The 113,797-nt window shown below is 45.0% G+C and overlaps 2 protein-coding genes across 5 annotated transcripts; both read right to left on the bottom strand.

Annotated features, from left to right (window-relative positions):
* Positions 1–20,718: 20,718 nt before the first annotated feature.
* LOC105494793 (tRNA isopentenyltransferase 1) lies at positions 20,719–70,863 on the bottom strand. Of its 3 annotated transcripts, XM_011763622.3 has the most exons (11): positions 70,690–70,863; positions 37,267–37,407; positions 33,684–33,782; positions 32,446–32,591; positions 29,823–29,965; positions 27,678–27,789; positions 27,240–27,352; positions 26,912–26,989; positions 24,220–24,329; positions 23,790–23,907; positions 20,719–21,602 (listed from the first exon to the last, which is right to left on the bottom strand). In XM_011763622.3, exons 1-11 carry the CDS (start codon positions 70,861–70,863, stop codon positions 21,433–21,435), a joined length of 1,404 nt encoding a protein of 467 aa, XP_011761924.1. In that variant the 3' UTR covers positions 20,719–21,432. The 3 variants fall into 3 exon arrangements, 2 of the variants coding, with proteins under 2 accessions (XP_011761924.1, XP_024652682.1); XR_003021103.2 differs by lacking the exon at positions 24,220–24,329 and having other exon boundaries at positions 21,466–21,602; XM_024796914.2 differs by lacking the exons at positions 20,719–21,602; positions 23,790–23,907; positions 24,220–24,329 and adding an exon at positions 24,008–24,178.
* A 14,163-nt stretch (positions 70,864–85,026) lies between these two features.
* Positions 85,027–109,357, bottom strand: LOC105494796 (MYCL proto-oncogene, bHLH transcription factor). 2 transcript variants are annotated; one of them, XM_011763626.3, is made up of 4 exons: positions 109,287–109,357; positions 92,255–92,452; positions 90,569–91,073; positions 85,027–87,578 (listed from the first exon to the last, which is right to left on the bottom strand). In XM_011763626.3, the coding sequence occupies exons 2-4, from the start codon at positions 92,291–92,293 to the stop codon at positions 86,980–86,982; spliced, it is 1,143 nt and encodes a 380-aa protein (XP_011761928.1). In that variant the 5' UTR covers positions 92,294–92,452; positions 109,287–109,357; the 3' UTR covers positions 85,027–86,979. The 2 variants fall into 2 exon arrangements, with proteins under 2 accessions (XP_011761928.1, XP_011761927.2); XM_011763625.3 differs by lacking the exons at positions 92,255–92,452; positions 109,287–109,357 and adding an exon at positions 91,438–91,547.
* Between the last annotated feature and the right edge of the window lie 4,440 nt (positions 109,358–113,797).

Genomic DNA, 113,797 nt, shown 5'->3' with positions numbered 1-113,797 from the left:
AGGGAACCCATTGCCCAATTTGGGTCATGCACCCACAGCCCATGGCTGAGGGGCCGCCAGGGACCAGTCCCTTGGTGCCGAGGGAGAGCCTATGGGCTGGGCAGGCATCCCCAGGGGCATCTGCTCCAATGGTGCTCTGGGCAGCGAAGAGACCAGTGTGCTAGTCCTGGTGTCGCGCAGGAGATCCCCGGTGTCGCTGGGCCCTTTTCCTCTTCTGTTCACTCTGTGATTCCTATAGTCCCTTGTCACAGCACTTAGGGTGTCTTATAATTGTTTATGTGTCTGTTTTCCTCACTAGACTGTGATTTTCATTCATTCTCTCAATACAGTAATCACCAAGTACCAGCCATGTGCTCAGGATAGAGATGAATCCAACTCAGTGCTTGCTGCCTCGGCAGAGGCTCAGTCTGGCTTGGCATGTGGTCATGTGAAATGGATCGCCTCCATGTCTGCTTTCTCCCAAACTCAGGTGCTGGAGACTTTGTTTCCCACAGCATTGACAGTGTCAAGGTCCCACTCTTTATGAAGTTTACAAGACTCCAGAGCTGTTATGAAAAGTGTGTCTAGGCCAGGCGCGGTGGCTCACGCCTGTAATCCCAGCACTTCGGGATGCCGAAGCGGGTGAGGTCAGGAGTTCAAGGACCTCACCTGAGGTCAGGAGTTCAAGACCAGCCTGGTCAACATGGAGACACCCTGTCTCTACTAAAAATACAAAAATTAGCCGGGCATAGTGGCGTGCACCTGTATTCTCAGCTACTCGGATGCTGAGGCAAGAAAATCCTTGAACCTGGGAGGTGGAGATTGCAGTGAGCCAAAATGGTGCCACCGCACTCCAGCCTGGATGACAGAGAGAGACCTTGTCTCGAAAAAAGAAAAGAAAAAGAAGGAAAGAGAAGGGAGGGGGGAGGGGAGGAGAGGGGAGAGGAGGGAGAAGAAAGAAAAGAGAAGAGAACAGAAGAAAAGAAAAGAGAAAAAGTGAGTGTCCACAGGAAATGGTTCTGAAGGGGCCAGGCATGGGTGGGCATCACCTCTGCTGGGTGATTGAAGGGCAACAGTGTGCAGCTGACAAAAGGAGAACTTGGCTGGTGCCTGTAATCCCCACACTTTGGGAGGCCAAGGTGGGCGGATCACCTGAGGCCAGGAGTTCGAGACCAGCCTGGCCAACATGGTGAAATCCCATCTCTACTTAAAAAACAAAAAGGAAAAAAAATTGTTAGCTGGGCGAGGTGGTGCGTGCCTGTAATCCCAGCTGCTTGGGAGACTGAGGCAGGAGAATCGCTTGAACCTGGGAGGCAGAGGTTGCAGTGAGCTGAGATCGTGCCACTGCACTCCAGCCTGGGCGACAGAGCAAGACTCGGGCTCAAAAAAAAAAAAAGAGAAAAAAGAAAAAGAAAAACTCAGCAAGTGAGGAGCAGGATGGCGACTGTGGCTCCTCAGCTCAGGTAACGACTGTGCTAACTGGAGGCCACGGATGGTTACTGGTATTGCTTGGCTGCCATAACACACCACTGGCCCTGCTGCTGGGCGTCTCTTGAGGCTGACTTTGCTCCTCGCCACATCTTTGCTTCCATCTCAGGCCACTCTGATCTCTTCCAAAATCAACTTGTGTCCCTGTTCCAAGCCTGAGCTATCCCTAACGAGCCTCCCTGTGAGCAGGATGGGGGAGACACACCTCTAGGCTCCTTCCAGCTCACTTCTAAGACATTAACTTTACACTCTGCCTCCTTCAGGGACATTCTTTGGGTTCTCAAAATCCTCTCTCCATAAAGCTGAACACTTGGCTTTCAAAATTATTCATGCAGGTGACCACACTGAAGTCTAGTTTAGAAGCTGAAAAACTAAATGTAGTTTTTTCCCCTTCCTTTGTGCATTCCTACTATAAAAATACTAATTCTTGAGGCAACAGAATGCCTCTGGCTGATGAGGGAAAGGGCCACATACAAGGAAGTGTGGAAAAGAAAACGACAAATACTAGGATTTCAAGATGTTTTCCTACTACACATAATCAAATAATTGAAAATACAGTGTAGTAGGATCTCTGGTTAGGGGTGATGGAGTTTAAGGGCTGCAATGAAGAAAGCAGCGGACTCGCCTGGCTGTGGTGTGGGGGACAGCGTGGAGGCCAGTGCAGAGAAGGTCATGCTTGAGCTAGGCCTGGCAGGGATGGATAACAATTTCCAAGGAAACGAGAAGGTGGGTTGGGGCAGAGCACTCCGGGCAGTGTCAATGGGACTGAAAGAACAAGGACTAAAGAAGGAAAAGCTAACAATGTGCAAAGCACTGTTTGTTTGGTTTATTTATTTTATTTTTATTTTTTTGACATTGTGTCTTGCTGTGTCCCCAGTCTAGAGTGCAGTGGTGCAATCATAGCTCACTGCAGCCTTGACCTCCTAGGCTCAAGTGATCCTCCAACCTCAGCCTCCCGAGTAGCTAGGACTACAGGCACACGCCACCAAGTCCAACTAATTACTGGTTTTTTTTAGTAGAGATGGGGTTTTGTCATGTTGCCCAGGCTGGTCTTGAATTCCAAGGCTCAAGCAAAAAAACTGTCCACCTCGGCCTCCCAAAGTGCTAGGATTGCAGGCGTGAGCCATCGCACCTGTCTCAAGCACTGTTTTCATAGGTACTCTTAAAGTATTAATTTAATCATCACAACTTTTGTGGGACTTTTAAAATGAAACTGAGGCACAGGGTGCTGGGCATAGTGGGCTCCTGCCTGTAATCCCAGCACCTTGGGAGGCTGAGGGGGGCAGATTGCTTGAGCTCAGGAGTTTGATACCAGTCTGGGCAACATGGCAAAACCCCCTCTCTACAAAAAATACAAAAATCATCCGGGCTTGGTGGTGTGTGCCTGTAGTCCCAGTTACTTGGGGGGCTGAGGTGGGAGGATTGCTTGAGTCTGGGAGATTGAGGCTGCAGTGAGCCAAGATCTTGCCACTGTACTTCAGCCTGGGTGAAAGAGTGAAATCCCGTCTCAAAAAAAAAGAGAGAGAGAGAGAGAAAGAAAAAAGAAACCAAGGCACAGGCATGTTAAGTTACTGGCCCAAGAATTCCAGTTTGGCAAGCTGAGACTCAGGCCTGAGATGTGTGGCCTCAAGGCTGGGCGTGGTGGCTCACACCTGTAATCCCAGCACTTTGGGACGTCAAGGCAGGTGGATCACCTGAGGTCAGGAGTTCGAGACCAGGCTGGCCAACATGGTGAAACCCCATCTCTACTAACAATACAAAAATTAGCCGGGCCTGGTGGCATGTGCTTGTAGTCCCAGCTACTCGGGAGGCTGAGGCAGGAGAATCGCTTGAACCTGGGAAGTGGAGGTTGCAGTGAGCCGAGATCATGCCACTGCACTCCAGCCTGGGCAACAAAGCAAGACTCCGTCTCAAAAAGAAAAAAAAAAAAAGAAGTGTGGCCTCAGAAGCTCTAAAAGCCACACTATTCTCTGTCTTGAAGCATGGAAAATAGCTTTGTGATGGCAGGTGGGGGATTTGGCTGAAGGAGTGAGCAGGATAAAGACCTCAGAAGACCTGGCACACCATCTAAGGCACTCAGACTGGATCCTGATGATAACGGGGAGTCAGTACAAACTCAGAATTAAGAGAGAGACACAGAAGATGCTATTAGAAGGGTCATGGGTTGAAGGGGGTAGGACCAAAGGCAGAGACCAATTAGGAGGCTGTTTTAACAGCCTAGAAGAGAGGGAGATGACCGGGCCTGAAAAGCAGTAACAGCTGAAACAGGTGAGCTCAGGAATGGTAAGTGGTCAGGATGGTGTGGAAGATGTCCACATCCTAATCCCCAGAACCTGTGACTGTCATTTTAAATGACAAAAGGGACCTTGCAGATGTGACTAAATTAATGATCTGGAGATGAGGAGATTATTTTAGGTTATCCAGGGGCCCAATGTAATCACAGGGGTCCTCCACAACAGTGAGTAGGAGGAAGGCAACATGACGGCAGAAGCAGAGATCCAAGTGATGCGGCTATAAGCCGAGGACTCTAAATGGCCGCCTGGAGAAGCTGGAGGACGGGGAGTGGACCCTCACCCAGAGCCTCCAGAGGAACTGGCCCCGCCAACAGCTTAAGTTTAGTGCACAAAACTCGTTTCAGATTTCTGACCGCCACATCTGTAAGAAAGATACTAAATTTGTGTTCTGTTAAGCCACAAAGTTTGTGGTTAGAGTTGTCCCTCAGCATCCATGGAGGATTGGTTCCGGGACCCCCTAAGTATGCCAAAATCCATATACTTGAGTCCTGAAGTAATGGCAGGTACATGTGGAATAATCCACTGTATATGCAGGCTTCACATCCTGCAAACACTGTATTTGCGATCTGTGGTTGAAAAAAATCTGTGTCTAAGTGGACCCATGCACTTCAAAGCCTTGTTGTTCAAGGGTCAATGGCATTTGTTATATCAACAATAGGAAGCCAGTACAGATGGTTAAGACCTTGTGACCAGGTAGTTATCAAAGAAGGAAAGGGAGGGGTCCCAGAAAGGGTTGAGCAAGAGGTGAGGATTTTGGCTTGGGTGATGGGGCTGGCAGTGAGACCAATACAATCAGGACTGCGGATAGTGAAGAGCGGGCAGTTTGGGGAATGGTGGGACAGTAATGTGTTCTGTCTTGGACATGGTGAGTTTGAAGTGGGCATGGGACATCCAGAAGGAAGGTCTGGAACCTAGGGCAGACCTTGAGAGCGATGAGTGCACACAGGCTCCAATCTGAAAACTGCTGGGAGAACATGTGGCCAAGGACATGGGTTTCCCTTTTTAGCTCATACTCTGTGAGGTGTGACCAAAGTCTCTCCTAAATGCAGCTGTTGGGCACTTAAACAACCCTCCTAGCACCCCTCCTTACACACTTCCTCTTTGGCAGTGAACAGAAGCCAAATCCACTCTTCCAAGGAGTACCCATGTGTCACTTCTGGGACAGGCAGCCTCACTCCTGCCAGGGCCATGCAGGGCAGCCCACAGGCCAAAGGTCCAGGTAGATCCGCGCTGCTGAGTTGCTTCTGGGTAAGCTCTGCTGGCTCCTGAAGAGCCACCCCTGTCCCACTGGTGCATGCGAAGATGCTTTTCAGTGTGTAAGCCAGTTTAACTCAAGCTGTACCTGTGGGTAGCACCAAGGTAGAAACAGAAATATCTTAGGGGAATTTCCCATGGGTCAAACTGAACATGCAAGCACTGAATACAAAGGGCACAGGATAATAGTCACATATCATTTTAAAACAAACAAAAAAGCCTGCTCATCCTGCAGAACAGGTGGGAGCCAAAGCCTGAGAGCAGATGAGATCATTCAGGGAGGACTTGCGGCCCAAGAGCAGAGGAGGGTCCAGGAAAACGATTTCTCTAGGATGGGCAAAGTGAGGGAAGGGGACCCTGACATGCTCATCTTCATATACTCAGGGCTGATACACAGTAAAAACTCAAAGGATGCTTGATGAATGAATTCATTTCTATTCTATCTTCTGTAGAATATAAAAAGGAAAGAGGCCGGGTGTAGTAGCTCACATCTGTAATCCCAGAGCTTTGGGAGGCTAAGGCAGGAGGATCGCTTGAGGTCAGGAGTTCGAGACCAGCCTGGGCAACATGGCAAAACCCTGTTTCTACAAAAAAATACAAAAATTAGCCAGGCATGGTGACACACGTAGTCCCAGCTACTTGGGAGGCTGAGGTGGGAGGATCACTTGACCCCAGGAGACGGAGGTTGCAGTGAGCCGAGATCGTGCCATTGTACTCCAGCCTGGGTGACAGAGTGAGACCCTGTCTCAAACAAAAACAAAAATAAAAACAAAACAAAGGAAAGAAAGAGAATGTGGGAAAATGCGTGTTGATTAAAAAACCAAAAAAAGAAAAAGAAAAAAAAGATACATGCTTATTATCCAATAAACTGAATTGAGTATTTAAGTATGAAACTGGATTCTACCCAGAAAGGGCTTAAAATGTAAACAACATGAATATAAAGTTATCTTAGGAAAATGATAGTCTGACCAGGAAATAAAACAAATGCAAATTCAGTTTCCTTTAAGATAAACTTATAGACCCATGCAACTAGAAAAAACAAGGCAACAAGGCCCCCAGCTGGAGAGGCTGTGGGGAAGCAAGGGCTCCAGTAGCCCCAGATGAGAGCAGTGTAGCCATGGAGACCAGGAGCCCAGAAAGGGCACACCCTGGGGCAAGAAGCCTTGGGGGTAAACATAAATGAAATGCACTTAGGCAAAAATGGAGAGTTTTACAAGGAAATAGAGGTATCTCAGGAACCCAAGGAAGCACACTAGGTCTCAGGAGGGTCAGGAACGAGGAACTGGGAAGTCAACAGGAATCTCTCCCTTCCTCATCTGGGCTTCCCTCCTGCACTGTCTGCTTTTCTCCTTCTCTGAAGATCAGCATTCTCTGTTTTGTAATGCACCCATTCATAACAACAGTTATTTCGTGTGTATGACCAAACATGGTTCTTGTATTTCTCTGTTCAAGTGTACCCGGCTAGGACTAAGCTGCGATTTGAAATTCCTGGGAGGAGTGTGATTGGCCTGGCCGGCCCTCCGCTGGTCTAATAAGTTAGAACCCTGGGGACAGGGTAGTTATTCCTTTAGGAAGTTATGATCTCTGATTCCTTTTTCCACAGGAAGATAAATTAGTGAATGAGATAGGATAAGACGGGGAGGGGATGCCCCGAGGCAGAGAGACGGCTCAAAACTTCGAGCTCCAGGCCCTGGTTCCAGCGAGAACATCCTGTTAACCTTTTTCCTGCTTCCACTGTCCACATCCTTGCTATGCCTTTACAGTCTGTTTTCACATAGCAGCCAGACTTATCTGTTAGCATGTAAATCAGATCATATTCCTCCTCTCTCTAAATGAACAAACCAGCCAGAAAACTCTTTAACTCCTTCCTTTGCAATTAGAATAAAATCCAGGCCTGGCGCAGTGGCTCTCGCCTGTAATCCCAGCACTTTGGAGGCCCAAGGTGGGTGGATCATTTGAGGTCAAGAGTTCGAGACCAGCCTGGCCAACGTGGTGAAACCCTGCCTCTACTAAAAATGCAAAAACAAATTAGCCGAGCGTGGTGGCGGGTGCCTGTAGTCCCAGCTACTCGGCAGGCTGAGGCAGGAGAACCACTTGAACCCAAGTGGTGGAAGTTGCAGTGAGCCGAGATCGTGCCACTGGACTCCAGCCTGGGTAACAGGGTGAGACTCTGTCTCAAAAAAAATTTTTTTAGTTAAAAAATAAAATAAAATCCAAAGTCCTTATCTAGTGCTTGGTGACTTCTCTGACTTTGTCTTCTACAAATCACCCCGTCATTCACTCTTCTGTAGCCACTAGCCTTTTTTCTAACTTGTAAATATGCCCAGCCCAATTCCTATCTCAGGGCTTCTGTACTTGCTGCTCCCTCTGCTCCACCTTCTTGTATGGCCAACTCCACATCATTCCAGACTCAGGTGATGCCACCTCCTCAGAGGATCTTCCCTGAGCAACCCATCTGGAGTAGAACCCCCACCTCAGGCGAGGCACGATGGCTCACATTTGTAATCCCAGGACTTTGGGAGGCCAAGGTGGGCGAATCCCCTGAGGTCAGGAGTTTGAGACCAGTCTGGCCAACATGGCGAAACCCCGTCTCTACTAAAAATACAAAAATTATCCGGGCGTGGTGGCAGGCACCTGTAATCCCAGCTACTCAGGAGGCTGAGGCAGGAGAATCGCTTGAACCTGAAAGGCAGCAGAGGTTGCAGTGAGCCAAGATGGCGCCACTGCACTCCAGCCTGGGCGACAGAGTGAGAACGCCCACCTCAACACACACACCAATCACTCTCTACCCTGTTTTTCCGTTTTTCATAGGACTTCATACTTACTGAAATTTTCTTCATTGTTTGTGACTTGCATTTTTTTTCTTTCTCCCTATGAGAATGTAAGCTGCATTTGGGCAGAAACCCTGTCTATCTGATATTTTCCCAGCAGCAGAGCTGAGCCTGGCACTTAGTAGACACCAAAAAAACACTTGAATGAATGCCTGAACAACTTGGTTTCAATGTTATACTGAGGCAGTGCAGTGTAGCACTTCAGAGCAAAGACTTTGGGGCCAGACCACCTGAGTTCACCAGCTCCCCATCTCCTGCCTGCATAAACTTGCACACATTGTCTTACTAATCTGTCTTTCAGTTTTGCCATATGGAAAATGGGGTGGAGGGGGAGGATAGCAGTACCCATCCTTTAGTATTGTTATGAGGATTAAATGAGTTCACACATGTAAAGGGTTTGAAAGGGCTTGCCACAGAGCAAGCACTCAACATGTCCTCACTCTTACTATTCACTATTAATCATGAGTCCACTCAGTTGAATTATCAAAATTCATGTTTCATTGTCCTGCCCTCCATAGCTCCTCTTTTATCTTATTTTCATGTCTTTTATCAGTTTCCTGTGTTCTGGGAGACCATCTGAAGTTTGTTTTCTTTACTAAATTGATCTTCTGTGTTGGACCTGGCATTTGTTGCTTCCATGCAGTTTTTAATTCAACAGCCATGTCTTCAATCTCTTCCTAATCTCTTCTTATCCCAGATTACTCCACTGGCAGAATTGCTGATTCTAAGTGAATTATGTACAATCTTTTGAATCCTATTGAAACTTCAATCAGGTATCACCTACACTTTCTTTTATTATTTGCAACAGGTCTTTTTTAGAGGTAGGTACTCCTCTAAATCTTCAGAGAAAAGCTAAATCACAGTCTCTGCAACTGCAGACTGTGTCTTACCTAATCCTTCTGGAAGGAGGTCTCTACATAGGTGACTGAGCATCTTGGTTTGCCCCCACTGAGGGGTTTCCCAGGACATGAGATTTTCAGTGCTAAGACCAATAAATCCCAAGCCAAACAGGATGACTTGGTAATCCCACCCGTAGACCGTGTCAAGAAAGAGCTGTATCGTTTTAAGAAAAATGGTCTTTCAAACCCTTCACAAAAGGAGGAAACCATTTTCTAGTAAAAAGAATGACTTGACTAGCTCCTTCCAAGTAGCATTTTAAAATGTGAAAGTCTCTTACAAGTAAGGGGGGAAAAAAAAAAACCTGCTTCAACCCAAAGCCTCCCTTTAGCAACCCCCTCTCCTTCCTTTCCTAACTTAGACATTCAACCTTTTCTCTCCTCCCATTCACTCCTCAAACCACTGGAATATGGCTTCCATTTTCTAACCCTCAGCTGACCCTTCTCTTACCAAGGTTACCACTGATGTCATAACTAAGATCCAATGGATACTTCTCATTCCTTATTGTGAATGGCCCCTACACACTTCCCTGCAGACCACTCCCTTCTCAAAGCTCTGTAAGATGCTCTGTTGATGTTCAAGGCTCTGCTCCAGATTGTCTCTGTTCTCACTACACCCCATGCTCGAGTGACCTCATCTTCCACGGCTTCAAATACCATCAATACTGTTGACTCTGAGATCCCTATCTCCAGCCCAGAGTGCAATCTGGGCTCAACCCGAATATCCAGTTCCATGAGGATTCGCTACAGATGCCTCAATCTCCACAAGTCTCAAACTGAACTCATCCTCAGCCCAAACCTGTTCTTCCTCCAGTGTTCTTATCTTGGCCAAAGGACTTGGCCACTGTCCAATCAACTGTTCAAGTCAGAAACCTGAGCCTCATTCCTGACCCCTTCCCTTCCTTCACCTCCAACATTTCATCAAGTCCTATAAATGCTACCTGCTACATATCTAAACTGTCCCCCAGCCGCTAGGCTTTCTGCAGCCAATCTACTCTCTGCATTGCACCAGAGTGATCTCTCCAGGAAACATGTCTGATGTTTTCTCGGGATTCATGGTTTACAGGGTCCTCTATGACCTGGGTCCTACAGACCCCTCCTGCCTTTTCCCCTAACACTCCCCTACCTGGCTCCTGCCCATTATTCTTAGGTTTTTTGTTTGTTTGAGATGGAGTCTCACTCTGTTGCCCAAGCTGGAGTACAGTGGCTGATTTTGGCTCACTGCAACCTCTGCCTCCTGGGCTCAAGAAATCCCCTTGCCTCAGCCTTGAGAGTAGCTGGGACTACAGGCACATGCCACCAGGCCTGGCTAATTTTTGTATTTTTTACAGAGGTGAGGTTTTGCCATGTCGCCCAGGCTGGTCTCGAACTCCTGACCTCAAACGATCCCCTCACCTCAGCCTCCCAAAGTGCTGGGATTACGGGCGTGAGCCATGGTGCCCGACCTCATGTTTTTTCAGATGCCATTTCCTCAGGAAAGCCTTCCCAGACTCTTCTAGAATGAGTCAGGTGAAATCTTGTGTATTCCCTAAATGACCTATTATAGCATTTATCATATTCACTGGGATAGCATGGAAGACTCCAGCTCTCTGAAGACAGGAACTGTCTTGTTCACTGATACATCTCTAGCACCTAGAACAGTGAACGATAAGCACTCATTTAAGTCTGTTGAATAAATTAACAGGCATTGCTAATTATAAAGCTGTTTGACTCCTGAAGTCCTCTACTTGCCTTCATATTAGTTCAGAACTGGTTCAACTTACCATGTACCTAATGAAAAATACAACTACTTTTTAATTCAAAATAACTAGAAGTGGCATAATCCAGTAAAAAGAACACTACTGCTAAACCAGGAGACCAGGGTTCCAGGCACAGCTCTGCTACTTACTAACTCTTCGTGTTGCTGTTGGTGACTTACTTAACCTCTCTGTACTCAATTTCTCTATCTGCTCAATAATGTGGCTAATCTGGATCAGAGATTTTCAAAGTGTGTCCCACAGCGGGGGCGTGGGGGGGGGCGTGCTAAATCAGAGGGACCAGAAGACTGTGCACCCCACCCAGACTCGAAGCCATTCTGTTTCACTATGTATTATATATTGGAATTCATGTATGACTTGGGAGAGGGGAAAAAAAAGGATCCACAGCTAAAAACAAGTTTGAAAACAACTGAAACGTGATCACCGAATTCTCTGCACCCTTTACATGCTAACATTGAAAACAACAGAAAGCCATGAATGTAATAACAAGGCAGTTTGACCGGGCATGGTGGCTCATGCCTATAATCCCAGCACTTTGGGAGACCAAAACGGGTGGATCACCTGAGATTTCAGGAGTTCGAAACCAGCCTGGCCAACATGGTGAAACCCTATCTCTACTAAAAATACAAAAATTAGCCGGAGGTTGCAGTGAGCTGAGATCGTGCTATTGCACTCCAGCCTGGGCGACAGAGAGAGACTCCATCTCAAAAAAAAGAAAAAGAAGGTAGTTTCTAAAAAGCACTTGAAGATTCTGACTGCAAAAGTTCGGAAAGAGTAAGCTGGCACTTTTGTCTGCCATCAGGAACCCACCAGTTTCCAAGCAACTTGACTTCATTATGCAGATCCAGCAAGACACACAGACATTTTTGTATCCACAAGTAACATCTATATATGTCTTTATACCTCGGAGCCGGACACAGTGGCTGATACCTGTAATCCCAGCACTTTGGGAGGTCAAGACGGGAGCACTGCTTGAGACCAGTTCAAGACCAGCCTGGGTAACATGGCGAAACCTCATTTCTACAAAAAATACAAAATTAGCTGGGCATGCTGGCAGGTGCCTGTGATCCCAGCCTCCCTATGCTGAGGTGGGAGGATCACCTGTGCCCAGGAGTGCCACTGCATTCCAACCTGGGTGACAGAGTGAGACCCTGTCTCAAAAATATAAAAAGTCTTTATACCTCAATCCCCTTCATATTAACAAGGAGGCTCAGGCAGAAGGCACAGACTTAAACGGTTTTCCTTTATGCCTTTCAGGTGGTTTGTCACTTCACTTCTGGTGACTCAGAGTCTGACCCCAGCCTCACACTTGATAATGCACCATCCAGAGGTCTTGCAGAGATAGGGCCTTCCTTTTGCATGGGAAGTACTCCGTAGTTACTGTGTGCTAGTGAGGGTTGTAGTCAGAGGACCTGGACTTCTCTCCTGATCTGCCACCTACTCTGTGTCACTGCTATGGACACCTATTATTTGGTCTACTCAGCACCAATCCCATCCCTGCCCTCTTCCTGAAAACTCTTGTGGTCCCTTGCTTCATTCTATCATACTGTTCTACAGGGAGGAACATGTTCTTAGATGGTGCACTCTCCTGCTTAATCCGAAGATAGACAACAGAATTCAGCTCTACTCAATTGAGTCTTTTCCTGGGGCTTTTAAACTTGGGATTTGATCCACTTCTTTGCAGTGAAGAAAAGCTGTAAGATGTGAGGTGTGGCAGCTTCCAATGACCATGTGAAGAAAGCCGGTTTGCATGGAGAAAAACGTGAAATCGGCACGCTGAGAAGAGATGAGGCAGTGCTGGTAGTGTCTGAGTTCTCGGGAGCAGTTGCTCCTGAGGCCCAGCTGCACCTTGCCTGTCCCTTCAGGAGAAGCTCAGTTGTTTGACTTTTAGATTCCATAAACCAACAAATCCTCTTTTATACCTAAGTAAGTTTAAACTGGCTTTTAGTCCCTTACATCTGAACTAACACCAACCCTGTGTTAAGTCACTGAAATACTGTAAGTCTCTTTCTTCATTGGTAGAAACGACCTCAAAGGTTTTTGGCAAGTACTAACAAGATATGTCGTTTTGTTGAAACCATACTGGGCCATAAATTTCTAAGGAATGACTACTACAGATATCTCATGTCGAAGATAATGGCAAGTACCACCCAGAAGGCATATGAACTTAGTTAAGCTCAGCCCTGCTGCTGGAAAACCCAGTGTCTTACTGACTAGCAGACAGCAACTCCACAGGGACACCAATGCTTGTCTGCCCAGGTGCCCTCCCCTCCTTTCAGGAATCCATCTCCAGACTGGCTGATGGGCCTCAGGATAAGCACTAGACTCAAGCTGGGCTAAAGGATCCCTTTCCTGGGACTTTTACTTTTTCAAAAAAAATGGTGGTAAAATTCACTTTTAAGTGTATAGTTCAATAAAGTGTATTAAAGTATGAAAGTGCATGAAAGTGTATTAAAGTAGTTTTAAGTGTATTAAGTAGTTTTAAGTGTATAGTTCAGTAGTGTTAAGCATATTCATTGTTGTGCAACTAATTTCCAGAACTTTTTCATCTTACAAAACTGAAACTCTATCCCATTAAACTTCTCCATTTGCCCTTCCCCTCCACCCCCAGGCACCACCATACTGTTTCTATAAATTTGACTATTCTAGATACCTCATGTAAGTGAAACTATACCATATTTGTCTTTCGGTGACTGGCTTTTTTTTGTTTTTTTTTTCTGCTTTGCTGCCCATGCTGGAGTGCAGTGGCGCCAAGGCACACTGCAGCCTGCCCTCCCGGGCTCAAGCAATCCTCTCACCTCTCATACCCGAGTGCTGGGTAATAGTTCTTTTATTTTTTGTAGAGGTGGAGTCTCATTCTGTTGCCCAGTCTGGTCTCAAAACTCCAGGCTCAAGCAATCCTCCCACCTCAGCCTCCCAAAGTGAATTGAGCCACTGTGCCTGGCCTGACTGGCTTTCATTCAGCATAATGTCCTCAAAATTGTAGCATGCGTCAGAACTTCCTTCCTTGCTAAGGGTGAATATTCCATCATATGTACTTACATTTTGTTTATCCACTCACTCTTATTTATTTTTGAGATAGGGTCTGTTTCATTCTGTCACCCAGGATCTGGAGTGCAGTAACACAATCACAGCTCACTGCAGCCTTTACCTCTTGGGCTTAAGTGATCCTCCCCCTCCAGCCTCTTAAGTAGTTGGGACTACAGGCACACACCACCACACCCAGCTAATTTGTTTATTTTTTGTAGAGATGGGGTCTCACTATGTTGCCCAGGCTGGTCTTGAACTCCTGGGCTCAAGTGATCCTGCTGCCTTGACCCCTCAAAGTGCTGGGATAACAGGCACAAGCCACTGTGTGCAGTCCTTAGATTCGCTTTTCTTTTTCTTTCTTTCTTTCCTTTTTTTTTTTTTTTGAGATGTAGTCTCACTCTGTTGCCCAGGCTGGAGCACAGTGGTGCGATCTCAGTTCACTGCAACCTCCAACTCCCAGGTTCAAGTGATTCTCCTGCCTCAGCCTCCCAAGTAGCTGGGATTACAGGCCTGCGCCACCACACCCAGCTGATTTTTGTATTTCTAGTAGAGACAGGATTTTGCTATGTTGGTCAGACTGGTCTCAAACTCCTGACCCCAGGTGATCCACCCACCTCAGCCTCCCAAAGTGCTGGGATTACAGGTGTGCGCCACCGCATCCAGCCTAGAGTCACTCTTGACGGACAATTGGGCTGCTCCTACCCCTTGGCTATTGTAAAGAACACTGCTACGCAGCACGAGGGTGTATCTCTCTGAGACCCTGCTTTCAGGTCTTTGGGATATATCCCCAGAGGGGGGACTGCTGGATCATATGGCGGTTCCCTTTTTAATTTTCTGAGGAACTGCCATACCATTTTCCACAGCAGCTGCACTATTTTACATTCTCACCAACAGTGCAAAGGGTTCCAATTTTTCCACATTCTTGCCAACACTTGTTATCTTCTGGGTTTATTTGTTTTGTTTTGTTTTATAGCAGTCATTCTAATGGGTACAGGGTGTCCTAGGGCTTTCGAACTTAGAACCAGAGAGAACATCCGCACAATCTGTCTCCAGTTGTCAAGGCCATAAGAGGTGAAACACAGGCGCTACTAGCAGCCCTGTCTCCTGCCATGCAGAGAAAGCCTGTTTACAGTGAGAGAGGAGTGAGCTGATTTGCAGAGAAAAGAGAAAGTCTCTAAAGCCTCAGATTGGGTAGTACAAGTTGTGCCTGGAGCCTAGATACTTTCTTGCCCTTGAATTTGATGAGACACCTCATTAACCCAATCATAAATCCACCTTTTTACTTAAGTTAGTTTGAGTTGTTCCATTTGTAACCATGATTCTTGCCATAAACATCTTTGTACATGTTTTAGTTCTTCAATCATCTTTTCTTCTTTACGTTTTCTTCCTTTGATTCTTTCTTAGAAGTAGATTGGATATAAATAATTTGTACATTCAAAAACCCTAAATCTGTATGTTCAAAAACCCTAAAGAAATGCCCTTGCAGAAGTAGAGGGTTGTGGTTAGAGCATGGGTTTGGAGTCAGCCCAAACTGGCTTCAAATCCTAGCTCAACAAATGTTTATGGGATATGTTAACTAACTTGATGGTGGTATAGACAGATAAGATAGATAGATAGATACACACACACATATATATACATATATAAAACCATCACTTTATATAGCTTGAATACATACAATTTTATCTGTCAATTATATCTCAATAAATCTGGATAAAAATAAAAGGCTGACTTAAATTAAAAAACAAAAACACAAATAAATGCTTTTAAGCAGCAGGCCGTTGTAGGTGCCAGGGATAAAGCAGTGAACAACAGACAAAAATCGCTGCCCTCACCAAGCTTTCTCTCTGGTACTCGGTAAATATTTGCATGTTTACTCTCTGCCAACCACTGTTTATTAAGCTGTGTTTATAAAATAGTGATAACAAATTATCTTGTCCATTTGTTTTAAGGAATCATTATAACGTATGCATGTGCTTGATATAATGCCTGACACACAGAAAGCACTCAATGAAGAGAAGCCATGTCTACATTTAGACAGGGAGGTGTGCCTTGCAGAAATTAGCCTCAATATACATTGGGTGCCCACTATATGTTCCACAATTATCTTTTTTTTTTTTTTTTTTTGAGACGGAGTCTCGCTCTGTCGCCCAGGCTGGAGTGCAGTGGCCGGATCTCAGCTCACTGCAAGCTCCGCCTCCCGGGTTTACGCCATTCTCCTGCCTCAGCCTCTCGAGTAGCTGGGACTACAGGCGCCCGCCACCTCGCCCGGCTAGTTTTTTTGTACTTTTTTAGTAGAGACGGGGTTTCACCGCGTTCGCCAGGATGGTCTCGATCTCCTGACCTCGTGATCCGCCCGTCTCGGCCTCCCAAAGTGCTGGGATTACAGGCTTGAGCCACCGCGCCCGGCCTCCACAATTATCTTAAAATAGTACTCAGATCCTGGCAGAATTTACTTTCCAGTGGGAACAAGAGATAAATAACAGGTGCTATGAGCTGTAGCAAAATAATAAGGCAGAACAGACTCTGGAGCCACCCACCTATTTTCAAATCCCAGCTTGCCCTTAGGAAAGTCATCGAACTGCTCTACTCACTTTCCTCAGTTGTAAGACAGAGCTAACAAGAACAATGACAAAACTACCTCATTGGGCTCTGTGAGGATTAAATGAGTTAATATGTGTAAAAGTGCTTAAAGCAGTGCCTAGCTCACAGGACTACATAAGCACCAGCTAATATTAACACTATTACGTATTAACTCCTAGGAGGAGAAATTAAGTCTCCCTAGAGGAGTCGAAGAAGCTTTTTCTAAGGAGAGGACATCAGATCTGGGCCTTGAAGGATGTGCAGGAGTTCACTAGGTAAAGAGCAGGGGAAAGGACATTTCAAGGGAAGAAAACAGTCCAAGCAAATGAGCTGACCCATGGAGGAAATCATATGCATTGAAACAAACCAAACCTAACAGCTGAAGCCTAGGTGGGTGGCAGATGAAGCCTGAGGCACCAGTTCTGGCCATTAGTACTACAGTCCACCAAACTAGTCAGTCTTAAGTCAGACCTTGCCCTGATAACTTCCAAGAAATGATACCATATCAGAAACCAACATTTTAGTAGCATTAACAATTTTTCCCCAATGAAGCAAATAAATCCAATTTATACTTACCATTTACTGGGCACTACAGTGCCAAAACACTATGCCATTTACAAAAGGACCTCACTTAATCTTTACCATGTCCCGTGGAATACAGATAACTTCATTTTACACATGAGGAAACAGGCTTTTAAGCAATATTCCCAAGATCACACAGATAGTATATTGGAAAATAAAGTGTTCAGCTGCAAATACAAATAGTGGTTTCTTTCTCCCACTGCCCCCTCCCTGCCACATAAAACAAAGTCTGAAGGTAGGCAGTTTAGTCATCATTAGTTCAGTCATTCAACAATGCCACCAAAACACCTTCCATCTTTCCTCCCCACCATCTTTACAGTATCAGCCACTGGCCCTGAGGTTTATACAGACTCCCAATCCCTACAATGTTTTCTTATTCTTGTCTTAAAGTCCTACCAGTCAGGATTTTCTCAAGCTTTACTTTTTGAAATATTTCAGAGGTCAGCTCAATACAACTCACTAATTTCACAGATGGGGAAATAGAGAGATTTGCCCCTAGCAAACTAGCAGAGTTTATTAATTAGTTAAATGAGCCTGGAATTGAGTGCTCCTTCCATTTAGTGGGGACTGTAAGCTGCCCACCAAAACCTGTCCTCCCATTCCTTCTTGGCACATGGCTTGACTACATTTCTCAGCCTTCCTGGCAAGGTAGGCGTGGCCACTGGACTAAGTTCTTGCCAATGGAAAGTGAGAATGTATGCAGAAGTATCCATGCCACTGAAGGGTCTAGGCCTTCAGGTAGCGGGTCTGCCTCCTCCCTGTTCCTTTTCCCCTTCCCATTAGCTGGGACCAATGATGACCCAGCTTTAAGCACGCAGCCCATGAGGACAATGCTCCAGAGGACGGAGAAGCAACATGATATGAGGAACCTGTGTGCCTGAATCACCATTTGGTGCAGAGCTGCCCCAGTGACCTGAACCGCTCACTTCAGACAGGTCAATTCCCTTCAGAGTTGTTACCTGAGAAAGAATAAACTTCTTTGTTCTTTAAGCCACTGTATCGTTGAGTCTCTTTGTTATAGCAACGTAGCCTTTTACCTGAACTAATGCAAACATGCAGCTTCCTTTGTAAGCATTCAGAGCAGCTTTACAAATAACCAGGTAGCCATCATTTTAGAAAACAGCCTTAACTGCCCAAGTAGGTGATAATCAAATACTGAAATTCCTGCCAGTGGCTATCCCAAAATTTCTTCATCTTGATTAAAGGGTATTTAACTATTGAAGCAGATCACTTATGTAGAGACCTACTTAGTTTTTATGCTTTCATGCAATTTACTTAACAAATATTTGACTGTTTCTAGGTGCTAGGGATACTAACAAGTCACTGCATTCATAAAAGGTTGATTTCATGCATGTTTGTCTAGCGGGAGGGGGTTGTTAATTTTATTTTCTTTTTGAGCAACACGGTGTTGCTCTGCCACCCAGGCTAGAGTACAGTGGCATGATCATGTTTCACTGTAGCCTCAATCTCCCAGGTTCAAGCCATCCTCCTACCTGAGCCTTCCAAGTAGCTGGGACTATAGGCATGACCCACCATACCGGCCTATCTATCTATCTATCTATCTATCTATCTATCTATCTATCTATCTAATCTATCTTATCTATCTATCTATCTATCTATCTATCTATCTATCTATCTATCTATCTATCTATCTATCTATCTATCTATCTATCTTAAACAGACTGGGTCTCACTACGTTGCCTAGGCTGGTCTCAAACTCCTAGGCTTCAGTGATCCTTCTGCCTCAGCTTCCCAAAGCGTTGGCATTACAGGCGTGAGCCACCACTTCTGGACTGTTGTTTTTTAATGTTATACTGTGTGTTTTGTTTTGTTTTAAGCAAAAAAATCCTATTTGGAACTAAAGAGAGCTAAGAGAGTACAAAAAATTACTCACTGCTAGGAAGGATCAAGCCAATACAGATGAGCTGTTGTCTTGCTTAGCCCTAAGAATCAAGAAAAGTATTTTCAAGTCTAAGAATCTAGATCTGTCTTCAGAATCAAAGTACTTTCTACCCACCTACAACAACATTGCCTGAACTGTAAGAAATATCTAAAGCCTAATCAAGATTTTTACTGACAGAAGCAGGTGAACCTAATAGCTCATTGAGTATTAGAATTAATTGCCAAAGCCATTTAGATAGCACTACTGGTGTGACGGACTGGAGGCTCTGGGTACCTGGACTGGAGGGTTCTGCTTGCCTGGAGATTGCTATGGCCAGATGGTACAAAATGGCATTCCTCATTCTTACTCCAGGCTGAGCAAATAGCCCAAAGCTCTATGGTACTTTTCAGCTCTCAAATGAGATTTGGTATGAGATTTAGTAATAGAGTAAGAACGGTGATCTAAGGTTTGTCCTGGCTTTGCCGTGCTCTGTGACTGGAACATCCATATTTTAGGCCTCAGTTTCCCCATCCATACAAGAGATAAAGGATTCTTTCATCTCTACATTTATGACCATCACAAGACAAACTATTTTCCTTCCCTACACTTGACAGCAAAGTCATTCATTGGGGAGCAGGCACAAAAGGGAAATCTACTCAGGGCAGTGCCTCAGCCCAGAGCGCCAGGCAGATTTCTAGTGAGTGTTCTGCCTTTCCCAGGCTCTTTGCTGCTGATAAAGGAATTTCATTTGGTTGAATTTACAATTTCTAAGAATATGAACAGTGGGCTTGACCACAGTGCCTTACACTTAGTAAGTGCTTCATAAATATTAGACACTTTGATTTTTTTTTTGTAAAAAATTCCTGATTTCCAATTGCCATAGAGATAACAATGAGTTCAATGGGAAGTTACTGCTCCAAGTATTTCAGATGGAAGAATTAAAGGCTTTTTAACGTACAATGATTAAAACTAGTTTTTCCTGCTTGTCTACTGAAACTTTTTTAGGCTTTAAAACATATTTAGCAACTTGAACAAAGAATATTTCAGAGAAACTAAAGGTTCTTCCCTACAAACTGCCAGTTTAACACAGTGCTTAAAAGGTTGTCTACCAGCCTCGCCTCAATTCCAGCTCTACCACTTGCTAGCTGTACTCCACTGCTGAGCCTTAGTTTCCCCCCAGTTAACAGCAAAGAAAACAGCATTTCCCTCCCAGGAAATGTGAGAAGATAACGTATAAAAAGAACTTAGCACTGCTTGGCTCACAGTAAGTACTCATCTCCACTCCCACTGGGAAGATGTGGCTTCTCACCTTGTTAGCTCCTAAAGTAGTTAATAAACTTCTTTGCCCAGAGAATAAATTTATTTTTGAGATTCAAATGAGTTAAAGGTGGGTGAGGTTCTGGAATTCAGCACTGTTTAAAAAAAGGTCAATCAAGTTAGATAGTTTTTTTACTCTGCCTTCTTCTCTGTGAAGTCTTACATGCATAGGAAACAAAACATTTACCAACAATTGCTTTTCAAGGTCCAGCAGAAATGCTCCTCCTTCCATGATCGCTTCCCTTCCTTCTAAACTGAAATTCTACACAGCTCTTGTGGCCTTTGATACTCTCTTGCCTGGATTGGTGTTTGTGTTCACATGCAATTATTTATAAGCTCCCTGAAGGCAAGAACACATCTCATCTCTGCATTCCCTTTAGCCTAATTCAGGGCCTCTCATATAGTAGATTCTGCACAAACAAAATGTATTTGAATGGGGAGTTAATGCTTAAAGGGCACAAAGTTTGTTTGGAGTGACAAAAAAGTTTTGGAAGTAGATAGTGGTAACGATTGCACAGCATTGTGAGTGTAGTCAATGCTGCTGAATTATACACTGAAAATGCTATATGTGATGTTATATATAAATAATAACTATTTAATATTGCTGGCAGCGCAGGTCACTCCAGAAAGAGGGCTTCAACTGGAAGTAATGGATCTCCAATAAAAGACCCTCTCTAGATGTCTTCAAGGACTATAATGTGCTAAATAAACACCTGCTACATAAATGGACAGCATGATCTACGAAGAATGTCAAATTTGAGAAAAAGCTATATCATATTGATAACAGAGCATACTGTGTATAAACTAGATATGGACTTGTATGTCTTTTTAAGGATCAAAGAGGCTCTTGTAAATTTTTTATTTAAACTTCAATAAAAATATAGATTTGTAACTCAATAGAAAGACAGCAGTGATAATAACTCACATATGAGCAGCTTGCAAATTTCAAAGTCTTTGGTCTTCAAGTCCCATGTCACAGCTTCCTCAGTCTGATTCCCTCCTTCTCTGTAGAATTCCGAGAACTAGTTTGCTTCACTTAATCATCTCAGTGGGGATGGTCCTTTCCTGCCATTCACTCAAATCTAGAACTCCCAATATGTGGCTCACAAATACTTCAGTCATCTACAAAAGCATCTGGAAATCAGATAATTTTAGCCAGAGTCAAGGACATAAAACTTCTTTAAAGGGATGCAGTCAGTCCTGGTATTCACCACAAAAAAAGATCCTCATGTATAAAAATGTGGAATCTGTGCCTCTTTTAATAATAGAACCTTTAAGATTCAAAGAAAAAAAATGCTTTCTTGAACGACATCATTTCCAGACACATCAGCCATACAAGGAGCTGACAAGACCTGCTGTTTCTATTATAGAGAACATGAGACTTTAGAACACGCCACTGAATGAAAGAAAATGGTGGGAGCTTTTCTGCTATGCACAAAATTCTGCATAGCACTCCTCTGCCCAGACTGGGAGACAGACATACCCCTCCCTTCAGAAGTGGATCCCCACCACCTTTCCAAAGGCCACTGGACATGTCTCTTAAATGCTGCATTTCAACTCTTGCTCATTCTGCCCTGAGGATCTCTTCTCTTTAGGTTCTTTGTCATGGTCTGGGGAAATGCTCTGACTTTCTATGGTGTTGGCAGCATCTGAATCCAACCTTCTTCTTCTCTTCAGTTGCTTCAAGTGGGATTTGGATTTTATATGTGCTGATAACACAAAACCAAATCAAACAAACAAAAAAACTCATTAGAATGCTCTAGAATTAATCTAGAAGCAAGTAAAATTAACTATACAATGCTTTTCTTCAACAATAAATAGCAAGATCAAAACATGTACGGGTATAGCTGCTTAGCATTTTTAAGGGAAGAATAAATTATATGGCCAGCGAGCTGGCAAAAGAGAGTGAGCTACCACATAGCAAGTGCTCCCTGCCAGGTACTTTACATCACCAATCCTCATGGCAGTCTTGTAAGATGGTACTATTCTGCTCATTTTACACAAGGGAAACTGAAGTTCAGAGAGGTCTTACAAAATGTCCAAGGTCACACAGCAGGTAAACTCTTCTACTTAGACCCGTGGCTTCAAAAAGAGATCCCACTTTCCAGATCAGGTCTCTGTAGTATGGGGCTTCCTGTTACAGATACATTTTTAACTTGTAAGGCTGAAAAGTTAGAAATTCAAATCCTCTGTATTGCAGGGCATTGCCTGTTGTCCTTCCTGGTCTGGCATCCCTGTGCCTGGGTCAAAAAGGTCATGTGAACCACTCTCTGGCAAGATTCCTATTCTCTAGGCACACACTGCTCCAGGGATACAGGAAGGTGCATTTATCACTGGCAATTTCTTCCGAGGGTTCACGGAGGAAGTCAAGCTAAAGGGCCACTGTTGCCTGCTATCAACTGCGGACCTGTCACCCCTAAGACAGTTCCCACCTTATGACTAACTTATACAGGTTTATTTTCACTATCCTGTTCTTTTTTCAAGGAAATCTCATCTGGGAACACTGAAAGAGATAGACAACTAGTTTAAATTCTCTTTTATACATATTAAAAACATCATTTTGAAGAGTTTAGAAGCAAGAATAAGTAAGGTAGAGGTTAGAATTAAGAGAAAAGTTTACTTGGGGAAATAAGTCAGCTTTGTTCTCCAGCTAGAGCCTAAGGCAAAAAATGGGCTTCTGGGCTGGCTCTCCATGGCAGCAGGAGATGGGAGCAAGGACTTGACAGATGGCACTACAGAAGGGCTTATACAAGCTAAGCTCACAAAGGCTCACACATGTTGCTTCTCTAAGGCTATCCCTGAAGGACATTCAACAAATCGAACCACTAAGTTTCCTTTAGAAAAAAACAATCAGACACTCTCTTTCTCTTCCCCTTTCATCATTATAAACCAACGACAATCGAGGCTTCTTCTGCTGGTTGGGCAATCACAGCCATCCCCAGTCTCTGACAACGGAGTTCATTTTGCCAGTTACCAGTTAATAGACCTAATCATCCTATTGGTTGCTTTGGGGAGAAAAATCTACTTCTCTGAGAATCCCACGCAAAACAGTACTCTGAACAGAAGGATCCCAGCCGCTGAGTAAACGACAAGCCCCACTGTGCCTGAAAGCAGCAAACCTTACACCTGTTTCTAAATACCAAGTAAACTCAAGGCTTGGGGAGAAGTCCTGGGCTTTGACTGGATCACTGCAGAAATCTGAAAATCCAACAATGTGTGTGCAATGTAACTCTGTGGCAGAGACAGAGCCAGGCTCTAATGCAGGGATACAGAGCCTTAGGGTGGGGCTGGCCCTGAGGTGGTGGGGAACTAACCTTCTTTATACATGTGTGACAGGCTGACTTTCACACAGTTTCCCTTAACATCTTTTTATCACAGTTTTAGCAACTACCACTATGTCAACAATTACCTCAAAGGTTACTGAAGAGATACCACTTTTAAAAACCACACTGAGGAGTAACTGTACTTCCTGCCCGCTCCCAGCTATGCTTCTGCTTCTTCCAGTCTCCTGGATGAGCTGCCTGGCTTCCCTTACACCCTTACTTCCTGATCCCTCCCCCACTGAATTATAAACATGAAAGGCCAAGAAACTCCTCCAAGGCAGGACCACAAAGTCAAAGGAGCTCTAGAAAGTTACCTGCAGATCTCTTAGTATAAAATATTAATTCCAGCTGAAGATGGAGAGCATTTGATTTTCCTCTGAATCTCAGAATACAGAGACAACTCCCCAGTTGGGGGAAGCCTCCAGTGAATTTGAGCACAGGCTCTTAGAGGAATCTAGCTGTCCCTTTACAAATAAATAGACTCCAGGTTCAATCTGCCAAAGACCTTGAATTTCATGAAGTCAGTGTGAACCCACCCTTATAGATTTCTTCATGCCCCTCCCCATACTCTACCTGCCCACTCGCGATCCCCAATGATGATTCGATCACAGAGGTCACACATGTGATAACTTCTCTTGTTCTCAGCTTCATTGTATGGCATCTTTATTGGAGTGGCTATAGGCTTGCGGCCCTAAAAGAACAAGGGTGGAAGGGAATATTCAATTCAAAGAGATCTGGATATAATTCTCTATTAAGGGAAGTGGGATTTTCCTAAGATTCCTTTTTCTCACCCCAGAGAGCAGATGGGTTGTATCCAGATTTTAGCAACAACCTTTCTGAATGTAAAAGTAGAAAAGCAGTCTCCAGGTACTGAAAAGCAGCCAGCCCTCTGGCTTTATTCTATGGAAAAGAAGGCCTGGTTCTTCAGTATAGCAACAAAGGTGTCAGCTAACAAAAGTGCTCTGAAAAACAGACAATAGACTATATCATGATTCACAATTACCTGGATGAAACTTTGCACGATTTCAAGAGCAGGTTCAAGAACAGACTCTTCCCACTTTGAGACATCAGATACCTCTAAGCCATAGACAGGGGGGACACTGGGACCAGGTCCTAATGATGACAAAGAAAGGTTGTGAGAGGTCAGCCTCAAACCCAATCTATTCTGCACCCAGGACTCTGAAATCCTCCAGGGAAATACACAGAGCCAAAGGAGTAAACATTCTGACCATGCTATTCATTCTAACTGAAACATGAACCACAATCCAAGAAAGACCTAAAGGTTTAACTGCTCTGCAGCCAATAAGACTAGCTACATAATCTAGATACATGGGTGCAGGATCTTCCAGATCAGCCAGGAAACCAGAATAGAGTTAACAGCTCGAGGGACCATTGTATGAGCTACAACACAAAGACAGCACATCATAAGAAGAAATAAACTAACAGCTTTAAGTAAGTGCCTATTCTAAGTTCCGTATCATCTTACGATGATGGCGATCTGTGGCAAGAGAATTCACAGCTTTCTTTAGGAGCAGATACTAGTCTCAGGTTTGCATATATTCCCTCAGCGGCCTGGGACTCATGAAATGCTTTGACAGCATGGGCTGGGAACAGAATCATATCAGCCAATAAGCCACAGAATCTGCGAACCAGAAAGAAACCTTGGAATTGATGTAGTTGAGCAACTTCTTTTAAAAACCTGATCTAGAGGGTATTCAAGAAACACCCCCTGGTAGATACTTTTGAATGCAGATGAGACTGAAAGTAGCAAAGAGTGCAGCTACAGGTATTTCACCCACCTGAGCCAACCATGTTGCAAGAGTTTAGTCTCTGCAGTTAGCTTCCCTGCCTATGTACATACTAAATTGCCTTCCACAGCTAGGTTAATTCAGTTGCCTAAAGGCAAAGAGCATCACCCATAGGCAAAAACATCAAAGGCCTTGGGATGCCAACGACTGGCAGGTGCTGGCCTTTTGATTGTGCCAACCACAAATAAGATTCTTCATAGACTGGACTGGGCTGCACCTGCCACCACACGGAAAGGTGAGACTAGGAGGGTGCAGGCAGCATCCACAGCACACCTGGCCTTGGCTAAGCTCTGCACCTGTTTCCAGGCCACTCTACATTTTCCTTTCTCCTCTAAGCCCTTTGTTGGGCTTCTGTGCCCTGTCTAAGCACCTTTCAACAAGTTCTCGGCTCCCAGCTGCTATTTCTGGCTTGGGTCCAAGGCCAAGCTGGGGTGGGGAAGTCCCCCTGGCTTCCTGCCAGAACCATATCCCAGCAGACCAGCCCTGGCCAATCACGCACAGCTCCCTGATTTACAGGGCAGCTGTGCCTTTCACTCAGCACCAGGACGATGCCGGCATACACACGAATGAGGAACAGGCATATGACACACTGTGCCATCAACTCCTGCCACAGAGATGGAGGAACTATTGTGGTTTTACTACAGGAAGAAGTTCTAAATTATTACCAAAAAGTCTTCTGTTACAGGCTTATTGTCAGACATGGGGAGAAGAGAAGTTGCATTAGAAATTTGTAGTACAGCACTGAGCTTCAACTTCAGACGACACTAAGACTTCTATCTACCAGGACATGCAGAGAAAACAGGATAAGTAGAAGAAAGCATAACGAGCCTCTTCACACCAGAACTCCACTGGAGAGCTCAGGCAGAGAGTGGGAGCTGGGAGAAAGAATGTTAGCAGTTTAGTGGTAAACAGCAGGGATCAAGGTATGTATTTTCAGAGGCACCGAGTGGGGCAGACGCTTCAGCTGGCCCTATCTGTAATTGAGAGCAGAAGTCTACCAGCAAAAGGTAAACACAGGATGATTCAGAAGCATATTTAAAACATGTCCACAAGATAAAACTGAAGTTTCACTTATGCTTAAATTAATCTCCTTTCGCTCATAACCACATAGTTTTTACCCACAGTCCAATACTAATGCTGTCTTGCTAAAGTTACAGCTAAGGAAGTAAGAGTAGCAGTATAAAGGAGTGTGGACTCTGTGTCAGGCCTGAGTTCAGTTATCTACCGCCGACTAGCTGGGTGATTTTTGGCAAGTTATTTAACTTCGCTAGGCCTTCATTTTCTTATCTGTAAAAAGAAAAGAATAACACCTACCTTGAAGACTCAATAATATATGTATGGCACCAAATTTAGTGCCAAAGACACAGTACAGGGCCAAATGAATAAAAATTTCCTTTCTTTTCCTTTAAAAATGCTGTTCAATTAAAGTTTCATTTGAAGCAATCTGAAGCACCATGTGGAGATGCTGGGAAAAATGGTGAAGGTGTCTTTTTATACTACTCATCTGGCCCCCAAAAAACATTGTAATTAGGAAATCTTCCCTACAGAAATCTGACTGCTCTTCAGGTACGAAACTGAAGCTAAAAATCAGCCCTGAACACCAACTCTCCTAAGAAGATGCTGCTGTTGTTCTTAGCTGTTTGCAGCCAGTATCCATCTGTTCAAGGCAGAAGGCAGACTCCTCAATGCAAATAATTTTTTTTTTTTTTTCTGAGACATCACAAGAAAATATCCCTGGATAATCATTTATGTTATAGAACTTCCCCTAGGTCAGATCCAGAATCTCAGAACAGGCCTGGAATCTAAAATTCATTTTCTGGGTGAGCTGAGGACATCTATATTCTATTGAAAACAGACCCATAGTATAAGGAAAAACATGAGACTTACTGCTCAAAAAACGGTTTTTAACCCATCGGTTTTGCTTCCGGGCATATCTCTTAGTTACTTGTTTCAGAGCCTCGATACCTGAAAGATACAGTAGATTTAACAGCACCTAGGTAAGCACTCCTTACCCTGCAGAGAGGCAGGCCCTCCCAGCCCAGCAGGAGAAAGTCAGTCATGGCAGTACAATGTCAGACTTGGTGGACAAAAATCTCAATTCTGAGCTGACGGCTACTTGGGACGCTTTGAGCCTTGGCTCTTTCTCAGACCATACCAGCAGAGTACCCTGCCACCCAAAGATGTCCAAGACTAGGTCAGATGGAAGAATTCACACCTTTCTTTAGAAGCTGGTCACTAGTCTCCAGTGTGCATTTTCCCTCAGTGATCAGGTACTCGTGAAATTCCTTGAAGCCAATTGATTGGAAGATACCATGTTGATAGTCCTGGCTGGGAATAGGAGGGCATCAGCAGATGAGCCATTGCTCCTAAAAGCTAGCAGGCGCTTTGGAGATGGACCTAGTTGAACCATTTCATCTGTCAGATAAGGAAATTGAGATCCTGAGCAGTTACTGATTCTCTGAAATTTTCCCCTCCCCTACCCACCAGGTTACTTTCTTAAAAAGTTAACTCCTGGGACTGTCTGAAAGATTAAAAAACTGCATCTGTAATGAAGGCTGATAAACAGGTAGACCCAAAGCTAGTATTAGCATTATGGTCTTTTGACTGTAGGCAAAAGATGGACAGTAGGTCAGAATAACAGCCAAATCCTCACCTATTTTCTGAAACATTCTTCTGATTATAGCGTCTGTGAAAATCTCTTAGTTCCTCCAAGAGCCCAGCAGCAAGCATGTCATCCACCCTCTTATCCAAGCGCTTATCTAGAACTTGAAACAAATCAGCCCATCAATCAGCAAGCAAGTTGTACGTACCTACTGTATACTTACATCATGAGTGAACAGGTGGTCACAAAAAAAAGAGAATTTATCCAAATAGAAGAAAGAATTCAGATTTGAAAGATTATTGTAATAATTCATACTTTATTTACTCACATTTAAGACTTTGCAGCTCCAAATAAAAACAGCCAGAATGAAGCACATGCCTCCTCATCATATAGAGAAAGCATACAGGCCGGGCGCAGTGGCTCAAGCCTGTAATCCCAGCACTTTGGGAGGCCGAGACGGGTGGATCACGAGTTCAGGAGATCGAGACCGTCCTGGCTAACACGGTGAAACCCCGTCTCTACTAAAATACAAAAAAAATTAGCCGGGCGAGGTGGCGGGCGCCTGTACTCCCAACTACTCGGGAGGCTGAGGCAGGAGAATGGTGTGAACCCGGGAGGCGGGGCTTGCAGTGAGCTGAGATCCAGCCACTGCACTCCAGCCTGGGCAACAGAGCCAGACTCCGTCTCAAAAAAAAAAAAAAAAAGAGAAAGCATACAACTACAGCAATTGTGAAGGACAAATATTTTATTCTTACATGGAATGTATATCCCAATGTGTTTTAGAGGTGGCTGAGGATCCCCTGGTTTACCTTTCTTATTTTTAATTTAATATGTCATTATACTGTAACTCAGTGTTACTTTGTTTAAGAACCCCTAGATAACACCTCGGATAAGAATATGGAACTTTCATCCAAAGACATCCTAGATACATTCTAAACTACTGAGCCAAGCAAAGGAGCAGAGTGAGAGGTCGTAATTGTTCAGATGTGACAAACAGCTTTACTATGAATCAGACACCATTATTTTATGCTGAATTGTAAAGTAGAAGATTTTATTTACAAAATTTCATTATTGAAAAATTCCCTTTTTAAATCAATTTATGGCAGTTAATTTAACAATAGATTGTCACCATTTTAATTATATTCTTCTACATCTCTACCATTGTGATTTATTGGCCTACAGCAACAGTAACCTTCCTAGAAAGTTTGCATTTATTGAGGACCTGTCATGTGTCAGACACATTCTGAGCACTTTACATGTATTAATTCATCTAATCCTTAATGAAGCTATGAGATATGTACTATTACTATTATCTCTATTTTACAGGAGAACTGGGACACAGAAAGGTAAACTAATTTGTCTTACAATTCACATAACTAGAAGCCAGTAGATCAGGAATTTGCTATTAGACAGTCTGCCTCAAGAGCCTGTGCTCTTCAGTGCTACACTCTACTGTTTCTCCACATAATGATGTCATCTTTTCAGGTCTATCATAGGCTACCTTTGCAAACTGGTCTCTGACTCCCCCCAGATAATGTTCATCATCCCTTCTCTGTGACCCTACAGCACCCTGAAAATATATCTAGCCCAGCATTTGTCAAATAAATAATAGACACACAGATAGTATCTATCTCCTTGTCTGTTGTCTCACTAGACTGGGAATTCCTTAAGAAAAGGCACTGCCTCTTCAACTCTGAAAACGAAGTACCACACAGAATACCCAGCACTACACTGAATGCTTACTGAACGTTTGCTGGATGAATAAGTTACTACTATCACAGGGCATAATTATACTTTAGCAACAAAATACCATCAGGCTAGCAAGCTAATTATAAGGCGTACTGCTTCTAGAACATTCTAGCCTCCAGCCAACCTTCCACAAGAGACTTCCTTCTTTTTCTCCTTTGGACCTTCCCTGGATGGCAGTCTCTTTCCCATTCTGTCCATCCCATCCCACTCTACCCATGATGTCTTCTCCTAGTGCCAGGGCTATCCTTTCTCCCTTTCCAAACAGATATCTAGGGGGAATGGCACTGTGCCTAAGTCAACAAATAATGATAATGATAATAAAATTAATAGCTAATACTTGTTTAGGGTTTATTACGAGCCACCCATGGTTCTAAGCATTTTCTATACAGTAACTTATTACTCTAAGTTCCATCACAGATGGACTCTAGGGCATCAAAGGGCTGTTACCTGCCTGGTCAGCATGAAGCCAAAGGATGCAAGGGTTAGAGAACTTCAGAGGACCTCCAAGGGGACCACCACCTTCTTCTGTATGTTGACGATGGAGAAATTCACTATGAGAGATTCCTGTTTCTTCAAAAACTTGCAAGCTCCTAAGTAATTTAAAAGGGGAGGGAGGGGGCACACCCATAAAAACCAATAGAAAATATTCATTCTCAGGTAAAACAAGGAGAAAGGTGTTTATTATAGAAAGCCTCATTCTTGAAAGCTAGGCATGACAGTGTGCGCGTCTGTAGTCCCAGCTACTCAGGAGGCCAAACTGGGAGGACTGCTTGAGCTCAGGAGTTCAAGACCAACCTAAGCAGCAACAGTCCCTGTCTCTTCAAAAAGGGGGGATGCAGAAAGGCTTAATCTCATTTTCACTGCATTAAGTTCCAAAAGACATGAAGGTCTAGGGTTACTCCAGTCCTACAGCTACTTAGAAAAGGGTACTAAAGAAAACTTTAGGTAAAGTAAAAAATAATTCTATTTTTCTAAAGATACATAAATTATTCTGAAATCAGTTAAATAGGTTCAGAAACAAGAGATTTCTTCTATACAAACAGAATGGTACTCACTCCCTTTCAGATAAACAGTAAAAGAGCTTGTTTGGGACACTTTGTAACAAGCCAACAAGTCTGGTCTCGCTGGCGTGCCTTTCCCACAGTACAAAAGCATGTTGTACGTCCAGCTCATCAGCTTTCTTTTTTAAATATGTCAAATTAATGAAGAATGCTCCTGGCTAATCCAGTGCTCTACGGGCACAAAGATCACTGAGAAAAGAACTCACATACTTATTCTTAAGCCACCATCCACTTCTGTCTGTATCTATTATGTTATGCAGCACTAGGTAATTTAACTCCCCAATCTATACTCTACCACTCTGGGTGATTGCAACTTATCAGCCTGAAAGTGATCTTTCTCTTCCTGACCCAATTCTACTTCCTGAAACCCTAACGCAAGAGTGTAGACCCCTTGTCTTTCAGTATCACTGGTTTCTCAAAGAAGATCTATGAGAAAAAAATGTAGGAATAGATAATATCTCACTTATCTGGAGTTAAAATACAGCCTCAAGCCAAAAGAAAGATTAAAAAAAAAAAAAAAAAGTTCTCATTCTCTAAATGAGACTCTAGAGCTCTTGCTTAGAACCTATTGACTCTTACTAAGAAAAAATTCTCAAACTCATTACTCATTTAGAAGCAGCAAAATGAGAAGAGGTGATAAGAAAGAACTGACTAGTAAAAGGAGAGAATAATAAACACCAAGCTCTAGAATCATGTAATAAAACAATATAAAAATGAATGTTTATCATAATGTTCCTAAGTTTTAAAAAAAACTGAATGTTTTCTATTAAAGTGTTTAAAATGTTTGGATACTGAAAAGTATAAACTTCGTTCATCTAAAACATGCATTCTTAATGGGGTTATATTGCCTTTACGGGGGTGAGAAAACTTAGATAATACAATCTGTGCCGCACCCGCTCGCCGTGCAAAGGACAACCCTACCTGAAGAAATCCTTTTCTTGGCTGAGTACTGTGACTCATGACTATAATCCCAGTACTTTGGTAGGCTGAGGCAGGAGGATCGCTTGAGCCTAGGAGTTTGGGACCAGCCTGGGCAACAAAGCAAAACATCTCTACTAAAAATTAAAAATTTTAAAAACTAGCCAGGTATGGCAGTGCACACCTGTAGTCCCAGCTACTCAGGAGGCCAAGGCAGGAGGACACCTAAGCCCAGGAGGTCAAGGCTGCAGTGAACCATGATCGTGCCACTGTACTCCAGCCTGGGCAACAAAGTTAGACTCTATCTCTTAAAAAAAAAAAAAAAAGTAATAATAATAATGAATGTTTTAAATCCTATATTCTAACATTGAGTTTCATTGAGGGGGGTAAAATCAGGATGAAAAATATCAAATTCATTTCAGTGGAGTACTTCACAACCCCTATGAATATGAGATATTACTTTAATATTTAATCTGCACAACCATCAATAGAGTAGGTCCTTCATTAGATGTTCTACTATGCCAGAAGTGGTATCACTCCTAATTCTGCAGAAAAATAAACCTAACATGAGGCTGCAATTTCAAAACAACCTAAAAAAACATGACCTTGTGAGTTCATTCACTACTTTTCTTCCCTACCAGATAGTTTCCATGTGCAAAGGTGAGCTGATCTGTGAGACAGTTTATAAAATCCACCTCCCACTGGGAAAGCTGCTGGGGCAGAACACGGCATTGCATAATCAATTATGAAATCCAAATCACAATGTAAACAAACTGCATGCCAGAAAAAATGTATATGAAAACTGTTATACAAGCAAAGATCAAATAGAAAATGAAGCAACATTATATAGGCCCTAGGGGAAAACGATATTGTACTATGCATTTAAAACGTAACAAAGTAGGGTGCAATTATTTATTGAGGGAGCTGAACTGAAGCAATAACTCAGGGCCTCCCAACCTGCTGAGTTAGAACAACACATCCATCTCCACTAACTGCTATTACCAAATCTCTCTCATCACCTGGGCAAACCGAAGAACTGACTGTTCCCTAGTTGTAAAGGAATTTGGGGTCAGCAGGCCAGGCTTTCTTACCTGGCCACTTTGCGTTTGTCATGTGGATGCAGCTTGGCGGCCATTTCTGGGTCCACCTGGCTTAGGCGTTTGTGAAGTACAAGACCATCCTCCTTTTCAAGCTCCACTTTTCGGTCAATCACTTTCTCAGTGCCCATCTGCTGGGGCTAATAAATGATGGTTTAGAAGCAAATTTAATTCAACCAACACTGAGACAGTGTACGTGCCAGGCACTTTGCTAAGTGTCAGGAATACAGAATAATCAGAAGATCTTGCCATACAGTGAGAGACAGATCATAAACAGAAAATTCCAATATGCTGTGGTAAGTGCTGTGAGGCCACAGCAAACAAAAAAGAAGACTTACAACATAGGGAAACACTTGGCTATTTGCTTCCTTGTCAGAAGTTCAAACAGGTACCAGGGCTAATATATGTATTTTAACATATCCAGGAGTCTAGTCTTCTCAGCAAGGGTGAACAAGGAGACCAGGATTGCCAGCAAATTACAGTTTACACAGTCTTACCCTACATAGTAGCACGTATGTAAATAAGGTCAGTGTTGGACATCTCCCTGATATACATACTGTGCTGCCAGCCAGGAAATACTGAATCAGGCTAATGTACTGGGTTTTTTTAAATATAATTTTTATAAAGAATTATACATATTTTATCTTGAATCACATCTCTCTCTCTCTTTATTTATTATTATTTTTTTTTTTTGAGACAGGGTCTCGCCCTGTTGCTTAGGCTGGAGTACAGTGGCACGATCTCAGCTCACTGCAACCTCCACCTCCTGGTTCAAGTGATCCTCCCACCTCAGCCTCCCTAGTAGCTGGGATTACAGGTGTGTGCCACCACGCCTGGCTAATTTTTGTATTTTTAGTAGAGACGGGGTTTCACCATGTTGGCCAGGCTGCTCTCAAACTCCTGACCTCAGGTGAGCTACCCACCTTGGCCTCCCAAAGTGCTGGGATTACAGGAGTAAGCCACCACGCCCGGCCTAATGCACTGTTAATTTATATGGAGATGCTAATTAATCCACACAGCAACATTTTTCCCACACACAGCCCCTTCCCATAGACCAGCCTGGAGGAACTCACTTCACATATGGAGGTGGCGTTTGCTTGAGAATATTAAGTAGGAAAATTATAGTTGCTGAGTATAAGAAATAGGCAAGAGTCAACCTTTCTCCCACTAAAATTAGCCAGCAAGAAAGAGCAACCCACTTCCTCAGTGAGTTACAAGTGAACTAAACTTACCTTGGTATTGACAAGAACTTTCCAGAGCAGAGATTCAATGTAATAATTGGTTCCTCCCACGACAATAGGAATTTTGTCTCGAGCAAATATATCTTCAATGTGAACATTAAGAAAGATACCACGATATTAAATATCAAGGGAATCCTGACTCACTTGGGAAGGACACTATTAGCAAGAAACCACATTCATTTATCTGCAGAGCAGAGGAGAAAGGGGGGGAACCAAAATGCATTCATACCACCCCTCAATGTTTCCAACAAATTTCCAGAATCATGTCCAATCACTTCTGGAGGGACTTGCAGAAACCAGAGACAAATGCATAGTGGTAATTCCTTCCAGTTCTAGAACTTTCTAGGTCTTGCTGCTAAAAGTCAAAGTTTTATTAGTATTCCAAATCAGTTCAACAAGCACAAGCCCGAGGACTCTCAAAGAACCAAGTGTCAGCTGCTCAGGAGGCCATCAAGGTGGCATCCATTGCGTGACTTTGCCTTCTAAGGCAAAACACAAGCTGGTTTCTCTAAGATTCTTAGACTCAGTCAGTCTCTACCATCAGGAGAGACTATCACATTTTTGCCACTTGAGGCTTCACCAAATTAAGTGAGATGCACAGGTTCTGAAGATAAATAGACTTCAATTTCCAGGTTCAGTTGTTGGGCAAGTTACTCAGCCTGTCTGAGCTTCAGTTTTCTCATCTGTAAAAATCCCCATAAGAATTAAATGTGACAATGCACAGAAATCCCCTACCACAATGCCTAAAAAATAATAAGCACTCAATTTACTTTAGCCACTATTGTTTTTATATCTCTGCTACTTTACATTTTTCTCTTTAGAATCTCCATTGAACAGATAATTATCTGCTTTAAGAAGGCCTTCGCTCCTGAGAATAATTTTTGTTTTTTTGAGACAGGGTCTCACTCCGTCACCAAGGCTGGAGTGCAGTGGCGCGAAAACAGTTCACTGCAGCCTCGACCTCCCAGGGCTCGAGTTATCTCCCACCTCAGCTCCCGCCGCCAAGTAGCTGGGACTGTAAGCATGCACCACCACATCTAGCTAATTTTTGTATTTTTTGTAGAGGTTAAGGTTTCACCATGTTGCTTGCCCAGGCTGATCTTCAACTCCTGAGTTCAAGCAATCCACCCACTGCAGCCTCCCAAAGTGCTGAGGTTACAGGCGTGCGCCATTGTGCCTGGCTGAAAATAATTTTTTTAAAAAGACTTTCAATATCCAGGAAATAATCATTTACACACTTCTTCTCCTTGTTGGCCAACTTGCCAGCATAGAAACAGACCACCTCATTTCTACTAGAATCTCACTAACCCTTAAGCAGTTAAGGTGGAGTGGGAAGAAAGATGTTATCAATCAAGGATCATAAAGAGAAAACATCATTTGTTTTAAAAAGAGAAAACAAATTCTCTATTTGCCCCTTTAAATTAAGTATAGGGAGCAAAGTGGAAATTGTATACAAGTTAAATATCCCTTATCCAGAATACTTGGGATCAAGGAAATGTTTCAGATTTTGAATTATTTGCATTATACTTACTGGTTGAGCATCCCAAATCTGAAAATCTGAAAACTGAAATGCTCCAATGAGCATCTCCTTTGAGCATCATCTCAGCACTCCAAAAATTTCGGATTTTGGAGTCTTTTGGATTTTAGATTTTCAGATGTTCAACCTGTAGTATGATTAACAAAGGGAAAGTGAGCAATGAAAAGGGGAAGGGAAAAATGTTAAGATTCCAGAAGAGGAGAGAGTGGAAAGAGGAAAGAAGATGGGATAGGACATACTTCACGGGAAAAGGTTTAACTTATTTGTGCAAGCCATGAAATGACTGTGATATTGAACAATCACCCTTCTACCCTTTGGGCCTCAGTAGTTAGTACCTTCACCTGTCGAATCAGGAAGGCTGATTGGGGCCAGGCGTGGTGGCTCACACTTGTAATTCCAGCACTTCGGGAGGCCGAGGCGGAAGGACCACTTGAGCCCAGCCTGGCAACATAGCGAAATCCATCTCTACAAAAAATAAAATAGCCTGGTGCGGTGGCTCACGTCTGTAATCCCAGCACTTTGGGAGGCCGAGGCAGGTGGATCACGAGGTCAGGAGTTCGAGACTAGCCTGGTGAAACCCTGTCTCTACTAAAGATACAAAAACTTAGCCGGGTATGGTGGCGCATGCCTGTAGTCCCAGCTACTCGGTAGGCTGAGGCAGAGGAATCACTTAAACCTGGGAGGCGGAGATTGCAGTGATCCAAGATTGCGCCATTACACTCCAGCCTAGGTGACAGGGCAAGACTCCGTCTCAAAAAATAATGATAATAAAATAAAAATAATTAGCTGGGTGTGGTGGTAAGCACCTGTAGCCCCAGATACTTGGGAGGCTGAGGTGGGAGGATCACCTGAGCCCAGGAGGTCAAGGCAGCAACGAGCCATGACAGTGCCACTGCACTCTAACCTAGGCAACAGAGTGAGACTGTCTCTAGGAGGAAAAAAAAAAAATTTACACACTTCCATTTGAATCTATATCTGGGTTTTCTATTCTGTGCCACAAATATATCTAGTACTAAATAAGTTCCATGCTATTATAATTATTATGACTTTTCAATCTTTTAATATATAGCAATCCAGATACTAAAGGCAGTCTGCATGTTAAGACATAAGGGCAATCCCCCTTACATTATTCTTTTTGCAAAAATTTCTTGGTTTTACCCAGAACTATATTTTCCAGTCCTCTCCCATCTAACAATCCCTTTGAAATTCTAACTATAACTCCATTATATTTATAGATTAACTTCGTATCTCCATTTAAAAGATAGAAAACTGAAGCTCAGTGGGGTTAAGGAAATGCTTTACCCAGTAAAATTCACATGGTAAAAAAGTCAGTTCTAGGACTGTAACACAAATTTTCTGATTCTTAAATCAGTGTTCTTTTTTTTTTTTTTTTTTTTTTTTTGAGGCGGAGTCTCGCTCTGTCGCCCAGGCTGGAGTGCAGTGGCCGGATCTCAGCTCACTGCAAGCTCCGCCTCCCGGGTTTACGCCATTCTCCTGCCTCAGCCTCCCAAGTAACTGGGACTACAGGCGCCCGCCATCTCGCCCGGCTAGTTTTTTGTATTTTTTAGTAGAGACGGGGTTTCACCGTGTTCACCAGGATGGTCTCGATCTCCTGACCTCGTGATCCACCCGTCTCGGCCTCCCAAAGTGCTGGGATTACAGGCTTGAGCCACCGCGCCCGGCCTTAAATCAGTGTTCTTATCACTAAAACAGTGCTTCTCAAATTTTAATGTGCATATGAATTACTGGGGACTCCTATTACAATGCAGATTCTGATTCAGTAGGTCTAGAGTGGGGCCCAAGAATCAGCATTTCTAACAAGTTCCCAGAGGATGATGATGCCACAGTCTAAGGACAAGAATTTGAGTGACAAAGACACTGTATCTTTCAGTCCATAGTCTGATGGGGATGGCATCTATCAGTAGTTAGGCCTTGGGTGCCCCTTCTGAGAAGAAATTGCCACTAGAAGGAAAACTTCTCTCTTGGCTTGGGCTGCTTTCACCCACCAAACCCAGCTGCTGCCTTTCCTAAGGATATCAGAGCAGTTGCTCTATTTCTGAAGTCCACCACGGTGTAATTGGTCACAAGAGGATCCACAAAGCTGATCATGTGGTGCCGGCATATTCTCTGCTCTTGGGCAGAAACCTTGTTGGTGATGATGTCTAGGCCTTCATAAACCTAGGGGAAAGAAAATTTACATGAGAAAGTCAACCACATCCATACAAAATGCATACTTATGAACAGAAATATTAATCTGTTTCTCCCTCCTGCCAAACACTTCACTGACCCAAAGCACCAGACGTATTCTAACAGAGGGCACAGTCAGATCCAAGAAACCCAAAAGAAAGAAAGAAGAAAACAGAGCATTGGTTTTCTTATCAAATAGTAGCTATTAGCTCAGATTTAAAGGTAAGAAGGATATGTAAATACATGCCCAGAATTAGTAAAAACGAATGCCGCATGGCCAGAACGTTAAAGCCCTGCAAATTGGGCAGGGTGTTTTATTTATTTTGCTTATCACAAGACTCCAGAAAGGTAACATTTTGCATTCATTGCTCATAGTTCTACTTCAAAATGCTTAGGTATTTCTTGGATTTAAATGGCTCGAAAAGGTCTTCAGAATTTGTATAAGATTGGTTCCCTTTGTGGAGAAGGAGTCTACAAAAATACACAGAAAACATACATATACACACTTTGAAGTCAGAACCCCTAATACTGCTGTACTCTAGTGGAAACATTGTGATCTATCAAAATTACTGCTTCAGGGGTCAGCAAGGACAATCTCAATACTCAAAGGCAATATCCTGTCTGTGGGCTCTTGATCTGCCAATTCGACTAAAAAGTTCAAGTGTACTTTTTCTAAATGCAAGGTCTCCAAGAACAGATCTGAAAATACTAGTTTGAAAATAGGGATGAATACTTTGAGATTAAATGTTCTCTGTAATCACTGATTCTACAGGGAGCACTGAATGAACAAATAATAAGTTCTGTAGAGCCCACAAAGATGTTAAAAGCATTTTTATCTCACGTTTCCCTTTACTTACATGGGTGTCAAATAAGTACGGTACAGTGTAATGGTTAGGAGGAAAGACCCTGGCGCCAGGCTGCCTCAGCTCATGTCCTAGCTCTGCCACTTACTAGTTATTTGTAGTTGGAGAAGTCAGTTACTAACCTCTCTGGGCCTTAATCCCTCATCAATAAAATGAAAATAATAATATCTATCTCATAGGGTTGTTGTGGGGATTAAATGAGTTACTACTAAAAAGCACTTGGTTTTTGCCTGGCACATTGTAAGGGCCATGTGAGGGTCACTACTACCTAATCGCTGTCATTATCACTACTACTATCACTATAACTAAAAGAGAAAGGGAAATAATTTTAGTGTTACTGTTTAAAACTCAGAAGCCTCTATGCTCTTAGCGACTGAGGTCATTTACCAAGCAAGGATATAAGCTATCTTCAATGAAATAAAATCAGTAAATAGTAAAACAGCATATAAATAAAAAATAACGTAAATTAGAGCCATAAGGAGTATCAATTCTGCCTTTTAAACTCATTTAATTTGTGCCTGACAGCAGACTCAAATTCTCATACCTGAAAATTAATGGAATCATAAATCATAGAGTATTCTTTTCTGTGTATCTTGAACAAGACTTCCTTCTAATGTTATACAAGGTCATATGGTTATTATACACTGCTGTCTTCTGTGCAAATTAAGAAAAGCAAAGGGGAGGCCGGATGCAGTGGCTCATGCCTGTAATCCCAGCACTCTGAAAGGCCAAGGCAGGCAGATCACGATGTCAGGAGTTTGAGACCAGCCTGACCAACATGGTGAAACCCCATCTCTACTAAAAACACACAAAAAATTAGCTGGGTGTGGTGGCGTGTGCCTATAATCTCAGCTATACTCAGGAGGCTGAGGCAGGAGAATCGCTTGAACCCAGAAGGCAGAGTTTGCAGTGAGCCAAGATTACACCATTCTAGCCTGGGCAACAGAGCGAGACTCGACTCCATCTCAAACAAAAACAAAAACAAAAAAACAATGAAAGAGGCCAGGTATAGAGGCTCACACCTGTAATCCCAGCACTTTGGGAGGCTGAGGCAGGCAGATCACTTGAGTTCATGAGTTCAAGACCAGCCTGGGCAACATGGCGAAACTGCGTCTCTCCAAAAAATGCAAAAATTAGCCAGGTGTGGTGGCACACACCTGTAGTTCCACTACTGGGGAGGCTGAGGTGGGAGGATCCTTGTGCCTGAAAGGCAGAGGTTGCAGTGAGCTGAGATCATACCATTGCACTACTTTGTCTCAAAAAAAAAGAAGAAAACTAAAGGGAGGAAAGAGTTAATAATAACTGTTTATTCCTCTCTGTCTCCCTCTTTTCCCACAGCCCTTGGTTGACTCTGCTGTAGCTTAGAATTCCAAATGATCACATTTTAAAGAGCTCACATAGCAACAACCTGATTTTGCTAGTAGAGGATTTCTAACCCCTGTTAAGTATGTTACGGTAAAAAGGATTCTAAATTTTTACACTGAGATTAATGTTAATTAATGTTAATCAGTGTCAAATCCATAGCTGCAAATGTACAATTACCCACACTTCCAACAAGGTCAAAATATAAATATCTCTACCAGCACCTTCTATCACAAACCCTAGAAGGCTAGATAAAATTTCTTCCTGTAATCTGCCTTTAGGTGTATCTTCTAGAGGCCCTTAAAATGGTGAGTTTAAACAAATGGACACACAAATATAATTCAAACAGAAGGTAACCCAGAGCTAGCTCACCTTATTTACTAAAGGAAGTGGCCTATTATACTGCTTATGATAGATAATACAAATGCCACCAAATATGAGGAAGAAGAAAAGAGTATTAATGGTTTAAAGAAAGCAGAGCTCTTACTCACAGAGTTAACAAAAACTATAACTCACAAAAGTACTAAATCTTGCTTACTAATATAAATTGTCATCTTTGGGTGATCTGTTAACTCTTTGCCTCTTACACATTCAGATGAAAAGAAATGGGACATAAAGATGTGGGTGATAAAGACTAGACATCTGATTTACATTTAATATGGTTTTATGGGTATGTTTTATAGTCATTAACTAAATGCAAAACTGAAAACTTCTGAACACCAAACACAGCACTCAGAGGAAATGCTCACTGGAGTATTTTGGATTTTAGATTTTCAGATTTGGGATGTTTAATTGGTAAATATAATGCAAATATTCCAAAATCAGAAAAAACTAGGAAATCAAAACACTTCTGGTCCCAAGCATTTTGCATAATGGATACTCAACCTGTATAATAGTATATTAAAGTACAATAAATTAAAGTATATGACTGTGACCTGCATTGCAACAATAGGGAAAGGAGAGACAAGACTATAAGTGAAACACGATTGGCCAAGTGCTCATAATTATAGACTCTAGGTGATGGATATATGGGTAGTTCATTTCATTATTTGCCCTACTTTCTTTATATGTTGGGAAATTTCCATTACAAAAAGTTTATTTAGAAAAAGACAGCCAGTTGTGGTGGCTCACGTCTGTAATTCCAGCACTTTGGGAGGCCGAGGCAGGCAGATCATGAGATCAGGAGTTCGAGACCAGCCTGACCAACATGGTGAAACCCCGTCTTTACTAAAAATACAAAAATTAGCCAGGAGTGGTGGTGTGCACCTGTAATCCCAGCTACTCAGGAGGCTGAGGCAGGAGAATCGCTTGAACCCAGAGGGCAGAGGTTGCAGTGAGCGGAGATGGTGCCACTGCACTCCAGCCTGGGTAACAGAACGAGAGTCTGTCTCAAAAAAAAAAAAGACATGGATGTACTTTGCACTCATTATAATGGCTATTAGAAAAAGAAAAAAAGAAACAGAAAATAGCAAATGTTAGCAAGGATGTAGAGAAACTGGAACCCTTGTGCATTGCTGAGGGGAATGTAAAATGGTGCAGCTATTATGGAAAACAATATGGCAGTTTCGGGAAGGGCAAGGTGGCTCATGCCTGTAATCCCAACATTTTGGAAGGCTGAGGCAGACCCAGGAGTTCAAGATCAACCTAGGCAACATAATGAGACCCCATCTCTAGAACTTAAAAACAACAACAAAAACTGGAAGAAAAACAGTATGGCAGTTCCTCAAAAAAATAAAACAGAATTAACAGCCGGGCGCGGTGGCTCAAGCCTGTAATCCCAGCACTTTGGGAGGCCGAGACGGGTGGATCACGAGGTCAGGAGATCGAGACCATCCTGGCTAACACGGTGAAACCCCGTCTCTACTAAAAAAATACAAAAAAATAGCCGGGCGAGGTGGTGGGCGCCTGTAGTCCCAGCTACTCGGGAGGCTGAGGCAGGAGAATGGCGTGAACCCAGGAGGCGGAGCTTGCAGTGAGCTGAGATCCGGCCACTGCACTCCAGCCTGGGCGACAGAGCGAGACTCCGTCTCAAAAAAAAAAAAAAAATACAGAATTAACATACAACCTAGCAATTCCACTTCAGGTATATACCCAAAAGAATTGAAGGCAGGGGGTTGAACAGATATTTACACATCCATGTTCACAGCAGCATTATCCACAATAGCCAAAAGGTGAAGTAATCCAAGTATCCATCCACAAATAAATGGACAAACAAAATACAGTCTATGCATACAATGAGTATTATTCAGCCTTAAGAAAGGTAGGAAACTGGCCGGGTGCAGTGGGTCATGCCTGTAATCCCAGACCTTTGGGAGGCTGAGGTGGATGGATCACCTGAGGTCAGGAGTTCAAGACCAGCCTGACCAATATGGTGAAACCCTATCTCTACTAATAATATAAAAATTAGCCAGGCATGGTAGCAGGCACCTGTAATCCCAGCTACTCAGGAGGCTAAGACAGAAGAATTGCTTGAACCTAGGAGGCAGATGTTGCAGTGAGCCGAGATCGCACCATTGCACTCCAGCCTGGGCAAGAGAGCAAGGCTCTGTCTCAAAAAAAAAAAGAAAAAAAAAAGAAAAAAAGAAAGGCAGGAAATTATGACACATCCTACAACATAGATAACTTTGAACATACTCTGCTAAGTGAAATAAGCCAATCACAAAAGGACAAACACCGTATGATCTCACGTATATGACGTACCTAGAGTAGCCAAATTCATAGAGACATAAAGTAGAATATTAGTTACCAGGAGCTGGGGAGAGGGGAGAATAGGGATTTATTGTTTAACTAGTACAGAGTTTCATTTTAAGAAGATAAAAACCTATTGGAGATGGAAGGTGGTAATGGCTGCAGAACAATGTGATTGTACTTAATGCCACTGAAACACTGAAATGGCTAAAATGGCCACCGAAATGGTTAATGGTCAATGTTATATCACAATTTTAAAAAGTCTTGGATGATAGCTTTTAGGCATAATAAGAAACTAGTGAATAGCATCAATGAAATAAAATTTTCAAAATTATTGAGAGCTGGTAATGTTCTATTTCTTGTAATGCTCTTTTTCTTGAACTGAAATTCAGTTGAGTTGTGGTTACACAGGTATTTTAACTTTTTGATAATGTATTGAGCTGTATAGTTATGAATTAGGTGTTTTTATGGGTATCCTTTATTTATCAAAAAAAATCATACTGAACAGTTAAGAAGCAAAAACACAACATTTTTCACAGTTGTACCAAGCATAAATATCTAAACAAACTTAGAAATCAATCAGTTTTGTAAATACCACATTTGGTCCAGAGGTTTAAGTTACATCCATGCTCTAAATGCCACAATCAGGCTTATGATTTTATTACCAGCCTAGAAAACATTCACATGTGAGATTTGTAGCTGAATGCCTTACATTTCCCCTATTTTTCAGCTTCAATTACAGTTTCAGCATCACTCTACCTACAATCAGCCTGAATGCTGGGAAGAGCCAGAAGGATCTGTGTTATCTTTCAAAGACAGCAAGTCACTCTGCTCCATTTCCCCTTCTCCCTTCCAAAGGACACTTGTGATCTGAGTACAAAGAAATGATTTGGAATAAAATGCTTTTCTCTGCACAAACCATATTTTGACAATACTAAGGAACTACTGGCTTCTTTGTAAGTCCTGATGACTGAAATATTCTGAAAAATTCCAGGTTTAATCCACTTCATCAATTATCTAACATAATTGACTTATCTCTACAAACATTTACTAAGCGTCTACTATGTGTTAGGTATACTGCAACATGTTAGTTACGATAAGAAGATTAAGAAAGTCCCATGGCCGGGCATGGTGGCTCACACCTATAATCCCAGCACTTTAAAAGTCTGAGTAGGAGGATCACTAGAGACCAGGAGTTCAAGACCAGCCTGGTCAACATAGTGAGACTCCATCTCCACCAAAAATTTAAAAATTAGTCGGGTGTGGTGGCACGTGCCTCCCAGCTACTTGGGAGGCTGAGGCAGGAGGACTGCTTGGGCCCAGGAGTTCAAGGCCGTAGTGAGCTAAAAAGGTGCCCCTGCACTCTAGCCTGGGCAACAGAGCAAGGCCCTGTCTCTTAAAAAAGAGTCCTAGTCCTCAGAGAGTCCAAGTTAGACACAAACAGCTATAATAAAAGAAGACACATGATATAAAAGCGCATAATCACTAAACATTTAATGTTCTAGGCATTAAACTGGGCATTATAGAAAAATATACCACTTTGTTTCACCTCTATTGATGGTTTATTTCCAGACTGAAAAAAAAATTTGGAAAAATGGTGCAAGGCTGAAATAACCTTAACTCTCCAGATCAACAGAGCTGAAGCGCCTGGAGGAACTAATGAAGGCAAAAGAAATCTACAACAGAGAAAAAAAAAGATATGAAAGGCCGGGCGCGGTGGCTCAAGCCTGTAATCCCTGCACTTTGGGAGGCTGAGAAGGGCGGATCACAAGGTCAGGAGATCGAGACCATCCTGGCTAACACGGTGAAACCCCGTCTCTACTAAAAAATGCAAAAAACTAGCCGGGCGAGGTGGCGGGCGCCTATAGTCCCAGCTACTCGGGAGGCTGAGGCAGGAGAATGGTGTAAATCCGGGAGGCGGAGCTTGCAGTGAGCTGAGATCCGGCCACTGCACTCCAGCCCGGGCGACAGAGCGAGACTCTGTCTCAAAAAAAAAAAAAAAAAAAAAAAAAGATATGAAAAAAAATAAACCCATAAACAACAACAAAAGATATGGAAAAATCAAAAAACAAAAAAAGAAATCCACAACAGAGACCTAGAAGAAGAAAACCAGCAGAATCCAGAGCCATGGTTCTCAACTCAAGTGATTTTGTTCACTGGGAGACATCTGGCAATGTCCAGAAATTTTTTCTTTTTTTTTTTTTTTTGAGACAGAGTCTTGCTCTGTTGCCCAGGCTAAGGTGCAGTGGTGTGATCTCAGCTCACGGCAACCTCCACCTCCCAGGTTCCAGCAATTCTCCTGCCTCAGCCTCCCGAGTAGCTGGGATTACAGGTGTCTGCCACCGTGCCTGGCTAATGCTTGTGTTTTTAGTAGAGACGGGGTTTTGCTATGTTGGCCAGGCTGGTCTCAAACTCCTGACCTCAGGTGATCCACCAGCCTCGGTCTCCCAGAGTGCTGGTATGAGTCACTGCACCCAGTGAGAAACATTTTTGATTGTCACAACTACAGGGCTGGGGGGTGCTACTAGCATTTAGAGGGTAGAGGCCAAAGATGCTGCTACACATCCAATGATGCACTCTGGTCTAGCCATCAGCCCCAAACACAAAGAATTATCCGGCCCCAGGCCGGGCACGGTGGCTCACGCTTGTAATCCCAGCACTTTGGGAGGCCGAGGCGGGCGGATCACAAGGTCAGGAGATTGAGACCATCTTGGCTAACACGGTGAAACCCTGTCTCAACTAAAAATACAAAAAATTAGCCAGGCGTAGTGGCAGGCACCTGTAGTCCCAGCTACTCGAGAGGCTGAGGCAGGAGAATGGCATGAACTCAGAAAGCGGAGCTTGCAGTGAGCCAAGATCGCACCACTGCACTTCAGCATGAGCGACAGAGCGAGACTCCGTCTCAAAAAAAACCCAAAAAAACAAAAAAAAAATTTATCTGGCCCCAAAATGTCAACAGTCCTGAAATTGAGAAACCCTGATCTAAAGAAATATCACCTTGCAGATACTCCCCTGAGTTTTTTAAGTGTACAGCCAAAGATCCCATCCTTTTAAGCCTCCATCCCTTTGGGCTGCCTTGCTATAGGGTGGTCCTGAGTGTGCTAATCAGCAGCAATGTCCGTGGCAGTGGGCAAATCCCAGAGCTCTGAGTGCTGGCTGTGATGTCCCCACATAGCTGTCTATAAGCAAAAGGAAAAGCTGCCCCCACCCCTTGTTGGTTCCTTCCCTATAAGTTATCTTCCACCTTTTCACTTATGTCCTTCCCATTTCAAATTAGATCCTAAAGTCCTTCAATCACTTTCCTGCCTCAGTGGATTACACCTGCCTTGAAAACCACAACCTTGGATTATGGCTCAGTATAATCATCCACTGCTTGCTGCCCTCCACTGCCCTATGGATATCTCACTGAGATCATTAATGAACCCTAACTGCCAAATATAACACTTTTCTACAAAGCTCTCAAAACAAGTAATGGAAAAAGCAACAATCTGATACTACTGCGCTCTCTCTCCTTCATAAATCACTCCACTTTGGGGCTTCAAGAGCACCATTCTTTCCAGGTTTTTCTTCCTATCCCACTAGACCTTCCTCCATCTACTTTACTGAGGCCAGCCACTGATCTATCTGGAGAAAAGAGAGATCAGCCTGTTACTGTGTCTATATAGAAAGAAGTAGACATAAGACACTCCATTTTGTTCTGTATTTGAGATGCTGTTAATCTGTGACCCTACCCCCAACCTTGTCCTTGCAAGAGACATGTGCTGTGGTGACTCAAGGTTTAATGGATTTTGGGCTGTGCAGGATGTGTCTTTGTTAAACAAGTGCCTGAAGGCACCTTGCTGGTTAAAAGTCATCACCATTCCCTTAATTTCAACTACCCAGGTACACGTACACGGCCAAAGGTCGCAGGGACCTCTGCCTAGGAAAGCTAGGTACTGTCCAAGGTTTCTCCCCATGTGATAGGCTGAAACAATGCTGCTAAAAGGTTTATGGAGATGTTTGCATATGCATCTCAAGGCACAGCATTTTCCTTTAAACTTATTCATGTCACAGAGATTTTTGTTCATATGTCTTACTGCTGATTTCCTCCCTACAATGATCCTATTGTCCAGCCACTCCCTTATCTTTAAGATGGTAAAGATAATTATCAATAAATACTAAGGGAACTCAGAGACCGGTGCCCGCGTGGGTCCTCTGTAAGCTGAGCGCTGGTCCCCTGGGCCCACTTTTTCTTTCTCTATACTTTGTCTCTGTGTCTCATTTCTTTTCTCAAGTCTCTTGTTCCACCTAACGAGAAACACCCACAGGTGTGGAGGGGCAGGCCACCCCCTCAATCTATTAGCAGTATCTGTCAGAAACAATACTGAGAAATGGCAGTCTTTATGGCATCCATCTGCCTTTTTGTATTATGAACGTTCTCTGAGTGACACCCATGGCTTCTACAACCACTGTTGTGTTGATAACTCTCAAAATCCATATCCACAATCCAGTTCTCTTTTTGTGGTGCCAGACCTGTATATTCAACTGTCCAGTGGACATTCCATCATCGAGAGGAACATAGCATATAGAAAAGTGGTTAACAGTAAGGATTCTCGTCAGGCATGGTGGCTCACGCCTGCAATCCCAGCACCATGGGTGGCTGAGGCAGGCGGATCACTTGAGCCTAGTGTTCAAGACCAGCTAGGCAACATTGTGAGACTCTGTTTCTCAAAAAAAAAAAACAAAAAAACAAAAAAAACAAAAACAAGAAAATCAGTCAGGCATGGTGGCGCGCACCTGTAGTCCCAACTACTCAGGAGGCTAAGATGGGAGGGTCATTTGAGTCCAAGAGGTCGAGCTGCAGTGGGCCATAATTGCACGACTTCACTCCAGCCTGGGCAGCACAACAAGACAAGAAAGAAAGGAAGGAAAGAAGAAAAGGAAAGGAAAGAAAGAGAGTGATAAAGAATGGAAAGAAAAGAAAAGAAAAAGAAAGGAAGGAAGGGAGGGAAGGAAGGAAAGGAAGAAGAAAGAAAAAGGAAAAGAAAGGGAGGAAAGAAAGGGAAGAAAGGGAAGAAAAAAGAAAGAAAAGGGAAGAGGGAGAGAGGGAGGGAGAGAAGGAAGGAAGGAGGGAAGGAAGGAAGGAAGGAAGTCGGTCAAGTTTTTCTTCTGGAACCTCAAGTTTCTCACATCTGACATCTCTTCTAGTTCTTTTTTTTTTTTTTTTTTTTTTTCAGATGGAGTCTTTGTCTCCCAGGCTGGAGTGCAGTGGCATGATTTTGGCTCACTGCAACCTCCCCCTTCCAGATTCAAGAGATTCTCCTGCCTGAGCCTCCCAAGTAGCTGGGATTATAGGCACCTGTTACCACGCCCAGCTAATTTCTTCTAGTTTTAATAGTTCAAGCTTCAGGAGAAAAGATGGTTTTAGCATATGTAGATGAAAGGAAAAATTAAGATGTTGACACTCACTGAGAAGTTGATTTTCCTTTAAACAAACTCAACTGAAGAGATTTTGAAGAGTAGGGGAAAGGCTGATTTCTTGACTAACTTTACTTTTTTAATTAAAAGAAAACTTTTTTTTAACATAACTTCAGTGGGTTAGGACTAATAAGTTTGCTGCAGGAACATCAAGGCAATTACTCTTTTTAACTCTGGCAGAAATTCAACTGTAGATATGCTGAATAAACTGGACACATTAAGATGCTCAGAAAGCAGAAGGCCAGGCACAGTGGCTCACACCTGTAATCCCAACACCTTGGGAAGCCAAGATAGGAGGATCTCTTGAGCTGAGGAGTTTGAAACCAGCCTGGGCAACACAAAGACCCCATCTCTACAAAAAATAACAAAAACAAAAACAAAAAAACAGTTTTAACCAGCCAGGCGTGGTGGCACGTGCCTATAGTTCTGCTACTCAGGAGACTGAGGTGGGAGGATTGCTTGAGCCAGGAGGTCAGGGCTGCTGTGAGCCATGATTGCACCACTGCACTCCAGCCTGGGTGACAAAGCAAGACACTGTCTCAAAAAATAAAATAAATAACATAAAATAAAATAAAATAACATAAAATAAAATGAAATAAAATAAAATAAAATAAAATAAAATAAAAAATAAAATAAAATAAAATAAAATAAAAAATAAAATAAAATAAAATAAAATAAAATAAAATAAAATAAAATAGCAGAAGAATCTGTGCCTGATCTGTTGAGTCAGTGTGATGAGACTCATGGTTTGGAATTTATAGTGCAGATTACGACTTTTATTCCTTCCTATGGCTCTTCTCTTTAAGGGAAAAGGGACTTCATATAAGGCCACAGTTTTCTGCCTTTTTTTTTTTTTTTTTTTTTTGAGATGGAGTTTCGCTCTTGTTGCCCAGGCTGGAGTGCAGTGGTGCAATCTCGGCTTGCCGCAACCTCCACCTCCTGGGTTCAAGTGGATTCTCCTGCCTCAGCCTCCCGAGTGGCTGGGATTATAGGCGTCCACCACCATGCCCGGCTAGTTTTGTATTTTTAGTAGAGACGGGGTTTCTCCATGTTGGTCAGGCTGGTCTCAAACTCCTGACCTCAGGTGATCCGCCCACCTCAGCCTCCCAAAGTGCTGGGATTACAGGCGTGAGCCACTGCGCCTGGCCAAGGCCATAGTTTTCAAACTGAGACATGTATAACATACATATGATACATTCTTCTGAAGTATCAATCTTACTAGGTAGTAAAAAAAAAAAAAAATTGAAACATTTTTACATCTAAACAGCGCAGAGAATGCAAAATTGGCTCACATTTTTAAGTTAAAACATGAGAAATTGCAACACAGAGCTTCTGCAATGGCTGCTTGGAGTCCACCTGCAAACAAACACTGGAGAAGCAATTCAGAACATCCATCCAGTCCAAACACCCAACATTTTATATTCGAGAATACTCAGGCTCCCCTGGCCATATAACTGGCGGGAAGCAGAGACAGGACTAATGCCAGGCTGCTCTGCCTATAACCCAAGCTATTTCTGCTGCCACTTAGTAGAATTTTTATCCCCATTTGACTCTGGTGTGTTTGTTTGCTTTAAGTAATGAATTCCTCCTGAGGTGAAATTAAATTCCAGAAACTGAGGAAAAGACAGTTACCACACACTGAACCCCTTCAAGATTCTTTTTTTTTTTTTTTTTTTTTTTTTTGAGACGGAGTCTCACTCTTTCGCCCAGGCTGGAGTGCAGTGACTCCATCTTGGCTCACTGCAAGCTCCGCCTCCCGGGTTCACGCCATTCTCCTGCCTCAGCTTCCCAAGTAGCTGGGACTAGAAGAGCCTGCCACCAAGCCTGGCTAATTTTTTTGTATTTTTAGTAGAGATGGGGTCTCACCATGTTAGGATGATCTCGATCTCCTGACCTCATGATCCACCTACCTCGGCCTCCTCAAGTGCTGGGATTACAGGCGTGAGCCACCGTGCCCAGCCATTCAAGGTTCTGAAGAGTAGGCAAGAGAGAAAGCTACAAATATACACACAGACAACACCATGTGACCATAATGCTGACACACAAACAAAGGGCTTAAGAGAGAAAATAAGGTTCATAATAAAGTTTCCATTCTTTGGCCATCTGTACAGCCTCAAGATTGGCCCATCTTTGATGAGTTCAGTGATATTTTATCTCAAGATACCTCAAATAGCGTATGATAGCTGAGGTACTTCAGTATTTGGAGGTGCATATCTAAGTTATGAGGAGATAATATAGGATAATGGAGTGGACCATCTAGGTTCAAATTTTGCCTCTACCATCCAGCGGTGGCCTTCAGTTAGCAGATTATTTAAATACCTAATTTTTCGTTGCTTCAAGTGTCCTCATCTGTAAAATGGGGATAATATGAGCACCTACACTCTTTATTGGGTTATTTGAAGATTAGTGTTAGTGCATGCAAAATGTTTAGAATGATGCCAGGCAGATAAGCACTATGTAAGTGCTTGACATTATTTATATTTAATTGGTAGTGGTTAAACAAGATTTTCCTTGGCTCTTTGTGAGAGTTTCGCTCTTGTTACCCTGGCTAGGGCCTAAAAGAAACACAAAATACCAGCGTTGTAAGGAGCTTTAGACACCAAGACAGATAATGTATGGCCCATAAAGCCTAAAATATTTACTGTCTATCTCTTCATTGAAAAAGTTTCTAATACCTGATCTAATCCAATGAGTCTTCTCTGCTTAATACAACCAAAGAGGAAACTAAGGCCTAGAGAGGGTCAGTAACTTGTCCTAGGTTATACATACAGTGAGTGAGTGGCACAGCTGGAACTAAAACCCAGTTTTCCCAAAAAATATAACTGCCTACCAGGCTAAATGAAGACCTTAAAGACAGACTATAGGCCAGATGCGGTGGTTCATGTCTGTAATCCCAGGATTAGGGAGGCTGAGGCAGACACATCACTTAAGGCCAGGAGTTGAAGACCAGGTTGGCCAACATAGTGAAACCCTGTCTCTACTTAAAATACAAAAAATTAGCTGAGTGTGGTGGTATGCGCCTGTAGTCCCAGCTACTGGGGAGGCTGAGGCACAAGAATTGCTTGAACCCAGGAGGTTGCAGTAAGCCAAGATCATGCCACTACACTCCAGCCTGGGTGATAGAGCGAGATTCTGTCTCAAAACAAACAAACAAAAAAAGACAGACTATAAATTAGGAGACTAGTGGCATCTTCGAGTTAGAAAAATAATCTAATCAATAGACCCTCACTAAGTATAGGCCTAGGTATCACTATTTTTTTGTTGTTTTTGAGACAGAATCTCGCTGTGTCGCCAGGCTGGAGTGCAGTGACACGATCTCGGCTCACTGCAACTTCCGTCTCCCGGGTTCAAGCGATTCTCCTGCCTCAGCCTCCCAAATAGCTGGGACTACAGGCGCGCGCCAATGTGCCCAGCTAATTTTTGTATTTTTAGTAGAGACGGGGTTTCACCAAGTTAGCCAGGATGGTCTCGATCTCTTGAACTCATGATCCGCCTGCCTCAGCCTCCCAAAGTGGGCATCAGTATTTTTTAATGCTCTCCAGGTGATTATAATACGAAGCTGGGGTTGAAAACCACTGTTAGATGGCTGGTGTGGGGGTAGCTCATGCCTGTAAACCCAACACTCTGGGAGGCTGAGGTGGGTGGATCACTTGAGCCTAGGAGTTAGAAACCAGCCTGGGTAACATGATGAAACTCCGTCTCCATAAAAAAATTAAAAAATTAGCTGGGCCTGCTGGCACACGCCTGTGGTCCCAGCTACTTGGGAAGCTGAGGTCGGAGAATCGCTTGAGCCTGGGAAGTTACAGCTGCAGTCAGCTGAGATCGCACCACCGCACTCCAGCCTGGGCAACAGAGCACGACCCTGTCTCTTAAAAACCAGAAAAAAAAAGAAAAAAAAGCAAAAAAAAAGAAAACCACTATTACAAGTACTGTGTTAAGTAGCGAGAAGTAAACCAAAAAAAGAAAAAGAAAAAAAAAAAAGAAAAGGCAAGGAAATTGAGTAGCTAACCAAACATATCCAGACCTAAGTATGCCTGGATAACACAGGACCCCCACAGTTAATCTCCAATTATCTACAAGTACGTAGGGAAGAGCAACAGGGGCAATAAAGGCATGAAAGCCCTGGGTATGTGTTCATTTACACTAGCAACACTAGCAATCAATGACTTTTTTTTCTGAGATGGTATGTTGCTCCGTCGACTAAATTGATCTAAATTGGACTAAAGTGATCACCCCACCTCAGCCTACCAAGTAGCAGGGACTACAGGTGTGCACCACCACACCACACCCATGTTCGGCTAATTTTTATTTATTTATTTTTTTTCTCACTCTGTCACCCATAGTGGAGTGTGGTGGGACGATCTCAGCTCACTGCAACCTCCGCCTCCTGGGTTCAAGTGATTCTCTTGCCTCAGCCTCCCAAGTAGCTGAGATTACAGGCATGCGCCACCACGAACAGCTAATTTTTATATTTTTAGTAGAGACAGGGATTGTCTATGTTGGTTAGGCTGGTCTATATATATATATTTTTTGAAAGACTGGCCAGGAATGGTGCCTCACGCCTATAATCCCAACATTTTGGGAGGCCAAGATAGGCAGATCGCTTGAGCTCAGGAGTTCACGACCAGCCTGGGCAACATGGCAAAACCCCATCTCTACAGAAACAAACAAACAAAAATTAGTTAGGTGTCCATTCTGGCCAACATGGTGAAACCCTGTCTCTACTAAAAATACAAAAATTAGCTGGCTGTGGTGGCGCGTGCCCATAGTCCCAGCTACTTGGGAGGCTGAGGCAGGAGAATTGCTTGAACCCAGGAGGCAGAGGCTGCCGTGAGCCGAGACCACGCCACTGCACTCCAGCCTGGGTGACAGAGTAAGACTGTCTCAAAAAAAAAAAAAAAAAAAAATTAGGTGTGGTGGCACACAACTGTAATCCCAGCTACTCGGTAGGCTGAGGTGGAAGGACCGCTTGAGCCCAGGAGGTGGAGGCTACAGTGAGCAGAGATCACACCACAGCACTCCAGCCTGGGAAACAGAATAAGACCCTGTCTCAAAGAAATAAATAAATAAAAGGCAGAGCAAACAGAAAACACAAAAAAGAAAAACACAAATGGCCAAGCTAGGTAAAGTGGCTCACATCTGTAATCCCAGTGCTTTGTAACGCCAAGGTGTGAGGACTGATTGAGGCCAGGAGTTCAAGACCACCCCTGGTAACAAAGGGACAACATCTCTACAAAAATAAAATTAAGGAGAAACACAAATAGCCAATATATCCTTGAAAAGATAATTAACCTCCCTGGGAAATGAAATTAAAAAGAAATCCATTTCTTATTTACCAGATTGACAAAGATGAAAAAGACAGGGAATACACAGAACTGCACGTGTGAGGTGAAACAGACATCCTACTGGTATGTCTGTTTCATGGTCTCCAAAGTAGTACGGCAATATCTTTCAAAATATAATGTGTACAACTCAACAAAAAAAAAACAACTCACGTGTAAAATGAGCAAAGGACTTTGAATAGATATTTTTCCAAAGAAGATACAAATGGTCAACAAACACACCAGAAAATGTCCAAAATCGTTAGTCATTACGGAAATATAAATCAAAACCACAGTAAGATACCACTTTCATACCCACTAAGATGGTTACAATTTTTTAAAAAGGAAAATAGTAAGTGTTAGAATAGATAGGGAGAAATTTGGTACCCTTGTACTTTGCTGGTGGAAATGTAAAATGGTATAGCTACTGTGAAAAACAATATGGCAGTTCCTTAAAAAGTTAAATACAGAATTACCATATGATGTAGCAATTCCACTCCCTAGTATATACCCCAAATAATTCAAAACAGGTACTAAAACAAACATGTACACTCATGTTCATAGTAGTGTTATTTACAATAACATAGTATTGTAATAACATAGTTCACAGTAGTGTTATTTACAATAGCCTAAAGGTGCTAATGTCTATCCACAGATTAACTAACTATAGTATATATATACACAATGGAAAATTATTCAACTATTAAAAGGAATAAAGTACCAATACATGCTACAGCTAATGTAAGTGAAAGAAGTCAGACACAGTGGTGGCTAACGCCTGTAATCCCAGCACTTTGGGAGGCAGAGGTCGGATGATCGCTTGAGCCCAGGAGTTTGGAACCAGCCTTGGCCACATAGCAAGACTCCACCTCTATATTTAAAAAAAAAAAAAAGGCCGGGCGCGGTGGCTCAAACCTGTAATCCCAGCACTTTGGGAGGCCGAGACGGGCGGATCACGAGGTCAGGAGATCGAGACCATCCTGGCTAACACGGTGAAACCCCGTCTCTACTAAAAAAATACAAAAAAAACTAGCCGGGCGAGGTGGCGGGTGCCTGTAGTCCCAGCTACTCCGGAGGCTGAGGCAGGAGAATGGCGTGAACCCGGGAGGCGGAGCTTGCAGTGAGCTGCGATCCGGCCACTGCACTCCAGCCTGGGTGACAGAGCGAGACTCCGTCTCAAAAAAAAAAAAAAAAGGTCGGGCGCGGTGGCTCAAGCCTGTAATCCCAGCACTTTGGGAGGCCGAGACGGGCGGATCACGAGGCCAGGAGATCGAGAGACGATCCCGGCTAACACGGTGAAACCCCGTCTCTACTAAAAAATACAAAAAAACTAGCCGGGTGCCGGGCGCGGTGGCTCACGCCTGTAATCCCAGCACTTTGGGAGGCCGAGGCGGGCGGATCACAAGGTCAGGAGATCGAGACCACGGTGAAACCCCGTCTCTACTAAAAATACAAAAAATTAGCCGGGCGCGGTTGTGGGCGCCTGTAGTCCCAGCTACTCGGGAGGCTGAGGCAGGAGAATGGCGTGAACCCGGGAGGCGGAGCTTGCAGTGAGCCGAGATCGCGCCACTGCACTCCAGCCTGGGCGACAGAGCGAGACTCCGTCTCAAAAAAAAAAAGAAAAAAAAAGGCAGCAGCAACAGCCAGACACAAAAGATCACACGTTGTCTGATCCCTGATCCCATTTATATGAAATAACCCAGAATAGGCCGGGTGCAGTGGCTCACACCTGTAATCCCAGCACTTTTAGGAGGCTGAGGTGGGCAGATCACCAGGTCAGGAGATCGAGACCAGCCTGGCTAACACTGTGAAACCCTGTCTCTACTAAAAATACAAAAAAAATTCGCTGGGCGTGGTGGCAGACACCTGCAGTCCCAGCTACTTGGGAGGCTGAGGCAGGAGAATGGTGTGAACCTGGTACGGAGCTTGCAGTGAGCTGAAATCGCACCACTGCACTCCAGTCTGGGCGACAGAGTGAGACTCCATCTCAAAAAAAAAAAAAAAAAGAATAACCCAGAATAGGTAAATCGATAGAGAGAGAAAGCAGACTGGAGGTTTCCAGAGGCTGCATGGAAGGAGAAATGGGGAGTAACTGCTTAATGAGTATGCGATTTTCTTTTTGGGGTGATTAACTATTTTGCAACTAAATACATGTGGTGGTTGTAGTACCTTGTGATTGTACTATGTCACTGAATTGTTCATTTTTATTAATGTTAGGTGATTTTAACCTCAATAAGAACAATAATACAAAATATACCCTCTACTAAAGCTGTTGAAGTGGAAGAAGATGGGAAAAAAAACTCATGTGTGTAGCCTCTCAACCAATAATATCATTCTAGAAATTTACCCTGAGGAGAGAATCATATAAGGGCAAAAATACGTAAGTGCAGACGTAAGTGCAGAGATGTTCATCTCTGCATCATTTATAACAGCAAGAAACTGAACACTTCAAATGTCCTTCGGTGGAAAACTGGTTAAGTAAATCATGATGCATCTATAACAGGGATTAAAACAATAATGTAGATAAGCTGGAGAGCTAACACTATTCAATTTCAAGATTTATTATAAAGCTACAACAATCAAGACAATGTGGTATTTGTGAAAGAGCAGACACACAGATCAATGGAACACAACAGAGATACCAGAAACAGACTCACAAATATAATCAACTGATTTTTGACAAAGGTACAAAGGCAATTCAATGGAGAAAAGATAGTATTTCAAAAAAGGTGTTACAAATGAATATCCATATGTATCTGATATACCACATTATACAAAAGTTAATTGAAAGTTGATCACAGACCTAAATGTACAATGCAAAATTATAAAACTTATAAAAACTTATAAAGTTATAAAACTTATAAAAATTATAAAACTTCTTTTTTTAAAAAAAGAAAATTTTGCCAGGTGCAGTGGCTCAGGCCTGTAATCCCAGCATTTTGAGAGGTCGAGGCAGGTGGATCCCAAGGTCAGGAGTTCAAGACCAGCCTGCCAACATAGTGAAACCCCGGCCTCTACTAAAAATACAAAAAAAAAATAGCCGGGCATGGTGATGGGCGCCTGTAATCCCAGCTACTTGGGAGGCTGAGGCAGGAGAATCTCTTGAACCCAGGAGGCAGAGGTTGCGGTGAGCTGAGATCATGCCATTGCACTTCAGCCCATGTGACAGTGCGAGACTCTGACTCAAAAAAAAAAAAGAAAGAAAGAAAAGAAAAGAACAGAAAACTTGCATGATCCTGGGCTTGACAATGAGTTTTTAAAATGACTTCAAAGATACAATTCATAAAAGAAAAAAAGATAAATTAAATAGGGCATTATAAAAATGTAGAACTTTTGCTCTGTGAAAGATAGTGTGAAGAGAATGAAAAAATAAGCCACAGATTGGGAGAAAATATTTGTGAATAACATACTGATAAAGGATTTGTACCCAGGATATACATAAAGAACTCTTGGCCGGGCACGGTGGCTCATGCCTGTAATCCCTGCACTTTGGGAGGCCGAGTTAGGTGGATCACCTAAGGTCAGGAGTTCGAGACTAGCCTGCCCAACATGGTGAAACCCCGTCTCTACTAAAAATACAAAAAATTAGCCGGGTGTGGTGGCAGGCACCTATAATCCCAGCTACTCAGGAGGCTGAGGCAGGAGAATTGCTTGAACCCGGGAGGTGAAGGTTGCAGTAAGCCGAGATCATGCCATTGCACTCCAGCCTGGGCGACAAGAGCAAAACTTCCTCTCAAAAAAAAAAAAAACTCTTAAAATTCAACAATAAGAAAACAACCCCACTCCTGTGGGCGGAAGATCTGACAGACACTTCACCAAGGATAGACAGATGGCAAATAAGGATATGAAAAGAAGCTCAACATTGGCTGGGCATGGTGGCTCACGCCTGTAATCCCAGCACTTTAGGAGGCCAAGGTGGGAGGATCACCTGAGGTCAGGAGTTCCAGACCATCCTGGCCAACATGGCAAAACCCAATCTCTACTAAAAATATAAAAATTAGCTGGGTGCGGTGGCAGGCACGTGTAATCCCAACTAGTCGGGAGGCTGAGGCAGGAGAATCCCTTGAACCCAGGAGGCGGAGGTTGCAGTGAGCCGAGATCGCACCACTGCACTCCAGCCTGGGCAACAAGGGCGAAACTCTGTTTCGAATAAAAAAAAAAGGTGAATAGACAAACTATGGTACATGCAAACAATGAAATACTACTCAGCAATAAAGAGCACTGGACGCATGCAACAACATGGAAGAATTTTAAACATATTTTGCTGGCCAGGCGCAGTGGCTCATGCCTATAATCCTAGCCCAAGGCAGGTGGATTGCTTGAACTCAGGAGTTCCAGACCGGCCTGGGCAACATGGTGAAACCCTGTCTCTACAAAAAATACAAAAATTAGCCAGGTATGGTGTGGCACACGCCTATAGTCCCAGCTACCTGGGGGGCTGAGGTGGGAGGATTGCTAGAGCCCAGGAAGTTGACACTGCAGTGAGCTGAGATGGTGCCACTGCACCCCACCCTGGGCAACAGAGTGAGACCCTGTCTCAAATCAATCAATCAATCTATCTATCTATCTATCTTTAAAAAAAAAATGTATTTTGCTAAGTGAAAAAAGCCAAACCTCAAAGGTTGCATATTGCATGATTTCATTTTAAGACATTCTGGAAAAGGCAAAACGATAGTGATGGAAAACATGTAAGTCATTGCCAGAGATTGGGGGAGATAGAGGGGTTGACTACAAAGGGGCCATTATAAGGGATTTTTTAGGGTGATAGAACTGTTCAGTATGGTACTGTGGGGTATATATCTGACTCTATGCATCTGTCAAAATCCATACAACTAAACATCCTAAAAAGTACACTTTACTGTATGTATGCAAAAAATTTAGAAAATGTTTTTTTTGAGACAGAGTCTCACTTTGTTTTCCAGGCTAGAGTGCAGTGGCCCCATCATGACTCACTGCAGCCTTGACCTCCCTGGCTCAAGCAATCCTCCTGTTGGGACTACAGGTATGTGCCACCATGCCTGGCTAATTTTTTTTTTTGTAGAGATGGGCTCTCACTGTGTTACCCAAGCTGATCTCAAACTTCTAGGCCCAAGCAATCGTCCTCCTTGGCATCCCAAAGTGCTGGGATTAGAGGTATGAACCACTGCAGCTGCCCACTGTATGCAAATTTTTAAAAATAACCAGAATATCTGGGAACCCAGGATAGACTGCAGACTATAACAAACGAAATCTAACTGCATAACAAACGTCTGATATAACCTCAGGGAGGAAAACAAAAGGAGCTGATCTAAGTAGCTTCATAAAACAATGTTACTACTGGATACTGTAAGGATAAAAACAAACAAACTGTAGGCAAACATTGTACTCTAGTTGGTAAATCTGTTTCTCACAGGAGTAATCACTGAAACTACAGGTTACACAAATAAGTAAATACACTGTAGAGAATGAGAGCTAAATTTCTTTTTTTTTTTTTGAGACGGAGTCTCGCTCTGTCACCCAGGCTGGAGTGCAGTGGCCGGATCTCAGCTCACTGCAAGCTCCGCCTCCCAGGTTCGCGCCATTCTCCGGCCTCAGCCTCCCGAGTAGCTGGGACTACAGGCGCCTGCCACCTCGTCCGGCTAGTTTTTTGTATTTTTTAGTAGAGACGGGGTTTCACCGTGTTAGCCAGGATGGTCTCGATCTCCTGACCTCGTGATCCACCCGTCTCGGCCTCCCAAAGTGCTGGGATTACAGGCTTGATCCACCGCGCCCGGAGAGAGCTAAATTTCTTACAAAGAAGTCACAAATAAGCAAGGGGGAAGACAAGAATGAATCTTGTGGTGCTGGATTAGAGTCAGAGATACCAGTATAATCCCATGCTTATTTTAATATACATACAGATAGAGAAATAAATATAGATGTGTGTATAAATAGATTAATATACATACATACATTTCCTAGCTCTTTCCACTGAAAGGGACTAGAAGCATCTTGTAGTACCAGACAGGAAGTACTAAACACACACACACACAAACACAGAGAGAGAGAGAGAGAGAGAGAGAGAGAGAGAGAGAAAGGAAGGAAAGGAAGGAAAGGAAGGAAAGGAAGGAAGGAAGGAAGGAAGGAAGGAAGGAAGGAAGGAAGGAAGGAAGGAAGGAAGGAAGGAAGGAAGGAAGGAAAGGAAGGAAAAGGAAGAAAGGAAGAAAACAAAGACAGGAAAGACCGATGAATGCTAAAATCAGAGGGTGAAACTTTAAGGAGAAATAGGACATCTGCATAGCCTGAGAGTATCTCCCCTAAAATATTTATTAATTACTGTGGTGCTTTTAACATATGTCCGCAAATTCTTTGATATGCTTTCCTCCTGGAAGTGAAGCTTAATTCTTCTTCTATTCAGAGTGGGCCAGACTTGGCAACTGATTTCCAACAAATATGACTAGGTACTGTCATTTTATGGAAATGGAAAAGAAAAATAACACGAAAAGGGAAAAATCGTGACTTTTTCAGTGAAGAAACGTGTACACAATCTCAACCAAATGATCAAAAGTTACCATCACCAGTAATAAGCCATGCTAATACTATGTTGATATCATACTTTGATGTGATCCAGTGAGAAGGGTACTTCACTTCTGTGGTATACTTTCCCAAAATCCATAATGCCAAGTCTAATCATGAGAAACCAAAACCCAAATGGAGAGACATCTACAAAAGAGCTGACCAGTACCCTTCAAAAGTATCAAGGTCATAAAAGACAAGGAAAGACTGAAAACTGTCAAAGATTAGAGGAGACTAAGGATACATGATGACTAACTACAGTATGGTATCCTAAACTGAATCCTGAAATGGAAAAGGAACATGAGTGAAAAAACTAGTGAAATCTAAGACTACAGTTTGGTTAATAGTATTGTACCTATATCAATTTCTTAGTTTTAATAAATGTACCATGATGATGTAAGATATTAACATTAGGACAAAGTAGATGAAGGGTATACAGGAACTCTTGGTACTATCTTTGAAACTCTTGTGTAAATCTACAATTATTTTGGGCCAGGTGCAGTGGCTCACGCCTGTAATCCCAGCACTTTGGGAGGCTGAGGCGGATGGATCACCTGAGGTCAGGAGTTTGAGACCAGCCAGACCTACATGGAGAAATCCCATCTCTACTAAAAATACAAAATTAGCTGGGCGTGATGGCGTATGCCTGTAGTCCCAGCTACTCGGGAGGCTGAGGCAGAGAATCACTTGAACTCTGGAGGTGGCGGTTGCAGTGAGTCGAGATCATACCATCGCACTCCAGCATGGGCAACCAGAGGGAAACTGTCTCAAAAAAATAAAAATAAAAATAAAAATCTACAACTATTTCAAAATCAAAATTACACCTGTAATCTCAGCTACTTGGGAGGTGAGGTGGGAGGACTGCTTGAGCCCAGGAGTTTGAAACCAGCCTGGGTAACATAGTGAGACCCTGTCTCAATCAATCAATAAATAAAAAATTATAAAAACAATAATATAGGACAGTTTCTTAACCTCAGTACAATTAATATTTGGGGCCAAATAATTCTGTTATGGGAAGTTGTCCTGTGCCCACTAGAATGTTAGCAATGTCTCTGGCTTCTACCCATTAGATGCCAGGAACGCACCTCCCCAGTTATTAGAACCAAAAATGTCTCCAGGGATTGCCAAATGTCCCCTAGGAGGCCAAATCACCCCAAGTTGAGACTACTGATATAGCTATATACATTAACATATAAAGATATCCATAACATACTGTTAAAAGAAAATAGAATAGCATCTAACCTCTGAGTCAATTTATGTAATAACATATATACACATGACACATGTGCTTAAATATATATACAAATGTCTGGAAGGATGTAAACCAAAATGGTTACTCCAGGATGCTAAGACTATGGTTATATTGTCTTTGTACTTTTCAGTGTTACTGGATTTTTTTAATAAGCATGTCTCATTTTTCTTTTCTTTTTTTTTTTTTTTTTTTTTTGAGATGGAGTTTCGCTCTTGTTGCCCAGGCTGGAGTGCAGTGGCGTGATCTCAGCTCACTGCAACCCTGCCTCCCGGGTTCAAGTGATTCTCCTGCCTCAGTCTCCTGAGTAGCTGGGATTACAGGCATGCACCACCACGCTTGGCTAATTTTTTTGTATTTTTAGTGGAGATGGGGTTTCTCCATGTTGGTCTGGCTGGTCTCTCGAGCTTCTGACCTCAGGTGATCTGCCCACCTCAGCCTCCCAAAGTGCTGGAATTACAGGTGTGAGCCACTGTGCCCAGCCCCCGCATGTCTCATTTTTCTGAGTAAAATTTGTCAGTAAAAATGCTTTGTTCTCATTTTTTTCATAGTCCTTCCAATTCAATAACCAAAATCCTACTGGTTCTGTTTCCAAAATATCAAAATGGTTACCTATTCTCTCCAGCCAAAGCCCAACTCCAGCCTCTCTCACCCAGGTTAATGTAACAGAATCCTAAACTGTTTTTCCTTCTCTAACCCATTCTCCATCCAGTTACTTCGTAAAATAGATTTACAGGCCAGGTGCAGTGGGTCACGCCTATAATTCCAGCCCTTTGGGAGCCCGAGGCAGGCAGATCACGAGGTCAGGAGTTCGAGACCAGCCTGATCAACACGGTGAAACCTCGTCTCTACTAAAAATACAAAAATTAGCCGGGCGTGGTGGCATGCATCTGTAATCCCAGCTACTCAGGAGGCTAAGGTAGGAGACTGGCTTAAACCCGGGAGGTGGAGGTTGCAGTGAGCCAAGATTGCGCCACTGCACTCCAGCCTGGGCGAAAGAGCGAGGCTCTGTCTCAAAAAAAAAAAAAAAAAGGCCGGGCGCGGTGGCTCAAGCCTGTAATCCCAGCACTTTGGGAGGCCGAGACGGGTGGATCACGAGGTCAGGAGATTGAGACCATCCTGGCTAACACGGTGAAACCCCGTCTCTACTAAGAAATACAAAAAACTAGCCGGGCGAGGTGTCGGGCGCCTGTAGTCCCAGCTACTCGGGAGGCTGAGGCCGGAGAATGGCCTGAACCCGGGAGGCGGAGCTTGCAGTGAGCCGAGATCCGGCCACTGCACTCCAGCCTGGGCTACAGAGCGAGACTTCGTCTTAAAAAAAAAAAAAAAAAATAGATTTACTATCACTTCCCTCTTTAAAACCTCAAACCTCATGGCATGACTTTTGAGGGCCTCAAAAATTTGTTCCCAGGGTCTATATTTTTAGTTTTACCTCCTACCACTGTCCCTCAAGTACCTTCTATGCCAGATAGTTGCTGGTCATTCCTTGAAAACATACTATGCATTTTCTTAACTTTGCCCATACTGTTCTTTTGTCAGTAATATTATTCCTTCCACTTCTCTGCTTAATAAAATGTACACAGTGGTACAGAGGAAAAGAATGGGATGGAGGATGAATGAATAAATAAATAAGAGTTAGAGGGAAAAGTATAAAACAGCATGGAGATGAGGATTTAAGAAAGTAATTTTTAGTAGGGATGAGACAATAACAGTACCCACGTCAAAAGGTTATGGTGAGGATATTAGATAATATTTGTCAAACTTTTAGAACAGTGCCTGACATATATTATTCTTGCTATTATCTTCAGTAGTATAATTATTATGATCATTCCTGTAGTGAGGGCTTGAACTCTGACTGCCACAATGAGGGAGGTACAGGGAGGCTGCTATCACAAGCAGAGCCCCAAAGGAATCAAGAGGCAAGCAGGGTCCTGGTCTGATTCAAGTTTCCAAGGAATCCAAAACTACACAAAAAAACAAAACCAATTCCATTAAACCACACTGGAGCACATATGTGAATTCCTTTATGCCCTAAGTAACTTTTACTCCTCAAATATGTATTTATTTTTGAAGTGGAGCTGCTTCAACACCCTGCCCCAGGCACTGAAACATCAGGGTAGCACTCATCCTCATGAATCTGAATCTGCAAGCCTCATTTGTGCTCTCCTGTGGTTTCCTATTTGGCCAGTAGTCACTTCTCCTTCCTTATATAACACAGATTTGACTCCAAAGTTCTCCCTGTAGGTGCAAAAACATGACCACATATGTACAAAATACACAGCTTAATACTGTAGCCAAAGGAAAACTAAATTCATTTACAATGGAAGTGAACCAAGGGACCTAGAAACTCATTATTTATATATGTGTGTGTGTATATATATATGAATGATAAGTTGAAAATTTTGAGATTTCCTTTTTAGCCTCTTGTAAGTCTCAGTCCTTCTAAAAGACTGCCTTTGGCTGGGTGCGGTGGCTTATGCCTGTAATCTCAACACTTTGGGAGGCTGAGGATGGCAGATCACCTGCGGTCAGGAGATCGAGACCATCATGGCTAACATGGTGGAACCCCATCTCTACTAAAAATACAAAAAATTAGCCAGGTGTGGTGGCACGCGCTTGTAGTCCCAGCTACTCAGGAGGCTGAGGCAGAAGAATCGCTAGAACTTGGGAGGCTTAGCTTGCAGTGAGCCGAGATCACGCCACTGCACTCCAGCCTGGGTGACAGAGCAAGACTCCATTTCAAAAAAAAAAGACTGCCTTTGTCGGTTGTGTCAAATAGCTTCCAGATAGACCCCATTTCTCCTGGTTAACAGGTCTTAAGAAAAAAAACAAAAACAAAAACAAAACAAAAACAAACAAAACCACAGGTCTTCAAGCCTTTTATTTCACATTTTATTAAGCCACTGTGATCCACCATCCCATCTCTCCTTTCATATCCCTCCCCGAAGCATCCCATATCCCTTGATCAGACTGTCTTTTGGTACAAACACGGCTCCTAGAGTACGTCTCAAAGCAGACAAAAAGAATAGAGGCCAGGTGGGGTAGCTCATGCCTGTAATCCTAGCACTTTGGGAGGCCAATGCAGGAGGATCACTTGGGGCCAAGAGTTCAAGACCAGCCTGGGCAACATAGCGAGACCTTGTTTCTATTTTTTTTTTAAAAAAAAGAACAAAGAGCTCCACATCTATTAGATGACAAGATGACACATATTCTGCTTGCTTACTAGTCAGACTGCCAAAAATCATTTGCTTCTCCTCTTGTAGATTTAAACAAACACAAAAGGAACTATGCTCCTATGTATGGCTACTGCTTCTCCACAGGACTTGAAAAACTGAGGCATTAGAGACATTTCCTCTCTATAAACCCAAACAGAACACTTTGTTTCTTTTCTCTTAGCATATAGTTGGTAGTTTGTATTTCCAGGCCATCATTGTACATATTTGGCAAGGGCCTTCAATTTTCTCAGTACAATGTTTCATCCAGTCACTGAAGGCCCGGCATTGTACCTTGAATTTACAAGCCAAGAAAAAGACTCAGGCTGAAAAGAAGACGTTCGGTATCATCTTCCTGAAATATATCAGACTCTACAAATGAGTTACAAGACCCAGATCCAATTCCCCATGTCTTGCACTGTGATCTCTAGACAGCTCTTTAATCTTTCTGTACCTCCCGTTTTTCCATCCTGGAAAACAGGGATTGTATTACCTGTCCCTCCTTGAATTCAGACTCTTACTACTGAAAGAGAATATTTTTATTTCTATAATTTGTGAAACAACCAGCATTCAGAAGACTCAGAAAATAAAGCACAAATGTTGTTTCTCACTTCTGTTAGAATTGCCATGTAGAAATCCTCAGCAAAACCCAAGAGAAATCCCAAAGAAGGTAATCCTCTCAGAAAGTAATTCTGACTTCCCAATCCACAACTATCTTGCATAAGAATCATGGAAGGGCATGTGTTTTCAGGACCTCCTGGGGCTGTGTCATAGGAAACAAATAAAAAGAAAAAAAGAACACTGGGATGCAAGAGGACAGGCAGGACCTTCAGCTGCTAGATGGCTACAGAAGCAAGTTACTGCATATCAGGCTACATGAAGAAATTATCACTATAGACACAATACCTTTAACAACCCCGTTGTAGTTTTACCTCAAAGCTTAAAGCACTTATTCAATGTTTACAAAAACAAATACTTTCTCTGGATAGGAACTGCCCTGTAGGTGCTGTAGGGTTGACCTTGGGCAGGTGTTGCCTGGGATGACCCTACAGTTTAAAGCAGGACAAAGGGGTGACAAAAGCAGTATAAGGTACAAGACAATTTAACATTTAAGATAGTGTTGTACAATAGTTTTTGAGTTACTGGTACACTTCTGAATAGAAAATTTTCAGCAGCACACCAAAAGGAATTATTAAAATGCAAATATTGGTTTTAAAAAACCCAATTTGGAAACTTGAAAAAACTTTCTAGTGATCACACCTTCTATTTGGTCACCCTTTGGTGTGTTACAACAAAGAAGTTTACTGTTCTGTCTAGGCTCTCCACAAGTCCAAGTTTACCCTTTGTTCCAATAAACACTATCTGTCTTTGATACGAACTTGACATTAGATTCTATTAATATCTCTTAGCTGCAGCGAATTTTATCCCCAAAGTACATCAGGTGGCTTCCAGTCAGCTCAACACTCCACTTGACAGATACCACTATGAATTAACACTGTGATTTACAATATGAATCCTAAAATACATCTTATATCCTGATCAAAATGTTGCACACTCCTATGAAGGATGAAATGCATACAAGTTAAAAACTCCTGGCCTGGCGCAGTGGCTCATGCCTGTAATCCCAGCACTGTGGGAGGCTGAGGCTGGCGGATCATAAGGTCAAGAGATCAAAACCATCCTGGCTAATACAGTGAAACCCCGTCTCTACTAAAAATACAAAAAATTAGCCAGGCATGGTAGCACGTGCTTATAGTCAGTCCCAGCTACTCGGGAGGCTGAGGCAGGAGAATTGCTTGAATACAGGAGGCAGAGGTTGTAGTGAGCCAAAGGGAGGCAGAGGTTGTAGTGAGCCAAGATCGTGAGCCTAGGTGACAGAGTGAGACTCCATCTCAAAACAAACAAACAAACAAACAAACAAACAAAAAACTCCCTACTGATTGAACCCCACAGCTCCTGCTCATCTTAAAGGAAATGGCTTTGTGTAGTAGATATGCCTCTGGGCAAGGAAAGCAGAAACCTATGTTCAGACTCCAGGTCTGCTACTTATTCTAAGACCTTAGGCCTATTTTCTTAACTGTGAAGTGATAATATCCATTTTATGAGGCTATTGTGAGGATTTTTAAAAAATTCTCTCTCTCTCTCTCTCTCTCTCTCTCTCTCTCTCTCTCTCTCTCACCATCACAGTGTTCCATGCCTATAGTCCCAGCTACTTGAGACAGGAGGACTGCTTGAACTCAGGAGTTCAAAGTTATAGCAGTGCCAGGCGCGGTGTCTCACACCTGTAATCCCAGCACTTTGGAATGCCAAGGCAAGCGGATCACCTGAGGTCAGGAGTTCCAGACCAGCCTGGCCAATACAGTGAAACCCCATTTCTACTAAAATACAAAATTAGCCAGGCACAGTGGTACATGCCTGTAGTCTCAGCTACTAGAGAGGCTGAGGCAGGAGAATCGCTTAACCTGGGAAGCGGAGGTTGCAGTGAGCCAAGATGGTGCCATTGCACTCCAGCCTGGGCCACAATAGCGAAACTCCATCTGAAAAACAAAAAAAAAGTCTGGGCGTGGTGGCTCATGCCTGTAATCCCAGCACTTTGGGAGGCAGATCACTAGGTCAAGAAATCGAGACCATCGTGGCCAACATGGTGAAACCCCGTCTCTACTAAAAATATAAAAATTAGCTGGGCCTGGTGGCATGTGCCTGTACTCCCAGCTACTCGGGAGGCTGAGGCAGGAGAATCACTGGAATCCAGGAGGTGGAGGTTGCAGTGAGCTGAGATAGTGCCACTGTACTCCAGCCTGGTGACAGAGCAATACTCCATCTCAAAAAAAAACAAAACACACAACAAAAACAAAGTTAGAGCAGTGAGCTATGTATGCACCACTGCATTCCAGCCAGGGCAATAGAGCAAGACCTCAAATCAACAAAAAAAAGGAAGAAGAAAAAGAAGAAACTAAACATTTGGTAAACAGTGCTATGCAAATTTGAGTTGCTGATATTTATTATTGCTTGGCCTGTGGAGTTACTTGAAATTGAAAATGTTATTTCAAGTAGCTGGTGATTCAACATCTACAATATCATTTTGTTTACATGTTTACCAAATACTTTTGAGTCAACCTAAAGTCACTGAAAAGCAGCATCTCCTCTCACTGGTTAAAAACACAAATTGGGCTGTGCGGTGGCTCACACCTGTAATCCCAGCACTTTGGGAGGCCAAGGCAGGCGGATCACGAGGTCAAGAGTTTGAGACCAGCCTGGGTAACATGGTGGAACCCCATCTCCACTAAGAATACAAAAATTAGCCGAGCGTGGTGGCGGACATCTGTAATCCCAGCTACTTGGGGGGCTGAGGCAGGAGAATTGCTTGAACCTGGGAGGTGGAGGTTGCAGTGAGCAGAGATCATGCCACTGCACTCCAGCCTGGGCGACAGAGCAAAACTCCATCTCGAAAAAAAAGAAAAGAAAAAAGAAAGAAACATTTCTATGGTACACAGCTATGAGTAACAAGACATAATAGCTATTATAGAGCTATATCCAACCCTCACTGACAGAACCCAGTAACCTACTTAAAAATAGATGTAAGGCCAGGTGCAGTGCCTCACGCCTGTAATCCTAGCACTTTGGGAGGGTGGGGAGGATGGATCACCTGAGATCAGGAGTTCAAGACCAGTCTGGCCAACATGGCAAAACTCCGTCCCTACTAAAAATACAAAACTGGCTGGGCGCAGTGGCTCACACCTGTAATCCCAGCACTTTGGGAGGCCAAGGTAGGTGGATCACGAGGTCAGGAGATTGAGACCATCCTGGCTAACATGGTGAAACCCCGTCTCTACAAAAAATACAAAAAATTAGCTGGGCGTGGCGGCGGATGCCTGTAGTCCCAGCTACTTGGGAGGCTGAGGCAGGAGAATGGTGTGAACCTGGGAGGCGGAGCTTGCAGTGAGCTGAGATGGCGCCACTGCACTCCAGCCTGGGCAACAGAGCGAGACACTGTCTCAAAATAAAAAATAAAAATAAAATTAAATTAAAAATACAAAACTTAGCTGGGTGTTGGACAGGTGCCTGTAATCCCTACTTGGGAGGCTGAGGCAGGAGAATCCTTGAACCCAGGAGGCAGAGTGTGCATTGAGCCAAGATCACGCCACTGCACTCCAGCCTGGGAGACAAGGCGAAACTCTGTCTCCAGAAAAAAAAAAAGAAATTATAGAACATAAATATTGGCATGGACCTTAGATGTCATCAGTGTAACTCCATCTTACTGAAACTCTTATTACTTAAGTCTCTGAAGTATCAGACCAAAGATCTATTATTATACCATTCTTGGATATTTTTTATCCAAGTACCATACATACTGCTCACAAATGAATGTTCCTTACACATTACCTTCATCATGTTACTCATCTCACATTCCATATCTACAATTGAACAGTCTCCTTTTACTATCCTTCCTACACACTATGGCCATTTCACCTTCTAAATCTTCATCTTCATTCATGTTCCTTTTTTTTTTTTTTTTTTTTTTTAAGACTAGTCAAGGCCGGGCGCGGTGGCTCAAGCCTGTAATCCCAGCACTTTGGGAGGCCAAGACGGGCGGATCACGAGGTCAGGAGATTGAGACCATCCTGGCTAACACGGTGAAACCCCGTCTCTACTAAAAAATACAAAAAACTAGCCAGGTGAGGTGGCGGGCACCTGTAGTCCCAGCTACTCGGGAGGCTGAGGCAGGAGAATGGCATAAACCCGGGAGGCGGAGGTTGCAGCGAGCTGAGATCCGGCCACCGCACTCCAGCCTGGGCGACAGAGCGAGACTCTGTCTCAAAAAAAAAAAAAAAAAAAAAAGACTAGTCATGTACAGCAGTGAGAAGGGGCCAAAGAGTAGAAAAAGGAGTTCCATCTGTAACTGACTGTGAACAATCAACTGAGACAACTCAATACCTTTGGACCAACTTCATGTTTTCCTTTAATAAGTCTTTTCTTCTTTCTTACCTATCGCAACTTGACCTATGTTTCAAGCCCTTTTTCAGAGAGCTTTCTGTACTAAGCCAGCCTTCAATGATTTCTCCTGTCTCAGTAATTCTATAATACTTGTCATAAAATCTAGCATTTGTAGCCTCTCTCCTCCCAACATCTTGCAAATCCATTAAAATATTTGTCCAAACATTTATTAGCTCTGCCTTGTTTTATGTTCAGCTGGACTAAAACTCAAGGGCAGAAATTACGATTTTGTCTCTTCAGTAGGGCCTTGCAGAAAATAGCAACCACTGTATTTTTAGCTCTTATTATGTGCCATATATTGTATTAAGTACTGCACATACTTTATCTCATTTAATCGTCACAATAATGTTATGTTATTGATATTATTAGTCCTACTTTACAGAAGAAGAAACAAAGGCATGAAGAGGTTAGGCTATAGTTGCATATCCTGGAAAAGACAGCTGGGATTTGAGGTAAATTGTCTTCTGAAGCTGGCACAAAGTGGACTGCAAACAAATTATTTGTTGAATTATCCAATCGTTTCATGTGTGCTGATGGTCTTGTCATGCCAAATAAACTAATGAAAGCAGAAACTATGCCCATAGGCTTCTGGGTGAATTGGGGAAAGGAACTGCCCTTCTTTGCTGAGTACTCATCAGGTGCTATGTTCAGTGCCAGGTTATTTCATGCTCAACATCTCGTTTACTCTGTGAAGACTCATAACTGTAAATTATCATCAACAAACAGCTGCTGTAGTTCTTCCATCAGAGATTTACCCAAAATGTCACCCACTACCCACTCTTAATGGAGCAAAATGCTCCCAGATGTGATGTACACCCCTTCTGGGCCTCCCAGTTCAAAGAGGACAAAGCCCCTTCAACTTTAAATCAGCCAGCATGATTTAAAACCTCCGCTTAAAAACCCATTTACCACGAGTCTGACCTTACTCCGGACAGGGACTCTGTTCTTCGTTCTAACGCTCATGATCCCATTTATTAAGCACTATAACCTTGTGCGGTAGGTGACATTTTCCTCACTTCACAGTTACATAAAATAACGTCCATATAAACGACATTGTTGATCCGAAGTCACATGGCCTATGGCAGATTCAGGACTAGAATCCAGGTCTCCTGACTGTCAACCCTATTCCACTCCCCCAGCAGACACTATAGGTGGTATCCAATTTATCCTGATCTCGCTGGGTTAGGGTTAGAGTTAGAGTTATAACAAAAGCTCTGGAATCATTTTTATTCAAAAAATATTTACTGGATACCTATATGTCGACCTTGTAGGTTCAAATACCATGTCTTCTACTTACTCGCTATATGACATGGAAAAAGTCGTTTCACCTTCCTAAGCCCCTATTCCCTTCTCCATAAAACGAGATCACAGTATCTACCAAACAGTAACGTCGTGAGCAGTTAATGAGACGATGATAAGGGAAACCTCTGGCACTGTGTCTGGCATGCGGCGGGCGCTTAGTAAGTATGGGCTCCCTTTATCTACTCCCTCCGCCCCTACAGCCTCGGGGTTCACCCTTTAAGACCTTTGCCACAGGGTGTCCACGCGGCCTCCGGGGTTCCCAGGCGCCCGGGCCAGCCGCACTGCCATACCTGCATGGAGTCAGCGCTGACGATCTCACCGCCGAGCCGTTGGCCTAGCTGCAACGCCAGCGTGGATTTGCCGGTGCCTGTAGCCCCAAGAATCACTACAAGAGGTAGGGTCCGTTGCAGGCCCCGGAGTCCACGGCCCACAGGAACTGCTCGTGCAGCCGCCACGGACGACATCTTGTGGCAGTCTGCGCTTGCGCCGGAGCAGCTGTCCCCATAGCAACCGTCTGTGCGCCTGCGCGGATCTCAGGCTTTGTAGCTAGGTTGCTTAGGGAGGAGGGAGCTGCAGGACCCAGGCGACATGACTGCAGTCAACTAGCTGGTGTCAGAACCTCAACTACCTGCCGTCTTTTTTGTTGTTGTTGTTTGTTCTTTTTTGGAGACAGGGTCTCCCTCTCTCGCCCAGGCTGGAGTGCAGTGGCGCGATCTCGGCTCACTGCAACCTCCGCCTTCTGGGTTCAAGCGATTCTCCTGCCTCAGCCTCCCGAGTAGCTGGGACTACAGGCGCCCGCCACCATGCCCGGCTAATTTTTTGTATTTTAGTAGAGACGAGGTTTCACCATGTTGCCCAGGGTGGTCTCGAACTCCTGAGCTCAGGCAGTCCACCTGCCTCGGCCTCCCAGAGTGCTGGGATTACAGGCGTGCACGACCGCGCTGGGCCACCTGCCATCTTGAATAGTAGATGGCAACCCTATCTAAATAGATCCGTCCCTATTATTCTTTCACAGCACTCAAGTTATTTTTTATCATAGTGCTTATTACAATATAAAATTATAAATAGGTCTCTTGTTTTTTTGTCTAACTTATTGGGATAAATTCTGCCTAGATCATTGCTGTATCTCCAGTGCCTAGCACAGTACCTGGTACCGAAGAGACATCCAATACTTGTTAAATGAAGAGGAGAATGACTTGCCGGTCAGAGGTGGCATTCTCCAGAATGAGGTCTGCCCAGTTCTCAGGCCAGGGCAGCCGCTCTAATATTTTCATCCCGTAATACAACCTCACACTCAATCACAAAGCAAACCTTTGGCCCGGCACAGTGGCTCATGCTTGTAATCCCAGCATATTGGGAGGCCGAGGCTGAGGTTAGATGTTCAAGACCAGCCTGACCAACATGGTGAAACCCCGTCTCTACTAAAAATAAAAAAATTAGCCGGGTGTGGTGGCGCATGCCTTTAATCCCAGCTACTTGGGAGGTTGAGGCACGAGAACCTGGGAAGTGGAGGTTGCAGTGAGCCGAGATCGCACCATTGCACTCCAACCTGGGCAACAAGAGCAGAATTCCGTCCCAAAAAACAAAGAAACAAAACAAAAAAAAAAAACAGAAAGCAAACCTTTTCATCTCCTTGGCCAAAGAATGCAACAGATGGGGTGAGAACAGAGAAAAACAAGCAAGTAAACTACAATCTGCAAAATAGGAAAGGGAAAAGGAAGTCTGGTAGAAAGGATTAAAGTTGACTGGGAACCGTGGCTCAGCCTGTAATCCCAGCACTTTGGGAGGCTGACGCAGGTGGATGACCTGAGGTCAGGAGTTTGAGACCAGCCTGAACAACCTGGTGAAACCCTGTCTCTACTAAAAATACAAAATTAGCCAGGCATGGTGTTGCACACCTGTAATCCCAGCTACTTGGGAGGCTGAGACCAGAGAATTGCTTGAACTGGGAGGCGTAAGGTGCAGTGAGCCAAGATCTCATCATTGTACTCCAGCCTGGGCAACAAGAGCTAAACTCCTTCTCAAATAAATAAATAAATAGCCAGGCACGGTGGATCACCCCTGTAATCCCAGCACTTTGGAAGGCCAAGGTGTGCTGATCACAAGGTCAGGAGTTCAAGACCAACCTGGCCAACATGGTGAAACCTCCATCTCTACTAAAAATACAAAAATTAGCAGGGCATGGTGGTATGTGCCTGTAATCCCAGCTATGGGGGAGGTAGGAGAACCGCTTGAAACAGGAAGGAGGTCGCAGTAAGTCAAGATTAGCCACTGCACTCCAGCCTGGGCGACAGAGCAAGACTCAGTCTCAAAAAAAAAGGAAGGATTAAAGTCGTAGCAACCCTGAGGTTAAAATGGAGGTGGAAAAAATTAGGACCAGACAGGAGTAGAATTCCAGAGACCACACCAGTTTAAGAAAGGCCTTTGGGGTCATATAGAGCTGGGTTCAAATCCCAGCTCTGCCATTTATCAGCTCTGTGAACTTCATTAACTTCACCTCTTTTTTTTTTTGAGACAGGATCTTGCTCTGTTGCCCAGGCTTCAGTGCAGTGGTGCAATCAATTACAGCTCACTGCAGTCTTGACCTCCTGAGCTCAAACAATCCTCCCACCTCAGCACCCCATCACCCCACCCCAGTTGGTACTGCACGCCCACTATTTTTTTTTTTCTTTTTGACAGATGAGGTCTTGCAAGTTGCCCAGGCTGGTGACCGCCTCCCTCAAGTGATCCTCCTGCCTGGGCCTCCTAAACTGCTGGGATTATAGGAGTGAACCAGCACTTCTGGTCTAACTTTACCTCTTAACCTCAGTGTTCTTATCTTTAAATTCCTCTCAAGATTGCCATGAGGAGAAAATGAAGTAATGTCTGAAAAGTGCCTGCTACAATGCCCTGGCACATATCACCCACCATTTGTTGAACACTTTGTATTATTAAAATAGTAACACCCCATCGGCCTCTCTAAAGAGGTAAAAGAAGCAGCCTACGGGCATAGAAATGTTCAGTAATGTGTAAAGGTGCCTAAATACCTATTCTACTAACCCCTTGTTAGCCAATTTAAGAGTTCTAATTGCTTTTTCACTGAGATTGGCTTTAACTCTCAGGTCATATCACCAGGATCCCCTGGGCCAAAGGAATGACCCCTGCAAGTTTCAAGCCCTTGACAGGCCTGCTGGAATGACTGCTAATACATTTCTCAATCACTTGAATCCCCATTGGCATAATGACCACTCTCGCAGACCCAGCCTAAACCTTGTTGCCACATATATCGTTTGGAGAATACCAGTTTCCAGTTATGGGTCCCCTGTCCCTCCTTTTCTTTTTTTTTTTTTTTTTTTTTTTTTTTTTTTTTTTTTTGAGACGGAGTCTCACGCTGTTGCCCAGGCTGGAGTGCAGTGGCGCGATCTCGGCTCACTGCAAGCTCCGCCTCCCGGGTTCCCGCCATTCTCCTGCCTCAGCCTCCTGAGTAGCTGGGACTACAGGCGCCCGCCACCGCGCCCGGCTAATTTTTTTTTTGTATTTTTAGTAGAGACGGGGTTTCACTGTGGTCTCGATCTCCTGACCTTGTGATCCGCCCGCCTCGGCCTCCCAAAGTGCTGGGATTACAGGCTTGAGCCACCGCGCCCGGCCTAGTTGCCACATATATCGTTTGGAGAATACCAGTTTCCAGTTATGGGTCCCCTGTCCCTCCTTTTCTCAATCCAGCCTGCTTTGATCAAAAGTCCTGTTCTCTCCAATGTGTGGTACCCGCCTGGGGCTGGGTTTAAAATGGAGATGCATGGCCACATATTGGCAGACACTCTCACATGATGGTTGTTAACTGTAGAACCTTTGCCTAGAGACTTTCAGAGGGTACAGTTACCATGACAACCACCAGAAAGATGGCAGGCCAGAGAAATGATGCAATTAAAGGAAAAGGGAGGCTGATTTCATGATGACAATCTGACCATGACAGAGTATGCTCACTCACAGATGGGATAGCACTGTCCAAGTCATGACCAGGTGACTATTACTAGAAAGAGAAAAAAAGATGGGGGTGGAATTTACCACCAAGAGACCAGAAGATGAAGAGACTCGTTACCAAGGCAACTAGGGAGAAAGGAATGGAAAAATGGAGCTTCACCATAGCAGCAGAAAATTGCTTCTAGCCAAGCAACACAGGACTGTTGCTATAGAAACAAGGAGAACAGGGATCCTATAGACCATGGGGAGAATTATCACTGAAATGCTGAGCAGGAAAGACTCCTAAATCAGAACGGAGCCTGTGGTCCAAAACAAATGAGGAGAAGTGGAAAAAAAAAAAAAGTACCGTTTCCATTCATCGTAATTCTATTAGTCCTACCAAAAGAGAATGAGAACATATTTTTAAAAATACCTTAGACTATTTTATTTGTAGCTTTGTTTGTCTCCCTAGTGATCTTCTGAACTCTAAATTATACTAAAAATAGGTCCTGAAAGATATTCTGTAACTTGGCCGGGCGCGGTGGCTCAAGCCTGTAATCCCAGCACTTTGGGAGGCCGAGGCGGGTGGATCACGAGGTCAGGAGATCGAGACTATCCTGGCTAACATGGTGAAACCCCGTCTCTACTAAAAATACAAAAAACTAGCCGGGCGTGGTGGCGGGCGCCTGTAGTCTCAGCTACTTGGGAGGCTGAGGCGGGAGAATGGCGTGAACCCGGGAGGCGGAGCTTGCAGTGAGCCGAGATCACGCCACTGCACTCCAGCCTGGGAGACACAGCGAGACTCCGTCTCAAAAAAAAAAAAAAAAAAAAAAAAAAGATATTCTGTAACTTGAAATCCTAATTGGAGACATTAAGTTCAAGGGAAAATTGGGAAATTGAAGTCTATGACCAAGAGATAATAAGTATTTCTTTTAAAAACTACATAAAACCCTCTAATGGGAAGCTTTGCAGGGTGAAAAAGAGACAAAAGAAGGCAATAGGGAGTCAGGGAAGCTAGTTGTACTCATGCCTAGGTATTGGCTCTGACTCCCCTCCCCTTTCTGTGAGGCCAGAGGGGAAGTAGCTCACTGTGTTCTGGAAGGGAGGCTCAAAAAGAAAGAGTCTCTCACTTAAAATGTATGTATATGTCTAGAGGTGATGGATGCAGAATCCCATCTCCAACATGCTCCACGCATTACAGATTATTATGGGCAAAGAAATCTGGTTTTAAAGGCAAACATGCCGGGCGCGGTGGCTCAAGCCTGTAATCCCAGCACTTTGGGAGGCCGAGACGGGTGGATCACGAGGTCAGGAGATCGAGACCATCCTGGCTAACACGGTGAAACCCCGTCTCTACTAAAAAATAGAAAAAACTAGCCGGGTGAGGTGGTGGGCGCCTGTAGTCCCAGCTACTTGGGAGGCTGAGGCAGGAGAATGGCGTGAACCCAGGAGGCGGAGCTTGCAGTGAGCTGAGATCCAGCCACTGCACTCCAGCCTGGGCCACTGAGGGAGACTCCGTCTCAAAAAAAAAAAAAATAAAATAAATAAAGTAAAATAAAATAAAGGCAAACATGCCAGGATAAGTTCAGTCTGGAAGAGCATATCTAAAATGCAGAAATGAGGTACCAGGGATACTCTAATTACTTGGAGAGTAGTAATTCCTTGCCTGCCCTACAGAAAGCCCACAGTCAGTCTTTTAATTCTCACGCCCACTATGTGTGAGTTATACCCCAAGGGCAGACATAGAGTTAGGATTTCTGCACCTACCTCACCTTCTTTAGGAGATTGAGAGCAATGCATAGGGTGGGATGGGCACAGAAAGATGGCAGAAAAGGAGAACGTGGGAGGTGCAGAAAGATAGGGAGGAAAATCTCAGTGATGACCCATGAGTGTTTATTCAGTAGTATTTCCTATCCTCTGTATACTTTAAATAACTCATTCAAAATCTTTCAAGAAAGAAAGAAATATACAGGGAGAAGGCAAAAGATAAAGCCATGGCCGGGCGCGGTGGCTCAAGCCTGTAATCCCAGCACTTTGGGAGGCCAAGACGGGCGGATCACGAGGTCAGGAGATCGAGACCATCCTGGCTAACACAGTGAAACCCCGTCTCTACTAAAAAATACAAAAAAAAAACTAGCCGGGCGAGGTGGTGGGCGCCTGTAGTCCCAGCTACTCGGGAGGCTGAGGCAGGAGAATGGCATAGACCCGGGAGGCGGAGCTTGCAGTGAGCTGAGATCCGGCCACTGCACTCCAGCCTGGGCGACAGAGCGAGACTCCGTCTCCAAAAAAAAAAAAAAAAAAAAAGATAAAGCCATTAGAGTAAAAGGGCCATTTAAAGCAGATCATCCAAAAGGTTCCAGATGGAATTTTAGAGGATGTGCTGACATTTAGGACAGAAAAAGGAACATGCTGTGGGAGGCCTGAAGCATCTATCTCCAAGGTAAGGAAGAAAGTTGGGTCAAAGACAAACACTAGTTTTTTAAAAATTTATTTATAAAAGTTTATAATAGAGATGAGGTTTTGCCATGTTGGCCAGGCTGGTCTCGAACTCCTGGCCTCAACTAATCTGCCCACCTCAGACTCACAAAGAGCTAGGATTACAGGCGTGAGTCACGGCACCTGGCCAACATTAGCTTTTTGATACAACCTAAGATGGTTTTTTTTTTTTTTTTTTTTTTTTTTGCAGCCCAATCTTCATGCTAATTATCAACCCCAAAAAAAATATTTCCTGTGGGAGATATTTTATGATGAATGTGGTTCCTATATTAGATTCCTAGGCCTGTCATAAATTACTACAAACTGGGTGGCTTAAAACAAGGGAAATTGGCAGGGCATGGTGGCTCACCCCTGTATTTCCAGTACTTTGAGAAGCCAAGGTGGGAGGCCAGGAATTCGGTACCAGCCTGGCCAACATAGTGAAACCCTATCTCTACTAAAAATACAAAAATTAGCCGGTCATGATGGTGCACTCCTATAACCCCATCTCTACTAAAAATACAAAAATTAGCCGGGCATGATGGTGCACTCCTATAACCCCATCTACTCAGTCAGGGGCAGGGATGAGGCACGAGAATCGCTTGAACCCGGGAGGCAGAGGTTGCAGTGAGCAGAGACTGTACCACTGTACTCCAGCCTGGGCAACAGGCTGGTTTTTTTTGTTTTGTTTTTTGTTTCTTTTAATCTCAAAAAAGCAAAAACAAAAACAAACCAGAAAAAAAAAACCACCAAGGGAAATTAATTTTCTTGTGGTTCTGGAGTCTAGAAGTCTGAAATCAAGGTGTCCACAGGGCCATGCCCCCGTGCTTCCCTCTAGGGAAGAATCCCTCCCTTCTTCCTGTAGCTTCTGGTGGTTGCCAGCAAACTTTCGTTGTTCTCTGGTTTGTGGCAGCATAACCCCAATCTCTACCTCTGTCTTACCATGGACGTTTTCCCTCTATGTGTGTCTGTGTTCAAATTTCCCTCTTCTTGGGACATCACTGACTGAATTTGGGCATATCCTAATCTAGTATGACCTCATCTAACCTGATTACATCTGCAAAGACCCTATTTCTGAATAAGGTCACCTTCACAGTTCTGCAAGGACATGAATTTTGGTGGTCGGGAGGGGATGACAATATTGCCATCCCCTAGTACAGTGCCTATGAGTAATCACAATATCTTACATTGAGTCAGTGAATTGCTATTTACATTACTATTTCCATTGGCTATTGGCCAATTTGAATTTGAATTTTGGGGAGCATCAGAATTGCTCAAAGCAAGTGCGAAGAAGAAGAGGGTAGAGCTCACTTTGTTACAGGGTTTGTGTTATACCTAAAGTTAAGTTGTAGGGTTTGCTCCAGAGCACCCCAGAATATTCTTAGAGGGGGCTTACTTCTAGCCTGTGCAGCCCTCTAAGACAGCCTGCAACCCAACAGAGGATCCCTGAAGGCTGCAAAATCAGGGTGGGGGAGGTGCAAAAGGGAAAAAAGCATCAGACATCCTTTCCAGTTCTAATCTCATTGCTCTTTCAAGCTCTCTCCTTTACTTCCCAGGCCCCTTCTCTTTCTCTTAGCTTGGCATCCTGGGCCTTAATCATCTGTATATCCTTTTTTTTTTTTCCTTTGAGACAGAGTCTTCTTTTGTTGCCCAGGCTGGAGTGCAGTGGCATGATCTCGGCTCACTGCAACTGCTTCCTCATGGGTTCAAGCAATTCTCCTGCCTCAGCCTCCTGAGTAGCTAGGATTACAGGGGTGCGCCACCACACCTGGTTAATTTTTGTATTTTTAGTAGAGACGGGGTTTCACCATGTTGGCCAGGCTGGTCTTGAACTCCTGACCTGGTGATCCACCCACCTGGTCCTCCCAAAGCGCTGGGATTACAGGCATGAGTCACCACGCCCGGCCTTTTTTTTTTTTTTTTTTTTTTTAAGAGACAGAGTCTCACCGTGTTGCCCAGGCTGGTCTCAAATGCCTGGCCCCAAGTGATCCTCCAGCCTCAGCCTCCCAGTGTCAAGATAACAGCTTTTTAGGGCTGGGCGTGGGGGGGCTAACACCTGTAATTCTAGCACTCTGGGAGGCCGATGTGGGCAGATTACCTGAGGTCAGGAGTTCGAGGCCAGCCTGGCCAATATAGTGAAACCCCATCTCTACTAAAAACACAAAAATTAGCTGGGCATGGTGGTGGGCGTCTGTAATCCCAGCTACTTGGGAGGCTGAGGCAGGAGAATCACTAGAACCTGGGAGGCGGAGGTTGCAGTGAGCTGAGATTGTGCCACTGCACTCCAGCTTGGGTGACAGAGCAAGACTCTGTCTAGAAAAAAAAAAAAGGATAACAGCTTTTTAATTAATTTGTTTTTCTTTTGTAGAGACAGGGTCTTACTACGTTGCCCAACCTGGTCTTGAACTCCTGGCCTCAAGTGATCCTTCTGCCTCAGCCTCCCAAAGTGCTGGGATTACAGGCATGAGCCACTTTACCCTGCCATCTTTATATCCTGATGAGTCTCAAGCCTGTATCTTGCATTCAAATCCCTTTCTAAAGCCTCGGTATCACATTTTCAACTTGCTGGGTACTTCATTTCGGATGACCCCATCACCTTAATTTCATCATGTCCCAAACCACAATCAGTTTCTTCCCCTGACTTCCCTATTTCAAAGAGGATGTTTGCTCTTGAAAGGATCCCCTTAGAAATCTAGTGCAATCCTCCTTATTTTGTAAAAATGAGACTACCCAGCCAGCACATCAGACCAGATTTCTCCCCTGTCCCCAGATTTGACACAACCTTCTTAACTGCTCTTCTCCAGAGCTATTCTCTTAGCCTAGAACATTCTTCGTTTCACTTAGCCAAATACTACCTGTACTTCTAGTTCTGGTCAATGTCACAATTTCCAACAAAAACTTTCATGATGACTCCAAACAAAATGTTCTCTTCCCTTTCTGAGGCTCATAGCACTTTTTGAGACACATATTGCCTTATTTTGTGATCATGTTTGTAATCTTTTTGTTATTATTATATTACTTCAGACCAGAATATTTTCTGATCATGTTTCCATGCTCATAAACTTCCAGAAGGAAGGAACCATAGTTTCATGTATCATTGCAAACATATTGCTCTCACTATGTAACTGGCACTGTTCTAAGCACTTTACATGTAACAGTTCCTTTAATCTTCACAACAGTCCTGTGGCATAGATATCATTATCTCCATTTTACAGAAGAAGGCTACTTGTAGGACTCAGAGAGGTTGAGCGATTTGCCCAACATCACACAGGTAGTAATCCCAAGTCCTTGTTTCTTTTTTTTTTTTTTTTTTTGAGACGGAGTCTCGCTCTGTAGCCCAGGCTGGAGTGCAGTGGCCGGATCTCAGCTCACTGCAAGCTCCGCCTCCCGGGTTCACGCCATTCTCCGGCCTCAGCCTCCAGAGTAGCTGGGACTACAGGCGCCCGCCACCTCGCCCGGCTAGTTTTTTGCATTTCTTTAGTAGAGACGGGGTTTCACCGTGTTCGCCAGGATGGTCTCGATCTCCTGACCTCGTGATCCGCCCGTCTCAGCCTCCCAAAGTGCTGGGATTACAGGCTTGAGCCACCGCGCCAGGCCACAAGTCCTTGTTTCTTGTTGTTGTTGTTGTTGTTATTGTTGCTGTTTTAGAGATTCGGTCTCACTCTGTCACTCAGGCTGGAGTGAAGTAAAGTGGCACAATTATAGCTCACTGCAGCCTCCTCAAAATCCTGGGCTCAAGTGATCCTCCCACCTCAGCATCAGCCTCCGGAGTAGCTGGGACTACAGGCACAAGCCTTCTTGCCAGACTTTTTTTTTAAATTTCTTAGTAGAAATGGGATTTTGCTATGTTGCCCAGGCTGGTCTCAAGCTCCTGAACTCATGTGATCCTTCCACCTCTGCCTCCCAAAGTGCTGGGATTACAGTCATGAGCCACTGTGCCTGGGCCCAAGTTCTTAACTATGGCATCTACACCACCTTCTGTGAATACTTTTTATCTTTGCAAAACCTGGGCTCCAACTCCTTATATCAGTGTTTGTCTCAGTGTGGACTCAGGAATTCAACTCCCTGCTTGCTTGTTAGCAATGCAGATTCCTGGCCCTGACCTAGGGTGGGTAGATTCTTTTTTTTTTTTTGAGACTGAGTCTCTCTCTGTCACCCGCAAGCTGGAGTGCAATGGCACTCAGCTCACTGCAACCTCCGCCTCCCAGGTTCAAGTGATTCTCCTGCCTCAGCCTCCTGAGTGGCTAGGATTACAGGTGCATGACATTATGCCTGGCTAATTTTTGTTTTTAGTAGAGATGGGGTTTCACCATGTTGGTCATGTTGATCACGAACTCCTGACCTCGTGATCCGCCGTCCTCAGCCTCTCAAAGTGTTGAGATTACAAGCATAAGCCACTGCATCTGGCCAGGTGGGTAGATTCTTAAGACACACTTAGGTTTGAGAATCACTGTCTTAATAATATAGGCATTAATGACTACATGGAGTCAGTTGACTGTAGCTCAGTTTAAAGGCACTACAGTGCCCTGTAAGGAAAAGTAGAGGGTTTGTATGTGCAATGGCTTCGCTGATATACAACCTCTGCTGGCTATGGGCTGTGGAGGCTGTGAACTAGTCTGAGGCTCCAGTCTTTGCTCTCCTTCCTCCACTGCCTATCTCAAGCTCCCCAAACCTGGCTATTTCTTCCCTAATAATTTACCACCTCTCGAAGCATCAATATGTGCACTCTGGGAAGATTTCTTTTTTTTTTTTTTTTTTTTTTTGAGACGGAGTCTCGCTCTGTCGCCCAGGCTGGAGTGCAGTGGCTGGATCTTGGCTCACTGCAAGCTCCGCCTCCCGGGTTTACGCCATTCTCCTGCCTCAGCCTCCCGTGTAGCTGGGACTACAGGCGCCCGCTACCTCGCCCGGCTAGTTTTTTGTATTTTTTAGTAGAGACGGGGTTTCACTGTGTTAGCCAGGATGGTCTTGATCTCCTGACCTCGTGATCCGCCCGTCTCGGCCTCCCAAAGTGCTGGGATTACAGGCTTGAGCCACCGCGCCCGGCCAAGATTTCTTATCCTTCTATCACCTTTCACATATGACTAATCTATATTCTAGGTGTGGCTTGTTAACATGGTTTAAATAATACTAATCATTTACTGAGCACTTACTATTGCTCTGACAACCCAATGAAGTGCATGCTATTATTTCTACCTATTTTATAGATAAGAAAACTAGGGTTAGGAGAGGTTAATAATTTGCCCAAGGTCAAGAAAATGCTAGAAAATGCAGGGCCAAGATTTGGAACTGAGACCTGTTGGATGTGGTGACCACTTAATCATACTGCTTCCCACAAGTTTAAAGGCAATCCATTATTTACTGGGCACCTCCTGGACCCTTGGCACTGAGCCTAATCATTTAATAACATACCTGATTAGAGACTTTCTTTTTTAAATATTACATTTCCTTGCCAAGAGAATGGTAACATTAATACAGTTGCTCCCTTTGGCCAGGAGTGTAAATAAACAGACATTAACAAAAGCCGCCCACTGGGCTTACGGTAGAAATGCCCACACACCAACCAACAGAACTCTAGCTGACACATTTAGACACCTCCTCCTTCCCCCTTCCCAGTCACCCGGTCATCAATCTTCTCCCAGCTGGTTATCTTATCCTTAAAAGAAACCTCTCTCACACTCCCTCCTATCACTATCACAGATCAGCAAAGCCATCCCCATCCTCTTTTTCCCCTTTTAAAGTTAATATTCTGGAATATCCTGACCTTGGGAGCACTGTAGACAAATTCAGCACATCTAAGATAGTTCAACCTGTCTCAGTTCCCCAAAATAACTGCCAACAGAGGCAGAAGTTAAACATACACTTTAGCCTTTTTTTGTCTAACAGAGATGATGTCCTTCCCTCTTTGCTACCAAGTGTAGCTTCTGGGTCACCCCATATTGTCTATGTCCCGAGTTGGGAGTGTGATCCCTTAGGTGCATTATTCAGAGGCAAACCTAATTTGTAGAAATCGTCCTCTGAAATCCAGGAATAAACTCCTGACTATTTTCAGACAGAGATAGAGGTAGGAGTCTGTAGAAATGAGCTAGGAAGGAGCTTAAAATACTTCACATTCCAGAAACACCCTCCCTTCCCCCAGGAGATGGCTTTATTCCCACTCCTTTCTCAGCAGAGTTGACTCAAAAGAGCTGAAGCTTGGAGTCAGGCAGCTGGTACTAGCTGTGTGGGCTTAGACAAACGACTTAAATGTCTCTGAGCTTCAGTTGGCTTCTCTGTGAAATGGGGCTGACGGCATCCTGCTCTCCAGGTTATTGTAAGAATTAAGATACCCAAAACTACTAACATTCATGCCTGTACCCATGGGTCCATACTATTGTACTAAGCGCTTTCAACAATGTTATTGAATTCTTTCATGGTCCAATAAAGGGAGATACGTCCTACAAACCAGACCCTTGACTAATGGCCTCAAAAAATGAAGATAAATACACTGGGAGTTTTAAGAAAAGAGTTCCAATAATCCATGTCAGTTTTACCGAACAGCTTCTTAGGTTCTAAGTTTGTTACCTATGTGCAGTGGGGGACTAAGTGGAAAAAGCTTACCTGATAGGAGACTGGGCTTGGGATCCTGATTTTGCTACATGGCTTTGAGCAAGAAAACTCTCTGGGCTCCAGTACCATCAGGCAGATATTGTTTACTTACCAGGTTGGAGGGTCACAAGAGGGTCACTTTGTAAATGTGAGGAATTAAGAGGAGCTTTTTGACCCTACTGAGGCTCCATAGGAATCTGGGTGGGCAATACCAACCCAAGTCCCATCTGTAAGGAGGAGTTAGTGGAGGCGTCTTTCACCATGATGCTCATGGCCATCCTGAACAGCAACTGTTTTCTTTTCAGTCCCAGATGGGGCCCCTTGGCAGCAAGACTATCCCACCCAGCACACATATGCCTCAGAGTTGCTGGTCATGGGACATTTGCTCCATTTCATCCCAATAAGTGGCAGGCACAATAGCCCCAAAGAGAGAGTTTCAATGAGCAGTTAAATGATAGAATTCCATGTTTACCTCCACCACATACCTGATGCTAACAAACAAGTTGTTCATCATAATGTAGTGACTAAGACCTCTTGCTCTGGAGATAGGCAGAGCTGGTTTCAAATCACAACTTACTTACAAGCTTGTGAATTTGCATAGCTTTGTTTACTCTTAGAACCTCAGTTTCTTCATCTGTAGCCCTGACACATGGTTGATATGGCAGAGTGTTCAGACATAAGCAGCGACCTATGAGGAACAGCTATTACTGAATTCCCCTCTCTTGCATTTACAGCAAGTTTATGAGAACTGTGGGAGGAAAATGAAGCTTAAACTTTATTTCATTAATTAAGGGAGGAAGAATGTTTTTTCTGAGACAAGGTCTGGCTCTGTTGCCCAGGCTGGAGTGCAGTGGCACAATCTCGGCTCACTGCAACCTCTGCCTCCCAGGCTCAAGCCATCCTCCCACCTCAGCCTCCTGAGTGATTGGGACTATAAGCGTGTGCCACCATGCCTGGCTAATTTTTGTATTTTTTATAGACATGCATTTTCGCCATGTTGCCTAGGCTGGTCTCGAACTCCTGAGCTCAAGCAGTCTGCCTGCCTCAGCCTCCCAAAGTGCTGGGATTACAGGCGTAAGCCACTGCACCCAGCCAGGAGAAAGAATTTTAGAACTATCTTTCTGTAAGAAAAAAGTACATTGCAACATAAATTCTCAGAAAAATGTTTAAAACACGTCTTGCAGAAGGTCATCATACCACTAAGATAAGAATAACACCATCCTAAAGAGTATAAGGCTTTATAGTTTAGAAAGCAGTTTAAAGTCTACCACTTTATTCAATACCTGCAAAAACCCAGTGAAGTAGCATTTATCCCCATTTTACTGATAAGGAAACTAGGACTCAGAAAGATAAAGCTAAAGGCCGCAGAAGTAGTGGAGCCAGGATTTCAAGCCTTCTAAAGTACAAATTCAGCACTCTTTGCAATCCACAAGAGAATTCCGTGTTCACTGAGTACTGAGCCTACATTGTTTCAACATGTCTGAAATGGCATTTCAGGAACCCAGAGTGGAATGACCAGGTTAGCAACATGGTTAGAGAAATGCAGCCCTCTGGATCACTTGTGGCTACCCTGAAATAGTTTTCCGTGGTTGAGGACTCAGGTGGCATAAGCTGCCCCCACTCTGACATGTTTGAGAAATCTTTTATTAGAAGATGTCCCAGAAGGCAACATTTGAAAATCAGGCAATCAATAATCACAACTAAATACAAAATTTCAGGTGAACTTGCCTTTCAAAATAAATCAGACCCTTGCAATGGGAGAATTGCCCAAGAGTTTTTTTTCTTGTACAAAAACAGTTAACGCCACTTTGCAAAAGGCATACAAAAATACAATATAAAAAAAAAGACTCCCCCCAGCAGAATACCCAACAGCAGCTTATAAAACACAAGCTATTCAGGTGAGACATCAGTAACCTACACCCAAACTGTCTGCCATAGACAGTTCCAGAAGTCAGCTGGCTTTTGTAAACCATGCTCCAGAAGGGTAGAGAGGCGATTTCCAAACATCCCCTGGGGTCCTTTGAGGCCAAGAAGCAACCTCAGAAAGAAACCATTATGGACAATAGATTTGGAAGTAGCAGCTGGTTTTCCAGAGCCACATATAGTACTTACCACCCCCTACCCACCCCAACTTCCAAACCCAGAGCCAGCAGGCACCTGCTGTCCTGGGCAGAGTTCTGGAGGGGCTGCTGGTCCTTCTTCCAGGACAGGCCTAGAGGTGCCTGAGGTTACCCACATGACAACTGCTAGGCTGGGTGACTTCCCCAGACCGGAGGCTGCACGTGGATTCCACTTGGAGCTGCCGAGTCCAGCTGGGGTAAAATCCATCATGGTTGGCTAAGCATATCTCCTGGAGGCTCCTTTAAAACCCACCAGAAGCAAGTCCACCTTCTGGAGCACTGGATGAGTCCCAACAGCTCCCCCCAAAACTTCAGAAAGGCCCAGATTCTGGAAAAGAGATCTGATTCATGGCAGACTGGCGGGGGCCCAAGGGTGGCTGCAGAGCCAGCAAGCTCCTTGGAGTTGCATGAGAAGGACAGATTTGCATGGTTCCAGAACTTCAAACTCGCCGGTCAAGGATTGAGACGAGAGGCAGGTGGGAAAGAGGCAGCAGTGCCGTTCTCCCTCTGAGGTGTCTTACACCTGCCTTGAGAAAAGATTGGACCTCAAGTGCCCCTCGGAAAATACCTGGGCAGGGATCAAGTTCATGCATGAGCCAGGCCTCCAAGCTATCCCCAGGCCCCAGGCTAGGACCTATTTCCCTGTGTCTTGGGGAAATATTTCTGACCTGTGAGAAAGGGTGCTGTAGAGCCCATTGCATAACAAAGGCATAATGGAACAAAAAAGTCCCTTGTAAGGAAAGAAAGGTCCCTCCCTCAGAAGAGAGAGCTCAGAGGGCTCTGAGACAAAGAATCTAGAGGCCAAGCTTTTTAAATGTTCCCAGGGTCTCAGCATTGAGAGTGGGAGGAAGGGGGTCAGCTAACATCATAATATATATATTAAAGGTTTCCAACTCCTCGGCTACTGTAAAGTGTCTGACAGTGAGGTAATGGTCCATGTTGATCAAGTCTGCGAGCTTGTCTTCACCCAAGACAGCTCGTGTGTCTTCGGGAAAAAGGAGCCTCAGGGAGAGCATCCAGGCCCAGCTGTCCTTGCGTCACCCCAGAGACACCAGTTGGGAGCATCCTTTCCTAGCCTAAAGCTCATGCAGAGTGTGAGATTTCATGCAGGCTGGAGCCCCTGACAACATCCACCACCTGTTGCATAGCATCTGTCAGCCTTTTCTTCGGAGCTAGCGAGCTAGGCAGACCCCAAGGCTCCTCAGTCAGCTGCCTGCTGGGAAGCCAAAGGCGCCAGAGAACATACAGCACTCCCATGAGTCAGGGAAGAGGGAGAGCTGTGTTTCAAGGTTTCCAAGAATGCAAGCCTTTATTGTGTGTGCACCGGCTGCAATGCATTCTGGGATTTACTGTCCAGACTGTCCCACCATAACCAAAATGTGCAAATTACTAAAGCGGAGAAGGAGGTTAAAAAATAAACTTGTGTCTTTGTAAGACAGAACTGTCAGGCTTTTTGGTCAGTTAGTAGCCACTGAGGTATGCAATTCTTTTCTGCAATTGCTGCTGCCGGCATCGGAGCTGCCTTTTCTCTGTAGCCATCCTCTTCTCAGCCCCCACCAGGGCTTGCAAGTATTCCAAGGCCTTGCTTAGGATCACTACTTTGGGGGCCTTAGAGCAGCTGGCCAGGGTGGGCACCTGGTCCCTCAGGGCCAAGAATCGCGAACGCAGGTCATTCCGCCTCTTGCGCTCCAGGAAGTTGTGATTCTTCCTCTTGGTCACATCCTCAGTATCAGAACTGACAGGTTTGGGGTGGCAGGACTGGGCAGCCTCACTTTCTACAGGTGGGGGGCTCACAATCTCTTCATCCTCCTCATCTTCCTTTTCCCCTGCAGCATCTCTCTCCAGAGCCTCTTCTTGGGGACCCCTCTCTGAAGCCTCTTCTTGGGAGCAGCTTTCTGGAGGAAAACGGGCAGCATAGTTGTGCTGTTGCTGATGGATGGAGATGTGGAAATGCTTCATGCAGGGATCCAGGGGGTCTGCTCGCACTGTGATGGTGACTGGCTTCCGAATACCCAGAGACTGCCTCTTCTCTACTGTCACAACATCGATTTCTTCATTCTCTGTCCAAGAAAAGAGATCAAGAGAAGAAACACATCCCATGAGAAACATAAACATAGACCCTACAGCTTTAGCTGTCTATGCTGGTGCTTGGGAAGGTAGGTGGACATTTTTCCAATTTAGATATAAACAAATCGAGGTGAGCAGAAAGCTGATTCATTTGTAATGGGGTAAGGGCACAGTGAAGGAAAGGAGGGGACATTAGCAAGAAGGAAAATATTCTCCAATTTCCTTTTGCACAGCAAGGCTTAGATAAGAACAAAAGGCAGACCCAAGCCAACAGCCCCCAGTCTGCAAAGGCTCTCCCCTCCCCCACGGAGGGGATGGAGAGAAAGAGCTACCGACCTGGGACAAAGTTTAGCTATAAAGATCTTCCCCGGTCGGGCTCTTTCATGCCCCATCAGAATTGTAAATGAGGGGTCTGTGGGCAGAGCTGCCCTTTGTTCCTGCCCAGCACAGCCTGCACTTGGGGAATTGTTACTTTTCACAAGTTATAAATCCTATTATTCCCCCACCTCTCTATTCTGCCATCCCTTTCAGCTGAAGATTCAGAGAAGGGAGGGCTACAACCCATCCCTCTTCACCCACAGAGGGGAGGGAAAGGGTTTCCCTTAGGAGCATTTTGCTCCTGGGTTCAACGGGTTTCTAAAGTCATCCATCATTTATAGGTTGCCTGCCCCACCTCCTTCCCTGGACCAGAAGGTTAGATTTGTAATCACAGGTCAGCGAAGCTGCAGGAACTTCACAAAGGTACAAGCGACCATTTCCAAACTACCTGCACCAGAGGCGGAGACTGGGCAGCAGAATGTCCCAGATATGGGGCCCAAAACACCAGAGACCAAGAGACACGTGGACATGCCCTTATCATTCGCTGGCTTGAAGGTCTCTTAGGTTAACCTAACCAGGAGAGGGGCAATTGGGAGAAAACTCTCCTCCTGCTCCACACATTTTGCGGCCTCCACACAGAAGCCCACCTTAATGGATCTAGGCCTCACAACCGAAGAGCTCCGTTCTCAGCTTCTTTGCATACCAGGAAGCTTGAGCCCCTTTGTCGGGAAGGCTTCCATTGTGTGGACAATCGCATTATTTCTCCATTAATAAAACCTGACCACTCAGCTCTCCTGGCCCCAAAGCCCATGATTGGCTGATTACTCTGTGTTTGGAATGCTGTCTTACCCAGCCCCTAGCCTCTATTGGATGAGCTCTGCTGCCAATCACTTTCCCCACCCCCCGCCTCATTGTTTGCAATCTGTTGCATTTTGTTCCAGGCCATGTGGCCTGTGAGTGAACCAGAAGCTCACAAACAGGTTCAGGTTAAAGGGTAGGTCAGAAAAGGATTCAGCAGCCTTCCCTACATCCCAAACCTTTAATTTTCAGTGTTAAGTCTCGTGGCTCAGGAAGATTCTATCTAAGAAAGAAATAATTTAAGACACCATTCTCCCTTTCAGAGAGTAGTGTCTTACTCTACCCAGACAAGGAAATGTCTTCAGCAGGACAATCAAGTCCAACCCCATTGTGCGCAAATGGGGAAATTGAGGCCCAGATCAGCCAAGTCCACATATCACCTTTGTAACTTTCTGGATCTCAAACTAAAACGTCCAAACTTCCAAAACAATGCTCATTCCACTCTACCACTCCACCAGCCATTGTAGAGATATATCTTTATTGGTTTTTTGATCTCAAGATTCTTTCCAGCCATCAAACGAACATAAACTCTTGGTGTAGAAAGCAAGCTGGTTAAAAACGACCTTAACACAGTGGACCAGGAAAAAAAAAAAAGACTTTTAATTTTTCTTGTTATCCTATTTTTCCTCTCGAGTGTATGACAACTTCCATACCCCATTCCCCAGTTCCCTATCGAATTGTCATGTAAAAGTTATTCCTAAAAGCTACAGTGAGTTTTCTTGGTCCTGATTTATTTGTCACCAGCCTCAGTCTACACTCTACAAAAATACCCTCTCCAGTATTTCTCATGGGTGTGGAGGTCTAAGATGCCAGAACAAGAAAAATGTAGTTTAGTGGCACAGGATGCCCTAGTCTGCCCTCAGTGAGGTTTGCCCTTGCATCAAGGATGGGAGAGGAGGGCCTGGAGCTCTATGGCCTTGACCCCAGCACGTAGCCCACAGGTTGCCACAAAGTAGGGGCCAGTGAATATTTGTTGAATGCAAGGGAGCAGCTGAAGCTGGAGATGTATTGAAAGGGAGCGAGAAGGACACTTTTCCATCTTAGGACAAACAGCAAGGCAAGGTGTAGTGCCTCTAAGATAAGCTACCACAAAGACCCAAACATCAAGGAAGAGGTGCCTGGTTGGGATGGAGCACTGGGGAAGAGGGGCTGGCTAGATGGCAGAAAGCTGGAGCTGACTTGTAGTGATTTTCTATCTCTAAGCCTCAGTTTTTCCATCTGTTAATGGGGAGTGTTCATTCTTCCCTTCCTGTCTCAGGGATGCACGAGTGGTAAGTGGTGGTGGGGAGGCACAAGAGGGCATTTATTATTGGCATTTTTAAGTAAAGCCAACTGGAGACCTAGTTTTTTAAAAGGATGGGCTTTGGCTTTGCACAAAAGGCTCTCAGCTTCTTCTCCCCCTAGGGGAGTGTGAGTTTCCCAGGGAAAGAGGCAGCAGCAAAAAAAACTTCAGGCTTGGAGTGACTCTTAAGGGATCCCCTTCCGGACTCGTTAGGACAGAAATCCCTTACAGTCCAACCCCAGTATTGTCCTCTCTAAGCGCCAAACCTCACTACATATCCCTGGTCCCCTGGGGCTCCAATAATCATCAAAGGGACGCTGGCTCCCACGCCACTTCTCCAAACTGTTTACCAACACACCCACGTGCCAGACATACACGGCTGGGGGCTACACGGGCAGCTTCAGCCAAAGAGAGTGGGAGATGGCCCAAGAGCTTGAGAAGAGCCAGTGCCTGACCTCAGGCAGGGGCAGAGCTTTGGCCACCCATGGGGTGGCCCCCTCTTGGATGTCTCGGGGAGGTCCTTACCCGAGTCGCTTGGGCTCTCGGACCCGGAGCAGGCCTGGGTCTTGGGTTCGCCCAGCGGACAGGGGGCGGCGGGCGCCGGGTTGCCGGCTTCGAGGCTGGGAGTGCAGTCCGGGGCGGCGGACGCCTTGGGCGGGTTCCCCCGGGGCGCGCCAGCGGCGAGCCGGTCGCTCACAGCTCTTTCCAGCCGTTCCCGGGCCGAGAAGCCGCTCCACATGCAGTCGCGGCGGATGATGGAGGCGTAGTTCCTGCCCCAACCTTTCGAGTGGCCCCGGGATTCCGCTTCGTCCCCGGTGCACCCTCCGGGCCACGGCTCCGGGGGACCAATCCCGGGGGCCGGGTCCCCTGCGCCGGGACCCAAGCCCCAGGGCGGCGACGTGGGGGGCGATGGCACCAGCTCGAATTTCTTCCAGATGTCCTCGCTGGGCGCCGTGGAGCGGTAGAAATCCTCCCCGCAGTCATAGTCGTAGAAATAGTGCTGGTACGAGTCGTAGTCCATGTCCGCTCCCTGCGGGAGGGAAATGGGGACGTGCTGACCGGGTGCCGGCCGGGCGAAGGAGGCGTCCCCGGGTCCCTCGGCACAGCCGGCTGCCAGGCTCTCGTTCCTCCCCAACCCCACCGGCTTGCAGCCTGCGCCCAGTCCTCGCGTCCCGAGAAGCCGGGCCCCGGGTCAGAGTGGCAGGGGAAGCCAATCGCAGAGCGCGGACCCGGCTGCGGGCAGCGAGTTCAAAGCAAACTTTGCCAGCGCCGCCCGGAGCGCAGCTCCCAGGGCCCGGTGGGGCCGGGCGGGGGCGCGCCGTGCCCAGAAGGCACCCTGCAGCCAGCCCGCACCGCGGGACCCGCTCCCGTGCCGGGGCCACCCGCAGCTTCACCTCGCTCCCGCCGCCCGCCTCCTGGAGCGGACCGGCTCCCCGCCGGCTCGGGGCAGCCCGGCAGCCCGCACACACGCACATGCGCGCCGCCGAGAGCGCGGCCCGCACTCACAAGCGCGCCCCCCGCGCGCGCGCCCCCTCCCTCGCTCGCGCACGGTGGCCCGGACGCTCTCGGGATCGGCGCGGGAGCGCGAGCTGCAGGCGCATTGTTTCCTGGCTGCCTTATATCTCGTCGCGCGCCCGGGACCCAGGGACTGGGGGGCGGGCCCTATGGAACAAACCCCGCCTCCTCCCTGCCCACTCCAGGCAGTCGACAGGTGGGGCAGGCCCCACCTCCTGGCAGCGCTCGCCCACTCCGTTCTATCCCCGGTAGCCCCCCAAATAAATTGCACGCTGGGGAGCGCAAACAGGAGGCGGGCTGATGGGGCCCGGCAGCCGCCTGGTGGAGGCGTGACTCTATCGAGGCGCTGGCAGTGCCAGCCGGCTGAAGTAAACCATGCTCCTTGCCCACTCCGAATTGGAGAATTAGGGCTACTCCCCGCTCCACCCTGCGCGCCTACTTTCCCCGGCGCGCCCCGCTGGGTTCAGGTGCGCCCGAGCCGCCGCGGGGGGAGGAGGGAAACGCGCCACCTGGCGGCCCTCAGCCCTGAACTTGGGTTGGTTCCGGCGTCCGTCTGGTCACCCGTCGGCCCGTTTCTTAAGCTCAGTGGCCTAAGCCTGGACGGCATCGAAGCGAAGATGCCGGGCTTTAGAGCCTGAAACGTAACCCTCCTGAGCCTCAGTTTCATCTATAAAATGAAGGGATGGTAATGCTTACCTTACAGGGTTGTTGTGAGGCTTTAGGGAAATAGAGCATCTAGGGAAGGGGCCTGGGCCAGGAGGAGACGCAGACGGCCCTGGCTTAGCCCCTGCTTTCGGTAGGGCGGTGCAGAAGTGAGGAGGAATTTTTCCCGGGGCAAAGCCAGGGCTGAGACCCGCTGTGCTCCCTCTCTTCTCACACAAAACACTGTAGGAGCTGCACAGTAGAGAAAAGAGAATGAGGATTTGGCATCTGGAAAATACTGCAGGACCAAGTTGTTTCAAGTTTTGCCCGGCATCGCTGGCCAAGATGATAGATAACCCCTCTGTATAACTTTTTTAAATTTTTAATATTTTTTTAAGAGACGGGGTCTCACTCAGCGTCAAGGCTGGAGTGCAGTGACTCGATCATGACTCGCCTCAGCCTCGAACTCCTGGGCTCAAATGATCCTCCTTCCTTAGACTCCGAAAGTGTAGGGATTACAGGCATGGACCACCGTGCTGGGTTCCCCTTTGTGTCATCTTCTACACAGATGACCTTTGGTGGAAGAGAAAAAATTAAACTATATGGCCAGTCTGAGATTTAGGCCAGAGGAGAGTAACTTGGGACAGCAGCCAATACATCTAGATTCCTCCACCTGGCATCAAGGTCTGGTGTCTGTCTACCCCAGCCTGATTACCTGCTGTCTCTCTCTTTCCCTCCCACCCCTGTGATCTAAGAACACCAAACTATTCACTGTTGGCAGACGGAAGTGAGAAGGGCAAGCAGTTCAATGTGGTTGGAGCATGGGACCCGAATGTGAGTTGTTACATGGGTTGGGAGAGAAGGCAGGAAAAATGACAGCCTTCCGTTTTAGATACGTTGGGTCTGGGCTGCATGTGGGATATCCTTGAAGGCAGAAACCTGCTCCTACTTGCTTTGTGATTTCTGCACATAGAACAGCTTCTGGCAGACATTTGTGAACTAACTGACTGAGAGACTCAGCCAACCAGATTTCACTGAGAGAGCTTGTGTGCCCTGCTTTGTGCTAAACGGAAGCCACAAATTAGAAGGGTTCCAGGTTTGGTTGCGCCCCAAGACGCAGACGTTGGATTGTCTTTTAGTGACTTTTCTCTGGTCCGCAGATGTCTGAGATGGTTGCCGTACTAGTCTGGGTTATTGGTTACAAATAACAAAAACCAACCTTAGGCCGGGCACGGTGGCTCATGCCTGTAATCTCAGCACTTTGTGGGGCCGAGGCAGGCGGATCACAAGGTCAGGAGATTGAGACCATCCTGGTTAACACAGTGAAACCCCATCTCTACTAAAAATACAAAAAAATTAACTGGGTGTCGTGGCGGGCATCTGTAGTTCCAGCTACTCCGGAGGCTGAGGCAGGAGAATGGAGTGAACCCGGGAGGCGGAGCTTGCGGTGAGCTGAGATCACACCACTGCACTCCAGCCTGGGCGACAGAGCGAGACTCCGTCTCAAAACAAAACAAAACAAAACAAAAACCAGACAAATGTAAGTAGAAAATAACTTTATTGGAATAATTGGTGGTATAGACCTCAAGGGAGGCTGGAAATTTACATTTGGAGAATGGGCCTTCCTCACCTAGACTACAGCCCCCACCCTGCAGCTCCTCCCATGGTTTCATTGTAGATGATATCTGGGGGCAACCAGGAGATGCTGCGCCTCCTCAAGAAGTAGGAAAAGGAAATTGTCTTCTGAGAGTTGCACCGCTTTTTCACTTTGAATATTTTTGTTTGTTTTATGTCTTCCTTGTCAGACTGTAAACTCAGTGAGGGCACACAAATGTCAGCCTTATTCACTGCTGTACTCCAGGACTCGAGAACAGAGCCTGGCACATCATGGGTGCTGAGTATATGACTGAACACAAAATTATTCACTGCTGTACCCTAGGGCTTTAGAACAGAGCCTGGCACATCATGGGTGCTAAGTATATGACTGAACGCAAAACTAATGCTTTAGTTTTTGCGTTTTATTATTTATTTATTTATTTAGACAAGTCTCTATTGCCTAGGCTAGAGTGCAGTAGTACAATCTCGGCTCACTGTAACCTCCGCCTCCCAGGTTCAAGCGATTCTCCTGCCTCAGCCTCCCAAGTAGCTGGGATTATAGGCACCTGCCACCACGCCCAGCTAATTTTTTTTTAAAGGTCATACTGCTTCTGTTCCTTTTTTTTTTTTTTTATGCTTTAAGTTCTAGGGTACATGTGCACAATGTGCAGGTTTGTTACATATGTATACATGTGCCATGTTGGTGTGCTGTACCCGTTAACTCGTCATTTACTTTAGGTATTTCTCCTAATGCTATACCTCCCCATCCTCCCTAATTTTTTGTATTTTTAGTGGAGACCGGGTTTCACCATGTTGGCCAGGCTGGTCTTGAACTCCTGACCTCAAATGATCCACTCACCTTGGCTCTGAATTATGTTGTTATGATTTTTTGAGACAGGGTCTCACTCTGTTGCCCAGACTGGAGTGCGGTGGTGCAATCATGGCTCACTTTAGCCTTGACTTCCTGGGCTCCAGGGATCCTCCCATGTCAGCCTCCTGAGTAACTGGGACAATAGGAGGCATGCGCCACCACACCCGGCTAATTTTTTGTAGAGACGGGGTCTCCCTATGCTGCTCAGGCTGGTCTCAAACTCCTGCGCCCAAGTGATCCTCCTACCTTGGCCTCTCAAAGTGCTGGGATTACAGATGTGAGCCACCACACCCCACCTCTAATGCTTTAAAGTAGAGATATGCCAATTGTATTAGTCTGTTTTCACACTGCTGTAAACAAATACCTGAGATTGAATAATTTATAATCAAAAGAGGTTTAATTGACTCATAGTTCCGCATGGCTGGGGAGGCCTCAGGAAACTTACAATTAGTGCAGAAGGGGAAGGAGAAGCAAGCACCTTCTTCACAAGGCAGCAGGAAAGTGTGTGAGTGCAGGAAAAACTGCCATTTATAAAACCATCGGATCTCGTGAGAATTCACTCACAATCATAATAACAGCATGGGGGAAACTGCCCCCATGATCCAATCACCTCCTACCAGGTTTCTCTCTGGACACGTGGGGATTACAATTCGAGATGAGATTTGTTTGGGGATACAGAGCCAAACTATACCTTATAGAGACAGAATAACTCTCAGGCCCAGTCTAGACTATAACCTAGTTAAAAGTATTAATGCAGCTAAAGAAAGAGGGTGCCAGTCAAGAGGGTCTGGGCAGCCAAGGAAGCCAGAGATCAGGGAGAGTTGCCAAGACAATCACCAGCAATGAACATTCTCTGGGGACAAAGATGCTGGTCCAGGAACAGGGGAGATGGAAGCACCATTCTTTGGAGCCACTCAATTCACCCCCTACCTCACTCATGCTCTGGATCACCAAGCAACCCTCTAAAAACTGTTCCGTTTCCTATGTAGATCAGTCCACAGGGAGAGAATGCACTCATCATTGAACAGGAAGATCCAGTCTGCTTCAAAGCCCTGCTTCCTCTTATAAATTAATGAATTGGCATCTGATTTGAAATATCAGTCTCATGAGCCTGGTTAATGTGTATCTGTTCTGTAGAGATGCTGCTGCTTTTAGGGCTAACAGCTCTGGTTTCTAAGCTGGACCCAGGATGGTGATGAATTCACCAAGGTAGCAAATGCTACCCCAGGGACCTTCCATTTTTCTGCAATATTTTATTTCCTTTATTTTTTCTAAAACATGTTTTTTTTGTTTTTTGTTTTTTTTTTTTTTGAGACGGAGTCTCGCTCTGTCACCCAGGCTGGAGTGCAGTGGCGCGATCTCGGCTCACTGCAAGCTCCGCCTCCTGGGTTCACGCCATTCTCCTGCCTCAGCCTCCCGAGTAGCTGGGACTACAGGCGCCCACAACCGCGCCCGGCTAATTTTTTGTATTTTTAGTAGAGACAGGGTTTCACCGTGGTCTCGATCTCCTGACCTTGTGATCCGCCCGCCTCAGCCTCCCAAAGTGCTGGGATTACAGGCGTGAGCCACCGCGCCCGGCCCTAAAACATGTTTTTAATCAAAATACATGTAATAAATTTTTTATAAATCAATTAGGCATATGGCAAAGTTAAAAAAAAAAAAAAAAAGGCCATATTCTGTCTTGCCATCAACTGATTCCCACTCCCCAAAGCAACTATTGTTTTAGCTGTTTTTTGTTTTGTTTTTGTTTTTGTTTTGAGACAAAGTCTCACTCTGATGCCCAGGCTGGAATGCAGTGGTGTGATCTTGGCTCACTGCAACCTCCGACTCCTGGGTTCAAGCAATTCTCCTGCCTCAGCCTCCTGAGTAGTTGGGATTACACATGTGTGCCACTATGCCCAGCTAATTTTTATATTTTTAGTAGAGATGGGGTTTCACCATATTGGTCAGGCTGGTCTCGAACTTCTGACCTTGTGATCTGCCTGCCTCAGCCACTGCACCAGGCCTGTCCCTCATATTTCTTTCCGTATTTTGACCAATACAGATATCTACTTTTTCCTGATTTTTAAATGTCTTTCTTTTTCTTTATTTTTTTGTGATGGAGTCTCACTCTGTTGCCCAGGCTAGAGTGCAATGGCACGATCTTGGCTCACTGCAACTTCCACCTCCTAAGTTCAAGCGATTCTCCTGCCTCAGCCTCCTGAGTAGCTGGGACTACAGGTGTGCTCCACCATGCCTGACTAATTTTTGTGTTTTTAGTACAGATGGGTTTTCACCATGTTGGCCAGGCTGGTCTCAAACTCCTGACTTCAAGTGATCCACCCACCTCAGCCTCCCAAAGTTCTGGGATTACAGGCATGAGCCTCCATACCCAGCCCTTTTTCTTTTCCTTTTCTTTTTTTTCTTTTTTTAAATTGCCCCTTGCAGAGCAGCGCTAACTCATACTCATAGACAGAGCTCCCAGAGCCAGCCTAAATTTCCTTTCCTTTTTTTTCTTTTTTTTCAAGATAGGGTCTTACTCTGTTGCCCAGGCTTGAGTACAGTGGCACCATTTAGTCTCAGCCTCCTGGGCTCAAGCGATCCTCTCACCTCAGCCTCCCTAGTAGCTAGGACTGCAGGTGCACACCACCACACCTGGCTAATTTAAATTTTTGTGGGTTTTTTTTTTTTTTTTGTAGATACAGGGTCTCACCATGTTGCCTAGGCTGGTCTTGAACTCCTGGACTCATGTGATCCTCCTGCCTGGGCCTCCCCAAATGCTGGCCTAAGCCACTGTACCCAGTTTATAATTCCTTTCTTATACAATTTTTTTTTTCAGTGTTAAATTGCCTCAGTTTTTTTTTTTTTTTTTTTGCTTAGATTTCTACATATCTATTATGAATTTAACCCTACACATTCCCATTAGAGCTACAAAGATTACTCCATATGGTCAAACACACTAGGTAATCAATCTATCAGTTACATTTTTTTTCTAGGAATCATCTTTTTTTTTTTTTTTTTGAGACGGAGTCTCGCTCTGTCGCCCAGGCTGGAGTGCAGTGGCCGGATCTCAGCTCACTGCAAGCTCCGCCTCCCGGGTTCGGGCCATTCTCCTGTCTCAGCCTCCTGAGTAGCTGGGACTACAGGCGCCCGCCACCTCGCCCGGCTAGTTTTTTGTATTTTTTAGTAGAGACGGGGTTTCACTGTATTAGCCAGGATGCTCTCGATCTCCTGACCTCGTGATCCGCCTGTCTAGGCCTCCCAAAGTGCTGGGATTACAGGCTTGAGCCACCACGCCCGGCCTTAGGAATCATCTTGATTGGAGCCCTTTGTCTTCCTGTTCCAGTCTGAACTTATTGATCTCTTGGCCTGCTTCACAATTGTCATCCTGTGACCTCCCTTTACCATCATCTTGGAAATTCCCTCTGCTTCTCTCCTGTGTTGCATCCCTGTTTTCTGGAGATCATTTCTTCCTCTTTCTCGTTTTACTTCCTCACTTTGGTGGAGCACATCCTCTAGCAGCTGCTTTGAGAAAAGGTACTTGGGAAGTAAAATTTTTGAGACTTTGTGTTTCTGAAATTGTTTTTAGTATACCCTTTGGTTGATGGTTGGCTGGCTATAGAATATTAGATTAGAAAATAATTTCCCCTGAGAATGTTAAAGGTACTTCTTTTCTGTTTCTTAGCAACCAGTATTGCTATTGAGAAGACTGATATCATTTCATCTACAAACCTTTGTATGTGATCTGTTTCTCCGGTAGCTTTTAGGATATATTCTTTGTCCCTGGCATTTTAAATGTCTTCAATGATGTGCCTTGGTGTGGGTCTGTTAGAATAAAGAATTTATTGGCCTTTCTCCCCAGTTCCTTGGAGGTAAACTCTAAATCCTTGGAATTTCCCAGGTAACAGGGGTGTCTGTTATTTATGGTAGGCACTGATAGCTTATGCTAATAAGGTGACCCATGGGGGACTCCTAGATAGTTTAAGATGACTCATGATAGGGGCTGTCCATGCGAGAAAGACAAACCATGAAATTAGAGTGCTGGGGTTTTGAGCCACTTGATAATCAATCTGACCTCTGGACAGGGGAAGAGGGCTGGAGATTTAGTTAAATCATCTGGACAATGATTCAGTCAATTGTGCCTACATAGTGAACCCTCAATAAAGACTCTGGACACTGAAGCTCTGGTGAGCTTTTCTGGTTAAAAATAATCTGTGTGGCTGGGCGCGGTGGCTCAAGCCTGTAATCCCAGCACTTTGGGAGGCCGAGACAGGCGGATCACGAGGTCGGGAGATCGAGACCATCCTGGCTAACACGGTGAAACCCCGTCTCTACTAAAAAGTACAAAAAAAAAAAACTAGCCGGGCGAGGTGGCGGGCGCCTGTAGTCCCAGCTACTCGGGAGGCTGAGGCAGGAGAATGGCGTGAACCCGGGAGGCGGAGCTTGCAGTGAGCTGAGATCCGGCCACTGCACTCCAGCCTGGGCGACAGAGTGAGACTCCGTCTCAAAAAAATAAATAAATAAATAAATAATCTGTGTGTATTGTTACACATCAATGTGCCAGAGGATGATGCATCCTGACTTCGTGGGAAAAGGACACTGGAAGCTTCAAGTTCGGGATCCTCCAAGACCTTGCCTTTTGTGTCTCTTCTTTTGCCTGGTCCTGATTTGTATTGCCTTTGCTATAATGAAACTGTAACTGTAAGTATAGTGCTTTCCTAAGTTTGGTGTTCTATGGAATTATTGAACCTGAGTGGGTAGCGGGAACCCCCAGATTTGTAGTCATTTGGTCTGAATTGTGGGTGGCCTGGGAAACCCTGAGCTTCTATTAATAGCTGGTTTCTGAAGTGAGGGCAGTCTTGTGGAGACTGTGCCATTAACCTGTGAAGTTTGGCCTAACTCCAGATAGTGTCAGAATTGCATTGCAGCATCTTTTTGAATTCTTTGCACTAAGCCTTTTATTTATTTTTGTTTTTATTTATTTTTTAAAAATTGAGACAGAGTCTTGCTCTGTCACCCAGGCTGGAGTGCAGTGGCACAATCTCAGCTCACTACAACCTCTACCTCCTGGGTTCAAGCAATTCTCCCACCTCAGCCTCCCAAGTAGCTGGGATTACAGGTGCCCATCATCATGCCCGGCTAATTTTTTTTATTTTTAGTAGAAGTGGGGTTTCCCCATGTTGGCCAGGCTGGTCTTGAACTCCTGACTTCAAGTGATCTGCCTGCCTTGACCTCCCAAAGTGCTGCGATTATAGGCATAAACCACCATACTCAGCTGCCCTAAGCCTTTTAATCTGGAAACCAATTCACTCTGTAATTATTCCTTTGAAAAATTCCTCCCCTCCATTTTTCCCTTCTCCCTCTCTGAAACTCCTGTCTTGTCTTTTCTTTTCTCTCATCTCTTACCTTTATGTGTTCTGTTCGACTTCCTAGGAGTCAAAATTCCAATCCTTTTTTTTCCAAAATAAAAATAGAGATAGGGTTTCCCTATATTTGCTAGGCTGATCTCAAACTCCTGAGCTCAAGCAATCCACCTGCCTCAGCCTCCCAAAGTGCTGGGATTACAGGTGGATTATAAGTGTGAGCCACCACACCCAGCCAAGCATCCAATCCTTTTATTCATGTTCTCAACTTCCAATCCTATTCTTGACTTAAACATTTTTTGACTGATATTTTTTAATTTTTAAGAGCTCTTTTTCTTGTTGTTCCCTAAATGTTCCCTTTTTGGAGCTTCCTGTTCTTTTTCCATGGACACAATCTTTTTCCCATTTTCCTCTGAGGCTATTAATAATAGTTTTCATATTTATTATAAATTTTGAAAGTCTTTCCTGCTCCCTGTTTTCTCTGACTTCTCCCTAGATTACTTTGCTTTGTGTGTTTCATTAGAGGCTTTCTCAAACATCCGATAATCCTTGGTATAGATGTTTATGTATATTACAGAGTAGAGCCAGGCATGGTGGTGTGCATATGTAATCCCTTGGGAGACTGAGGCAGGAGGATCGCTTGGGCCCAGTAGTTCAAGATCAGCCTGGGCAATATAGTGAGACCCCATGTTAAAGAAAACAAAACAAAACAGTAAAGCATTAAAAGCTGATTGAAAGCTCTATGTGTGTGTGTGTGGTGGGGGGGTATTGATTACTGAGCTTCACTAAAGGATTTTAGGCAGGTACCTAGCAGGGGATTCCTCAACTGTCTTTTCCAGTGCATCTTTCTTTTTCTTTTCCTTTCTTTTCTTTTTTTTTCTTCTCTTCTCTTTCTTTTCTTTTTTGGGGTGGAGTTTCACTCTTGTTGCCCAGGCTGGAGTGCAATGGTGTGATCTCGGCTCACTGCAACCTCCGCCTCCTGGATTCAAGCAATTCTCCTTGAAGTACCTGGGGATTACAGGCGCCGACCACCATGCCCAGCTAATTTTTTTTATTTTTTATTTTTATTTTTATTTTTTGATGGAGTCTTGCTCAGTCGCCCAGGCTAGAGTGCAGTGGTGTGATCTCGGCTCACTGCAAGCTCCGCCTTCCAGGTTCACACCATTCTCCTGTCTCAGCCTCCCGAGTAGCTCGGATTACAGGCACTCGCCACCATGCTCAGCTAATTTTTTTTTAAAATTATTATTTTTAGTAGAGACGGGGTTTCACTGTGTTAGCCAGTATGGTCTTGATCTCCTGACCTCGTGATCCACCCGCCTCGGCCTCCCAAAGTGCTGGGATTACAGGCGCCAGCCACTGCGCCCAGCTGCAGCTAATTTTTTTTTATTTTTAGTAGAGGCGGGGTTTCACCATGTTGGCCAGGCTGGTCTCGAACCTCTGGCCTCAGGTAATCTGCCCACCTCGCCCAGCCTACCTTTCTATTTTCACTTACAGAAGCCCTCTAATCTACCAGGGCAAGGTTAGAAACCTGGCTGCCAGCCTTCTGGGTACCAAGAGGGGAAAGGAGATGAAGGGATCTATCTTATGGTTCAGCTAATCCCGCCCTGACTTAAGTACAGTCCATCACTCTTGTTCTCAGCTGCGCCTGGTGTTCCCAAATCCACAGCCTCTCAATTCAACCTGTCTCCCACCAGATAGGAAGAGGGCAGTCACCTGATTACAGAAGTTGAGGGAGAAAATTTAGGAGTCTAATTCCTTTTACTTTCATCCGATCTTCCTCTCTTTCAGCCCCATCCTACCATCCTGCCTTTAGAAATATCCAGTGCCTCCAGCTAATGAGCAGTTCTTGGGTTCCGATGCACTCATGGGCTTGCTCCTTGTTGATACTTCTCCTTCTCCTACTCCCACCATAAGCAGTTACAGTTTCTGATTTTTCTGGCCTTTTGCTAAATCAGCCAGGCCTTATCTGTCCGCTTTCAAGCTTCACAAGTTTTGTAGATATCTGTCAGTTGCTGTTGTCTCCTCCTGCTCATTTTCTTTTTTAAAAAATTGAGGAAAAATTCACATGCCACAAAATTCAACATTTTAACTATTTAAAATGTGCAATTCAGGCCAGGTGCAGCGGCTCATGCCTGTAATCCCAACACTTTGGGAGGTTTGAGCCCAGGAGTTTGAGACCAGCATGGGTAACATGGTGAAACTCCGTTTCTACAAAAAAATACAAAAATATTAGCTGGCCGGCATGGTGGCTCACACCTGTAATCCTAGCACTCTGGGAGACCGAGGTGGGTGGATCACCTGAGGTCAGGAGTTCGAGACCAGCCTGGTCAACATGCCCAAAACCCATCTCTACTAAAAATACAAAAGATTAGCCAGGCGTGGTGGCATGAGCCTGTAATCTCAGCTACTTGGGAGGCTGAGGCACGAGAATCGCTTGAACCCAGAAGGCAGAGGTTGCAGTGAGCCAAGATTGTGCCACTGCCCTCCAGCCTGGGCGACAGATCAAGACTTTGACTAAAAAAAAAAAAAAAGTATTAGCTGGATGTGGTGTCATGTGTCGTAGTCCCAGCTACTCACTCAGGGAGCTGGAGCAGGAGGATTGCTTGAGCCTGGGAGGCTGAGGCTGCAGTAAGCCATGATTGTGCCACTGCACTCCAACCTGAGCAACAGAGTAACACCTTGTCACAAAAAAAAAATAAATAAAAAATAAAGAGTGTAATTCAGTGGTTTCTTTTATTTGCCTATTTTTGCCAACATTCGTTCTTTTCTTTTCTTTTATTTATTTTTTTTTGAGATGGAGTCTTGCTCTGTTGCCCAGGCTGGAGTTCAGTGGCATGATCTTGGCTCACTGCAACCTCTGCCTCCCAGGTTCAAGTGATTCTTCTGCCTTAGCCTCCAGAGTAGCAGCAGGTGCACGCCACCACCCCCAGCTAATTTTTTTTTTTTTTTTGTATTTTTAGTAGAGATGGGGTTTCATCATGTTGGCCAGGCTGGTCTCAAACTCCTGAGCTCAAGTGGTCTGCCTACCTTGGCCTCCCAAAGTGCTGGGATTACAGGTGTGAGTCACTGAGCCCAGCTTGTTATTTTCGATCTTATTATTATTACTACAGCCATCTTTAATGAGTGTGGAAGTGGTATCTCATTGTGTTTTTGTTTTTGTTTTTTTGAGACAGGGTCCCACGCTGTTGCTGAGGCTGGAGTACAATGGCATGATCTCTGCTCACTGCAACCTCTGCCTTTTAGTGGACTCAAGCAATCCTCCAACCTCAGCCTCCTGAGTAGTTGGAATTACAGGCATGCACCACCAAGGCTGCCTAATTCTGTATTTATTTTATGTTATTATTATTATTATTATTTAAGATGGAGTTTTGCTCTTGTTGCCCTAGCTGGAGTGCAATGGTGTGATCTTGGCTCACTGCAACCTCTGCCTCCTGGGTTCAAGTCATTCTCCTACCTCAGCTTCTCGAGCAGCTGGGGTTATAGGGGCATGCCACCATGCCCGGCTCATTTTTGTATTTTTAGTAGATACCCAGGTCTTACCAGGTCTTACCATGTTGGCCAAACTGGTCCCCAACTCCTGACCTCAAATGATCTACCTGCCTCAGCCTCCCAAAGTGCTGGGATTACAAGTGTGAGTCACTGTGCCTGGCCCCAGCTAATCTTTTGATCTTTTGTAGGAAGGAGGTCTCTCTATGTTGCCCAGGCTGGTCTTGAACTCTTGGCCTCAAAGGATCCTCCTGCCTGGGCGTCCCAAAGTGCTGGTATTATAGGTGTGAGCTACCACACCCAGCCACTGGGCCGCTTTTTAACTGTGTTGTCTTTTTGTTTTCGTGTTGTAAGAATTTATTATATAGTCTGGATACTAGACTCTTTGTAAAATTTTAAAATTTTATATATTTTTAAGAGCCACTCAGAGCTGTCAGTGGGGATAAAACTGGATACTAGACTTATTATTATTATTATTATTATTACTATTTTTGAGATGGTGTCTCGCTCTGTCACCCAGACTGGAGTGCAATGGCGTGATCTCTGCCTCTCGGATACAAGCGATTCTCCTGCCTCAGCCTCCAGAGTAGCTGGGATTACAGGCGCCCACCACCATGCCTGGCTAATTTTTTTTTTTTGTATTTTTAGTAGAGATGGGGGTTTCACCATGTTGGTCAGACTGGTCTCGAACTCCTGACCTCAGGTGATCCTCCCGCCTCAGCTTCCCAAAGTGCTGGGACTATAGGCGTGAGCCACCGTGCCTGGCGTTCCTTTTTGTGTGTGTGTACTTGTAAATTAAAACAAATTTCTTCGAATCCACTTGCTGTCATTTTAGTGGAATTTCAGGAGTGGAGATAAACACATGTGAACAATCTTAATATTTAGCCAGAAATTTGTTCTTCCATTGATTGATTGATTGATTGAGATAGGGTCTCACTCTGTCATCCAGGCTGGAGTGCAGTGGCACAATCTTGCCTCACTGCAACCTCTACCTCCTGGGCTCAACGGTCCTCCACCTCAACCTCTGGAGTAGGTGGGACTACAGGCATGGGGAACCATACCCGACTAATTTTGTGTTTTTAGTAGAGACAGGGTTTCACCATGTTGGCCAGGCTGATCTTGAATTCCTGGACTCAAGCGATCCGCTTGCCTCAGCCTTCCAAAATGCTGGGATTACAAAATGCTGTAGGCGTGAGCCACTGCATCTGGGCTGTTCTTCCTTTAAAACTGCAACAATTCTTCCTTCCTTCCTTCCTTCCTTCCTTCTTTCCTTCCTTCCTTCCTTCCTTCCTTCCTTCCTTCCTTCCTTCCTTCCTTCCTTCCTTCCTTCCTTCCTTCCTTCCTTCTTTCTTTTCTCTCTCTCTCTCTTTCTTTCTTTTTTGATGGAGTCTCGCTGTCTCACCAGGTTGGAGTTCAGTGGCACGATCTTGGCTCACTGCAATCTCCACCTCCCAGGTTCAAGCGATTCTCCTGCTTCAGCCTCCCAAGTAGCTGGGATCACAGGCATGTGCCACCACGCCCAGCTAATTTTTGTATTTTTAGTAGAGATGGGGTTTCACCTTGTTAGCCAGAATGGTCTCCATCTCTTGACCTCATGATCCACCCACCTTGGCTTCCCAAAGTGCTAGGATTACAGGTGTGAACCACTGTGCCTGGCCAACAATTCTTATTTTCATTAGGCAGATTCCTGAGCCAGGTGGTCCAAGAGGGCTTTCTGGAGGAGGGAAATTTGATCTGATCCATAAGATGTCTAGGATTTTAGTGGAAGTAAGGAGATGGAGATGGGAGAGGAGGAGAAAAAATATTTAGGGAGAGGGGAGGTAGGAAGAGGAAGGGCTCTGGAGCTGGCCCCAGAAGAATTTAACCAGACTTAAAATCTAGTTTCTTATCCCATATCTGTGGCTCTGTTACCTTGGCTTGGGTTTCACTGCAAACCTGTCCTTTCCTTAGAACCCTAAGGAATGTGGCCTTGCTCTAAGTTCAGTGACAAAGGGGTTCAGGAGACCTAGTGCCTCCCTCTGCAGCCAACCTGGGGAAGGGACCAGGCTTAGAGAGAAAAGAGCAGCTTTCAAGAATAGGCTGGGCACAGTGGCTCACGCCTGTAATCCCAGCACTTTGGGAGGCTGAGACGGGCAGATTACCTGAGGTTAGGGGTTGAAGACCAGCCTGGCCAACATGATGAAACCCTGCCTCTACTAAAAATACAAAACTTAACTGGGTGTGGTGGCGGGTGCCTGTAGTCCCAGCTACTCGGGAGGCTGAGGCAGGATAATTGCTTGAATCTGGGAGGTGGAGGTTGCAGTGAGCCGAGATTGTGCATGTTGGCCATGTTGGCCAGGATGGTCTTGATCTCCTGACCTCGTGATCTGCCCGCCTCAGCCTCCCAAAGTCCTGGAATTACAGGTGTGAGCCACTGCACCTGGCCTGGACATTTAAGGTAAATAAGCTGGGTAAGGTCCCAACCAAGGCCCTGAAAGCCTGGCTAAGGAACTTGTACTAAAGCTGAAAGCATTGGAGAACCATAGGAGGCTTGTGAACAGAAGAGTGACAGATATATCTGTCGATATATCTGATCTGTGGAAAGATCACTTCTGGGAGAAAAGCGTCCTGGCGTCATGCAGAATACGGCATCCTGAGCCCTAGATCTGCATCTAACAGACTCCACGGTTTCATCTGTGCCCATCACATGAATGGCCTCCATCATTGTTTCCCCAGTGGGCTGTGAATTGTGTGAGAGCTTAATTCCTAACACAAACTGAATCTTCCAGTTTACCTTCTTAGATATAGAGCTGATTGCGGGGAGCGGGGTTGGGCGGGGTGTTCCCCAAACCTGAAGGGCTGATATAGCCAGCCTGAGCTGCCACACGGAGGATGAGATGGGATTTCTGAGCAGTTCTGAAGATTGTGATAATGAGTAAAGCCCAAGGGGGCCCTCCTGGCACTGCCCCTCACGGGGACATAAGTGCCTTGTGCTTGAGGGCAATTGTGAGACTGTTATGTACCCTCTTTAAGGTACTTTTTTTTTTTTTTTGAAGTGAAAGCAAGTCTGTCAAGAAGGCAAAGGAATAAAAGAATGGCTACTCCATAGGCAGAGCAGCCCCTTAAGGTCTTAAGGAGGAGTGATGACAAACTTCCTCGGCACCCTTCTAAAGGTACTGAGTTCTGGGCACAGGTGGAGCAAGATAATCACCTGGAAATAACTATTCTGTCCACTAGAGGGAAACCCAGGCTAGAGAGATGGGGAGGGAAACCCAGGCTAGATGCATGGGAGCCCTGAGGCTGGAGGAAACGGAAGGAGCTGACAGCCCCAGGACCCAGTGGACCCAGTGATCTAGGTTCAGTGCTGTGCTGGAACTGGCTTGTATCAGCTTGGTGAGAACTGACTTGCATTTTCAGGAATCTTGAGAGCTGGTTGATAAACTTGGTGATTAAATATTAAATTATAGTTGTGTGCGGTGGCTCACACCTGTAATCCCAGCAATTTGGGAGGCTGAGGTGGGAGAATCACTTGAGCTCAGTGCAAGACCATCCTAAGTAACAGAGAGAGACCTTTGTCTCTACAAAAAAATCAAAAAATTAGCCAGGCATGGTGGTGTGCGCCTCTAGTCCTGGCTACTCAGAAGGCTGAGGTGGGAACATCACTTGAGCCTGGAAGGTCCTCGCTGCAGTGAGCTATGATTGCACCACTGCACTCCAGCCCGGGACACATGTCTCAAATTTTAATAAAAGAAAAAAAAAGAAAAAAAGTCCGGGCACGGTGACTCACGCCTGTATTCCCAGCACTTTGGGAGGCCAAGGCAGGCGGATCACGAGGTCAGGAGATCGAGACCATCCTGGCCAACATGGTGAAACCCTGTCTCTACTAAAAATATAAAAAGTTAGCCGGGCATGGTGGTGGGCACCTGTAGTCCCAGCTACTCGGGAGTCTGAGGCAGGAGAATGGTGTGAACCTGGGAGGCGGAGGTTGCAGTGGGCTGAGATCACACCACTGCAGTCCATAATGTGTCATGGGATTAAAGCACAAAATTGGCCAGGCGCGGTGGCTCACGCCTGTAATCCCAGCATTTTGGGAGGCCGAGACGGGCGGATCACGAGGTCAGGAGATCGAGACCATCCTGGCTAACACGGTGAAACCCCGTCTCTACTAAAAAATACAAAAAACTAGCCGGGTGAGGTGGCGGGCGCCTATAGTCCCAGCTACTCGGGAGGCTGAGTCAGGAGAATGGCGTGAACCCGGGGGGCGGAGCTTGCAGTGAGCTGAGATCCGGCCACTGCACTCCAGCCTGGGCGACAGAGCGAGACTCCGTCTCAAAAAAAATAAAAAATAAAAATAAAAATAAAAAAATAAATAAAGCACAAAATTAATAAAGTAAAAATTAAACTATATAAATTTACATTTAAATAAACTATATTGGCTGGGCATGGTGGCTCACACCTATAATCTCAGCACTTTGGGAGGTCAAGGTGGGTAGATGACTTGAGCCCAGGAGTTTGAGACCAACCTGGGCAACAGGGTGAAACTCCATCTCTACAAAAAAAAAACTCAGCTGGGTGTAGTGGTGAGCGCCTGTAGTCCCAGCTACTCAGGAGGCTGAGGTGGAAGGATCACTTTAACCTGGGAGATCAAGGCTGTGGTGAGCCAAGATCACACCACTGCACTCCAGCCTAGTGATGGAATGAGACCTTGTCTCAAAAATAAATAAATAAAATAAAATAAAAATAAATCCCTAATTATTTTACTATGTTTTACTATTATCTACCTATCGTATCAGTTATGGTGAAAGTACTATGTAGTGGTATGCTACTGTCCAACTTCAACTTTGATTTTTTGTTTTGTTTTGTTTTGAGATGGAGTTTCGTTCTTGTTGCCCAGGCTGGAGTGCAGTGGTGCGATCTTGGCTCACTGCAACCTGCGCTTCCTGGGTTCAAGAGATTCTCCTGCCTCAGCCTCCCAAGTAGCTGGGATTACAGGTGCCTGCTGCCACGCCTGGCTAATTTTGTATTTTTTAGTAGAGACGAGGTTTCACCATATTGGCCAGGCTGGTCTCAAACTCCTGAGCTCAAGTGATCCACCCATCTCGGCCTCCCAAAGTGCTGGGATTACAGGCGTGAGCCACCATGTCCGGCCCAACTTCAACTTTGGTAGCTTGCAATTGGTCATGGCAGATTTTTTACTTCATGGAAACCCACAAATCCTACAAATCAGCATTCCCCACCTCCTGCCGCCCACCTTCCAGTTTGTTAAACATTTGCCAGGCCATTGCTGCCTAGGCATCCCCATATCAGGTGTTATGGGGAGGACTTGGAATTTTCCAGAGGTCTTGCTGACACAGACACACTCAGATATCCCTGTGGAGGGAGCACCCCACTTCAGCAGGCAGAAATTGTTGGGGGCATCGTGGGAGTATTGTTGTGTTGTTGCGGGAATGTGGCCTGGAAGTTCCCACCCTGTCTCCAGCTTTGCACAACTGTTCCATCCACCTCAAATTGGTCTATACTTAAGTGCTCAGGCATCCCTTTCTGTCTGCCTAGCAACAGAGTGAGGTTCTGGATGATCCAGTGCTAGAACGTGTTCCCCCATCAGAAAGGGAGCTTCATGAAGGGCAGGGAAGCCCCCAGCTAGGTTCATATCCTCAGGCCTGGCTCAAGTCCCTGGGCCTAAGTATTGGAGCTGCCACACAGAAAACCCAGGAACAAGCAAGACACTGGAGTTAGACACATCTAGGCTGAGCCACCCCTAACTGTGTGACCTGAGAAAGGCACCTAAACCAATCTTGTCTTGTCTGCTAACCTGTAAAATAGGATGATTCCTACTTTTCATGCCTGGCTGTGGTGAAGATTAAGTAGCATCATCCATGCAAAACTATCAGCTGGGCGTTTCCATCACCTAGAAAGTGTTCTATGATGTCAAAGCTATTATTGTTATCATACTTGGGATGGGGGGTGCCGAATTCAAATCGGTTCTGAGTGCGGGTCTACTCTGACACCCTGTGTGTCAAGGAGGACGGAGGGGCGGGACTAGGAGGCAACAAATCCATTACAGCACAGTTAGCAGATGTGCCCCGTCACACAGCCAGGAAGTGCACCAGGGACTGGACAGCAGCCCTCCGCCCAGGACTCGGCCAGATGTTCCAAGCCTAGCAAGGGTCGCTTTTACCCCCACCCATCCTCCCCGACAACCTAGGCCTGTGGCTTGGAGGGGGCAGAGGAGGGGGTCGGCAGCCGGACGTCGCAGGCCCCAGGCTGCGCGCAGGAAGCGGCGCCGAGGTTGTCCTAAAGCCTCAAAGCGGCGGAAGGGAGGGAGCAGCCGGCACCTGCATTGTGCGAGCCCCGCTCCCCGCTGAGCCTCTGTGACCTCTGGCTCGCGCTCTTGGCATCCGCTGCTGGGACAGGGCCCGCGGCTTTCAGGCAGGTATTAACCGGGCAGAGGATACTAGATCTGCGCTGGCTTTCATTCATTCATGCATCCACTCACTCATTCGTGCATCCGTCAGTTACCGAGCTGTGGCAGGACTTAGTGCACAAAAACGTAGTCCATGTTCGCAGGGACCTTCACAATTCGCGGCTGTGTACACCGTCAAGCTGCTGGGTTGGAACCCTGGCTCCTCCACTGATGAGCTGTGTAAATGGCAAATTGGGCAAATTCCTTAACGGCTCCCGGCCTCAGCTGAGGAGCGTTGGATTTACATGAGTGGAGGCAGCTCCACTACTTCCTGGAGTGTTGGATTAAATGAATTCTGTGTGAAGCACTTGGAACCATGTCTGCAACTAGTAAGCATTTGTTAAATGTAGAATTTTAAAAATTATTTTTATTCTTATTATTACAAAAGACCATTTCAGGAGTGGAGCATGGCCTAGCAGAGCCCAAAATTGCTAATTGGAGGCCTGAACAGTGCAAAGATTTGTAAAAAATTGATTGATGGCCAGGCGCAGTGGCTCACGCCTGTAATCCCTGCACTTTGGGAGGCCGAGGCGGGTGGATCACCTGAGGTCAGTAGTTTGAGACCAGCCTGGCCAACATGATGAAACCCCGTCTCTACTAAAAATACAAAAAATTAGCCGGTCATGGTGGTGGGCGCCTATAATCCCTGCTACTCAGGAGGCTGAGGCAGGATAATCCCTTGAAACCGGGAGGCGGAGCTTGCGGTGAGCCGAGTTCCTACCACTGCACTCCAGCCTGGACAAGAGTGAAAGCCGGTCTCAAAAAAAAAAAAAAAAAAAAATTGATTGCCAACTTTTTTTTTTTTTTTTTTTGAGACCGAGTCTTACTCTGTCGCCCAGGCTGGAGTGCAGTGCCATGATCTGGTCTCACTGCAACCTCCGCCTCCCAGGTTCAAGCGATTCTTTTTTTTTTTTTTTTTTTTTTTTTTTAATTCTTCAGCTAAAAGAGCGGAAGAGGTGATTTATTATAGGGTTGTTACACTCGGCCACAAATAAACACAGAAATAGTCCAGAATGTCACAAGTCCAGGGCACAGGACCAACACGGGCAGTTTTGTTTATGAGCAAGGTGGGTCTCAGAGGTGATGGGCGATCAGAGGGCGATGAAGTTCTAGATCCATCGAGACAAGCTCTAGACAGTAGCATGCAGTCCCACAACTTGTACCAGCGTCCCCAGCGCCTGGCATTCCATGTTTCTGCTCCTGTGGCCTCCACGATGCAACAAGCTAGCGGTTTACTTGGACCTCTGCCTCATCTTTCTTCTTTTGCGCTTCAGCCTGCGCATTCGCTTCTTCCTCCACTTGGCTCTCACGGCGCAGAGGTTTCCAAGAAAATGGCGCTAACTGGCCGGGCGCGGTGGCTCAAGCCTGTAATCCCAGCACTTTGGGAGGCCGAGACGGGCGGATCACAAGGTCAAGGGATCGAGACCATCCTGGCTAACACGGCTAACCCGTCTCTACTAAAAAAGAAAAAAAAAAAAAAAAAAAAAAAAAAAAAACTAGCCGGGCGAGGTGGCGGGCGCGTGTAGTCCCAGCTACTTGGGAGGCTGAGCCAGGAGAATGGCGTAAACCCGGGAGGCGGAGCTTGCAGTGAGCTGAGATCCGGCCACTGCACTCCAGCCTGGGCGACGGAGCGAGACTCCGTCTCAAAAAAAAAAAAAGAAAGAAAATGGCGCTAAGGCCGAGAGCAGGTTCAAGCAATTCTTATGCCTCAGCCTTCGGAGTAGCCTAGCTAATTTTTGTATTTTTAGTAGAGATGGGGTTTCGCCATGTTGGTCAGGCTGGTCTTGAACTCCTGACCCCAGATGATCCGCCTGCCTCAGCCTCCCAAAGTGCTGGAGTTGGTTATAGGCATGAGCCACTGCACCTGGACTGATTGTCAACATTTAAAAATTATGAAATTTCATCTAAAACTCAGATTTTGGTTTCTTTTTTTTTTTTTTTTTTTTTTTTTTGAGACGGAGTCTGGCTCTGTCGCCCAGGCTGGAGTGCAGTGGCGCAATCTCGGCTCACTGCAAGCTCCGCCTCCCGGGTTCACGCCATTCTCCTGCCTCAGCCTCCTGAGTAGCTGGGACTACAGGCGCCCGCCCCTGCGCCCGGCTAATTTTTTCTATTTTTAGTAGAGACGGGGTTTCACCATGGTCTCGATCTCCTGACCTTGTGATCCGCCCACCTCGGCCTCCCAAAGTGCTGGGATTACAGGTGTGAGCCACCACGCCCGGCCGAGATTTTGGTTTCTTTTGAAGGGATTGAAGATCTGAGATGCTTGTGTTATATAAGTTGCTGAGTGTCATGCTAGAGAGCGCCGGGTGCAGTGGTTCACGCCTGTAATCCCAGCACTTTGAGAGGCCAAGGTGGGCAGATCACCTGAGGTCAGGAGCTTGAGACCAGTCTGACCAACATGGTGAAACCCCATCTCTACTAAAAATACAAAAATTAGCTGGGAGTGGTGGTGTGCACCTGTAATCCCAGCTACTCGGGAGGCTGAGGCAAGAGAATTGCTTGAACCCGGGAGGCGGATGTTACAGTGAGCTGAGATCACCCCACTGCACTCCAGCCTGGACAATAGAGTGAGACTCCATCTCAAAAAATAAATAAATAAATAAATAAGAACAGTGTTATGTTGGGGGCAAGCGGCTTTTTAAAATAATGTAATACATTATTTTAAATATTATTTATAGCCTCTTGCAAAGTGGTGTTAGTTGTACAATAAAAAACTCTTAGACAATTTCCCTGTCACAAGGGTCTGAAAAGCAAGTTTATTTTGAAAGGCAGATATTTTATTTGGTTGTGATTTTTTAAAATTTGATTTTATTTTTCAGACAAGGTCTCATTCTGTCACCCAGGCTGGAGTACAGTGGTGTGATCCCGGCTCACTGAAAGTCCGCTTCCCAGGCTCAGGCAATCCTCCCATCTCAGCCTCCCAAGTAGTTGGGACCACTAACACACACCACTACACCTGGCTAATTTTTTGTATTTTTGGTAGAGACAGGGTTTCACTATATTGCCCAGGCTGGTCTCAAACTCCTGAGCTCAAGTGAGCTGCCCTCCTTGGCCTCTCAAAATGTTGGGATTACATGTGTGAGCCACCCACCCAACCCAGCCTTATTTAATTGTGATTCTTGATTGCCTGATATATATATATATATTTTTTGAAACGGAGTCTAGCTCTATGGCCCAGGCTGGAGTGCAGTGGCGTGATCTCAGCTCACTGCAACCTCCGCCTCCTGGGTTCAAGTGATTCTCCTGCCTCAGCCTCCCAAGTAGCTGGGATTACAGGCACCCACCACCACGCTGGGATTACAGGCACCCACCACCACGCCCAGCTATTTTTGTATTTTTAGTAGAAACGGGGTTTCACTGTGTTGTCCAGGCTGGTCTCGAACTCCTGACCTCGTGATCCACCTGCCTTGGCCTCCCAAAGTGCTGTGAATACAAGCGTGAGCCACCGCGCCCGGTGATTGCCTGATTTTTAAAATGTTGCTTTCTGGAAATAATCTCCTTCTCCTTCTCCTTCTTCAACAAGGTCTTACTCTGTTGCCCAGGCTGGAGTGCAGTTGTGCCATCATAGCTCACTTCAGACTCAAACTCCTCGGCTAACTGATCATCCCACCTCAACCTCCCGAACAGCTGGAACTACAGGGGTCTACTATGTTACCCAGGCTGGTCTTGAACTCCTGGGCTCAAGCAATCTTCCCGCCTCAGCCTCCCAAATTGCTGGAATTACAGGCGTGAGCCACCACACCTGGCTCTGAGACATCTAATGAAAGATTTCTCAAACATGTCAGAATGAGCTGGTTATGCCATTTGAGTCCCCTGAAGCAAAGAAAAGATCTGTAGGCCTTTGGGTTTGCATAACTGGA

The sequence above is a fragment of the Macaca nemestrina genome, chromosome 1 (genome assembly GCF_043159975.1).
Source record: "Macaca nemestrina isolate mMacNem1 chromosome 1, mMacNem.hap1, whole genome shotgun sequence".
Lineage (NCBI taxonomy): Eukaryota > Metazoa > Chordata > Mammalia > Primates > Cercopithecidae > Macaca > Macaca nemestrina.
Note: the sequence above shows the minus strand (reverse complement) of the source record. Positions and strands in the feature narration are given on the sequence as shown.

What these genes read in the sequence shown, in the direction of transcription:
- LOC105494796 (XM_011763625.3), bottom strand. Translation starts at nt 91,518, where the DNA reads ATGTGCGTGTGTGCGGGCTGCCGGGCTGCCCCGAGCCGGCGGGGAGCC. An exon ending in AGGCGGGCGGCGGGAGCGAG is followed by an intron (nt 91,074 to 91,437) that starts GTGAAGCTGCGG and finishes TCCCTCCCGCAG; the next exon opens with GGAGCGGACATGGACTACGA. An exon ending in CGAGAGCCCAAGCGACTCGG is followed by an intron (nt 87,579 to 90,568) that starts GTAAGGACCTCC and finishes TTTCTTGGACAG; the next exon opens with AGAATGAAGAAATCGATGTT.
- LOC105494793 (XM_011763622.3), bottom strand. Translation starts at nt 70,863, where the DNA reads ATGTCGTCCGTGGCGGCTGCACGAGCAGTTCCTGTGGGCCGTGGACTC. An exon ending in AAGAATGTTTCAGAAAATAG is followed by an intron (nt 27,353 to 27,677) that starts GTGAGGATTTGG and finishes TCCTATTCCCAG; the next exon opens with CCAGGACTATCAACATGGTA. An exon ending in TAAAAACCGTTTTTTGAGCA is followed by an intron (nt 24,330 to 26,911) that starts GTAAGTCTCATG and finishes TGTCATCATTAG; the next exon opens with GACCTGGTCCCAGTGTCCCC.